This window comes from Leopardus geoffroyi, chromosome D1, assembly GCF_018350155.1.
Source record: "Leopardus geoffroyi isolate Oge1 chromosome D1, O.geoffroyi_Oge1_pat1.0, whole genome shotgun sequence".
NCBI classification, from domain to species: domain Eukaryota; kingdom Metazoa; phylum Chordata; class Mammalia; order Carnivora; family Felidae; genus Leopardus; species Leopardus geoffroyi.
The window spans coordinates 38660556-38797563 of NC_059329.1; the positions used below are offsets into that span (position 1 = coordinate 38660556).

Consider the following 137008-nt stretch of genomic DNA (forward strand, 5'->3'; position numbering starts at 1 on the left):
TTCCTGGGGAGCTGAATCTGTTATCAGCCTGCGGACTCAGCAAGGAAGGGGCCTGGAGGGAAAACTCCTCTATTCCACAGATCAGAAATGCTCCATACCTCCCTTCCTGAATAGTGCTGGAAATATGCCAGTTCCCCGTCTCAGAGCCTCCTTCGTCTAAACTTTAGGTCCAACCCTCACCTATTTCCTCAGACACGTTGACAGGCTTTGGATGAGGCTTTGGATTCCTTCACCTTCATTCATGGCCTCAACTCCACTTTAACCCCAGACTTTCCAGCTCTGATCTAGAACTATCCCGGGCTCTAAGGCAACTTCCAGGCAATTTCATCCAAGATGCAAGGATATTATCAACAGTAGCTGTATCAACAAGAATTAACATTTCCTGAGCACTTACCACATGGCAGCCATGTAATGAAGGCTGTATCTTCATTAACTCAATGAATTCTCCTAACAAACCTCTGAGTTTAGAACTACTAATTAGCCCCATCTCACAGATGAGGAAGCCGTGGATTTAGGCGGTAACTTGTCCAATATCACATAGTTGTTAAATGTTGAAGCCAGGATTCGAGCTGAAGTCATTTTGGCTCCAGAGCCTGGGCGCCACCGTTAGGCCATGCCGTCCCTAGGAGTGACCTTGACCCACTACCTCCCAAGAGTGTCTCACAGTAGACTCCTGTACACCGAGCACAGCCAACAAAGACCAGTGGTCATGAGGGCTTTCTTTGTTGAAATTCAAGCTTAACAACAATTGGCTTGGAGCATAATTATTAGAAATCAAGCCACGATCTGGGGAAAATACCTACAGAAAGAAATGAGGAGAAATTCCGAGAACCCATGCAAGTCAAGCAGTCCACACTGTTTTGTTCCTGGTGTAACATTTTGAAAACACATGTATTACGTGGTGAGCTTGGGTGACATGCTGAATGAGACACAGACTCACATATCAGATACTGCCCAAATGGGAAGACAGCCAAGAATCACCTCCATCCCAGATGGGGTGCCCCACCTAAGGCCACAGAGAAGACTGGTTCTGCTCAGAGACTGCTTGTTATTTTTCATGCTGTGGGGATTCCTAATGAATAAACAAGTGTTTTTGTAATTTTCTATGTGATCCAGAATCAGTGAAGGCGTAAGCCCTTGGTGCTTATTTCTGAAGGACAGACCGCAAATACCTGGTATCCCAGACAGCTTTTCGGAGAAAAGAACACTGAACAGTAGTTGTAAGCCCTCTTTCACTGATCTAACCCTCTTGTATGATTGAAAAAAAATTTTTAACAAAGCTAGATGAGAGCAGAAACTGCTTGGGTTGGTGTGGATAAAGAAGAAAACAGGAAAAAATAAAAATCACAGATAATCCCCAAAGCTCACCTCAACCATTACGATTCTCCTCCTTTAGTTATTTTATGGTTAATAAGATAGATAGAATGACACAGATCGACAGAACAGCTAATGAGTTGTCAGTAATTACTTTATTGAGCATTGCAAGGTGCACAGCATTGTACATAGCTTGAAAATGTCCAATTGGCTTTTGTCACACCCTCCAGAAAGGCTTCCCTAATTTCCATGGTTTTGTGGGCTTTCTTCCTGTGCTCCAGGGGGCACGTTCACTGCAACACCAGCCATGATATGTTACAGGTTATCCATTGTACCGTGTATTCTCCTCCACTAGATTCCTGAACTCTTCCAAGATGGGATCCGTGTTCGCTGATCTCTGCAACTCTGCAACCTCGATGTTCAAAAATGCACGTTTGACAGATGAACGGCTGACTGAATGATGAGTGCTTCATTCTAGTTCCTTCTCCCAACTCGCTAGTCTGCATTGAGGTGGAAGTGCTGATGGTGAGTGAGAAGCCAACATTCAAAAGGCACAATGGAAAACAGGAGTGTCCAAAGGCGTGGCTGATCCACAGACTAGAAGATTAGCTCCATAATGAGGAAGAGTTGGCTGACCTCTCGTGGGCCTGAGAACATAACAGAGCCACAGAAAAGTCTTCAAGCCAGAGACAGGGTTCATCGATCCGGATTCACACCTCAAATTCTCATCTCAAAGCCCAAAGTAGCTCGGTTGGCAAGGTCAGCAGTCCAACCACCTGCTAGAGCCAGCTCCGGTAAACGAGAGGCACAGCCAACCCTCGCGGTCCAGAGTGGAGGGTCTCGGCCACCTAACCTTAAGGATATATTTTGCTTTATTATTCATTCCCAGATTTCACAAAAGGCCACACAAGAATAAATAAATAAGACACTAAACAACTACAGATGAGAAAGAAGCCATTTCCAAATGGCTCTTAAGAAGCAGTTTGGATGCCCTGTTTCTTGCATGGTGCCAAGAGGCTCAAGCTGCCACGGATGCCCCCTTTGGGCCTTGTCGGTATGCAAATATATACTGTGAGGGAATACAGATTCTGTGGGAGGCAGTAAGCATGAGGCTGTGCATGGACGGCTAATCATTTCATCACCTAGGCTGAATCCCGTTGATGAGTCAGGGCCTAGACTCTGTTTAACGGATGACGGAGAAAGCCCTGCCGATGGTCCAAGGAGGCAGCTGAGTAGTAACACACACGCACACATTATCTGACATCCCAGGTGTGGCAGGACAGGTACAAAAGACCTTGGCTCCTGGTCTCTCATCAGCTAGCAAAGAAACTAAAGGCAAACCTGGCCCCTCCCTGTGCCTGGGTTTCTTCATCAGTTCGGGGTTTGGCCAGACCATCTCTCTTGTTACTTCACAGATTCCCTTCCCTTCTGCCAGCAGGATTCTTGACCCCTTAGTACCAAGGCAAACCCTCACCCCTTACTACCAAGGCGTGCACCTCCACGCCGCTGAAATGAAGGGAAGCCCAACTACAGATGTTCACATTCACGAACAGAAGTGTTGGTAAACTACTGCTCAAGATTCTTGGATAAATCTAGCGCATATCCCCCTATCATGGACTAGTCCGGTGTTCGTAATCCCCAACATTGTACCGCCAACTGGTCAGGAGAGCTACGCTTCTACTGGGTGCAATTCAATTATTTTTCGGCAAAGTGTAAGTCACTACACTCACATTTCTTGTCTACTGACCAGCCGCAGATAGCTAGCCCATTTTTCTCTCCTTGTTGCCTTTCTGGATCCCAGGTGTTTGCAACTAACTTTCAGATGAATGGTACCCTGCACTCCCAAGATCAGCATTTTACCCTTGGCCCCTTTCTACCTCACGGCAACTCTTTAGAACGTTCAGAAAAATCCAGACGATTCCAGCTCAGCTGTGGAAGGCAGATCAAAGTTTGGAAGATACTGCTTTCTCTTTCAGGGCATGATTTAAAATGACGAGTGCTTGATAAAAAAAAAAAAAAAAAAAAAAAAAATAGGGATTAGCTCTCAAACCAAACTTGCATTAATGGGAGACTTTTCTAGCCTCAAACACACTAAAAAATTATTTCCTAAGACGTAGTGATTCTTATTCAAGTTTATATGTATACAAACTTAGATATATACGGATATGGAATTATAGCTAGAATAGTTTTTCTTTTGTGGCTCTTTTATATACACTTCAACCAAAACAATCATTTAAGGACAGAGGTCTGAGTGCTTTATGGTAATGGGGTACTTGCCTGATATATAACAAAGCCTGATCTAGAATATTAAGGAATACAGATTTTCATATTAGCTCAACATGTCAGTTTTTGGGCCCATTCTTGTCAGCCAGAAATTTAATCTACACCAAGTTAATCCAAGCTTGGCTAAGGAGGTTCTCAGACCTGCGGCACCTACTCCGACCCTTGCATTCTCTGCTTTACACCTGAGAGGACTGTACTACACTGTTCAAAGGGTGAAAAAATTTCGCCCTTACATTCAAACTCTGTTATGCCACATTTAACATAACATGCTTATCGTTACCTAAAAGAAAAATGCAGCAAAATTCATCTTTGGAAGAAAAAAAAAAAAAAAAAAAACCCAAACAACCTTACGGGTCCTTGGAAGCCATGGAAAGCTAAGGGATAGAGCAAATTCTTTATCCCTAAGAAAGTGATTTCAGCAGGGGACCATGTCTGCACATTCCCAAGGTCGGCCGAGTTGGAGAGAAAGAGAAGCAAATGAAAACGAAATCAATCCACATCACCTCTAGCAGTTTGCCCTCACGTCTCAGAGAAGAACGGAAACAAGATTCCTTTCTCCTTTGCTTCAAAACTCTTTGGATTCAAGTTGCCTTCTAATTCTTCCCTCCTCTGTAATTCTTAGTTATCACAAATGAACACCAGAGAATCTCAGGTGGTCCACCCATAGCAGAGTGAATAAAGATTCTAATGCTTTGGAAGTCTGCCCACACCACACAGATGTCCTACACATAATCCCAGCCTCAACCTTTCCCTTAGGTCAAGTCTAAATTATACCATCTTCCTTTGCAAAAACATGCAAATACCCCTACCAACGCTCAAAATATAGTGGTAATTGACAGTGAACAGAAACCCATTGCAAAGACAAAATATTCCAGCTTTCTCTACTTAAAAAAAAAAAAAAAAAAAGTCAAATTCACTGTAACTGGACATGACTGGTTTTTTTTGAGTTCTAGAACTCCCCAGAATTGTCAAAAGTAACCTTATAGCCAATCCTCTTGCAGATACTAAAAAAAACCTGGAACAGGCCACCCATAGTACCAAAAGCGGCGTCAAAGAGCAAAGAGATAGTGCCACCGAGGCCCACTGCAATGTCCCTGCACACAATCGGAACCGCGCCTATGGTGTGCACAGGGAAAGCGGCCACATCCACAAGGACTCGGACGGGAATGCCCAGAACGCGGCAAACGGCTTTGAGCAGGCAACAAAGGATCCGCAGAACGGCCCTGATGATTTTGACCATGACTTTGAGTACCTTCCAGGGAATGCTGGCCAGCTCTTCCCCAATGGCCAAGAAGTAGGAGATGGTGGCCGAACCCAGGCGGTAAAGGCAACTTTCTATGCCATTAATCACTTGCTTGGTAACAAACCACAGGAGGTACATAATGTTCTTCAGGATCCCCACTGCAAGATAATAAAGTAACTGGAAAAGCTTGATGACGGGGGTCACGAGCAGGCCCATAAACTTGCCCCAAAAGCTACTCCTCTCCTCAGAGGCCTCTGGGGGCAGCAGAGCAGATCTCTCGCTCTTTGCGCTAGAGCGGGCACTAGCGCCCTCTTCCGATTGCACCGCTCGCTCTTCGTCCTGGACCTGGTTAACCACTTCCAGGATTTTTTTCATTCTCTCCGTGTCTTGCTCCGTCTCGCCGCAGTTGTCCCGGAACAGCTGAGGGTTAAACGGAAGCAGTTTCTCCAATTCTTTCACCATCACGTCCTCTATGACGTCACCGTCCCGGGTGTGCTTGACAAAGCCCATGGCCCAGCCGCTGCCAGGGACGGCACAACAGGCTGCCAGCCAAACAAACGCAGGGACGGTCACTTTGCCATGAACTCTGCGGTCTGAGGGCACGGCGCCCGTGAGGATATACAGGTCTTCCCCACCGCCACACTGAGGGCCCAGGGCGCGGTCCATTAGGCTGTTGAGATTCATGTACCACCGCTCCCGGAAGGACGGGGTCATCGGAGCTGCATTTGTGAGAGCGAACGTGGCCACGTGGAAATCACTGCCAAGGGAGAACGGGAACAGCTGTCCTCTTTGGTAATCAGAATCCACGTAATCTGCACTCAGGGCCTGCCTGCTCCCCAGGTTGTTCACGGAGGCGATGGCATCAGTCTCATCAGTCCCCTCCTCTAGGTTGCTGGCGGGATCGTCAATCTGAAAGAAGAGAGCAAGGACTGAGATGCGTGCTGTTCGCAGTGGCGACGGTGCGCTCGAACCCTTCCGCCAAGGCTCTAGAGTCCCTACGGCATGAGCCCTCCTCGCCCTGGGGTTCGGGAGCGCTTGGTCCTCTGGTGCACACATGCTTCATCCTAATATCCCATGACACTGGTGTTTGAAAGTGGCTTCTAACTAGGCTGTTTCCTGTTTTCTGTCCTGCGTACACTCCACCTGGGTAGAACTGCTCTGTGATAACACCTTCTCACACGCACACCCACGCACCCGCACATGCCTGCGCTTGCGCACGCGCCCCCCCCCCCTCCCACATTGGGTATTACATTATGAAGTCACTTTACCATACCATTTATAAAACATTAAATCCCAGGGTCTTATGATAGTCTGCTAGCTGACCTCCACTGACAGAAATCCCCATTATGATTCCTATGTCTTGTCTCAAAACCAATTTTTTAACCTACGACAAAACTCTTCTGATCCCAAGGTGATGAGTGTTTCAATGTCATCTGTTACAGCATCATCTGAAACTCTATCGAGTAAAGGCAGCAAAACAGCTTCCCAGCATCTCCATGCTTGCTTAACTCTGCAGAACAATCAAGTATGTCTTGGGAGGCTCCACTTTGTGAAGGAATGTCAGTGTGTATGGAATTAAAATACCTAACTCAGGTATGGAAAACCGTACTAGAAATAGTAAGAGTATTTGATTGAGAAAGTCTAATATATTCTTTGACGCGCTGTCATGCAAAGGGCAGATGTATTTTTCCACACTCTCTGCATAGTTTAATGATCTGGTTATTGCCATGATTATAAATTACTGACAACACTGCTCGCTGAAGACAAAAATAAGCCTATGATGTAAGAGGTGATTTCAGATTACATTTCTGGGTGACACTTGTCCTTTTGCACGCACCACTTCATCTTACTGTTTGGTTTCCCAGTGGAACCTGTGGATGGAGGAGCAGGTACAAAGCTCTCTCTGTAATCCGCCTCCCGGCTGACCTGGTCCCCCTGGGCCACCCACGTCATTTGATATAGTTCCTGTGTTCAGTGGAAAATTTTTTTCCGAATCACATGTTAAGAGGTTTTAGAAAAATGAACTCTCCCCCTCCACCAGCATCCTGCCCCATAAATAATCTTATAATAAATTCCTTTTTCAAATTTAGTACAAGGAAAAAAAAAATTGTTTCTCTCAATGAGTTGCCCTTTATGCCAGACAGTAAAAGCTCTTAAAACCCATGGGATTTTTGTGTGTGTGTGTGTTGGAATTAAATGACAGGAGAGTTTCAATTTTCTTGCCAACATGCATGTAAGAAAAATAGACTGATAGAAAATTGCAGAGGAGCACCGGAGGGGAAATATTCATCCATTCAGTAATATTTATTAAGCGTATATTATGTGGGACCAGTACTATAGAAGGAAGCGTTAGGACTGGTAACAAAAACCACCACCATGGCCATCAACACTTAATGAGCCCTACATGGCACAATTCAAAGAACTTTACATGTATTACATCAGTGAGTGGCTATGCTAAGTATTCACTCATTTAAACTTACAAAAAAACTAGGTACCATGATCACCTTTTGACAGATGAAGAAACTGAGGCACATCAAGATTAAGAAGCTTACTCAAGGCCACACCGTGAGTGGTGGCATTACCATGTGAACGCAGAAAGTCCAGCCTCATGGCTGGTGTCCTTGATCACTGCCTTATTTGCCTCGAAACAGGCCTTCACATTAAGAAATTCACCACCTACTTAGGAAAACCAGACATAGGTGCAAAGTGAAATAGGAAACCAAGAGAAAAACAACAGTGCAGTGTGGTTTATGTTAAATGCCAAATACATGCTATGAAGAAAAAGAACAGACCAATTTGAAAGGAAGGAAGGGCACAATGAATGCAGTCAACGATGACTTCTTCCTGAAGAAGGCAGAGCTGAGGTGGTGTTAGGAGGATGTGCAAGACTTAGATAAATTCAGAGAAACAGAAAGGTCAGCAAGGCTTAACAAGACTTCTACACCAAGGCGTCAGGGCAGAGACCAGCAGCCGGCGAAAATCGGATTCTGACTAAGGAAAAGTGAAAGGATGGATTGGAACCCGTGGCAGGAAGCAGATTATAAACGGTCTGATATACAGATAACTCATCACAGGATAATTATCACTACCACCTAGTGAACGCTCACTGCATACCAGGCACCATGGAAAGCTCCATACAAAGCATCTTTTAAATTTTTTTTAAAATCCTTATTTATTTTTGAGAGAGAGCGTGTAAGCAGGGAAAGAGCAGAGAGAGAGAGAGAGAGAGAGAGAGAGAGAGAAAGAGAGAGAGAGAGGGAGACAGAATGCAAAGCAGGCTCCAGGCTCCGAGCTGTCAGCACAGAGCCTGACGTGGGACTCGAATTCACGAACTGTGAGATCATGACCTGAGCCGAAGTGGGACGCTCAACCCACTGAGCCACCCAGAGGCCCAGTACGAAGCATCTTTTTTAATCCTGATAGGATCCCCATTACCTCGGATGTGGCCAAAATTGTAAAGCAGGTTTGCCAATGACTACACTTTGGAAAGCACTGAGCTGCTGCGTTGACTCCTCACATAACCCTCCCAGCGAGGTGTTATCATCATCTTCGTTTTACTCGCAGGAACACGAAAAGTTAAGCAGCAGGTACAAGGTCATCCAATATGTAAGTGGCAGGGCCAAGGCTTACACCCAGCTTCTCAGACTCCAAAACCCCAGCTCCGCGCCAGCAGCCGTCCATGCCTCTGGGTAAGGAAGGGAACAGGAGAGCCACAGGGCGGCCATGCTGGAGGACAGGCAGAGGACAAGAGACAACTGGGAAACACAGATGGAGCCGCAGGAGAATCAGTCATCTAGGGTCACATCAAGAGTCAAGGGAGGAGAAAGCTTTGGCTACAGAAGATCAACAGTGTGGCACCTGCCAGAGGGGAAATGGAAGGATGGGGACGAAAATCAAGGCCTTCGATGATTCCAGAATCCTTAGTGAGACTTCAAAGGGCGATGTCCACAGAGGACTGGGGAAGGAAGACAGGTGGTGGAGGTGACCGGACAGAGCAAGAGCGGGCTGCAGACCACTTGTTTGAGAAGCTTCAGGAATAGGCAGGGGACGAGCAGGCCCTTTGCTGAGGAGCAGGTCACGGAGATAAGCAAAGATGGTCTTCCGGCCCCCACACACCACCGAGGGAAAGGGGCATTGGGAGGGTGGGGCTGCTCAGGTCTCTGTGCAAGGGAGCACTTGGGGGCTCAAAGGCATCTATCTCAGGGGCACAGTGTCACTGAGCAGAGCCCCGGTCCCTGAGGGTTTCTGGGCTGCGAGGTCCATGCAAACATCAGGGACATGAGTCACCTGGTACAGATCTGCCACAGGGGAGTCTGTCACTGAGTGGGGAAGAAGAGCGATTCGTCGACAGTGACAACGGTCCGCAGGAGGAGAACACAAACATGGAGGCTCGGCAGCCGTACTCTGCCCCCATCCTTCCCCCTTCCTCTTGCTCCCTCTTCTCAACTCCTCTAACGTTGCAATCATACCAAGTTCACAAGCACCTTCTCTGCAACAGTTCGGAGGCCTGGCAGGTACAGGGGAGTTCCCTTAACCCCCTTCCTAGCAGCAAGCCTGCACAAGGGTTTTGACGAGACACAGGGTCCCACAGGGCCAGAAGACCAGGAGGTCAGTGAGGGTCCTGGTCAAGACCTCCAAGACCAGTCAGGGGGCTGTGCCACGGGGCAAGAGAGTGGCTGCAGCCCTGGGAGTGTGCACAGGGTCCCGGAATGTCCCAGAAGCACAGCGGCACGGAGGCTTTGCAAGAGGGCTGGGATGCCCAGGTGGGGAGGATGGGAATGTGGGAGAAGCTCATCACTAGTCACCAAGACTACTTTTAAAGCGCACACACACAATGGATCCAACAGAAGAAGATACTGGGATTGGGGAGGGGGCGGTGTCTGCATATGCAGGAGAACAGGCTCTTGGGCATTTGTTTCATAGATTTTTACAGACTGTAAGGAGCACGAACACTGGGATCATCTCTCTTCAAGTTTATTTATTTTGAGAGAGAGGGAGAGAGAAACCAGGGGAGGGACCGAGGGAGAGGGAGAGAGAGAATCCCAAGCAGACTCCACGCCATCAGCACAGAGCCTGATGCGGGGCTCGATCCCATGAACCGTTATATCATGACCTGAGTCGGATGCTCAATCAACTGATTGCTCAATCAACTGGGCCCAGGTGCCCCCAGGACCATCTCGTGTACTTCGTCTGCATAAAGCATAATGGAGACTCTGCGTATTTTAGGTTCTTGGTGGGTGTTGCTTATTAGTATTCTGGTGGTGAGGACACCAATGCCACAGGGGGATGGGACAGCAAAGGGAATGATACTGGGAGCACATGGAGAAGAGTCAGCCGGGGGTGAAGGGACCTCTCCTGAGAACATGGCGGGAAGGGGAGGGGACATGGGGAATTGGTATGGGTCAGTTCTCTGCCGTAAGTGGGGACATGGAGGCAGAGAGTTAGGAGGGCAGGGAAGGCCTGCCAGCCTGTGGTGGTCACCATGCCAGGGAATTCATGAGAGAGGGCAGGAAAGACGCTGGAAAGAAGGGAAGGCTCCATGGAAGCCAACCAGGATGGGGACAGACCAGCTGTGCTTAGGCCAGAGTTACAGTTTTTGTACTGCTTTTGTGCACAGCCGTGACCCACAGGTCAGGGACAGGTGCAGAGAAAGAACTGGTGGGATTGAAGTGGGGCGGCCTTGGCACTGCAAACAGAATTGAAGCACCTCAGAGTCCAGGTGGGCAGGGACGGAGGGCGGCAGGTGGCAGCCACTGGCACTGCTGATGGAGAGACTGGAGTGGGTGCGAGCGCAGGTGGCGAGCAAGACGGGCTCAGGGGACGTAGACCGGGGAGGCTGGGGAGTGGCAGCCAGGTGTGGCTGAGGTGGACGGGACACAAGTGGATGGTCGATTTAGACAAGCAGAGACAAAGTGGGGGGACAGCTGGCAGGCACTGAAACTATGTTTCTCCATCTGTCCATCCCACTATACTGAAGGGTCCGAGACAGTGCCCGATCACCTCTGTGCTCCTGCAGCCAGCACAGCAGCCCTTTGCCATCGGGGAGTGACTGGCAGTTGTTGCAAGAGTGACCTCATTTGACCTCTACAACAATCTTCTGATGCACATCATCTCTTGCAATTTGCAGATGAGAAAGAGAGGCTTCAGAGAGGTCAGCTCGTCCTCTGGTTCTGCTCCACGATCCGCCGCATGGAAAAGGTGGTCATCTAGAAGGATCATCAAAACGGTTCTGGAACTTTGTGATGATTCGGAAAGGGGTGGTGTTTCCTCCCCCCGGAGAATCTTAGCCTGAGGCTAGATAAGCTCTCGGCTGGGCTGATTCAGATAAGATCCTGTGATCAGGAGAGACCCCCTGTGAGCGCCTACCTACTCTGTGGGGACAAACAGGCTGTTCTTTTGGGAGCTGTTTTATTTTCAACAAGAGTTAAGTAATTGAATGAGCAGAACAGCTGGTATTCCGATTTTGCTTCTGCGCTGAACTATGATACACACACACACACACACACACAGGGACACTAAAAAGATGCTATCATCCCGCTGCCCACCACAAGGAACATGAGTGCAGCTGACAGCGGGGACATCGGACATCGGATGATCTTATCAGACCTGGAGCTGGATGCACAAACAGGCCCTCTGCACAGTCACGCGCATCAGAATGAACTAGATCTGAGGCCTTGGGTGAAGTCTGAGACAATGTACTCGCCATGGAAAATATGCAGCTCGAGGAAAGAGCTGCTTTTCAGAAAAGTAGCAGGAGGCTGGTGAAGCCTCCATAGCAGATGAGGGGCATTTGAGGAAGGACAAACCGTTAAGACCTTTCAGCTCTCAGGAAGGGAATAAACAGTTCCGGCCCACCCATTTAAGAAGAAAAAAAAATCCTCCCTATTTGGCATCCAAAATATTCTCTATCCCCTTGGGAACAGAAACAGCTTTAGAAGACCTACTAGGATTTTTTTCTTTTTTCTTTTTTCTTTTTTTTTTTTTTTTTTTCTTTTGAAAGAGAAACACAGGGCTTTTCATTTCCTGACCAGCCCTTTTGCACTCAGGCAGGCCTTGGGGTGCCCTCCACCTTCCTCCCTGTGAATCACCCTTCCTCTGGGCCCCCAGGGCCGCTCACACACCTTCCTGCCTGGGGAGGAGCAGGCCTTCCAGCTCTCCTGGTGCTGTGCACACAGTAGGTGTTCAGCCCGTGTCCAGGGTGTGGAGGTACAAAGATAAGCTGCGTGAAGGGTTCTCTCTCCCCGAGTCAGAATATGATGGAAAAGAAAGAATCAAAGGATGTTCCACTTCCATTTCAACCTTTTCTTGAAAATTTAAAAAAAATGGAAAAAAAGGGGGGGATTAAAAAATGCACCAACCCTAAACTGGCAATACACGGCTGGGCCAGCAAAGGACGCCTGAGGGGAGGCCCATGGGTGGCCTCAGGGACAGACAAGCTCCCGTGGGACTCCTCTGGCTGCTCCTTCTCATGCCTAACTCCAACTTTCAAACTCCTGCTGGGAGTCTACAAAAGTGCCCGAGTCCTTTAAGACCTTTCCAGAACGGCAGTACCTTCTCAGGTTACATCATCCCTGGTCTTCTTTGGTTTCCTTCCTCATTACTCACTGCAGCCTGTTTTCCACTCTGTTCTCTGCTTTCTTTTCCAGAGCAATTATTCTTAGCACTTGACCGTGGGGTACGGAATTCCAAAAAGTCTGTTAAGTTGAGACATTTCTTCCGTTTCTAACTTTTTCCACCTTCCGAGTTCAGACAAGATTAGAGGTTCTTGGGTCTGGCTGCCTGTCAGAATCACCTGGAAGTTTTACATAAAATATGTCCAGGCCTCGCCCCAGACCAATTAAATGAGAATTCTGGAGTAGCGAGAGGGCTGGGCATCTAGGATGTTTTTAAAGTTCTCCAGATGATTCTAAATTGAGAACCCGCTGGGCTAGATCTTTATCAGATTCTCATTCATCATATGGGTCCATGGTGGCATTCACTCCTGCCCAGATAGCCACTACAAGAAATGAGTGCTGTCTCCTTAAATCAGTAGTTTTCAGAATTTAGTTTGTGTTAGGAGCACCCTGGTCCCTGTTAAAAATGCAGATTCTTGTGTTTCACACCAGAGGTATATTCAGCAGGACTGGAGTGGGGTTCAGAAGTGCATTTTAACCACCACCCCAGGTGATGCTGATGCAGGGGGTCCATGAACCCCACACCAAAAAACAAATGTTTAAGTCACCCTTGGGTAGTGCCTAGCTGGGCTTACAGATTCACATGAGGGGCGCCTGGGTGGCTCAATCGGTTAAGTGTCTGACTTCGGCTCAGGTCATGATCTCGCGGTCTGTGAGTTCGAGCCCCGTGTCAGGCTCTGTGCTGACAGCTCAGAGCCTGGAGCCTGCTTGGGTTTCTGTGTCTCCCTCTCTCTCTCTGCCCCTCCCCCGCTCGTGCTCTGTCTCTCTTGTTCTCAAAAATAAATAAAACATTAAAAAAAATTAAAATAAAAAAAAGATCCACATGATCCTTGCGATTTGTGAGAGTATTATTCACAAATTGCAAGAGCTGTGATGACAATACCAAGGGAGAGAATGAAGTATTGTAGGGCCATTTAAATCCTCCACCTGTTGGAGCAGTGAATATTCTGATCATCAAACTGTGTAAACATGGATTTCCTACCTTATCCATCCACAGAATAAGAAGTCCTTTTTTGCTACTTATACTCTTTTGAGCAGATCTCACTATTCTAACATCTTCAATAGTATCCTATATTGCCTGGTTAAATGGCAAACAGGTATATTCAGAAGGCCTCCCCAACCCCTCCAATCTCTTCTCTCAAATCTTCCCTTTCATTCAGCCAAAACAGGCCAATCCGTTCCCAACAACATCAGTTATATGGATGTAATGTGAGTGTTTCCCTGCTTCCCCTGTATGGGCACCCATGACTTCAGTGGTGGGGGTGCCTCACCACTCCTCTCTGCTGCTTGAACTCCTCCTGGGCGCTCAGGCCCAGCCCCAGCCTCACAGCCCCCATGCCGGGGGTGTCTTTTGGCCTCCCTGATCCTTTCTCCACTCCTCTCTGCCCTGCTCTGTGCCCCAGGAGGCTGGCTCACATCATCTGAGCTCTCATGCCCTCTGGCTTCTGCCTGGAGCAGCCAACAGAAGGGTGGGAAGAGAGAGACCAGAGTATTTATTCCTTGGCTCCCCCTGCATCTGGCTGCTGCGGCTGTGGCTCTGGCTGAGTTTCTGGGCAGTCATGGCTCTCACCAGGCTCCCGCCTGACCCCACGGGCTTGGGATGGTAACAGGTCCCTGCAATGGCTAGGCCCCAGGCGCTTTACCCTGTCTTGTAGACTCCCTTAGTTCTCTGTAAATCATTTCTTCATTCAATTCTGTCGGTTAAACTACTTTGAGAGTTCCATCTGTTTCCTGCCAGGACCCTGGGTTGAGACAGCCTCTGTGAGTGCTTTCCCAAGATCACAGCTCACCCAGTCCTGGGAGGATCAATTCCACCTCAGGGCCTCTGTGGCATGAATTACACACACAGTTGGTACACAGAACCAGTTCTGTTGAGTAGTGAAGGTCCCTCGAGTAATCTAATATGGCCGCCCAAACCAGGCTCCCGCAACCACAAGGTATATCAGCCCTCGTCAACATGCCACAGTCAACTTCTGTTTCTAAATTAACTGAGTATTTCAGATACTATCTCTAAAAACAGCATTTCTTACCACATGACCTCCTCCTCCTCACCCCCTTGCCAGTCACAACCAAGGGATGGCCAATCTGGCCAGCAACCAATCAGATGGCTCTCTTAGGTTTTTAATCCAACATAATCCAAGAAACTCAGAGACAGACAACAATTAGAGTATGAAGGTTGCTACACGCAGTTTAGAGTTGGTAGTCAGGCTGACCCATGGGAAAGCAGGAAAACTAGTTAAAAGAGGAGAGTAGGATAAAGACCCTAAAGTCTGTGGGACCATTTGGTTTCTAGAAGTTTCTGAGCTCTGGTTCCTTTGAGGCCTGTGTGTACCTCCGCTGCTATGTCTGTGAATCTACCAGTCATCTGTTACAACAGCCCTACCCTTCACCTGAATAAGCTTGGGTAAGTTTATGATTCATGTACCAACTAGCCTGAAGCATCAGGAGAACCCAGCAAGCCCCCTGTGGGAATTGGGGCAAGAACCTTACAGACATGGAACTTCCCAGACACCTGGATTAAATCTCAGGAACAAAGGAAAGAGACAAGGCTGTCCTGGTTCCAGAAGTCTCGGAACAGACCAGAGGGGGCACCCCACAGACCAGAGAGAAGGAACTTCTACTAAATTCTTCAAGAAAGAATGCATCAATGGGCTAAGTAACATGGAGGACAGCATAGGAGCCACAGAAAAGGCTGAGACCAGTCACAAGAAAGGTAGCATTGGAGCAGGAGGATGGATTTTTGGTTTTTGTTTTTGGCCAGCTCGCATTTTATTAGAGAAATCCAGGATTACAAAGGACTTTAGAGTTGACCTTTGGACCCTTCTTTTTACCGAAGGTGGGTACAACACTGACAAAGCCCCAGTTTTGTTGGTTTTATTGCATCTGCTGCTTGGCCCGACCTATCTTCCTCTTCCATTTGGCCACCTTAGGAGTCTGACCTCTCACTTTCCCATCACAGGCCAGGAAACCATTTCAGAAATAATACTGGGTCAAACCTAGGAGTATGGTCAGCCTCATCCCGGTTGTCTCCAAGGCAGGCATGGTCTGGGAAGCAAAGGTGACTTGTTCATTCAACATGCTTAACGTATATGTAGTGAGGGCTTGGACACAATGCAGAGTGGCCTTTGTACACACTGTCACACCAAATCTTCATCACTCCCCCATGGAATTGGGACAATTAGCCCTGTGCCACAGACAGGGACTGAACTTGAACTCCCTGAGATTCGGTAACATTTCCAAGGTCACACAGTTGATAAATGACAGAGCTGGGACACAGCCCAATTTTGTCTCCCTCTAAGACCCACTTTCTGAACCACTGTATGCTCGCTCAGTCTTTGCCCTTTCAGGGCTAACAGTCTACTAGGAGAGAATTAAGCTGGGGTCACGATCTGCCTTCCTACTTTAAGTAACAAGTTACCTGCGGAAAGGGGCTGGGGCTTGTTCCATGACCACGTCTTAAATTCCTAGTTCGTGGCTTAGTGCTGGTAATTGAGTAAATGGTTTTGGCGCAGAAGAGAATGACAACACTAATCAAAGAGTCAATCAGGAGCTGGGTACCTGACTACTCATACTCTGCAGTGCTAAAATTCTAGACCCGCTGATCAGGAATGAGTAAGTGAATGAGCAGATAAGAAATGGCGTGGGCTTGTTTCAATCACCGAAAACCCCTGTAATTCCACGCCTACCTCTTAAACCCCAACTCGCTGCCAGAGAACAAATGTGTGATAAACTCTTGTCTCTGTCTGACCGGCTGTGACCACATTTATTACGTACAAGAAGAGAGGAAAAACTCAAGCACTGGCCTGTGGCAAGAACAGGGGAGCAGAATGGTACCTAATACTGAGAGCAGCAAAAGCAACAGTAACGGGCCTGGTCAGTGAGCCACTCAGGCATGGAACTGAGGCTGAGATATCACCACTGTCAACCAATTTCAGAGTCACCCTCCTCAGAAAACCGGGAAAGGCTCAAAGCCTGTCTCCACGCAAGATTACGGCTATAAGAGGGGCTCAGTTGGGCGTCCATCTTCAGCCCAGGTCATGGGCTTGAGGTTCATGAGTTCGAACCCCACATTGGACTCTGCTGTCAGCACAGAACCTGCTTCAGATCCTCTGTCTCCCTCTCTCTCTGCCCTTCACCCCCGCCCCCCAAAAAACAAATTTTAGAAAAAAAAAAAAAAGAGATTACAGCTATAAAAAATAGCCTTTCTCCAAAGCTAACTGGCAAAATCCACCCTTCATTTTAAAGATCGCTAGAGAAGGGGACTTCACAGCCCTCGGACCCTTCCCCACGGTGTCATAACTCTCGCTGTCAGGAAATGGCTTATTTGCATCCAACCTAAACCCTCCTCAAACTATTAAATCTTATCCTTGTGTTTTAAGCACAAAAGAGACAGCATGTGCTTCTCAACGCTGTGTAATAAATATGATTTAAGGCTAGTAAATCTGCTCTCGGGCAAGATCATTTCCATGTGTTGGACCTTTGCTCCTGGGTTTTATGAACATCGCTCTTCTTCGAGTTCCTCTCGATGTGAGACTACACGGCAGCACGGCTGAGTGACAGAACACCAGGTTAGACATGAGGAGAGCTGTCAGCTCTGTCACCTCCTTGCCTTGTGACTTTGGGCAGGCCAGCAAGTCTCCTCTAAGAGGAGAAGGATCACCGCTGCTCAGGAGCACAGGAAGGGAGAAGAAGGTAAGATTATTTCAGGCTGTCCGTGAGTTACCTGGATACCGACTTGAAAGAAATAGACTTTGCATGTGGAGGCCCCAGGCCTTCTATTTCTAAATGCAATAAATTATTTTTGTGTATGTGCAAATTCACTCATCCAGAGCCCCTCCACTCTCCCACTCCATGGGTATGATGGTTGTTTGAGGGGTGTGCTAGAGTCCAAAAGGGCCCTGAACCTTGTTGACTAGAATAAAGAGTAGGAGTGCCTCCATGCGTCTCTATGTGTAACAGAAATCTCTGGAATGTTAGCACACACACACGCAAATTGTAAAGATTAGTTCGTTATCTGCGTGAAATGAGACCCTTTTCCTTATATACTTCTAGAATGTTCGAAAAATATTTTTACCATAAGCGTATGTTATGTTTATAATCCTAAAAACCCTTAACATGACAAATAGGGGCCATCACCACACACAGCTGAGATGTATCTCGGGCTGCCGGGCTATAATAGGAATAGGAGGGCCCGCCCAGCGTGCGAATTTCACTGTTGCTGTTCAATCCATATTCGCAAAGCGCTCAGCATTCAGCGACACTCCTTAATTACCGCCCAAGTGCTGGCATTGGGCTAGACCGCGGGGCTGGCAAACTACAGCCTGTGAGCCAAATCCAGCCCACCACCAGTTTTCGTAAATAAAGTTCCCTTGGAACACAGCCGTGCTCGTTCATGTATGTATTGTCTGTGGCTGTCTTTGTGCTGTAACAGCCCAGCTGAATCGGTGCATCAGAGACTACACGGCGAACAAAGCCTGAAGTATTTACTATTTGGCCATTTATACCAACGGTTTGCCGGTCCCTGCGTTAGAGGGCGAGGATTTGACAGCAACAATAGCCCTGTACCCTGCCCTCACAGACCTTAGAGTCTAGCTGGGTGGCGCTCAGTTAGTTCCGCAAATAACTGTGCAACTGTGACACGCTAGCAAAGAAAGGTATGTTTGGTACTACTAGAGAGTATTCTGGGCAGCTGACCTGTTTGGGAATATCCCGGAAGACGAAAAACAAAACCAAAACAGCGGGTACGGAGGCCCTATGATGGGCGTGAAAAAACAGCAGCACCACACCCCACAGAAGTAAGCCAAAGTGGCTAGAAGTAAAGGCCTGGTAATGTGTGTGACACCAGATAAGGCCAGGCGGGGAACGGGAGCCACGCGTGCCGGACTCCGGAGACCACGATAAGGCCTTATCTTTATCTGAGGAGAAATGCGGAGCCTTGGAGAGTTTCCGCTGAGGCTGTTGGAGGCACGATGGGATTAATGATCTGAGAGTACTTCTCTGGCTTCTGAGTGCAGTAAATTCAGAGATGTGGGTAGAAAGGGTTAACCAATGGGGAAGCTGCTTTGCAGAGCCCTAGAGGAAGGTGAGCAGACTTGGGCCTCCAAAGTGCAGAAGGCGGGGGTCACAGGAGCGAGGTCTGTCCGGCTGAGGTACAAGAGCAAGGTCACCAACCACACCAAACGGTGTGCTTGGCCATGAAGGAGGCCTCTGTCATCATGGGTGCCACGGCTCCAGATACAGTGGCAGATACCCCAGATACAGTGGAGATGCTCCAGAACAAGTAAAGGCGTACCAAGGTTCACAAACCCGGCTTTCCCTTCCCCGGCTTCCATGTATCTGGAGACTACAGTGGATGCCCAGTCTTTCAGAAACATCAACAGTGGCCATTTCCTTACATGGCCCAGTTCTATCATGCATCCTGGCCAATCCACTCAAAAAGCTGATGTGATATGGGTTGGCTTCTTCCCTCAGTTATGAATGTTATGACAAGGGGACTTCCGGAAACCAATGCTGCCATTGCCCAGACTCAGCGGGAAGGCTCGTTGGCCAAGCTGCATTAAAACCAGGTTACCTAGGACGTAAGGGCAAAGGTGAGAACTTGCACAGGGGAAGGACTCCAGTTTACTAACAGTCCTAAAGGCAAAAAAGGAATTTCTGTACTTTTAAAGAGGTGGGGTGTGCTGAGTTGGAGCAAAGTCCCTCTCCTGGTCCCAAAGCAGGGTGTAATACATTACTGGGCTATGCAGTTTCAGAATGTGCTGGGCTCAGCCTGGCTTTCCTTCTCTGGGGAGCCAGGTTGGGTACACCGGAGGGATTCTCGTGCTCGCTAGGACCGACGGATGGATGAGTGGGTTCTCTCTGTTCCAGAGGTGGGGCTCTGGAGGGTGTAGTTTGCTGGCACCTTTTCCCTCAGGCAACTGGCACCTGGTCAGGAGCTGGGCTGTCAGGCTCATGCGTGGCACCCACCCCACCTCCAGCAGCCAACAGCTCCACGCCCTGACAAGACCCAAGACCCCGCCCTTATCCTGGCCACGCTCACCGAGACTCGGGATGATCCTTGTGGCTTGAAGGAGTTTTTAGGTGATCCACTGGGGAATCACCTTATAGAGAATGTCTGCTTGCATAACGGCCATAGGAATGCCCAGGACGGATTAGAACGGAGCAAGAGTGCAAAAGGAGGCAACAGCGCCCTCAGCCCAATGAGGCACTTACAGATCCTGGGACCTGCCCTGGCTACAGGCACGAGGGTGCTCCTGGAGGCTGCGGGCACTGATGTTCATTGGCATGTGGCAGTGGGGCTGGGAACATGCTCTGTTGTAAAAAAAATCCTGATGGGGGCGGGGGGGGGGGGCGCCTGGGTGGCTCAGTCAGTTAAGCATTAAGCTCAGTTAAGCTCAGGTCATGAGCTCGAGGTTCGTGAGTTTGAGCCCCGCATCGGGCTCTGTGCTGTTAGCGCAGCACCTGCTTTGGATCCTCAGATTAAGTGAGATCACATGTGAAAACACACCTAGAAAAGTGCCCTGTGTGAGAAAGTACTCAGAGTTCTAGGCCCCCACCTGAAGCTCTGCTCAACACCCAAAGGCATCTCACCCTTAGCACATCTAACACACCAGCTCCTCCCTTAGTATCCTCACCTTATTCACAGGCACCTCCATTCTTCCAGTTGTTCTGCCCAAAGTCCTGGGGGTTATCTGTGACTCCTCCCTTTCTCTTGCTCTCGGCTCTTCCTTTAAAATATACTCTGAGCTAGAAAGAATGCCAGCCCCGGTGGTCCAAGCCACCATCATCTCTTGCCAGATTATTGAAACCACCTAGCTAGTCTCTCTGCTCTGCCTTTGAACCCTTACGGTCTGTTCTCAACGCAGCAGCCAAAATGACCCTATTAAAATGTAAATCAAAATGTAAATCAAAATGTAATCAAAATGTAAATCAAAATGTAAATCAAAATGTAAATCAAAAACCCTCCGCTCAAAGTGGACACCATGGTATCCCATCTCATCCCATCTCACTAAGAAACCAAAGGCAGGTTTCTTACAAATAGCCCAGAAGGCCCGAAGTGATCTGCTATCTCCCACACCACCTCTCTGACTTCATCTCCTGCTACTCTCATTTCTCCTTCTCTCGACACGTTGGCCTCTTTCTCAAACGTGAGGAACACTCTTGCCTCAGGGCCTTTGTACTTACTGTTCTCTGCCTGGAACATCCTTTCCCCAGATACCTGCATGACTGGCTTTGTCACTTCCTTCAGGTGTGTATACAAAGTCACCTCCGCAGTGATGTCTCCCCTGAAAGCCCTTTAAAAACTTCACCTTTTCCCGGATAGGTCAAATCCTCCCGCCTTGCTTTATTTTTCTTCGCCCTTTCACTATTTAACATGCCCTGTCTTTTATTTATTTATTTTATAATCACCTGTGCTCTCCAGTAGATATTAAGCTCCATGAGAGAAGGTATTTTTGTCTGTTTGATTCACTGCTCTATGCCCAGGGCCTAGAATAGTGCCTCACACATAGCAGATGCTCGAATAAATATTTGTCGATTTAGTGAATTAAGTGACAAAGGGCCCAGGGCTTTGTTAAAGCATTAGGTGTTCCTGCCAACTGAAAATCAATCAAAACTCAAGACCAATCATCCCTAAAATTAAGGTACAAGTCAACTGGAACATGTAATTTAACTTATATTTTCAAATACTATGGCAGCCATCTGTTTACTCTCCAAAATGAAATGTACCATATTTTTCCTTTTGACTGAAAGTATAGAATGTCCTCAGCCTGACCTCTTTTGATTGAGCCACACTTCTGTCCGGCACTGGGTCAATAGAAGCATGGCTGGAATACTAATGGTGCTTCTATTTTTGGTTCGCCCCATGAGTCGTTTTTTTTTACTTTTCCTTCCTTTCAGTGGCCAGATATATCAGCAGGCAACAGATCATTGCTGCCATCAGATGTCAAGTTCTACAGAATCAAAAGGGTACGTGGCCACCCAGGAGACACGATCTACACCTTGAAGGGGAAAACATTCTTGAACTAACAGTGATTCCAAGAACACGGCCAGATCACGGGAAGCAAAACCACTGGCAAATGGGAGGATTTCTTTTCTCATATTCTCACTTGTACTTTAAAAGTTTCACTGACAGTTAAAAGGAAGAGACATTTGAAACCCAAAGAATACAATCCTTAGTCAAGGAACGATCCATTGAATCACCAGGAGCTAATAACTGAGCTCCTGACAGGCTGACACGGGGGTTTTCAGAATGGTCCATTAGAAGCAAAGCCACAAAGCATCCGGAGACCTAGACGAATTCAGTAAAGGAACAGCCCCAGTCAGTCCATTCGGAATCTGGAGAGAAAATACAAACACTGGATTTGGGAGACGGTACAACAGAGTGGAAAGGGTAGTAAGAGCTTGGGAATCCGACAGCCATAAACTCTAGTCCAGGCTCTGCATCTAGCGGCTTGTACACGGTAAGGGATCAGTAAATGATAGCTCCTTTCTGACCTATCCAGATTTAAGTGTGAACACTTGCCGAACGGTGTCCACTGGGCTGTTTGAGGACAAAATATCCCTGAAATGTTCTGCCAATGTAGGGCAGGTACCTTAACTTGCCCCTGAGGATGACCACAAATCAGACGGGAACGCTGAATTCAAAGATGAGGAAAAACCCAGAAAAGGAAAAAAATGCAAGGCAAGGTAGCCTGTGTGACTCTGGCTTTTGCTATCTGTGCCCCGGTAAGGAAGACATCGCGAGTGACTGACTTGGGAAGCATCCCTCTGAGTAGACGCTTCCCAGACTTCTCACCCGGGCTCAGCACAATAGATTGCAATGCGATTGCTCACTGTTTGTTTTGTGACAACACACCTCTTGGTTACTCCGGACAGGGAGGATCTCAGAGGCGTGGGTTCAAGCCCCACACTGGGTGTAGAGCTTCCTTAAGAAAATAATCTTAAGGGGCGCCTGGGTGGCGCAGTCGGTTAAGCGTCCGACTTCAGCCAGGTCACGATCTCGCGGTCCGGGAGTTCGAGCCCCGCGTCGGGCTCTGGGCTGATGGCTCGGAGCCTGGAGCCTGTTTCCGATTCTGTGTCTCCCTCTCTCTCTGCCCCTCCCCCGTTCATGCTCTGTCTGTCTCTGTCCCAAAAATAAATAAACGTTAAAAAAAAAAAAAAAAGAAAAGAATCTTAAAAATGTAATAGGGGCACCTGGATGGCTGTCGGTGAAGCATCTGACACTTAATTTCAGCTCAGGTCATGATCTCACAGTCGTGAGATTGAGCCCCACGACGGGCTCCGCACTGGGCACGGAGCCTGCTTGGGATAGCCATACTTCCACCCTTCCTTCCTCTCTCTTTCTTTCTCTTTCTCTCTCTCTCCCCCCTCCTTTTGCCCCTCCCCTGCTTGCACTCTCCCTCTCTCAAAAACAGTAATAAAAAAAGGGGGCGGGCTCAGTTGGCAGAGCATGTGATTCGATCTCAGGGTTGGGAGTTCAAGCCTCAGGTTGGGCACAGAGCTTACACAAATGAAGTTTTTCAATTAATAACACCCATTAGAGTAAGAACTTAATAAAGTATACACACTAATATTTACTAAGACCTTACCGTACTCTGGGTACCGTGCTACATGTCTGTGTGTGTTACCTTGTGCATTTGTCACAACCACTCTATGAAAAACACTATCATTGCCTTTAACGTACAGATCAGAAAAACAGGACTGGAAGAATTTAAGGTCCCATAGCTTATAAGTGGCAGAGCAGGGGTCTGAATTCAAGTCTCTTAACTAGAAAGTAGTATCAGAATTGTCCTGTTTGCTGTTAGAAATGAAAGATCCAGAACTTAATCAAGATTCTACGTTGTGATGACTGTTCACATTTACTAAGATTTGAAATATGACCTTATCGGACCCTTTAGGAAAACGCTTGTGTAGTTCACCAGAACATACCCTTCACTCCAGAGCCACCGACATCTAAGCAACATTTATGTGGCCAAATATGTGCTCCCACTGGTCCTACGACCATTGGGAAAGAGAAATAGAGTGGAAATGAAGATCCCCATATAAAAGAGGAGGAGGAAAGCCCCATGACCATTAACGCAGTGGATTCACTGTGAGGTCAAAGAATCTCCACGACGTACCGAAAGAGCACTGAACTAAGAGCAAAGGGTCATGAGTTCAAATCCAAACTGTGTGACGTTGGGCACATCAATTAGCCTCTCTTCATCTCTCCAACGAAGACAATGACATCAGAGTATTTTTGTACGATTAAAAAAGTGTAAGCTGAATATAAAGCCAGATCCATTCAGTATTCATGTCTAAAAACTGGTAGGATCTTAAATGTCGGTCTCCAGCATGAATTGACAATGTGCTTGAAAGGCATCACCGATACCTTATCCAAAATTTCTTCCATTAAATGGCAAGGAATTGAGAGACTAAAAGGTGTGAGGCTCCTGGTACCAAACCAGAAACCAGTTCTCAAGTCTCTGGGGTCTTGACTGGAAGCCTTCCAAACCATCCTCATCACGCTAATGGGATTTTCTCATCTCTTTTTTGCCTTTTCCCCCATTCTCAATTTAAACCACATTCCACATAAAACCTACAACAACTCTCTGTTTTCTCGGCTTCCTTTTAAAGTTCTCCTTCTGTGCCTCAGAAGATCCCATTTAAATTCTTCCAGTGTGGGCGGATATGGGGATCCTATATCTGACACCAAGGAGCTGTTGTCTAGACAAGAGAGCCAAGTCATTTGCGTTCCAAAGGCCAGAGCAAGGACCAATGGGGTGGACTCAGAAGAGGGTTCCAGCTCTCCTTATGGACATGTTTGTATTAGCGGCTGCTGGCCAGCTATGGGGCAAGCCTCTGAAGCCGTACATGTCCCCCCAAGAAGGCTCAAGCAGAGCGTCTCCCTGAGTGCTGCCTGATTGAGCCTAACAGTGAATTATTTTATTGAACACTTATTAAGACTGTCCGTGTCCCAGGCACTTAGGAACATAAGCATGATGAATAAGGGTGCAGCATTCACTTCTCAAGGGCCACTGAGACAGACACACAAGTAGGCAATTATAAAACAATGTGGGAAGTACAAAAAAGACAGAAATTATTGGAGCACCGAGCAATGGACCAAAATCAGGTGGACAATTCTTTCTGGAAGAGATGACACCTGAGAAGTCTTAAAGGACGGAGGAGAGGAAGAAGTGAGGGGCAAGATGGGGGTAGTACAGAAAGGATTCTGGGCACAGGAAAGGAGCATGGGGTCCCTGGGTGCCTCAGTCATTTAAGCGTCTCTTTTTTTTTTTTTTTTTTTTTTAACATTTATTTATTTTTGAGAGAGAGAGAGACAGAGCGTGAGTGGGGTCGGGGCTGAGAGAGAGGGAGACACAGAATCCGAAGCAGGCTCCAGACTCTGAACTGTCAGCACAGAGCCCATCGTGGGGCTCGAACGCACAAACTGTGAGCTGTGAACGCACAAACTGAGCTGTAGTCGGCGCTTAACCAACTGAGCCACCCAGGCTTCCCTTCAGCGTCTGACTCTCGATTTCAGCTCAGGTCATGATCTCATGGTTCATGAGTTGGAGCCTCATGTCAGGCTCAGGGCAGAGCCTGCTTGGGATTCTCTCTCTCTCTCTCTCTCTCTCTCTCTCTCTCTCTGCCCCTCCCCTGCTCATGCTCACGTACGCTCTCTCTCTCTCAAAAATGAATAAATTTAAAAATTAAAAAAAAAGGAATGAGCAGAAGTGACAAACAGTACAGAAGCAGAAGTACAGACAGTACAGTTTTATGAGAGGCAGGCCAGGCGGCCGGATAATACTAGAACATAGAATGTGAGGGTGGGGAGGAGTGAGAACAAGGCTGGAGCCGGAGATAGGAGCCAGGGCACCGACGGCCTTGTAAAACTGCATCCTGCAGAATGAACTTTATCCTGTAGGTGTAGGGCAGCCAACACCTTGAAGGTTTTAAGCACAAGAGTGCCCAAGTTTCTATGATCTTCAAGTTAGGAGCTTGTTTTTCCCAAGGGAAACTGCAGGACAGCTATGAAAGGTGCTGAATTGGGCTTTGGGAGCCGCGGGGCCAGGGCCGCCCTGACTGACTCATTACCCAAGGCAAGCACTGCGCTCCTTTGGCCTCCTGCCTCTCCCTCGCCAGTCTGCTCTTGGTAAAGCTGACCTCATAAAAAGGTGATGTGGGCACAGGGCAACTCAGCATTACCAAGTGCTCTGAAGCAGCCAGAGGCCCACAGCGAGCCCCGAGCATGGTTCTGCAGCCGGGACCCGGGCGGGGAGGCAGGCCTCCGGGAGCAGGCAGCAGTCAGGTCTGCCGCAGTGTGTCCCCGAGCCGCCTGCAGCAACTCCTCCTTCCCTCCTTCCGTCCCTGCTTCCTCATACCCTCTGGCTCCTGGCCCACTTCACCGAGGCCGGGTGGGAAGGGGACCCAAGCCCATCTTGCAGAGGAAAACATCAGCCACTGCCACCGTTCTGAGCTCCCCGGCTGGGACCTCCGGCCTCCTGTACTGTTTCCAAACCACTGTTCATCTCAACGCTTCGTGATGCCATTTGGAACAATTTCCCCCCTCCTCTCCCATCCCCTTCCTCATTTCCTGCCCCGGGGGCTCCACCGCCTGGATGACTCAGTTCTGCCCACGAAACCTGCTCCTTTGTGACTCCTCCTGTAACTGCATAAATGGCTCTGCCTCACTACACCTTCCTTAATCACTCCTTCACACCCGACCTCTCCCTTCCATTATTCTCCTTTATTCTGAACACTTGAGCAGACTGGCACCTGCGTACGTCTACTAGTTTAGTAATCCCAACCCCTCCCCACGCACTAACCCCTGGAGCCGCCACTCTCACTCTTGATGTTCCTCCTCCTTTCTGTCTCTCTTCTGAACTCTGCCTCATCCTTCCAGGCACAGCACCAATGTCACCCTGACCCTAAGGCTTTCCCCTATCACCCTGGAGACAGGTGAAATCTAGTAGGATTTTGTTTACCTTTATGGGTTTCGCTTATGTCCTAAAAACAGCTGGTACTTATATGCCAGGCATCTCTTAGGGAACTTTATATAGTAACTCATTTAATCCTCAACACCACCCCGTCATTAGCTCTAAAATAACCTGGCCAAGTTTACAGCTAGCTGAGAGGAGCTGATTCTCGAACCCACGCATCCCAGCTCTCATCAGCTGATTCTTCACCTGCACACTAGGAAAACCTTAGAGCTCAAGGGGCATCCTTTGTTCTCCTGGTACCCTAAGAGCCTGGCACCCAGCAGGTGACTGATGACTAAATGTGCTCTGAATTGAACTGAAATTTGTTTAGCGTGCCTCCCTGTGTCCTCCTGGCCATGTGTATGGTCTCCTTAAGCTGTCCACGAGACCCTCAAGGAGAAAGGACTAGATCATCTGTTTCTTGACAGGGGCACAATCGTGACGCATAATGATCTGGGGGATATGCAGAGAGCTCGAGGGGGTGCAGCTGAGGGCAAACTAAGTTTAGATCAATATATGTCTTAGGTGTGTACAACTGAGAAAGGTTTTTTCCAATGCCTGATCTCATAGGCCCTGACATCATAGGCTACGGAATGGACACGGAGAGGAAGGTAAGAAGACTGAGGTGCAAGAGTGCGTGAGACCCGGCCAAGCTCTCAGAGCTAGAAATATCTGAATGACATTGCAGGGATTACAACCCAGGGCTCTGAATGAAGCACCTGAAGGCCAATCTGTTCGCCCATGTGGTTTTGGCCAGCTGTGACTATCAGGAATGAGTGGGTTGAGTGGGTAGCTCTGCTCCCAGCTGGGGGGGGGGGGGTGGTCTTGGTAGCTGGGGCAGGTGCAGGAGACAAGGTGGGAGGACGGTGAGAACTGACCAAAGGGGAGCCTGGCTGGGTGTGCAGGGAGGGGGGTGGCTAGGCAGACGTGGGGCAGGATGTATTAAGGCAGTTTAGCAGGGCCTCTGGGAACCTTTTACAGTGTTCGGTCACCCTCACCCGACAGTACAGAACACTCATGACATGATTTCCACGTGGTCTGATAACGTAGCTAGGAAGAGTCAGGTAAAACTTGTCTGCCCTTCCCAATAGTTGGACAGTTTCCCTACGATTTGTAACTCTCCCATTGCATTTCTACAAATATGTGCCTTTATGGTCCTAACTCAACGCAACTTCAGACCGAATGTACTCGATGTCGTGTGCACAAGGGGTTTTTAGGCCCAGGTGGCCTCTGCAAAAGAGAAGCTTTTCCATAGTAGAAAGGGCAGTGAACACCTGCCCCATCTTCCCGGCTGGGCAGACTTCCACAAGTCTCTTCACTCCCTGGGCCTTGATCTCCTCTTCTGCAAAATGGGCATGAAAATGCCCACCCACCTACCCAGGCCCAAAGAACTGCGGCAACGACCTGCGCCAAGGCCTGGGAGCTCCCAGCCGAGGCTTTCGGCTGATCCGAAATGGTCAGTCTCACGCTCCTCACTGGTCAGGAAATGAATGAGACACTGCAGATGTCTACCCCGAACTGTAGGGGAGAACCGCTTCCCACTGGGAGCCTCGGGGTGGACGAGGGCGGCGGCGCGGCTTCTCCGGAGGCTCGCGGATCGCCAGGTTCTTGCTGTGGCTTGGGGGTGGGGGTGGGGTGCGGCGAGGAGGCTCGGAAACCCGGGGTTCCTGACCTAGCCGCGAAGACGCGGGGCCGCCCATCCCCGCCCGCGCCCCCGCCCGCGCGCTCGCCCTCGCCGCGGCTGCAAAGCGCCCTCGGGGGCCAGCCCCGCGCCCGGGCTCGGGCACAGCTCGCTCACCTGCGGCTCCACCAGCCAGCGGGGCTCCGCGCCGCCAGCCGCGGGGCGCGCCGCGCGGAACGCCGAGTACACGGGGATGCGGTCCCGGCTGCTGTACAGGGTGGCGAAGCGCTCCGCGCCCGCGGAGCGCTGACAGATCTTCACGTGGGCCTCGGCCGCCAGCCCCGCTGGCGGGGTCCTGGCGTAGAAGAAGCGGTCACATTCGCCGAAGCCGGCTTCCTCCTCGCCCACCAGCCGGCCTTCCAGCAGCGCGGCCAGGGCGAGGAGGCTGCCCAGCGCGAGCCAGCGCGCGGGCCGCATGGCGGCCTCTGCGAGCGCGGCGGGGCCGAGCGGCGGCCGGCCGGGGGGCGCGCGGGCTCTGCGGGCCGGGCCGGAGGGGAAGTCGGGACCCGGGCGCGGCGGGGCGAGCGCTCGGCGGGGCCGGGCAGGGCGGCGGAGCGGCGGGGGCGGGCCCGAGTCCCGAGGCCGCGCCTCCCTCCCTCCCAAGCGCACGCCCGCCCGCCCGCCCGCGCGGAAGATGGCCGCGGAGGTCCCGGGGGCCGGGGCTCCGAGGGTGCGGCGGCGTCCCCGGCTCGCCCCCCGGGCCTGCCGCCGCACCGCCTCGCCTCGCCTCGCCTCTGCGGGCCGCGGGGACGCGCCCCACGGGTGGGAGAGCAGCGTCGGGTCGGCCCGATCCGAGGGGGCTGGGAAGGGAGGGTCCCCTGGGCGGGGCGCCGAGAAGCCTCCGGAGCCGGCGCGCTCCGGGAGCCTCCGGCGATGCAGAGACGCGGCGTGAGATGCGCGCGGAACTGTGGCTCCTTGGGGGCGAACGGGCAGACTCCCCTCTGAAATCCAAGGCAAAGCGGAAGGCCCAACCGCGCGCGCACCTGTAAAACTTTGATGTCATTTTAGCGGGTCAGAAGCCCCGAGACTCAAACTGAGAAATCCTGTTCTAGCAAGTTCCTAACCTAGGCAGACAGTGCAGCCCTGCTGTGGTTTACTTGATGCAAGGCTTAGAAACAAAAACAAAGCCTAGAAAGGACACCAACCGACATCGTTGGTTGATGGGTTTCTTTGATTCATTGCTTCATTCGTCGCACTGAGTGCGTACACGCCAACCTAGGTTGGGCCCAAGGGTAAGCAAGAACGGGGTCCCTGCGGCAGGGAGCCTGCTCCTTAATCAAAGAAGCGTGTTAGTAAAGGAATAATTAAAAACGGAATATGGAACTTTGAGAAACTGGCTGCTCCCAATTTGCTTGCTTGCCCTCCAAAGATAAAATTATAATATTGTGCTTACTTTTGTAAATGACACATATCCTGACCCAAGATTCTGGAACATACTACAGGGTGGAAGTGGCTTGATCTAACTGAGGTTTTTGCTGACTGCTCATTCCAGGGCATGGCCATTGTCAGGAGCAGCTCTACGTGTGACGCACGGTGCATCCGCTGGTCACTGCTGTCTCCCCGTTTGGATCGCCTCTGGTCCTTCTTTCCACTGACTCTCTTCTCCCAGGGTAGGAGACTTCACATCAGATCCTCTTAGACTTCTGCACCCATCCCCACATCAGTGGGGCTTCAGTTGATAGCCTTCAGCAAAAACTTGAAGAGGAAAATTGATGGCTGATGTGGAATAAAATGGCATGCTACCTACACTTCTGCCATCTGGTTGTTTTTTTCCCAGTTTGAAAATAGGAGCCAGACTAGACACTTCTCCACACCCCTGCCCCCATCTCCATGCTCTGATGACAATTCACCCCCACATCACCACCTTAGACCAAGTTAGCCTAGTTGCACACCCAACTTTGATCCCTTCATCCCCTCTGATCCATTCTCTGTCTGGAGTGACTTCCTAAAATAAATCTGATGATGTCACTCAACTCAGCTGTTTCGTTGCTCTCCACTTGCCTGAGGATGCAGCCTGACTCCTTTCCCTTCTGGACCTGATGACCACTGAGATCTGGCCCCTGTGCTCCCTCAGCTCTAGTTTCGCAGTGACCCCTAAGCGCTATGCGGTGTTCTTTGCAGTTCCTCGAATGACAATGAGGAGCCTTTTGTCCCTGAGCCTTTGCATCATAAACTACTGTTGGCCTGGAATTCTCACCACTCACACCTCACGCATTCCAGTTCCTACACCCCTTTCATTTACCAACGCTCCCCACCCCATCTGCTGTGATCTGGCTAAACATTCCACAAATATGAACAAGCTTGCTCTCCCCACTCACCCTGCTGCTGCCCTACATGAGGTTAAGGGCCCCATCTGATTGTGCCTGGTAAGCCCAGTATTTCCCCTGTATGTAATTGCTATCTCCCCCCCCCCCCTTAGAAACACACATAGTGCGGGGCCCCTGGGTGGCTCAGTTAAGCGTCTGACTTTGGCTCAGGTCATGACTTCATGGTTGGCGAGTTCAAGCCTGGCGTTGTTGGGCTCTCTGCCGGCAGCACAGGGCCTGCTTTGGATCCTCTGTCTCCCTCTCTCTCTGCCCCTCTCCTGCTTGTGTGTGCACACGTGCACGTACTCTCTCTCAAAAGTAAAATAAAATACTAGAAAAGAAACACACCTAGTGCCTGTTATAGGGTGATGATTTAATACAATCAGTGAATGAATGAATGAAGGGAAAAAAAAAAACCTTTCTTTCATGAAACTTTATTTGGATTCTCATTGCTCTAGTTCATTCATTCATTTTCAAATGTTTTTAAAACATCTACCACCTTGAAGTGCTACACGGGTAGTCAGGATGGAAAGCAGAAGGTAATGGATCCCAGACACCTGCTCTGCCTCAGACCAGGGAAGGCAATGCTGGGAACTTTCTGTAACATGGACTTCATCCCAATGCAAGACTGACGCAGACCTTTGCACCACAGAACTTAACATAGGCAGGGAAGACAGACAAGTAATTATAATACAGTGGGAGACGTGTTCTTTAGGGGAAGCATTACATGCTCTAAGGGCAGAGAAGGCTAATCGGGAGAAGAAGCTCTGGAAAGACGATGAGTACAGTGGAAAACCATACTCGATGATGAGGCACGTTGAAACAATGGCTCGCACACCAGAATAATTCATTTCCAGCCAACTTCTTGGCACTCCTGTCTGTGGATCATCTAGCACTTGTACAAAACTGACAAATCATGAGGGTTAGAATGCCCGGTTTATTTTTCTAATAATGACTAACTCTAAGAAAGCATGCCTGGCTCGCTACTCCGGTGAGTGGCAGAAGGCATCTGAGTCAACCGGGCTGTGGACACCCATGCCAACGGGAGGCTGAGTCATGTTCACCTAAACCTGGGACAGAGCTGTCTTGTTTCTAGCAAAGCTAAACTTTGGATGATGTCTAAAAGTAATAACTAGACAACTTCTGTTCTTATAGAAGCAGCATCCGTGTGTGCACACACGCCCTGCCCGTTAGCCTGCACTAAAAAAATGCACCTGGCCCACGGAGCCGCTGGGCGCTTCTGGATCGTTCAGCTGCCTCTGGATATTTGTCCAGATGCTAGAGGATTACTTCAGGCAGGAATAACTTGGAATCCCTCGTGTGGAGAAATATTCCAAACAATTTTTCTGATAAACCTCCATAAAAAATAAAGAAATAAAAATGAAGATAAATTTTTCTGAAACTTTTTTTGGCTGTCCCTATATATAGGGAGAAGAGTGTCGTGGTTATGAGCTTGCACTCTGGAGTTAGACAGTCTGAGTTCAAATGCTGGATCCTCTTACTGGCTTTGTGATCTTGGGCAAATTGTTGAACCTCTCTGTGCCTCAATTTTCTCGTGTATAAATGAGGATAATGATAGCCCCTACCTCCTAGTGTTAAGTGCTAAATGCATTAATACGCCGTGTTTCATTGAGTCTAAGACACACTTTTCACATGTAACATCTCCAGAGTTGAGATGCATTTTACAATTCATAGTGTGGGATAGTTTAATTGTCTCAGTGGTATGTAAAATAATGGTGCATCTTATAATCAGCATTGTCTTAGATGTGGTGAAATTCAGGATACAAAAAAAAAAGCTTGGAAATATCCTTGGCACATAAAAACTACTACATAGGTATTTAATAGACTATACAGACATAAAATATAAATATAACTCCTCTAACTTCATCAGAGCCAATCAATATCACTCAGTTTTAAACAACTGTCTATGTTTCTATGTTGACAATGGCAGCTAATGACATGACTGACCCGTTTGCCAAGAAAGAAAGAAGCCGCTCTCAACACCTGGCTTGAGGTTGGAGGAGACATCTGGTATCCATCCCTGTATCTCAGCAAGATCTCAGAAAAATATATAACTGAGAGCTGCTGAGACAGGTACCTTGGATGGGCTAATAATATGGTGTCCCTCTGGATCAATATTCTTTATCTGATTATTTATCAGAAAGTCTGGGTGCTCTGAGACACAGCAGAGAAGTAGGATCTCTGACAATGGGGCTCAGCAATCTTGCTTTTGCCCCAAACCTCCATCCGCCAGGGAGCAAACCAAAACTGAGCAGCTAACCTACCACTTTTAGAAGGATAGTGACCATCTGGCTACTCAAGAGGGCCCTTTGGAGACTTTACACCCCTCCCCAAGTAGCTAATCAAAGTATTGTCTTCCGATCATCTACAGCACTCTCCCCAAGAGAAGATTCAATAAATGAAATTTTTAAAGTATCATCACATTTCTGGTAATGCTTTAGTGAAACTTGGAGGCTCATCTCATGAGTGACTCCCAGACCTCTTTGTACCAGCTGTAATTTAGCTCAACTTCTGGGCCCCAAAAGGCCCAGACAGGCATGCAGACAGAAGTAGGTGTTGTATATTTAGAGAGGGGACCAGAAGCAGCTTCTCTGGCTTTTTGTTTCTTGCCGATTACATGTTCCCTTTTAATATTGATTCCGTTGTCAATGTGAGAATGCGGAACATTCTGTATTAAACTTTGATATTTTAAATTTTCTTCAGTTTGAATAATTTATATATTTCGACTTATCTAGAACAAATGTATATTGCCTTTGTATTAAGAAAGTAAAACAAACAAAAAACTTTCCAACAGGAATCAGTCAAGAAGAAGATATAAAAGGCATCCAAATGGGTAAGGAAGAGGTAAAACTCAGACTATTTGCAGATGACGTGGTACTTTATATAGCAAACCCTAAAGACTCCACCCAAAGACTACTAGAATTGATAAATGAATTCAATAAGGTCACAGGATACAAAATCAATGTAAAAAACTTACTGTGTTTCTACTCGCTAATAATGAAGCAGCACGAAGAGAAATTAAGAAAATAATCCCTTTTACAGTTGCATCAAAAAGAATAGAGCATCTAGAAATAAAATTAACTAAGGAGGTGAAAGACCTATATTCTGAAAACTATGAAACATTGATGGAAGAAATCGATGACACAAAGAAATGGAAAAAAAAACATTCCATGCTCATGGATTGGAAGAACCAATATCATTCAAATATCCATACTCCCCAAAGCAATCACAGATTTGATGCAATTCCTAGCAAAATACCAATGGCAATTTTCACAGAATTAGAACAAACAATCCTAAAATTTGTATGGAACCACAGAAGGCACTGAAGAGCCAAAGCAATCTTGAGAATGAAAAACAAACCTAGAGATAGCACGATTCCAGATGTGAAGTTATATTACAAAGCTCCGGTTATCAAACAAGTATGATACTGGCACAAAAATAGACACATAGGGGCGCCTGGGTGGCTCAGTCGGTTAAGCAGCCGACTTCGGCTCAGTTCGTGATCTCGCAGTCCGTGAGTTCGAGCCCCGCGTCGGGCTCTGTGCTGACAGCTCAGAGCCTGGAGCCTGTTTCGGATTCTGTGTCTCCCTCTCTCTGACCCTCCCCTGTTCATGCTCTGTCTCTCTCTGTCTCAAAAATAAATAAACGTTAAAAATTAAAAAAAAAAAAATAGACACATAGATCAATGGACCAGAGAAAAAGCTCAGATAAGGCCACAATTACATGGTTGACTAATCTTCAAACAAGGAGACAGAATAGGCAATTGGAAAAAATCTCTTCAACAAATGGTGTTGGGAAAACTGGACAGCAACATAGAAAAGACTGAAACTGCACCACTTTCTTTCACCATACACAAAAATAAACTTAAAATGGATTGAGGACCTACATGTGAGACAGGAAACTATAAAAATCCTAGAAGGGAGCACAGGCAGTAACTTCTCTGACACTGGCCATAATGCCATCTTTCTAGATATGTCCCCTGAGAAACAAAAGCAAAAATCAACTATTGGGACTACATCAAAATAAAAAGCTTCTGCATAGCAAAAGAAAACACTAACAAACCTACTGAATGACAATGACATAACCAAATGACATAACCAATAAAGGGTTAGTATCCAAAATATATAAAGAACTTCTACAACTCAACACAAAAAGAAACCAAATAATCCAATTAAAAATTGGGCAAAAGGGGCACCTGGGTGGCTCGGTCGGTTATGCATCTGACTTCGGCTCAGGTCATGATCTCGCGATTTGTGGGTTCAAGCCCCACCTTGGGCTCTGTGCTGACAGCTCAGAGCCTGGAGCCTGCTTCAGATTCTGTGTCTCCCTCTCTCTCTGCCCTTCCCCTGCTCAGCGTCTGTCTGTCTGTCTGTCTGTCTCTCAAAAATAAATAAACATTAAAAACAAAGCTTTTTAAATGGGCAGAAGACATGAAAAGACATTTCTCCAAAGAAGACATCCAGATGGCCAATAGATACATGAAAAGATGCTCAACATCATTCATTGTCAGGGAAATGCAAGTCAAAACCACAAAGAGATGTTACTTCCTACCTGTCAGAATGGCTAAAATCAAAACACAAAAAACAACAAGCGTTGACAAAGATGCAAAGAAAAAGGAACCCTTGTGTATGCACTGTTGATGGGAATGCAAACTGGTGCAACCCCCGTGGAAAACAGTACGAAGGCTCCTCAAAAAATTAAAAGAAAAAAATTAAAAATAAAACCAATGTATAATCCAGTAATCACACTACTGGGTATTTACCCGAAAAAATACAAAAACACTAATTTGAAGGGATGCATGCACCCCTATGTTTATTGCAGCATTATTTACAAAAGCCAAGTTATGGAAGCGGCCTATCAACTGAGCGGATAAAGAAGATGTGATAGGCAGATAAATAGATAGATAGATACTTATAATGGAATATTATTCAGTCAATGCAAAAAAGTCACTACAAAAAAGAGTGAAATCTTGCCGTTTGCAGTGACGTGGATGGAGCTAGAGAGTATTAATTATGCTAAGTGAAATACATCAGTCAGAGAAAGACAAATACTATATGATTTCACTCATATGTGTACTTTAAGAAACAAAACAAATGAAGACAGGAAGGAAAAAAGAAAGAGGGGGACAAGCAAGAAACAGACTTAACTATAGAGAACACAGTGATGGTTACCGAAGGGGAGGTGGGCAGGCGATGGGTGAAATGAGTGATGGGGATTAAGGAGGGCACTTCTGATGAGCATCGGGTGTTGTATGGAAGTGTTAAGTCACTAGATTGTCTACTTGAAACTAATTGTAGGTTAACGACACTAGAGTTAAAAAAAAAAAAAAAAAAAAAAAAAAAAAAAAAAAAAAAACTTTGCAGGAAAAAAAGAAACTGCAGTGCTATTAACATGTTTATTAGAGCAAGAAAAATTAGAAACCTAGAATAAACAATCGTACACCTGGCATGACCACACTGTGTGAACATATGCAAACCATAAAAGACTGAGGAGCGTTCAGTAATTATCTCTGCGTGACAGGATGAGTAACATTTTTTCATTCTATGCTTGTCTGTTTTATTTTATTTTATTTTTAATTTTTTTTTAACGTTTATTTATTTTTGAGACAGAGAGAGACAGAGCATGAACGGGGGAGGGGCAGAGAGAGAGGGAGACACAGAATCGGAAACAGGCTCCAGGTTCTGAGCCATCAGCCCAGAGCCCGATGCGGGGCTCAAACTCACGGACCGCAAGATCGTGACCTGAGCTGAAGTCGGACGTTTAACCGACTGAGCCACCCAGGCGCCCCAGGCGCCCCAGGGGCACACCTTTTTTAAAGCAAATAATATTAAATTGAGTTGAAGTTTAGAAACCACTAAATTTAGTAAGTATACATTTTAGAAAAACTCTCAAGAGGATTTCCTTTCCATTAGTTGTTCATAGAACACCAGGCACTTAGTCATTCTTCCTCATAATACAAACATGATGGGGAGGCTTTGATGGAGACAGAAGACCTAAATCCGCTTTCTATAGATACGGATAAACTGCTTGGCTTGGTTGTGTTGCCTAACCCCTATTAATACTATTTAGTATTTGCAGTAATCTGTCTGGGCGCTATAACAAAATACCACCAAAAGGTGGTAGAAACACCAAACATTTCCTTTTCACAGTTCTGCAGGCTCAGAAGTCCAAGATCAAGGTGCCAAGAGGTTCGGTGGACGAATTTCATCACCTCTAAGACACCATTGATTTTTTTTCTCAATGTTCATTTGTTTTCAAGAAAGAGAGAGAGTGCACGTGCTTGAGAGTGAGAGAGGGGTAGGAGGTGCAGAGAATTTAAAGTGGGCTCTGTCCTGAGAGCTGAGAGCCCGATGCAGGCCTGGAACTCGTGAACCCTGATCATGACCTGAGCTAAAGTCGGACACTTAACCTGCTGAGCCACCCAGGTGCCCCTAAGATACCACTGATTATAAGATGCACCACTATCTTACATGCCACGAAGGCAATTAAGTCATTGCATATTCATGCTAAAACCCAAGAGGTTCATGGTATGAAACCACCCTCTGATTTGTCTAAAAAGGCTTTACTGAAGAAAATGGAAAGGATCAGAAGAAACCATGACATTGGCCATATTCATTGAACTTTCTCCCTTGACTTGTTAGCTAGTTCCTGATTTTGGCCACCAGTGGTGATTAGATGACGTCATTTTTACCAGACAGTATTATGCTTGTCTCCCCATGAAGATGCCCTCTCTTGATGCTTTATGCCCCTGCCTCCTCCCCCCAAGAGCTCTGACTACATTTCCAATGACATTTAGACTATGGACTCGGTTCCTGGGTCTCCCACAGGCCTGTCCCCTTCACCTTGCCCAACGCTGTGTGTGCCCCCTGCTCTTCCAGCAAGTTCTGCTATTATAGTCCCTGGACATTTGAGGCCTTTGTCTTGGCACAACTCCTACGCCATCTGGCCCCAGGTCAGGCAGGGAGGTGCCCTGCAACCATAGGAGGACATGTGAGGGTGTGAGTCAGAAATAGCCACACTTAGCCTGCTTACGGAAGGCTTGTAGGGGGTCTACTGAACTAACAAGCCGCCTGGACTACAAACCTTTGGTCACATGACTTAGAGGACTCCGAGTATCTTCCCTTTTTTACTGGCTCCAAAGGTAGAATGAGATCATGTAAGTTGGTCTCCATGACTGTAGCATCTTAGCAACCCAAACTGGCTGTTTACAACAGGGGGCATGTCTCAGAGAACAATGGGCCAACTCTGGCCTCCAGAAATGTTTAATTTGGTCTCCAGAAGTGTTTGATAGGGATTTTAAGTTTTTCAATTAGCTGCCAACATTTCAAAATCTGGAGGTGTTCTTCCTAAAATTGTAAGTTGCCAACTTCTCTGGAAAATGCAGAAAACGACAGCCTCCTTGTGACCCTCATTCCCACAAAACGAGACAGCAGGCTGGCCCCAGGGAGAGTCCTTGGTCTTACTGTGGGGCATAAACCAACATCTCGACGGTAACAGTCACTTAGATAACTCTCCTGAGCCCGGTGGGAATGTGAATTTTCCACCAGGGGTCAAAGGTCTCGTAGGAAAGGTCAGGAAGTCTCTGGCCAGGTTTTCTCCAACCAAGCAGCCTCTGAGTGACATGAGCAGTGGACAGGAATGGATGGAAAGAGAAGGACCCCACTTCAAAGAAATACAAACTCCCACAGCTGGAAAGCCAAGCCCCGTGTGCACAGTGACCTGAGTGAAAGAGACAGTGGGAGCCAACACAGCCTGGACACCGTGATCCACAATAAAAAGAAGCAGAAATGTTGGCCAAGAAGCCTGCACAGAGCCTTGTCACGTGTCCTGTTCCCTGGAATGAAGGCGGGAATGGCCGGGGCGGGGGCGGGGGCGGGGAGAGAGGAATGTGTCCTCTCTGTGTCCCTTCCTATTTCCACTGGGCCCGAAGAGCAAGAAAACAAACCAGAACTCTCACTGGCACTTGCTGAAAAAACTAAGCTCCCATCCACCCCTGCGGCCTAACTCCCCATGGGCCACATGCTAGATGGGTGGTCCTCAACTTGGCTGCACGTGGGCGTCACCCAGGGAACTTTCCGGATTTTGTACTCCTGCCATTAAAATGAGGTGGGGAGCGTGGGGGCAGGGCATCCAGACATCAGTATGTTACAAATGTGCTTCCAATGCGTTGAGAGCCGGTGTCCTGGAGCAGGGCTTCCTGAACCATAGGTCTGGGCTGGAGTCTGAGCTTTTGCATTTCTAGCAAGCTCGAAGGCCATGTCCATACTGCCGATCCAGACCACACTTTGAGTGACAGACAGCTACAGTCCTTTTCCTTTGTCATTCTTTTTTTTTCAAGCATTTTAGCAAGGAAGACTGGAGGTCTGTCACCTTGACATCTGAAATAATAGTTAATAACCAAAAACTGAATACAGGTAACAATAATGTTATTAAAGCAACACAAAATAATAATAATAAAAACATCAGTCATGGCAAGACTCTGTTGTGTGCTTTTTGCCAAACACTGTGCTGAAATTACACTTTTTAAAAAAATAGTCAACAAGCAGCTGCGAACGAATGGTCTGTTCTTCACTTTGAGCTGGTTATTACTTGGTGTTTCACTTATATTAACTTACTTGAGGTTTACAACCACTTTGTTCTTGTGGGGACTGTTATTATCGTTTCCCTTGTAGGGAAGAGGAAGCTGAAGCTGAGACGAGGCAGCTCACCAAGGTCACGGTTTGTGAGCGGGGTGCTGGGGTTTGAACACAGAAAGTGTGTGGGTAACCACGCTGCTACACCGTCTTTCCAGGGAGCTGGGCCTCTGCGATGGGAGTCACCTGCCCATGGCCACGCTAACAAATGGCAGAGCTGGGCTTCAAATCTCCATCTGCTTGACTCTCCAGACCAACCTCTGGAAAGGCAAAATGAATGCTGTGTATAAATTGCAAGTCAGCGTTCTTGGCACGCCGCACACACTCGATACGGCAGCTGTGTTTCCCCGACTCTTTAGCTCTTTCTTTCACCTTTCTCCTGGAGTAACCGGTGGGAACTATAGACAAGCAGTGTGGAAGGTGTCTATGTCCATTAAGGCTGCTCTAACAAAATACTGTACACTGGCTGTCTGAACGTTTATTTCTCATGGTTCTAGAGGCTGGAAGTCTGAGATCAGGGCACGAACACGGTTATGTTCTTAGTGAGGGCCACTGCCTGGTTTACAGACCCTACTGTAACCTCCGATGATGGAGAGAGAAATCGTTGGTCTCAGATCTCTTCTTAGAAGGGCATTAATCCTCATGACCAATCCAATTCCCAAGGCCCCACCTGCAAACATCATCATATTGAGGATTAGGGTTTCAGTGTATGAATTTCGAGGGAACACATTCAGTCCATAGCTGGGGGTGGAGGGCAGATAGTGGGAAGACAGAACGGAACACAGGAAATGGAATTCAAATGCTCCCTAAAGGAGCCACGGAACGTCAATGCCATGGGCAGAGGTCAAGGGAGGGATCTGACAGTACGGTACACTCACTTTCCAGAGTGAAACAGCCATTGGGGGAACTCAAAGCCAGCCCCCTTCCCCCTGCGGAACTGGCGAGGAAGGAATAGAGATGTCTGGACCAGTCATCATTCTCCCCGAAAAAGGTGGCACGTATCCATTTCTCAGCCACCATAGAGAAAAAAGCAAGCAAGAAGACTGCCATGAGCCCAGTTATAGCCAGTAACAGCTCTGAGAGCCCCATGGGGCTTGGGCCTTGAACTTAAGGCTGAGTGCTCCCCCAAAACGATACATTTCTCTAGGGGCTCTAAAACCAGTGGCTTGGGGAGAGCCCGGGTATTGTTATGGTTGCTGAAAAGCTGTGGCATGGTGAAATTGCCTAACAGCTTATCTGTGTCTCCAAGTAGATCATAAACTCCATGTTATGTCATATTCCAAGCACCTAGTACAGTGCTGGGCTGTGAGGGTGCCTAATGATGTTCATTGAGTGAATGAATGAATCGCATTTGGAATGTGAGAAACAGAGTGTTCCTCTGGTTCTACAAGTCATTTCTTTCTTTATTTTTTTTTAAATTAATGTTTATTTATTTTTGAGAGAGAGAGAGAGAGAGAGAGAGAGGGTGAGTGGGGAAGGGCAGAGAGAGAGAGGGAGACACAGAATCTACAGCAGGCTCCAGGCTCCAAGCTGTCAGCGAAGAGCCTGACGTGGGGCTTGAACTCATGAACCGTGAGATCATGACCTGAGCCGAAGTTAGATGTTTAACTGACTGGGACACGGAGGCACCCCCTGCAAGTTATTTCAACCCCCCCAGCTTAGAGCTGGATATCTTATCTTATTTTATTTATTTATTTATTTATTTATTTATTTATTTATTAAAATTTTTTTTTAATGTTTATTCTTGAGAGAGAGAGAGAGAAACAGAGCACAAGCGGGGGAGGGACAGAGAGAGAGGGACACACAGAATCTGAAACAGGCTCCAGGCTCTGAGCGGTCAGCACAGAGCCAGACACAGGGTTCAAACCCACAAACCGTGAGATCAAGACCTGAGGGGAAGTCAGATGCTTAACTGACTGAGCCACAGGCGCCCCTGGATATCTTATTTTAAAACAATTAATGCAAAAGCGATAATGCTATAATAGAGACTGTTGACTTATTTTAGCTGTTTCTTATGATGCTAATCCTTTTTTCAACTCTGTTGATGGTTGCAAGTCATTTATTCATTCAACCAACAATATGCATTGAGTTGTCACCACACACAGAAAACCAAGAGAGATAATAATCAATTGTATTAACCTGGTGTAATCCACAAGCTAAACCAGAGGTAAGATAAAGTACTTAGGGTCCTAGAGGGTCATGGGGAACTACAGTCCAGGTGATATAATCACAAGAGGAGTAAGGTTAGGCCAGTTGGTTCCCAGGACTTTCTCAGCAAGGAGAAACTCATTAGACCTTTGACATTCACAGGGGATCCTGACATCTTTGTCAATTCCTAATGACACTTTCCTGAATATTATTATCTGGACCTGGGATTTACCTGTGCATAGTGTCATTCTAATTTTTTTTAATATTTAATTACTTTTGAGACAGAGTATGAGTGGGGTAGGGGCAGAGAGAGAGAGAGAGGGAGACACAGAATCTGAAGCAGGCTCGAGGCTCCGAGCTGTCAGCACAGAGCCCGACGTGGGGCTTGAACTCACGAACCGTGAGATCGTGACGTGAGCCGAAGTCAGATGTGTAACCGACTGAGCCACCCAGGTGCCCCTGCACAGTCTCACTCTAAATCTACTGTTGTTCAACTCACACCTGATCATTCGCCTGGTAGCTGTTTAGCTAGAGAATTCCTACTGCAGACTTCCCAGGAGCAAGAGGTCTCCTTCCTTCACACTACGTTCATAGCCCTCCGCATTATTTGGCCTCCTAAAATATCGACTGCACACAGTTAATCTGAGTTGCTCATAAATAGCTGAAATGGCTGTTAACTTGGTGAATGCCAGGGACCTGCTGTGTCTGCTGGAGTCTCAGCTGATTCAGTACAAGTCTAAAGTACCTACTATGTGTCCAACACACGCCATGTTAGCGGACGCAGCAGGGAGCCAAAATATATAGAACTCCTGCTCTCAGCATTTGCATTTGATAGGAAAGACAGAGCCGCTTCCAGGGTTGGCTGTGAACTATGTGTGAGTTCAAAGGCTCTCTGGTCCCCAAATTCCTCTTTCCTCAGCTTACCTAAAACACCAACCACTCAGTGGCTGTACAGAGCAGTGTTCATTAACTGAGTTACTGTATTTTGTGCCTCTCCCCCAGTCCAGATCCCTGACTAGGCGCCCCCTCTCACACTTCTGCCTTCCACCCACTTCGCTAATCTGCAAGTGCATTAAGGATGCTCCCACCTCAGGACATTTGCCCCTGTTGTCCCTCTGCCCATAACAATACCCCCTTTCCCATGTCCTCATGGCACATCCCCAAGCAGTCTTCTCAAAGTCTCTTCCCACATCCCTAAAAAGGCCACCCTATCAAATATAGCAGCCCTATCACCCTGTAACCCTTTACTCTGCTTATTTTTCCTCATAGCCCTTGTGACTACTTGACATGTTACTATATGTCACTCTTGATGATGAGAATCTGAGCTCCAGGAGGGTTGAAAGTTTTCCCTTTTCACTGTTGTTTCCCTGATTCCAAGAACGGTGCCTGGTACATAGTAAGTTCCCAGTAAACATGCTGAATGAATGAATGAATGAGCCCCGAAATGCACAGACAGGATGTGAATCTTTTGAGAAGAGGCTCTAGGAGATGGGACAGAGAAAAGATGTTGTCTGAGGTCTACAGGCCTGGATATAGAGCTTGTTAGGGTGGGGGTTGAGGGCTGAACAATTAGGACACAGGATGCCAGGATACCACAGGTGAGGTATGAAAATCCAGAAACCCAGGGCGCCTGGGTGGCTCAGCCGGTTAAGCCTCTGACTTCGGCTCAGGTCATGAACTCGTGGTTTGTGAGTTCAAGCCCTGTATTAGGCTCTGTGCTGAGAGCTCAGAGCCTGAAGCCTGCTTCAGATTCTGTATCTCCCTCTCTCTCTGCCCCACCCCCCACCTTAAACACTAAAAAAAGAAGAAGAAGAAAACGCAGAAACTCGACCACCACGCAAATGTTAAGTTTTTGCAGACTGGCGCTTCGAGTGATAACTTCCCCCCGCAGTGCTCAGTTCTGCCTCCCTCTGTCCTCCCTGAAATTGCTTATCCCTGCAATACCCACCACTAACGTGAGAAGGGCATCACTATTACCCCGCTGTGAGGGGCACTGAGGGACAAGAGCGTGTGAGGAATTTCAGGGGGACAGGCTGGTGTGCAGTGTGGGATGGGAAAGGCAGCTGGACTGAAGGGCTGAGCCTTACCAGGGTTCTGCTCGACTCAGATCGGTTTCCTTTCGGCTTATCTCTGTCACCAATTCCTTCCAACTGTTTGTGGTTTCCTACTTAAAATGACGAAAGGTAACACAAACTTATGGGGGGGGGAAGCAACTTCAAGTCCATAGATAGCCACAGTCCAGTGATATAACTATCATGCTGCAGTTCTTTCTAAATATCTGGAAAGGACTCCTCACACACACAGAAACTGAAATGGTGTCATGGTTCTGAATAACTCAGAGTGGCCAGATAGCCGAATCCCTAACTGAAACATTTTATTATAACTCTTACAGGAGTCCCGAGACCCAAACACCAACCCCTACAAGTAGCAGTCAAGTATGGTTTCTTATGATCGTCTCACAAGTTCTGGCTTTTAAGTCATAATGATAATAGCTAATATTTACTTGGCACAAGTTATGTTTGCCCTGGTCTGAACTCGTTGTGTGCAAACTCTAACAGGTGCGATGTGCTAAGGGCTCTGTTTGCCCAAACAGGGAAGTGGAGGGCCAGAGGGAAGAGAGGATTTATTGAAAGATTACTCAACAAATCAGTGTAGGAGGCTGCATAAAGATTGGGTCTTCTGGTTCCTGACTCTGTATGAAATCTTGACCTTGCCTTGGTAACATTACAACAAGGCCAAACACGACCAGGAGTGGAATTTGCAAACAAGCCTATGTGACCTTTTGTACAAATATGTGGTAGATCAGGAGGAAAAAAAAAAATAAGTTTTCTACCAGTAAAAATAATGAGTGAGGCACAGTTGGGCATTTTCTTACAAAACTAAATATACTTTTGCCATGTGATATAGCAAAACCACACTCCTTGGTATTTACCCCAATGCACTGAAAATTTCCATCTACACACAAACCTGCCCCTGAAGGTTTATAGTAGTTGTATTCATAACTGCCGAAACTCGGAAGCAGCCAAGATGTCCTTCCGTAGGACAGAGGATAAATAGGCAACGGTATATTCATCCAATGGGATATTATTCAGCAATAAAAAGAAATGAGCTCTAAAGCCACGAGGCATGGAGGAAACTTCAATGCATATCACTAAGTGAAAGCAGCCCATCTGAAAAGACAACCTGCTGTATGAGGCCAACTATACGATATTCTGGAAATGGCGAAACTATGAGGGCAGTGCAAAGATCAGAGGTTGCCCGGGGTTTGGGAGGCGTCAGGGCGAACCCGTTCTGCGCAGAACTATAGGGGTAGGTACGTGTCCTTATACATTTGGCAGGCCCGCAGAATGAACACCTGCAAGAATGAACCCTCGTGTCACTAGGGACGTTGGGTGATAATGATGGGTCATTGTGGAGTCATCAACTCTACCAACTGTACCACATAGGTGTGGATGCTGGTGGAGGAGGCTGGGGAGGGGGATGTGGGAGTCCCCGTACTTTCTGCTTAATTTTGCTGCGAACTACTCCAACAAATAAAGTCCATTAATTACAAAAAAAAAAAAAAAAGGCACGGGTAAGCCCGTGAGGGTGGTGATGAGGGCTGTCGTAGAACTGAGCAGCGTAGGAAGAGAGAATCCAAGAGCGTGTCCCTGGCCTCGTGCCTGCCCTTGAGGCAGCTAGGGTGTAGAGAGGCACATCCAGATGAACTGAGCACCTCCTACGTGCCCGTCACAATGACACCCCACAGCACTGCCCAGAACTCTTACACCGTAATTTTGGCTCGGAGAAAATCAACGATTTTTTGCTGCGACTAGAAAGTGGCAAAGCGCAGGTTCAAATGCTATTCTCCCATAAGTCCACTTCTCGTCTCTGAGTAAGGGCAAAAACAGAGCCGGAAAGGCAAAAACAGTGATCACAGAAAGGTTTGCTTTGCTAACTATATCATGCCCCGGAATCAACTTTGCGCATCAGCATGCAGGGCAGACGTATCGAGAAACCGAGTCTGTGGGTAGAGGGAAAACATAAAACCACGTCAACAGCATGATTGTTTCTTTGCCTGACCATTCAAAGTAAGACGCTAGAGGGGAGGAGGGAGGGAAGAAGAATCAACAGGGAATCACGATCACCATCCAGACTGACGGCCTTCCTGGAATTTCCCATACTGAGGACAGAAGGCCATTTGTAGTGGACAAGCAGAGTCCGACTCTCCCGGGAGTCACCCTGGGGAGTCAGTCACTGGCTCTGTGAAGGTGAGAAAGGAAAGCCTCCAACGTTCTGGAGTCAGGCCACGGAGATTGCCTCACAGCCGAGCGACACTGTGGGGAGTGGCCCGGGCCCCGGGAAATCTGGCTCCATGGTGGTTACAGCCGCTACTGTGCAGCAGGCCCCATCGGCTGGGTTTACTGACGGGAGGGCTGGAGAGGCCACGAGGTGCAGAGATGCACGGGGGCAGGAGAGGCCAGCAGCGGGGAGAAGCCAGAGAGAAAGCTCGGCGCTCTCCAGAACTAGGGCTTAACCTCAGCGCCTCTATTTGACAGGGCCCCGGCTGAGGACCCCCGTCCAACAGCTCTAACTTCTTGGCGCCCTCGCTGCAGTGACTTTCATCTTTTCAAGTTGTGTCTCACGTGTTGCAAGAGGTCCCACACAACTCCCAATGACTACAGGTTTCTCCACCCACAGGACGGACTGTTCTTCCTTGGCCGGCAGCAAATCTCAGGTCCCCAGAGATGTCACATGACCCCCTGTCCTGAGGCGCATCTTCCGTCAGAAGGTCCGCGAGGAGGCAGGCAGAGCCCACCCAGCTCCCTACAATGGGCATTTCCAGGCACCAGAACCCCCCTCCACAGATCCGGTTGTCCCAGATAGAGAAACAAGTCCCTCTCGGAATGTCCTGGCCAGCATTTGATGAGCAGTAGCAACGAGCCTTCGCTGTAGCTGAGTTCCCCAGACCTCTCTAGGCCCAGGCAGGCTTCCCCAAGTATCCTTTCTTGTCTACCGTGGATCCTGGGGACTAGGGCCCATCTTCCCGGCCTCTTTATGGCCACACCTATCTCCTTGTTCTATCTCCAAGCCTCGCTGGAGAAAGGGAAAATCTACCTCCCTATTTCCTTGCTGCTCCAGGAAAACAAAGGCTTCACTCCTTACAGCTGCAGGAGAACAGAAGGAAACAACACGCACCACCCCCCCCACACACACACACACACTCACACGCTCTTAGCACCTTACAGACTCCCCTCTTAATGTCTTTAGTCTGAGTTTCAGCTCCCTTCCCAAAAAGTAATTATAAGTCTCCTTTGGACTTTCTCTTCTATTTTCATTCTGCGAGTGCTCATGTAAAATCTTTCCTCTTCTGACCCAGACTTTTCCAAAGATTAGGCAGAGCCCATATTCCCAGGTGGCCCCTAAAGAGGCAATCAAGATAAAAATGTTAATTACTGTTGGTTGAGTATAGGGCAGTTCATGGTAGGCACTGTTAAAAGATGGTTTAATGCAGGGCACTTGGGTGACTCAATTGGTTAAGCGACTGCCTCCTGATTTCTGCTCAGGTCATGATCTCATGGTTTCTTGAGTTCAAGCCCTGTCTGGGCAAAGCTGGCTTGAGATCCTCCCTCTTTCTCTACCCCTCCCCCACTCACACTCTGTCTCTCAAAATAAATAAATACACTTAAAAAAAGAGAGAGAGAGATGGTTTAATGCAGGGTGCCTGGCTGGCTCAGTCAGTAGAGCATTTGACTCTTGATTTCAGGGTGATGACTTCAAGCCCCAACTTACATAAAAGAAAAAAAAAGATGGTTTCACACCTTAGCTAATAAGGTCCTCACAACAATCTGCCTAGTGTGCAGTGTCCCATTTTCCAGAGGAGGGCTCTGAAGCTCTGAAAGGGTGCATTGACCTGCTCAGGTTCCCGTAACCTCTAGTGACTGACAGAGCTAGGATTTGAATCTGGTTGATGTCAAACCTAATCTTCTTAACCACCACAAGTTCAGAGACGTAAATGAAACCAAGGAACTGATGCTATTTACTGCCGGAGATTCAGAGCTCAGCAGCATTTGGGGAGGGCTCTACCAGAAACATAACAGCGTTTTGCAAACTCCACCTTGGCCCAGAGCTCCAACGATTAACAGTGTCAAGTGGTGGCATATCTGAGGCAGCCAGGAAGGACTGGGAGGGACCGGAGGAAGCAAGGTCCGTTCAAGGACTCTGAGCTGCGGAAGCCATAGCACGATGGCAGGTTGCAGGGGTCTGATAGCCAGCATTGTCCCGGGGCAGGACTAGCCTCAGGGTCCGGAATGTGCAGCGCGTCTTGGCCCAGGCATGGGCAGTCGACTCCTGAGCCTCCTGTTCCTGAGGACGATGTTGACAACCAATGTCTGCCAACTGGGTGGAGATTCCGGGCAGACCTCCCCCCCCCCCCCCCCCCCCCCCCACCCAGGCGCTGAGCTCCCCCTTGTCTGGCGAGGTGGGCTCCGTGTGGTCCACAACAGCCCGGTCCTGCCCGCGCTTCCGCAGCTCATAGCGCTCAGGCTGCAGGATGCACACGAAGGCGTCCGTGGAGAAGGTGACCCTGGCCTCCCCGCAGCTGCACTGAGACGCCACTTTGCCATAATCGATCCATCGCGGGGTGGCGAAGTTGATGGCTTCTGCGCAGTTGAACCCGTGGTTGAAGCCAGAGTGGTAGCCATAGGGAAACGTCACCATGAACTCGCCAGCCTCCTGAGTGATCCGATTGAAGGGGATCCCGTTGTCCTTGAGGACCGTGGGCGAGATGAGAGACGCCTTGTGCCGCAGGAAGGCGTCACAGGCACAGGCACTGCCCGGGAACAGCTCGGTGGCCAGGCGCTCCAGGCGCCGGCCGTGCTCAGGGGGCACCGCGTACCAGGTTTTGGGCTCCCCGAAGTGCAGGTAGTTGATGCTGTAAAGGTCCATGTCCTCCGTGTGCCAGGCGAAGGTGGTCTTCCACATGCCAAAGTACAGGTAGGGCGTGTTGACGCCCTCGATGACCACGCCGCACTCCTGCTCCAGCAGGCCCTGGATGGTCCCCAGGTGTCAGCGTTTTGATCATGTAAAGAAGCATTGATTTCTAATGCCACAATTTGGTCATATGTGTAAGGGTGTCTTCAAATATTTTCGCTCCGAATTTTATGCTTGGATCTGACACTTGAACTTTTCCCGCCAGCTGGTGGTACTCCCCCCGCAGCCGGGCCTGTTCATTTGGCAAATTTAGTAGACACGCTCCCCTCCCCCTCGCCCCCTGCTGGAAAGGAGTGGCTATTGCAGCGGTATCCGACACCCTGGTTTTCCACTTCTTTAGCCAGGCCTGTTCTGTGCCTGTCTTTGGATTCCGTGGAGGCAACATTATTTCCGTAATGTTAATTTTTTTTTCCACTACAGGATGAAATGTCATTATTGTAAAAAACTTAGAGGGGCGCCTGGGTGGCTCAGTTGGTTAATCGTCCGACTTCAGCTCGGGTCATGATCTCACGGTCCGTGAGTTCGAGCCCCCTGTCGGGCTCTGTGCTGCCAGCTCGGAGCCTGGAGCCTGCTTCGGATTCTGTGTCTCCCTCTCTCTCTGCCCCTCCCCTCCTCATGCTCTGTCTCTCTCTGTCTCAAAGATAAATAAAAACATTAAAAAAAATTAAAAAAAAAAACTTAGATTCTATATGCCATGTCCTGAGACACTATGGTTTTAAATTAATAAGCATCGAAGTCCCAAATCCCAAGGTCTGTCTGGATATATACAGCTGAAGGGTCCACACGAAACCACAATCATATAAACATAGGTATTAATTACTACAATGATAAAACCTCTCATATATGTCACACATCATCACCAGTTCTAACTTGAACTCTTTAAGCAACTAAAATTGTAAGAATACCTCCCAGCTTGCCAATTCATTCAGGAATGGAAACCCTACTTTCAGTAGGTTCTTGCACAAAGGAAATGGGATATTTTTTGACCGGCATTTCAATCAAAACCAGTTGTTGAAGGTAGACGCAATTGAGAAGATCATTTTTATCCAATCAGCTCCAATATAATTCCATTGTCAGCAGATCAATCAGACTCTAAAATGTTCTTTCCACTGCTAGTAACCTCAGTTTGTTATCATCCCACTAAAATAAAACCTATTTGGGGTCAAGATATGTGTTTGAAACCTGAACGTGGAAAGATGCAAAAACTCACATGCTTCAATAGTCTGAAGATTTGATAAAATTTTTTAAAATGTTTTTTAAATTGTTTTTTAATGTTTATTTATTCTGAGATAGTGGGAGAGACTGAGCGCGAACAGAGGAAGGACCGAGAAAGAGAGACACAGAATCTGAAGGAGGCTCCAGGCTCCCAGCTCTCAGCATAGAGCCCGACCCAAGGCTCGAACTCATGAAAGGTGAGATCATGACCTGAGCTGAAGTTGGACTCTTAACTGACTGAGCCACCCAGACGCCCCCAAAATGTTTTTAATCGCTAAAATAAAAAGTAAAGATTTAAGAATTTGAAACTCTATTTCAAATGTAAATAGTTCTTGCCTTAATCTCTTTTACATTTATTTGTTTGTTTCTAAGAACAAGGGTGGGGAAGTAAACAGGCAACTGTCCAATAATATGCGATCCTGATTTCACGTGAGCATTTTCTAAGATCCAGAAATATGTTTTCTCCCTTGAATGCAACCTCACAATGAAGCAGCATGGGTTGATGGCTCTACATGTGCCATCAAAAATTGAACCTTCTCAGCACTGTTCTTATCTACTCCCTCAGTGTCCTCCAAAATCATTCATGTCCAACTCTGGTCTATTCCTTTAGTTTCCCATAAAATGAAGACTTTACCTGATAAAAATCTGTCTTTAAAACTTTGAACATGACAACATAGCAAAACTAGTTACCACCCATGAGACAATAACTAAATATGTGTGTGTGTGTATTTTCTTTTTTTTTTTTTTTTTTTTGAGAAAGAGCATGCATGGGGTAGGAGCAGAGAGAGGAGGAGAGAGAGAATCCCAAGCAGCCTGCACATTCTGCACTGAGCCCATAGTTGGGCTTGATCCCATGACCGCGAGATCATGACCTGAGCCGATATCAAGAGTCAGATGCTTAACTGACTGAGCCACCCAGGCGCCCCTATATATATTCATTTTTAATCAAGGAGAGATGGAAACTCTATCTATCGGATTTCCAATGTAAAAATAAAGCTGGTCCCACAACTGAAAAACAGAAGCTTTAAACTTGTAACAGAGAAAGTTCTTCCTTTCTACCAATTTCACACATTTAACAAGAAAAAAAGAACAGAATAATATATAACCTATCTTACACTGATCCAAAATCCTGATTTCAAATGAGACAATCCCAGCCGCATAAAGTGCTTTCTTAATGGAGCCATCCTCAAAATGAAAAGGAATGGGCTAAGCCAATAACATTTTACTGATTTTATTTTTATTTTTTAAGTAAGCTCTACACCCAAAGAGGGGCTTGAACTCAAGACCCTGAGATCAAGAGTCACATGCTCTGCTGACTCAGCCAGCCAGGTGCCCTCCAATAATAGCGTTTTAATTAAATCAGCTATATCCTAATCCAATCCCGTGGCTCCTCACTGTAATTCAAGATAGAATTAAAATCGAAAGCCACACAAAAGGTAGAAACAAGGAGGTAGAGAAACGTTTAGTCAGGAAAGAGGGAAAACTAGCTAGATGATTTCACCAAATCATTGACCCAAATCAACATGAATTGAGTGACTACAATGCTGAAGTTATCGAGATAGGATTAATGGAGAACACAAAAAATGAGTCAAGTCTTAGACCTTCCTGAAAAGATGTTTATTCCCATGGGGAAGGTAAGACAAGTGCAGAATTAGCACTAACTGACAAGCTGGATTTGAATACTGACCCTAATATTTACTAAATGGTGACCTCAAGCATTGTATCCAACTTTTCCATAATTTTATTTCTTCATCTATGTGATGAGAATGACAATACGGTGATTTTGTACATTAAATGAACCGCTCACCTTGATGCTTGGTGCCTACGGCTCCTGGCATATTGTCTGTGCTCAATAAAGCGTTACCGAGTGTTACAGGAGTTCAGAGGAGAGAGGTCTGGGATCATTTCGGAACCTTCATCAGTAAGTAGGGATTAAGGTCATCTGCCAAAAATGAGAGGAATGATAAAATGGAAGTTCTGGGAACAGTTGCAAGTTTAAAATACAGTCGACCTTTGAACAATTTGGGTGTTAGAGGTGATAATGCCCCCACACAGCTGAAATCTGTGTATAACTTTTGACTCCCTCAGAACTCAACTACTAATAGCCTACTGTTGACCAGAAGCCTTACTGATAACATAAACAGCCAATTAACCCGTATTTTGTGTTGTTTGTTTTATGTACCGAATTCTTACAATAAAGTAAACTAGGGTAAAGAAAATATTATTAAGAGAGTTAAAAGGAAGAGCAAATTCATTTCCAGTACTGTACTGTATTTTTCGGAACGAATCCACGTACTAGTGGACTCTCGAAGTTCAAACCCGTGTTGTTCAGGAGCAATTGTACTGGCTGCGTGTGGGCGACCACTGAAGTAAACAAGAAAAGCATAAAAGGTCGCAAGAGTTTTCTTTTCTTTTCTTCTTAAGTGTATTTATTTATTTTGAAAGAGAGAGAGAAAATCCCGAACTGTGAGATCATGCATGACAGGAGCCGAAATCAAGAGTTAGATGTTTGGGGCGCCTGGGTGGCTCAGTTGGTTTAGTGTCTGCCCATGGCTCAGGCAATGATCTCACAGTTCATGAGTTCAAGTCCCGTGTCTGGCTCTGTGCTGACAGCTCAGAGCCTGGAGCCTGCTTCAGATTCTGTGTCTCCCTCTCTCTATGCTCCTCTCCTGCTCAGTTCAGTCTCTCTCTGTCTCTCAAAAATAAATAAAACAGTAAAAAAATAAAAATAAACATAAAAAAGGGTCAGAAGCTTAACACACTGAGCCACCCAGGTGCCCTGGTCACAAGAGTTTCCTTAACATCCTTCAGCAAACTGATCACTCAGTTCCTTCACCTCCTCCCTTTTATTAAATGATCTTTATCCTCATCCCAAGTTAGTCACCCTGAGATCTCACCTTTTCTAAAATCTTGACTTTAAGAATTCTTAACCAATGCTGACTATCCTTTCAGTTTGCATAATATATACCCAATAATTTTTTTTTACCTAATTGAAAATCTCCAAATGTTGGGCTCTCTAAGTTCTCTCCTTTTTGCTACTCATTGTAGATGAACAACAAAATTTTGATTGACTTCTTCTTGCAAGAATTAAAATCTGGGCTGCACAGAGCCCTGCTAGGGTAGAGTAAGAGGAAAAAAAAGTAAACTTTAACTAGCTTCCTCCTTGGGTTTTCCAGGTATTTCATCATACCTACTTAAAAAAAAAAGTAATTTTATCACTTATCTTCCATCACTTACAGTTCTAATATTTTGCATTGGTTAATACCTGTAACTCTATTTTAATTACTGGTAGAAATGTCTCAAATATTTTTACCTTAAGTAAAATGTTGGCTTTGGGGCTAAAATAGCTAACTAGCTAGAGACAATGTTTTCATTTTAAGGAATTGTTATCCACTGATTCTTACATGGGGGTGTGCTTAGAACAAGACTGAGGGGCACCTGGGTGGCTCAGTCGGTTAACATCTGATTCTTGATTTCAGCTCAGGTCATGATCCCAGGGTTATGGAATCAAGACCCATGCTGAGCATGGAGCCTGCTTAAGATTCTCTCTCTCTCCCTTTGTCCCATTCTCCCTGCTCACACACATGAGTACTGTCTCTCAAATAAAAAAATTAAATAAATAAATAAATAAATAAATAAATAAATAAAACAAGACTGAGTGTTGAATTTTGTCAAATGCATATCAACATTTATGAAAATTGTCATTCAACTTTTCTTCTTGGATCTATTAATTAGGTAAGTTATATTACCAGATTTTCTTAGTTTAAACTGTCATTACCCTCCTGCAATAAATCCCATTTAGTCATTGGGTTATTTTTGTAATATAGTTACACTGTCTTAGCTAATTTTTAATTCAAAACTTTTGCGTAAGTGTTCATAAATAACATCTGACTATTATATATATTATATATATATAATATATTATATATATAATATATATATTATATATTTATATATTATATCTGACTATATATATTTATATATATTGACTTAAATTATATAATTTAAATAATTTATATAATTATTTAATAATTATTTAACAATATAATTATATAAAATTATATAATATAATATATATAATAATAAATAATATATAAAATATATATAATATATATATTTAAAATTTATATATTTATATATTATATCTGACTATATATATTTATGTATATTTATTTAAATTATATAATTTAAATAATTTATATTTATATAATTTATATATATAATTTATATATAATTTAAATATAATTATAAATATATATTTAATATATATTTATATATTATATCTGACTACCCCACTCGTGCTCTGTCTCTCTCTCTTTCAAAAATAAATAAACATTAAAAAATTTTTTTTAAATTAATTTCTAGTTTTATTGCATGATAATTGCTGTTTGATTTTTTCCTTTGTTTAGGGAATTTATTGATTTTTTTCACACTAATATATGTCAGTTTTTGCGATTGATCCATTGGCACTTCACAAAAGCAAGTATTGTCTATTACCAGGTTCATAAGTCTGCCTTTATTGTTAATGTTAAGTTTTCAACATCATTAAGTTTGTCCATTTTTTCTGTCTTGCACTAAATAAGGTAGAAGGGGTCCTGAACATCCAATTACAATATGTGTTCCAGTTTCCCCACACCAGCACCACCACCAATGCTCAGAACACTACCATGTCTGAGAATTCAGCTCATTTCTGAAACTATCTACCTGGAGATAGTGTCAGACCCTACAGGTTAAAGGGTCAAGACTGCCACGCTCCCCCACCCCCAACCCCTGCACCCCACCCCGTACTTGCCTATACTTCTGACCAACTGGCTATAAATCAGAGGCTGCCTCAACCCCTTTCTTCAGTTTGAGTAATTCACTAGAATGGCTAACAGAACTCAGAAAACATTTTACTTACTAGATCTCCAATTTTTATGAAAGGATAGGACTCAGAAAGAGCCGGATGGAAAAGATGCACAGGGCAAGGTAGAGGGAACGTGTGCAGAGTTTCCTGGCCCTCTCCAGGCGCACGGCTCTCCCAGCACCCCAAGGTGTTCATGGTCTTAGGAGCTCTCCAAACCCACTCTGCTCAGGCTTTTAGGGAGGCTTCATTACATAAGCCTGAATGGTTAAATCATTGGCCATTGGCGATTGACTCAACCTCCAGTCTCTCTCCCCCTCCCTTGGAGGTCAAGGCTGTGGGAGTGAAAGTTCCAACCATCCATTCACAAGGTTGATTCCTCTGGTCAGTCACATTAAGGTGACTTGGGACTTTCCAAAAATTGCATCATTAACACAACAAAAGACACCTTATCACTCGTATTTCTTAGGAGATTCCAAGGGTTTTAGGAGCTCTATACCAGAGGCAGGGATGAAGACCAAATGTCTATTATTATAAATTATTATTATTATAAATTATAAATATGGTAACTTAAATTCTCATATTTTAATGCGATTCTCTCAACTTTTTTTTAACCTATGTTTTTAAATTTACCTTTCATCTAGAAAGTAATTTATACTTTGTCAAAGTTGCATGGATATTCATGACTGCTGTATTTTCTGGGTGAAATTTAGCCATAGGCATCATAAAAAGCCTTTCTGTGTACCTTTTGCCCTTGAGTCTAATCTGTCTGATGCAAAGATCCATGACCCCTACTTTCTGTTTGTATTTTACTTGGTATTGTTTTGCTTGTTCTTTCACTATTAACTATTCTAGACACTCTTGTTTCAGACTGGTCAAAGAAAACTGGAGGCATAGTAAAAATTGTAAAAGTTTATTTGAGCAAAAAATCAATTCGAATCAGGCAGCGTCCGATCTAGCCAATAGAAAGGAGCTCCAAAATGAAAGACTTTTATAGGCAGAAAGGAAGAGGAAGAAGGAAATTATACTAGGCAAAAAAAATTGAGTTGATTATGGGGGTTACATTCCTTTAGAGGATGGAAGGAGTCTATCAGCAGATAACCTAACTGGTACTGATCAGACGATTCCTGATTAACTGGATTAAGCCTCCATTTCTCCATTTAAACACAAATGAAGTCTCTGTTTAGTGACATGGCGTTTAGCATAAGACACTCCATTTAGGACCTGTTGTCTTGTTTTTAAGAAGGTATCTCATAAACAATCTTGATACTGAAAATGCATGTTAAGGATTTTAGACTTTCCTTGCTTTGCAGATGCAACTTTAAGAAAATAAAGTTACAGGGGCGCCTGGGTGGCGCAGTCGGTTAAGCGTCCGACTTCAGCCAGGTCACGATCTCACGGTCCGTGAGTTCGAGCCCCGAGTCAGGCTCTGGGCTGATGGCTCCTGATGGCTCAGAGCCTGGAGCCTGTTTCCGATTCTGTGTCTCCCTCTCTCTCTCTGACCCTCCCCCGTTCATGCTCTGTCTCTCTCTGTCCCAAAAATAAATAAACGTTGAAAAAAAAAAAATTAAAAAAAAAAAAAAAAAGAAAAGAAAGTTACAAAGATCCCTGAGGCAGAATTGGCTGACAGACTCCATTAGGTCTAGTTTCAACATGAGCAGTGGCATGAAGCATGTCCAGTGGAAGCCAGCATGATGATTCAGAGGCCCAGATACAATATGGGGATGAAAGGGCTCCAATTCTCAGCATCACCCAATGTTGCCCCAAATTACTGTGGGCGAAATATCCTTAGGGCGACATCACAAACAAGCAGCACCATGACATCTCGGCCAACGCACAGACCAAAGACCTTTCCATGCTCAGGAGTGAGCTGAGATTCCCTGAGAAGTACTACAACGTACTACAAAAGCTGTTGGGAGCCCCTGGGCGTCCTGGTTGTCATAGCAGGAGACAGTATCTGGCATCTTTGGGGATATGTCTTTTCTAGAAAATAAAGCACCTCTGGGACAGGCCCAGCACAGAATGGTTGTGGGCCTGAGAGCTTCTGTGGTTCCTGGGGTTGAGGGTCAGATACAGCCATACTGGGCAAAATCTTCAATAGTCATGAGCTCAAAGGCTGGAGATCTTCCATGGGTGGTGAACACATCCCAGGGCTCAAAGAGGGCAACTGCCTCAGACTTGAACCCAGAGGATCACAGTCAGGGGTGCAGGAAGGTCTGGCAACTGGAGCTGGGGTCAGATTCATAGAGGCATAAGTGTGGTCCATCATTACAACCTCAGGGAGGTTCACAGGGGCCTTGCAATCCCCATCAGAGTCCTTGGGGAATCTTCTCTGAGTCCCAGTGACATTGGGGCAAGTCAGTGGGACATTGTCAGAGAAGTTGATTGTGATGTTGTCCAGGGATAGCAGGCAAGGGCCAGGGTGCATCGCATTCTCAGGATCCAATGGAGGCCCTAAGGGTTGAAGATCAGGGGCACAACAGCACCCAGAAACTTCAGCATAAAACTGGTGTCCGGGGCTCAGTGGCTCAGGATTGACCATGAAGAGTCCATTCATAGGGAGGGGCAGAGCCTCAGGGTACTGGGCTGTGTGCATTGTTCCCACCGAGAGACGCCTCTTGACCCGGGCCTGGATGCTGGGCCCCCGGGTCCCTTGTTCCCGAGGACGAGGACGACGACCAGGACCACATCTGCCCATTGAGGGATGAACATCTCGGGCAGAGGGAATCGGGGTCGGTGGTCGGGTGGGGCCAGCCTCCTGGGAAGTGCAGGCGGGGACAAGCCCAGACTGGGCATCAGAGGAAGAACTCTGGGCCGGCAAGGAGCGTGGGGAGGCCAGGCACATTGGGGTGCGACGGCCAGTCCCACCACTAGCGGCCACAGGCCGAGGGGTGCGCGTGGCCCGGCGGGGTGGGAGGTGCCTCAGGCCCAGCAGGGCTCTCCGGGGAGCTTGGGCCACCCTCCAGGCGCTGAGCTCCCCCTTGTCTGGCGAGGTGGGCTCCGTGTGGTCCACAACAGCCCGGTCCTGCCCGCGCTTCCACAGCTCATAGCGCTCAGGCTGCAGGATGCGCACGAAGGCGTCCATGGAGAAGGTGACCCTGGCCTCCCCGCAGCTGCACTGAGACGCCACTTTGCCATAATCGATCCATCGCGGGGTGGCGAAGTTGATGGCTTCTGCGCAGTTGAAGCCGTGGTTGAAGCCAGAGTGGTAGCCATAGGGAAACGTCACCATGAACTCGCCAGCCTCCTGAGTGATCCGATTGAAGGGGATCCCGTTGTCCTTGAGGACCGTGGGCGAGATGAGAGCCACCTTGTGCCGCAGGAAGGCGTCACAGGCGCGGGCACTGCCCGGGAACAGCTCGGTGGCCAGGCGCTCCAGGCGCCGGCCGTGCTCCGGGGGCACCGCGTACCAGGTTTTGGGCTCCCCGAAGTGCAGGTAGTTGATGCTGTAAAGGTCCATGTCCTCCGTGTGCCAGGCGAAGGTGGTCTTCCACATGCCAAAGTACAGGTAGGGCGTGTTGACGCCCTCGATGACCACGCCGCACTCCTGCTCCAGCAGGTCCTGGATGGTTCCCAGGTGGCCAAGGTTCCACTGTTGAGTGTTTTCCGCAAACAAGGAGCCGCTGATGTCAGCGCCATAAATCGGAGAATCGTACAGGCGGGTTTTCCAATACTTTCGCTCCAAATCCTCAAAATCCGAGTGTGGCGGAGTCCGATACTTTCCGCTGTTTGCCAGTTGGCGATACTCCGCCACTGTCATGGCTTTCTTCTTTTTATGGTATTGAGTAAACACACCTGCCCGCCCGGAGACCACCTGCTGGAGGGGAGTTGCTATTAAGATGTCACTGATATCATCATAGGCCTGCCTGGCTTTCCATTCCTTGGGGGGAATCACCTTGGCCAGGCCTGCGCGGTGTGCCCCTTTGGATTCCATGTACGCAATATATCTGGGGAAATCTTTAAATTCTTCCGTGGTTGGGTGAAAGGTCATGATTGTATAACTTGGGTTCTTAGGTTGCTTCATGGCTGCAATGTAATAAGTAACTGACTCCCGGGGTCTCAGGTATGTTTTAGATACCCGAGGAAGCAGGGGGGTAATGTAATATAATACCTTCTCTAGTCTTTCTTTATTTAAAAAAAAAAAAAAAAAAAAAAAAAAAAAAAAGCTGTGTCATGTGAGTGAGGCAGTAGTTGGGACTCGAACTTTTAAACAAATGAAGTGATATCTCTTCCAGGCTTGCCTGTTCACGGGGTGGGGGATGCCACTCTGGGCAGCATCTCGCGCTGGAAGGAAATAGAGTGTTTCCCAGTGGCGCACGCCCTCTGCACCAAGTCCTGGCTCAGCCTGCGGTTCTGAGGCTTCCTCAGTTGGAGCCGCGCGTCTCTGAGGCTTCTCCTGATGCACCTGCCTCAGTGCATGCGTGGCGCCTCACCTCACTGGAGCAGAGAGCCTCTTCGAGAAAGCTTGAAGGCTAAATCTAAAGGAAAGAGCACAAAATATTTGAAAATAAAGGAATGACAAAAGAAACACTAATGTAGCATCAAAATAAACAAAATCGGTCTAGCGACGTTAACTTCAAATTGGAATTTCAGTGCCAAAACTGCACTGTTAGTAGGAATGTAAACGGATGTAGCCACTATGGAAAATAGTATGGAGGATCCTCAAACAATTCAATAGAGCTACCATATGATATCTAGCAACCCACTTCCTGGTATATACCTGAAGGAAACTGAAAACAGTATCGAAGATATGTCTGTATCCCATGCTTCTGCAGCGTTATTCACAATAGCAAGATATGGACGCACCCCAGTGCATATCCATTAATGAATGGATAAGGAAGAAGTGGTATATATACAATGGAATATTACTCATCTGTAAGAAAGAATGAGATCCTGCCATTTCCAACCACGTGTATGGACCTAGTGAGTGAACTGTGGCGAAATGAAATAAGTCAAAGACAGATACCATATGATGTCGCTCACATGTGCAATTTAAGAACCAAAACACATAAACAAGCAAAGGAAAAAGAGATACACAAAAAAACCAGACTCCTAAATACAGAGAACAAACTGGTGGTCTCCAGAAGGGAGGTGAGTAGGGAGATGGGTGAAATAGGTGATGGGGATTAAAGGGCACACTTACCATGATGAGCACTAAGTAATGCATAGAATTGTTGAGTCATTGACTGAAACAACCAAATCAGGAGACTCTAGAGGCTGACAAGGATGTGGAGAAACAGGAACCCTCTTGCACTCTTGGTGGGAAAGTGAACTGGTGCAGCTACTCTGGAAAACAGTGTGGAGGTTCCTCAAAAAATTAAAAATAGACCTATCCTATGACCCAGCAATAGCACTGCTAGGAATTTACCCAAGGCATACAGGAGTGCTGATGCATAGGGGCACTTGTACCCCAATGTTTATAGCAGCACTTTCAACAATAGCCAAATTATGGAAAGAGCCTAAATGTCCATCAACTGACAAATGGATAAAGAAATTGTGGTTTATATACACAATGGAATACTACTTGGCAATGAGAAAGAATAAAATCATGCCATTTGTATAATGTGAATGGAACTGGAGGGTATTATGCTAAATGAAATAAGTCAGTCAAAGAAACACAGATATCATATGTTTTCACTGATATGTGGATCTTGAGAAACATAATGTATGGGGGAAGGGTAGGGGGAAAAGAAGTTACAGAGAGGGAAGGAGGCAAACCATAAGAGACTCTTAAATACAGAGAACAAACTGAGGGTTGATGGGGTGTGGGGGAGAGGGGCAAGTGGTGATGGGCATTGAGGAGGGCACTTGTTGGGATGAGGACTGGGTGTTGTATGTAAGCCAATTTGACAGTAAACTTATTTTAAAAAAGGATTGTTCAGTCATTATAATGTACATCTGAAACCAGTATAATACTATATGTTCATTAATCTTTAATAAAAAATAACTCTCAACCTCCTTATTAAAAAAAGAAGATGTGATGTGATACACACACACACACACACACACACACACAAGGGTATACCATTCAGTCCTGAGAAAGATGCAAGTCTGGCTTTGGGGACAACATAGACCTCAAGGCATTATGCTAAGTGAAATAAACCAGATAAAGACAAATACTACATGGTATCACTTATGTGTGGAATCAACAAATTAAAAATAAAAAAAAAAAAAGAGTGAAACTTACAGAAACAGAATGTAATAGCAGTTCCCGGAGGTTGGGGGTGAGAAAAATAGGGGGAGGCTGGTAAAAAGCTACAAAATTTCAGGTATAAGATGACTAAGTTCTGAGGATCTAATGTAAACCATGGTGACTCTAGTTCATAAAACTGTGCTGTAGAATTGAAATTTTATGAGAATAGAACTTAAATGTTCTCACCAAAAAATACATTTAAAAAAAGTAAATATGTGAGCTGATTGTTGTATTAATCATCTCGACGGGCGAATCCTCTTACAATGTGTGTACATACATCAAATCACCACAATGTTCACTTTCAGTATTTCACAACTCTTAATGTCAATTATACCTCAGTAAAGTTAAGATTAAAAAAAAAAAAAGGAATTGAGGGCAAAGCATGAGACAGAAAAAAGAGAAACATCTAACTGAACCAAGAATAATGGAGCAAGTTTGTAAATAAATGAGTGAAGCCCTGGGTGAATTAACCTCAGAGGTAAATTAAGGAAAGGAAAACAAAGATATGAGCTCAAACAATTTCGAATGAAACATTTTACCCAATAGAAATGATCACCAAGGGCTTGGTGGGGTAGGTATCCTACGCTGTTTCTGTTCAGGTTATGATTCCGTGATTCATGAGACCGAGCTCCGCATCGGGCTCCACACCGACAGCTTGGAGCCTACCTGGGATTCTCTCTGTCTCTCTGTCTCTCAAAATAAACAAATAAACTTAAGTAGAAGTGATCACCAAAACCAAAACCTGATTCTAATAAAGACAATTAGAAGTGAAAAGACATAAGCATGAAAAATACAAATAGCCCACATTTTGATAAGAGGACGTACAGCAGAACATCTAGTAGAGAATTTTTTTTTTTAATTTTTTTTTCCACGTTTTTATTTATTTTTGGGACAGAGAGAGACAGAGCATGAACGGGGGAGGGGCAGAGAGAGACGGAGACACAGAATCGGAAACAGGCTCCAGGCTCTGAGCCATCAGCCCAGAGCCCGACACGGGGCTCGAACTCACGGACCGCGAGATCGTGACCTGGCTGAAGTTGGATGCTTAACCGACTGCGCCACCCAGGCGCCCCTAGTAGAGAATTTTTTAAATTATAATTGAATTTTATAAATAACTTGGCGCTACTAACTTTGAAAACGAAAAATGGACAATTTTCTCAAAAGTGCAAATATCCTAGATGGGTTCAAGAAAAAACTAGAATACTTATATATACTAATAAACTTAATAAAAATAAAACAAGTTGTTTAAGTATGACCCATAAAAACCTAATACGCCATTTTACAAGTGGATTCTAACTCTTGCCTCATACAAATTTTCTAGACTATGATATTCAGTTTGTTTGTGAGGCTACCAGCATAACCTGGGAGCTAAACCTAGAGGGACTGACAATGGATAAGCGCTCTTTAGGGCCAACATTATTGAGGGTAAAAGTTGCAAAAGTCTCAATAAAATTTTATCCCATTTTTACCAGAAACGGCATTAAAAAAAAAAAAAAAAAACACCCACATCATGATAAAGTATTGCAAGGATGGTTTAAAAACTCTACCAGTATTACTGAATACCTTCACAAATCAAATGGAACAATTATCATCTGATGGCACGCAGAAAAATATTTGAAATAACTCAACACCTATTTTATTATTTTAATGCATATTTTTTTTAAATTTTTTTTTAACGTTTATTTATTTTTGAGACAGAGACATAGCATGAATGGGGGAGGGGCAGAGAGAGGGAGACACAGAATCCGAAACAGGCTCCAGGCTCTGAGCTGTCAGCACAGAGCCCGACGCGGGGCTCGAACTCACGGACCGCGAGATCATGACCTGAGCCGAAGTCAGCCGCCCAACCGACTGAGCCACCCAGGCACCCCAAATGCATATTTTTTTAAAAAAGGGAAAGAAGTGCCATGATAGAAGCAAAGATTTATGTAAACAACAAAATACAGAACATAAATGCTCATGTTAATTTTACACCGGATGTTCTCAACCTTAATGGGTAAACACTTGAAGCAATCTAGTTAAAACCTAATCATGTTGCATTAAAAGACAAATTATTAAAACTGATGGGTTCAACAAAGTTTCCAGACACAGGTTAGCATAGAGAAATATCTATAGCATTCTGCAACTGGTTAATGCAGGGGTAGTAGTCCAATTCTAGAAACCAGTAGCCAGTTCTAGAAGCCGTCTTAATTCTAGTGGATACCAGCCTGCTGAATGCAGGGCTTTTTCCTGAAAATCTATGATTTTTACCAAGAAGTTATTAAGAAGAATATTAACTCCACAAGTCCGAAAACACAGTTTAAAAGTAAAACTGTTTTTTTTTTTTTTAAGTTTATTTATTCATTTTGAGAGAAAGAGAAAGAAAGAGAATCCCAAGCCATCAGTGCAGAGCCCGACGCAGGTCTGAATCTCATGAACCTTGAGGTTGTGACTTGAGCTGAAACCAAGAGTCAGACGCTTAACCCACTAAGCTACCCAAGGACCCCCCAAAATAAAACTGTTTTTACTGCCTTCTTTTAACCCAAGGAAATGAGGTCCCAATGTGTATTTCTCAAATGTAAGTATATATAAAACTACAGTCAGCAACTTAAACTTGTAACAGAAAAATAACTCTTGCTCACAAGAGCAAATAGCACAAATAAAGCGACCTACCTTCCACCAACAAAATCCTGATTCCAGCTGAAGGTACTCCAGGGCCTGGAGAGACCTCATACTCTTCGCAGCTCACATCCAAATGCAGCTCACGTCCTGATGCTCTGGCTTTATACCCGGCCAGTAGCTGATTTTAATTGTATCAGTGCCCATCTGACGGAATCCTGGGGCTGGGGTCTTAAGTAATCATCCCACTTTGTGTAATCTCTTGTTTGTTTGTTTTTTTTTTTAAACCAATCTTTAAACAAAGCAAACTAAGAGGCTGAAAATGGAGAGTGGGAAAGTCAAACTATGCAAACATTAAGCAAAAGATACCTGTAATTAACATCAAATATATTTATAGGATACAAGAAAGTTTAGAGTTATCAAAGAGAAACACTCACTAGGAAAATGTAACAGTGATGTACTTTATGTGCCTAACCACACAGCACTGGGAAGTAAAGCACACACACAAAGAATAACAATGGAAAATGCTTTTGAATACATAAAAAATACTTACAAAAATTTACTGATATAAGGGGTACCTGGGCAGCTTAGTCAGTTAAGCACCCACTCTTGATTTTGGCTCAGGTCATGATCTGACGGTTTTGTGAGTGTGAGCCCCACTGGTGGGCTTTGTGCTGACAGCAAGGAACCTGTTTGGGATTCTCTCTCTCTCTCCCTCTCTCTCTCTGCCTCTCTCTCTCTTTGCCTCAAAAATAATGAAACTTTTAAAATATTAGTGATATAAGACCACAAAATAAATAGCAATAACATTTCCATGGAACTAATATATTGAGCATAATCTTGACCACAGTGAAAGAAAATTGAAAGTCAGCAATAAAAAACTGAACACAACTATATTTATTTGAAAATTAGAAGCCACATAACGCCTACAATAATATCCATATAAAATGCTATCGATTTGTATGTTCAACTCAGTGAAAAACAAAACGGTATTATGCAAGAGAAAAGGAAAAAAATCAAAATAATGATACCATGATAAATAAACGAAGGGGAAAACGAACACCTGCAAAAATAGAGATGATTAATAAAACAGAAAACTGATACTTTTAAGATGTTTATTTATTTTGAGAAAGAGAAGAGAAAGGAAGTGTGAGTGGAGAGGGGCAGAGAGAGAATTCCAAGCAGGCTCATGTTGTCAGCACAGAGCCTCAAAAGGGGCTGGATTTCGGGAACAATGAGATCACGACCTGAGCCAAAATCAAGGGCAGGACACAGCTCACTGAGCCACCCAGGTGTCCCAGAAAACAGATACTTTTAGGGAAAAATTAAAAAAAAAAAGTGGCAAATCTGATGAAGGAAAAGAAGTTACTAGGACTGGGACAGGAAACAGATGACCTGAGCCTGGAGCTTCTTCAAATCTTGAAATTAAGGACCCATTAAACCAATAAAGACATTGAGAGTCACCGCAAAGGGGCACAGGAACCACAGGAAAGAGCTCCTAATGGCCAGAACTCAAACAATCTGGCCAACAAAATAATGAAAGTGCTATTGAATGACAGCTCAAAGTATAAGATGAATATCTATGAGTCCACACTGATATAAATGATTAACAAATTGAGAAGGACCAATAAACCTGTCCTGCAGAAGATTCCAGATACATTGCATATACTCCACTCTAAAGGAGGTGAGGATAACAGTCTGCTGCCTGAATGCAGGCTGTGAATACTGACTGCCTTCAGGAGTACAGAGTGGCAAGTGGGGTGGGGGTAGTCATTTACAATGGAGATCATGAAATGAACATGATTTCAGCCAAGTCAACACCGAGAGTCATAACTTATATTGATAGTATCTGCCCTTGATATGGTGTGACAAAAATGGCACTGTAACTCTGTAATCTTCCTCCAAGGGTAATCATAAATAAAGACGAATTCCAACAGAGGGGCAACCTGCAATATAACTGACTGCTACTCCCCAAAATTGTCAAGTTTCTATATAAGCATTTTTGTGAAAAACAAGGAAGTTCTAGTAAATAACATTGGTATTCATTCATTCATTGAACTAATGTGTCATCGAAATGAAGCCATTAATACTAGGGGAAAATGGGAGTGGGAGGGGTTGGGAGAAATGGGAACTCTTTGAACCACCTGCTCGATTTTTCAGAAATCTAAAACTGTTCTAAAAAAGTAAAGTATTACTAAATATAATAAAATAACATAAACAAGAGAAGACACCAATAAGTGATATTCAAATGAAAAATGTTAGAAATATAATCTAGATTTTTCAAACAGTCTACAAAACACAACACAAATCAAATGATTTCATGAATCACTATAGGTCTTAATAGTTTTAGAACAGAAAGCGGAGGGGGGGGGTTCCTTTTAACGTTTTAAAACCATGAACTATGTGCTTACAGAAATGTATAAAGCTTATATGTTCTGTTAACAAATAACTATAGAGCAAGCACCACCCAGGTCAAGAAAATAAAACCTCACCAGACACCCAGGAACGTGACTTGTCCGTCCCCTCTGGTATTACTGCCCCAACTGCCTTTGACACTAATCCTATCCTGACACTGGGTGTAGTAATTTTGGTAAACAACATAAAATTAAAATTGTGCCCATTTTTGAAAACTTTATTTAACCTTATTCATATCAATACAATCCTACTTTGTGTGCTTTAATGTACCCTTCTGTGTATTTTTCTCATCATTTTGATGTTGTCGCCCATCGCTGGACTCTGTTCTGTTTCAGGGCAGTCATGGGTTCAGCCATATAAACGTTTACACTGTCGAGGGGCCTCTGGGTTGCCTCCACCCTTGGCCTCTTACGGTATTGCTCTGAAAATTCTCACACACGTTCATTGGAGCACACACGTGCATTTATACCTAAAAATCACTTTCTTGGTCACAGAACGTGAATTCAAACCTTGCCCTGCCAAACAGTTTTTGGAGAGTTTTTACCAATTTACACACTCACTAGTTGCATATGAGGATGCTTGTGGTTCCTCACTTTTGCAAACCTTTGATGATTTATCAGCCTTCTTATTTTAGCTAATCAGATGGCTGTGCAGGAATATCCCATTATGATTTGTGTTTCCCAGGAGATCACTAAAGAAGGTGAGAGATTTTTTCTTTAGTATATTGTCCAATTGGATATGCTCTTTGGTTAAGTGCCTAATCAAGCATTTTCTCCATTTTTCTGCTGGTTTGTCAGTCTTTCTTTGAAGTAGTTCTTTATATATTCTGGATATTCTCTCTGCATTGGATATGAGTAATACGATATCTGTTTCCTCTCCCTGATTTGCCCTTTCACTCTGTCTTTCATACCTTTTGATGAATAGCAGTCCCTCTTTACAACTAATAGGGCATATATTATTAAAAAGTAGCTAGCTAACACATAGGGAGATTACCAATGCCAGACATGTTCAAAATAGTCTGCATAGAATAATTAATTTTTTTAACATTTGTTTATTTTTGAAATACAGAGAGAGACAGAGCACAAGTAGGGGAGGAGGAGACACAGAATCTGAAGCAGGTTCCAGGCTCTGAGCTGTCAGCACAGAGCCTGACGCGGGGCTCAAATCCGCAAACCGTGAGATCATGACATAAGCCAGTCAGAAGCTTAACTGACTGAGCCACCCAGGTGCTCCTAGAATTATTGGTTTAATTTTCATAACGACCCTTCCAGGGAAGTCCTCCTCCTTATCCTCATGTTGGCCGGGTGAGGAAACTGAGTCAAGGAGACATTAGGCAAACTTCTTAAGGTTACAGATCTAGCAAGTGATGGAGTCAGATATTCAAAGAATCTCTGAGATTATTCCTTGAAAGAGGACAAAGAAGGCTGACTTCTCCACTATGAGGCTGTGATAGTTGAGTTGCAATGAACAAACACATCTGTAGATGAGATAGATGAAGCCAGACACGCATACTGTGTTACTGGGAATCTCTATGTAATGGGGACGGAACACCAAACTGGGGGTGGGGGAGAATAGACTATTTTTGAGAGAAAAAAAAAAATAGTAGAGCTCTACCTCACACCACTTACATAAATTTGAGGTGGATTGCAGGCTGAAGATTCAAAACAGAGCTTGACGACTAATAGAATACATACTGAAGAATTTGTCTTTTTGAACTCAGGGTGGAAAAAAAGGCCTTAAAGAACCAAAAACACCATGGTGGCAATGTCTGATATACTTAACTCATTCCAATGTAATGACTCTGATGGTTAGTTTTATGCATGGACTTGATTGGGCTCAGAGCTGCCCACAGTAGCTGCTAAAGAAATTATTCCTGGGTGTGTCTGCGTGGGTGTCTCAGGAAGAGATTAGCATTTGCATCAGTAAACCGAGTAAAGATCACTTTCAGCCATACAGGTGAGCTGATCCAAGTCATCAAGTGCTGGAACAGAATGAAAGAAGAAAGGCCAATGCAGCCTCTCGGTTTGAGCTGACACAGCGTCTTTGCCTGCCCTGGGACATCAGACGTAGGGCCTCTGGTTCCCAGGTGTTTGGCCTGTGAAAATTGGTGGTGGAGAACCTCACCAAAGTGGAGCCGGGAGCTTTTGGCAGGGGGAGCTCTCATGTCAATTATGGACCCAACAGGAAGAGACAGACTCAACCTTACGTGGACTTGATCTTGCAGGTGGCTACTACTGGATAATAGCTGGAGGAAGAGGTGCTTTCCTCATCTCGGGCAACAGCTCAGCCAATGAAAAACCAGCACATTTGAAACTCCCACTTCACTGCAGTGGACATTTAATTTAAAAGAGCCTTCCCAACTTACCCCTGGTCTCCTTAAAAAAGCATATCTGTCCTTTGTTCCCCGGACTCGCGTACAGTTTTGCCCCAGCTTTTTTGTCTCACCCTGTGATTCTCCTTGTTCAGAATAAACCCATCTTTTGCTGGTAATTTTTTTTTAAATTTTTTAACATTTTTTAATTTGTTTTGAGATAAGAGTGGAGCATGAACAGAAGGGAACAGAGAGAGAGAGAGAGAAAGAGAGAATTCCCAGCAGGCTCCGTGCTGTTGGCGAAGAGCCAGACATGGGGCTCCTTCTCAGCACAGCGAGATCACAACCTGAGCAGAAGTCAAGAGTTAGATGCTTAACCAAATGAGCCACCCAGGGGCCCTTACTGGTTTTTTTTTTTTTTACTTTTAAGTGTGATGGGACCCAGACTCAGACTTCTACCATTGGCTCCCAGATTCTCAGGCCATTGGACTCATGCTGAGTTACATCACCATATTTCTGGTTGTCAGGCTTGCAGAACATTAATCTAGAAAATCACTGGATTTCATGGCCTCTGCAACCATGTGAACGAATTCCTATAATAAGAGCTCCTCTTATATGTATCTCTATATATTCTATTGGTTCAGTTTACCTTTAGAACCCTAATTCAATGATATAAAAACAATTAAAATTACATTCTAGGAGATTGTCAGATTGTCATCATGCCAAAAAAAAAAAAACAAAAAACAAAAAAAACAAACCACCAACCCCACAATGAATTAGTATCCTGAATATCACAAAACCTCCACAAAGGCAAAAAACAAACAAACAAAAAACTACAAAAAAACAAAACAAAACAATCCCCTAGCCCGCAAAAGAGGGCAAAACCTCAGATTAGGCAATATTTACAAATTATATCCAAATGGCTAGTATGAAAATATGTGCAGAGTTCCTAGCAATCAGGCAAACACAATGAGATTCTAGTTTTTACTCAGTTATATTAGGAGGCATAAATGCATGTGATTTTTAAGAATGGGCCAAGATGTAGAGAAGCTAGAACTCCCTCACTGCTAGTGGAGATATAAATTGGAAGCCAATCTGATTGTTCCACGAAAGTTGAAAATGATCATTAAATACAACATAGTATTTCTATTTCTTTATACAAAGCTGTTCAGGAAAGCGTTGTTTGAATTCACAAAGATTTGGAAATAATCCTGTTGTCCATCAGAAGGGGAGTGGATAAGATAAAAATTGACAACAGATCTCATTTAATTTGTTGGACTAAGACCTATATAAAGCAATGTCTTCAGAGCTTGTAAATGTAATATTGAATTTTTAAAACCTAACGGGGGGTGCCTGGGTGGCTCAGTGGGTTAAACATCTGACTTCAGCTCAGGTCATGATCTCGCAGTCTGTGGGTTCGAGTCCCACATCGGGCTCTGTGCTGACAGCTCAGAGCCTGGAGCCTGCTTAGGATTCCATGTCTCCCTCTCTCTCTGCCCCTCGCCCGCTCGTGCTCTGCCTCTGTCTCTCAAAAATGAATAAACGTTAAAAAAAATAAAAAATAAAAACGTAATGGGATAAGTTGATAAGACCACGCACACCATATTACCTGTGGCCGCATATACTTTTGTCTATAAACTTGAATATACACTGAATTCACCATTGTTCTCTCTCACAGGTTAAGAAATGTCTAGAAGAGATCATGGCAGTGAGAACAAAAGTGGCAATTTATGTAATTGTTATGATAAATGCCCCTTGCTTTACCAAGATTGAGCATAGGAAAACCTTAGTGGACACGAGAGACAGCTGGAGATGGGTGTCTTTTACTGAGAAGAGTAGTCAACACTGAGTGTCTACACTGAGGGTGTCACCACGAAATGAAATAGGATTGTGAATAAAACTGCTTGCAGAAGCCCCTTCAATACCACCCTCGGCTCCCAGTCCTTTCAAGAAGACTAGTTTAGGGGCACTTGGGTGGTTCGGTCAGTTGAGCGTCAGTCTGTTTATTTTGGCTCAGGTCATGATCTCATGGTTCCTAAGATCGAGTCCCGTGTCCACTCTGCACCGACAGCTTTGATCTTGCTTGAGATTCGCTCTCTCACTCTCTGCCCCTTCTCTTCTCTTGCTCTCTCTCTCAAACAAACATTAAAAAGCTTAGAAAAGTTTATTGAGTACGCTGAACAACATTCTTAATATTTCTTGTCCTTATTGAGCAAGGCAAATTAAAACAAATATGTGAAAATAACTGGCTGAAAACAGAGGAATGCCAATGGGAACGATATTTTCTGGAAATCAGCTTTGTTTCTTCCCCTTTAAGACCCAACCCTTTTTTGAGCTTATGCTAAGCTGCCCGGGACATCTATCTGCCAGAGAAGAGTTTGTAAGATTCCTGAAACATAATGAGAATCTCAATTCCTAACATTTAAAATAGGAACATGAGCCAGGGATTGCCCTTGAAATTTTCAGAATTCTTGCATTCCCCTACACTGCTGTATCCACAACTGATCTCAACTGAAGGACCAAAAAAACCCCCTCAAGCTCTCAGTAATGCGTTACACCAAAGTGTCTTCGTTGCTTATGTAAGATACGCTGTGGGTCCAGTTGCTCTCTAGGGCTGCTCTCTTCCAGATGCTTCCAGTCCGCTTCCATCCGGGGCTTCCACCCCCACTCCCCCGTCACCCGCTGTACCAGGTGTCCCTGAGCTCAGCTTCCCAAGCCCAGCATTCCAGAGTCTACTTCCATTTCCTGTCACATTAGGAAAGACCAAGGTGCCCAGCTGCATGGTGTAGAATGAGACACACGTTCCTGCATCAGAATTCCCACCCAACACTATGTCTTCATTACTCTTGCCTTCGGGGGTACATGGGGCTTCCAATGCCAGAGCTTTCGTGATGTTCTTAGGGGAGAGCTGGAGGGAGGGGAGAGGCGCTTTGCTTCTCTGAAATGTTTCCTTCTGTACCCAACCCTCACTTGCAATTTCCAAGACTGATTCTGAGTTGTTCCACTTGTGTGTATTTTCAATTCTGACATCGAAATAACCATTGACTCTCACCACTATTGTTTGGACTTTCTAACTACTCCTGCCCCCACATTGTCACACCACAACTCAGTTTGCTGCTTAAATCCATAAATCCCAGCATGTCAAGGGCTGTGTCAAACTTCCAATGCCTTCTCCTGTCAAGGTGAAAAAACCCTGATACTTTACATGAGCTACAAGGGCCTCATATCCTACACCTTGCCTCTCTCTTTCTTCCTCTGTATGCCCAGACACAAATGAGCTTCCTCTCCATTCCTGAGAAAACAGAAGTTCCATGTTGGGTCTATTCCACTTACTGTTTCCTCTAAGTGGAAATCAGCTCTGGATGCAGCTTCCTTTTTGTTAGTTGGGTCTTGGCAGAGGTCTCCTGCTCAATGAAACTCTCCGTGATTCCTCCAACCTAGGCCAGCCCTGCCCAGTGTGTTCCAGCATCCCACCCCTTTCCTGTCTTCACAGCACATGTTAACAAGTAGAATTCTCTTGTCCATTTCTTTGTGCACATGTCTCCTGGGATGAGTCAATGAATGGGCCATGCAAAGTATTGAAAATGCAGTGCAGACTTGGGGAGAAGGTCTTGGGATGGGGCACTTTGGTCCCCTGCATGCTCGCCTCCCAGCAGCTGTGGTCCTACTGCCCAGAAAAGTACCAGGTGACTTCCACCAAGTCACCCTTAAGATAGGGCTGCAAGCCGAATCCCCTCACCCACCCGGTCAGCTCATACCCAATAACCATCTGCCAAATTGCTTCCTCATCAACATCACGCAATGCAGCCAGCCAACAAAAATCAGCCTTGCTTGAAATGTTCTGATATAATTATCAAGAAAAGTGCAGAAAAGAATAACCTCAACCCCTCAATTATTTGAATGCACAATATTTATTAGAAACAAATTTTAGATTTTAACATTGTGGTTACCTTTAATACATTTGTGAACAAATACTGGCCATAACACATTTTGAATACATCCAAGACTCAGAAAGATCATAAATTATGTTCTGAGTCTCTACTGACCCATTTGGTCAAAACGGCCTTGTTTTGCAAGAAAGGGGGGAAGGGGTAGGGTTGGAGAAAAGGCAGGGAGATTGGAGGAGAATCAAAACCCGGAAGCATTGGCCCAGAGGAGTCTGGGGAAGATTATGCTCTCATGACCTCAGCAGGACCTAGCTTACAGAGACACAAGAGTGTCTAGTGGATGAAACCTCAGTTGGCAACACAGGAATTAGCAGTGTCCAAAGACACTCCAGAGTCTGGCAGGAAGAACAAACTATGGCGAACATGATAAAGAACATGGACTCAACGCATCAGTGGCAACATCACTGGCCTCTGAAGACCAGTAGTAACTGGCAGGCTGGCCCAAAGCTCTGATGTAAATGTGGTGGGTCTCAAGGAGCCTCCACACACAAGAGCAGTAGGTTACAACATTATCCCCTGGGCTTAGGGGAAAAGGGCACAACTGTACCCAGAAGCCTCCGCAGGTTGCTGGAGCCCAGGGCTCAGTGGTACAGGGTTGTCCACTGAGGGTTCATCCACAGGACCGGGCAGAGCCTCAGGGTACTGGGCTGTGTGTGTTGTTCCCACCGAGAGACGCCTCTTGGCCCGGGCCTGGATGCTGGGCCCCGGGGCCCCTTGTTCCCGAGGACGAGGACGACGACCAGGACCACATCTGCCCATTGAGGGATGAACATCTCGGGCAGAGGGAATCGGGGTCGGTGGTCGGGTGGGGCCAGCCTCCTGGGAAGTGCAGGCGGGGACAAGCCCAGACTGGGCATCAGAGGAAGAACTCTGGGCCGGCAAGGAGCGTGGGGAGGCCAGGCACATTGGGGTGCGACGGCCAGTCCCACCACTAGCGGCCACAGGCCAAGGGGTGCGCGTGGCCCGGCGGGGTGGGAGGTGCCTCAGGCCCAGCAGGGCTCTCCGGGGAGCTTGGGCCACCCTCCAGGCGCTGAGCTCCCCCTTGTCTGGCGAGGTGGGCTCCGTGTGGTCCACAACAGCCCGGTCCTGCCCGCGCTTCCACAGCTCATAGCGCTCAGGCTGCAGGATGCGCACGAAGGCGTCCATGGAGAAGGTGACCCTGGCCTCCCCGCAGCTGCACTGAGACGCCACTTTGCCATAATCGATCCATCGCGGGGTGGCGAAGTTGATGGCTTCTGCGCAGTTGAAGCCGTGGTTGAAGCCAGAGTGGTAGCCATAGGGAAACGTCACCATGAACTCGCCAGCCTCCTGAGTGATCCGATTGAAGGGGATCCCGTTGTCCTTGAGGACCGTGGGCGAGATGAGAGCCACCTTGTGCCGCAGAAAGGCGTCACAGGCGCGGGCACTGCCCGGGAACAGCTCGGTGGCCAGGCGCTCCAGGCGCCGGCCGTGCTCCGGGGGCACCGCGTACCAGGTTTTGGGCTCCCCGAAGTGCAGGTAGTTGATGCTGTAAAGGTCCATGTCCTCCGTGTGCCAGGCGAAGGTGGTCTTCCACATGCCAAAGTACAGGTAGGGCGTGTTGACGCCCTCGATGACCACGCCGCACTCCTGCTCCAGCAGGTCCTGGATGGTTCCCAGGTGGCCAAGGTTCCACTGTTGAGTGTTTTCCGCAAACAAGGAGCCGCTGATGTCAGCGCCATAAATCGGAGAATCGTACAGGCGGGTTTTCCAATACTTTCGCTCCAAATCCTCAAAATCCGAGTGTGGCGGAGTCCGATACTTTCCGCTGTTTGCCAGTTGGCGATACTCCGCCACTGTCATGGCTTTCTTCTTTTTATGGTATTGAGTAAACACACCTGCCCGCCCGGAGACCACCTGCTGGAGGGGAGTTGCTATTAAGATGTCACTGATATCATCATAGGTCTGCCTGGCTTTCCATTCCTTGGGGGGAATCACCTTGGCCAGGCCTGCACGGTGTGCGCCTTCGGATTCCATGTATGCAATGTATTTATCAAAGTCATTAAATTCTTCTTTGGTTGGATGAAATATCATTATGGTACAATTTGGGTTCTGAGCAAAGGTGGCCTTAGACTTCATGGTTTTCATTAATAAGCACCAAAGCCCAAACTTTTTAGATATCTTCTGGATATTCGAGGATGCTGGAAAATGCTACTTTTTCAAAAATGAATTTGAGTGTCTGTGTCAGCTGGAAACACTGGTGGACTACTATTACTATGCAAATTAAAGGATAATGTTTGTTAGGCTTGCTGATTCATCAGGGAACAGCACTCGTGGTAGAAAATTTGCCCAGAAATGAGGGTGGCTGTGCCTGCAATTCTGTGATGCTCCTCTGTTGGCACCTGGTTCTGTCCTCTTGAGGTTTGTTGAATCACTCAGTCTTGGGTGGGTATCCTAAAGGTAGTGTCTTCAGGGCAGTGTTTAGACAAAGCCTAAAAGAAAAAATACAAAAATTTTGAAAGTTAATGTAGGAAAAGTATTAGAGAGTTACAGATAAAATACCACCATGGAACATTATTGAACGCTCAAAGAATGGCTAAATATTTTTTTAAGTTTATTTATTTATTTTGACGGGGGGAGTGGGAGGGGCAAAGAGAGAGGGAGAGAGAGAGAGAATCCCAAGCAGGCTCCACTCTGTCCGAGCAGAGCCAGACACGGGGCTTGATCCCACGAACTGTGAGATCATGACCTGAGCTGAAATCAAGAGTCAGATGCTTAACCAACTGAGCCACCCAGGCACCCAAAGGGCTAAAATTTTATTTTATTTTTATTTATTTATTTTTATTTTTTTATATAACTTATTGTCAAGTTAGCTGACATACAGTGCATACGGTGTGCTCTTGGGAGTAGATTCCCACGATTCATCACTTACATAAAACACCCAGTGCTCATCCCAATGAGTGCTCTCCTCAATGCCCATCACCCATTTTTCCCATACCCCCACCCCCACCCCCTTTCACCCTGTTTGTTTTCTGTATTTAAAAGTCTCTTATGGTTTTCTTCCCTCTTCATAACTATATATATTTTTTCTTTCCCTTCCCCCAGTCTTCTGTTAAGTTTCTTAACTTCCACATAGGAGTGAAAACATATGATATCTGTCTTTCTCTGACTGACTTATTTCACTTAGCATAATACACTCTAGTTCCTTTCATGTTGTTGCAAATGGCAAGATTTCATTCTTTTTCGTTGCTGAGTAGTACTCCATTTTATATATATACCACATAAAAGGCTAAAATTTTATAAGATGATAAAACAAGAGGTGGTGTGGATGTGGAACAATGGGAATTGTCATACTCTGATAAAGATAATGGAAATCATTACACTCACCTTGGAAAACTATTTGGATAGTATGTACTAATAAAACTGAGCATATGCATGTGTAAAATTGAACACATACATGTGCATACATGTGGAAACATGCCTAGGTAACATGCATGACTCTGCACTAAAAGGTACCTCTGAGAACGTTCATTAACAAAATTACTTCTAGTAGCCAAATACTGGAAACAACCTAAATACCCATCAACTGTGAATGGATGAACATTATGGTATATTCATACAGTCGAATATAATATAGAATAACGATAAACAAAACCACATAGAAACATAAAAAATAATTTTATAAACATCATACTGAGCAACATAATCCATGATTCCATTTTTTTTTTTTTAATTTTTTTTTTTTCAACGTTTATTTATTTTTGGGACAGAGAGAGACAGAGCATGAATGGGGGAGGGACAGAGAGAGAGGGAGACACAGAATCGGAAACAGGCTCCAGGCTCTGAGCCATCAGCCCAGAGCCTGATGCGGGGCTCGAACTCACGGACCGCGAGATCGTGACCTGGCTGAAGTCGGACGCTTAACCGACTGCGCCACCCAGGCACCCCCTTTAAATTTTTTTTTTTAATTTTTTTTTTCATGATTCCATTTTTATAAAGATAAAAATGAGGGGCACCTGGGTGGCTCAGTCGGTGAACCATCCAACTCTTGGTTTCAGCTCAGGTCATGATCTCACAGTTCATGAGTTTGAGCCCCACATCAGACTCTGTGCTGTCAGTGTAGAGCCTGCTTGCGATTCTCTTTCTCCCTCTCTCTCTGGCCCTCCCCCACTTGCTCTCTCTCTTTCTTTCTCAAAACAAATAAAAAAACTTAAAGATAAAAATGAGGCAAAGTTAGCTATATTAGATGTCAGAGTAGTAGTTACCTTTGAGAAAGAGAGAGATTGTGAGTGGGGCATAAGGAAGCCTCTGAAGAAATATTCTTAACCTAGGGCTGGTTACACAGCCATCAGAAGAGCTAATTGTGATAATTCATCAAGCTATGATGATTTTCACAAATTTCCATATGTTTATCAAAAAATAGACTTTAAGTGCAGCTCAGCCATAATGGGGGGTGCATGCAGCCCACATAGTATACATCTCTGAAGTGCTTGGTTCTGGTGAACAGGGAGCATTGTGCTGTAAGGCACCTAAGGACCTCTTCTTTATAGAGCCTCAACTTTCCAAGATCAGGACACATAGCTGACTTTCTTCATACATAGAAACAGACACTGAGAGCTTGACAAAATAAGAAGACAGAGGAATATGTTCAAAAAAAGAACAGGACAAAACCATAGCAAGAGAACTAAATAAAACTGAGATAAGCAATATGCCTGATAAAAATTCAAAGTAATGGTCATAAACATACTTATGGACTCAGTAAAACCTTAAACAAAGAGAGAAAATATAAAAAAGAACCAATCTGAGATAAAGAACTCAATAACTGAGAGAAAAAATACACTGGAAGAAATCGATAGCAGATTAGAGGAGGTGGAAGAACAGACTAGCACTTGGAAGACAGGGTAATGGTAAGCAATCAAGTTGAATAGAAAAAAGAAAACAAGCATAATAAAACATGAGAATCAGTTAAGGAAACTTGGTGACATCCTCAAAGGTAACAACATTTGCATTATGGGGATCTCAGAAAAAGAGAGAGAGAGAATGGGGCAGAAAATTAATTTGAATAAGTGAAAACATCCCTAATCTGGGGAAGGGAACAGACATCTAGATCCAGGAAGCACGGAGAGTCCCCAACAAAATTAACCCAAAGGGGTCCACACCAAGACACATAATAATTAAAATGGCAAAATGTAGTGATAAAGAGAGAATTTCAAAAGCAGCCAGAGAAAAGAGTTACATACAAGGAAAACCCCATAAGGCTACCAGCTAATTTTTCAGCAGAAACTTTACAGGCCAGAAGAGAGTGGCAAGATATATTCAAAGTACTGAAAGAAAGAAACCTGCAACTAAGAATACTTTACTCAGCTTTATTATCATTCAGAATAAAAGGAGAGACAAAGAGTTTCCCAGACAAACAAAAGTTAGAGGGCTCATCACCACTAAAGCAGCCTGATGAGAAACATTAAAGGGAATTCTTTGAGTGGAAAGAAAATACCATAATCAGGAATAAGAAAATTATGAAAGGAAAAATTTTCATAGGCAAATGCAAACATAATAAAGTAGTAGATTAATCATTTATAAAACCATAATGGAGGCTAAACCACAAAAGCAGTAAAATCAACAAAATCTATAAAAATCAGTCAAGGGATTCACAAAATAAAAGGATATAAAGTATGACCTCTTATACATAAAACATGGGGTGGGGGAATAAAAATTTTATAATGAGTTCAAACGTAAATGACCTGATATAGACTGCTATATGCATAAGATGTTACATCTGAACCTAATGGTAACCAAAAATCAAAACCTGTAATAGATACATAAAAAATAAAGAGAAAGGAAACCAATCACATCAAGCCATCAAACCACAAGGGAACAGAACAAGGAAAGAAGGAACAGAGAAGAACTACAAAAACAAACATAAAATAAGTAGCAAAATGGCAATAAGTACATAACTATCATAATTACTTTAAATGTAAATGAACTGAATGCTCTAATTAAAAAACATAGGGTGACTAAATGGATAAAAAAGCAAGACCCATCTATATGCTGCTACAAGAGACTCACTTCAGATCTAGACACATGCAGATTGAAACTGAAGGGATGGAAAAACATTTACCATGCAAATGGAAGTGGAAAGAAAGCTGTGGTAGCAATATTTACATTGGACAAACTATACTTTAAAACAAAGTCTATAATAAGAGACAAAGAAGGATACTACATAATGACAAAAGGAACAATCCAACAAGAAGCTATAACGACTGTAAATATACACCCAATATGGGAGCAACTAAGTACATAAAACAACTATTGATTGACATGAAGGAAGAAATTGACACTAATACAATAATAGTAGGGGACTTTAATGCCCACTTATATCAATGGATGGATCATCCAGACAGAAAATCAACAAGGAAAGAGTGGCTTTGAATGACACATTGGACCAGATACATCTAACAGATATATTCAGAGCATTCTATCCTGAAATAGTGGAATACACATTCTTTTCAAGTGCATATGGAAATTCTCCAGAAGAGATCACATTAGGCCACAAAACAAGTCTCAATAAATTTAAAGAAGTTGTAATCATATCATGCATCTTTTCTGACCACAACAGTATGAAACTAGAAATCAAGAAAATCTGGAAAGAATTAAAATACATGAAGGTTAAATAACATACTATTAAACAATAAATGGGTCAACCAAGAAATCAAAGAGGATATCAAAAAATACATGGAGACAGGGGATCCTGAGTGGCTCAGTTGGTTAAGTGTCTGACTTCAGCTCAGGTCATGATCTCACAGTTTGTGAGTTCAAGCCTCGCATCGGGCTCTGTACTGACAGCTCGGAGACTGGAGCCTGCTTTGTATTCTCTCTCTGCCCCTCACTTGCTCTCTCACTCTCTCTTTCTCTCAAAAATAAACATTAAAAAGTAAAAAATAAAAAATGAAAAACTACATGGAGACAAATAATGAAAACACAATGGCCCAAAATTTTTAGGATTCAGCAAAACCTGTCCTAAGAGGGAAGTTTATAGCAATACAGGCCTACCTAAAGAAACAAGAAAAATCTCAAACAACCTAATCTTAGACCTAAAGAAGCTAGAAAAAGAAAAACAAACAAAGCCCAAAGCCAATGGAAAAAAGGAAATAGTAAAGATTAGAGCAGAAATAAATGAAACAGAGACTAAAAAAATAAACTGAATAGCACAATGAAACCAGGATAAGATAAACAAAATTGATAAACCTTTAGCCAGACTCATCAAGAAAAAAGAGAGAGGACTCCAATAATTAAAATCAGAAATAAAGGAGATGAAATAACAACTGACATCCCAGAAGTGAAAAGTATTATAAGACAATAGTATGAAAAACTATATGCCAACAAACTGGACAACCTAGAAGAAAATGGATAAATTCTTAGAAATAGATAATCTTCCAAACCTGAATCAGAAAGAAATAGAAAATTGGAACACACCAATTAATAGCAATGAAATTAAATCAGTAATCAAAAAACTTCCAAAAGACACAAGACCAGAACCAGATGGCTTTATAGGTAGATTCTACCAAGCATTTATTTTATTTTTTTAATATATGAAATTTATTGTCAAATTGGTTTCCATACAACACCCAGTGCTCATCCCAAAAGATGCCCTCTTCAATGCCCATCACCTACTCTTCCCTCCCTCCCATCCCCCCATCAACCCTCATTTTGTTCTCAGTTTTTTTTTAATTTTTTTTTTAACGTTTTTATTTATTTTTGAGACAGAGAGAGACACAGCATGAAGGGGGGAGGGGCAGAGAGAGAAGGAGACACAGAATCGGAAGCAGGCTCCAGGCTCTGAGCCATCAGCCCAGAGCCTGACGCGGGGCTCGAACTCACGGACCGCGAAATCGTGACCTGGCTGAAGTCGGACGCTTAACCGACTGCGCCACCCAGGCGCCCCTGTTCTCAGTTTTTAACAGTCTCTTATGCTTTCGCTTTCTCCCACTCTAACCTCATTTTTTTTTTTTCCTTCCCCTCCCCCATGGGCTTCTGTTAAGTTTCTCAGGATCCACATAAGAGTGAAACCATATGGTATCTGTCTTTCTCTGTATGGCTTATTTCACTTAGCATCACACTCTCCAGTTCCATCCATGTTGCTACAAAGGGCCCTATTTCATTCTTTCTCAGTGCCACGTAGTACTCCATTGTGTATATAAACCACAATTTCTTTATCCATTCATCAGTTGATGGACATTTAGGGTTTTTTCCAAAATTTGGCTATTGTTGAGAGTGCTGCTATAAACATTGGGGTACAAGTGCCCCTATGCATCAGTACTCCTGTATCCCTTGGGTAAATTCCTAGCAGTGCTACTGCTGGATCATAGGGTAAGTCTATTTGTAATTTTTTTAAGGAACCCCACTGTTTTCCAGAGTGGCTGCACCAGTTTGCATTCCCACCAACAGTGCAAGAGGGTTCCCGTTTCTCCACATCCTCTCCAGCATCTATAGTCTCCTGATTTGTTCATTTTCTACCAAGCATTTAAAGAAGAGCTGGGGCACCTGGGTAGCTCAGTCAGTTAAGCGTGCAACTCTCAATTTCGGCTCAAGTTGTTATCTAACGGTTTGTGGGACTGAGTCTTACACTGGGATCCATGCTGGCAGCACGATACCCGCTTGGGATTCTGCTCACTCTCTCTCTCTTTCTCTCTCAAAAATAAATAAATAAATTTAAAATAAAAAAACAAATTGAAGTCACAAATGAAAGGATATTCCATGCTCATGGATTGAAAGAACCAATGTTGTTAAAATGTGCACATCACCCAAAGCAATCTACAGATTTAATACAATCCCCATCAAAATACCAACAACATTCTTCACAGAACTAAAACAAATAATCCTCAAATTTGTATGGAACCACAAGAGACTGAATATCTAAAGCCATCTTGAGAAAGAAAAACAAAGCTGGAGGTATCACAATCCCAGATTTCAAGATATACTACAAAGCTATAGTAATCAAAATAGCATGTTATGAGCACAAAAGTAGACACATAGATCAATGGAACAGAAAAGAGATCCCATAAATAAACCCATGTTTCTATACAAAATAGGCAAGAATATGCAATGGGAAAAAGTCTCTTCAACAAAAGGTGTTGGGAAAACTGGATAGCTATAAAAAAAAAGAATGAAACTGAACTACTCTTTTATACCATACACAAAATAAACTCAGAATGAATTAAGGACCTAAATGGGGAGACCTGAAACCATAAATTCTTAGAAGAAAGCATAGACAGTAGTTTCTTTGACATCAGTCATATAAACATTTTTCTATATCTGTCTCCACAGGCAAGGGACACAAAAGCAAAAAAACTATTGGGACTACATCAAAATAAAAAGCTTTTACACAGTCAAGGAAACCACTGACAAAATAAAAAGGCAACCTATAAATGGGAGAAAATATTTGTAAATGATACATGCAATAAGGGGTTAATATCCAAAATACATAGAGAACTTATACAACCCAACACCTAAAACAAAAACTGAAAAAAAAAACCAATCTGATTAAAAAATGGACAAAGACCTGAATAGACATGTTTCCAAAGACAACATACAGATGGCCAACAGACATGAAAATATTCTCAATATCACTAATCATCAGGGAAATGAAAATCAAAACAACAATGAGATAACTCTTTACTTATGTCAGAATGGTTACAATCAAAAAGCGTGGGCAAGGATGTGGAGAAAAAGGAACCCTTTGCGCATTGTTGGTAAGCATGCAATTGGTGCAACCACTGTAGGAAACAGTGTGAAGATTCCTCTAAGATTAAAAATAGAACTACCATATTTTCCAGTCATTCCACTGCTGGGTACTTACCCAAAGAATATGAAAAAACTAACTTGCCAAGACATATGCACCCCAATGTTTATTGAAGTGTTATTTATAATATCTAAGATATGGAAGTAACCCAAGTGTCCATCAATAAATGAAATGGATAAAGAAGAAATAGAATATTACTTAGCCATAAAAAGAATGAGATCTTGCCATTTGTAACAATGTGGATGGACCTAGAGGATATAAAGTGAAATGAGTCAGACAGAGAAAGACAAATACCGTATGATTTCACTCAAATGTGAAATTTAAGAAACAAAACAAATGAACAAACAAAAGAAACAAAGCACTCTTTAAATTTTTTTTTTAATTTTTAAAATTTATTTTAATTCCAGTATAGTTAACATACAGTGTTGTATTAGTTTCACATGTACAATATAGTGATTCAACAATTTCTATACATTATCATGATGAGCACTGGGTAATATATAGAATTGCCAAATTATATTGTATACCTGAATCTAATATAACATTGTATGTTAATTATACCTCAATGAAAAAATAAAAATAAAATAAAGATAGAGTTTAGACATTAAGCTAGCATTAAAGACTACGAGACACATTTCATTACGTTAACAGAAATAAATGAACTAAACACTGAATTGATTAAAGGGGCTAGAAAATAGAGACAAAAGGAAGAGGATTAAAGAAATGACAAGGAATAAAGATGAAATTAATGAAAGATAATACATACACAACCAGTATGAAGACCAAAAATGTTCTTTGAAGAGATTAATAAAAGCAACAAACCGTGAGTATAATTGATCATAAGAGAGAAGACAACAAGCAGTAATAGGAATTAACAGAACACAAATCTAATAATACAGTAGAAAAATTTTAAGAGAATCGTACCAGCATCTTGCTAGCAAAATTTTCAAAAGAGATCAATTTTCTACAGAGAAGTGGCGCAGTCGGTTAAGCGTCCGACTTCAGCCAGGTCACGATCTCGCGGTCCGTGAGTTCGAGCCCCGCGTCGGGCTCTGGGCGATGGCTCAGAGCCTGGAGCCTGTTTCCAATTCTGTGTCTCCCTCTCTCTCTGCCCCTCCCCCGTTCATGCTCTCTCTCTGTCCCAAAAATAAATAAACGTTGAAAAAAAAATTTTTTTTTTAAAAAAAAGAGAAAAAATATCCAAAATGGACCCAAGAAAAACTAGGAAGCATGAACACAGAAGCATAAGAATCTGGTTCCAAGTATGACCCCTAAAAGCCCAAGAGATACATCATATTATAGGTGAATCTAGCAAATTTTTAAGAAAGTTAGCTCTTATTAATGCAAATTCTTTCAGAGAAAAAGTTAGAAAGCCACTCAGATGAGGCTACAATGTCTGATAGCAAAGTAAGAAAACAACAGAAAATTAAAACAACAGAAAATTATGCTATAGGCCATCTTTAAGTTATAAACATAGATGAAAGCTTAAACAGAATGTTATCCAACCAAATAAAGAAACATATTAAAAGAATAATATCTCATGACCAAATAGAATGTATTCCAGGAATATAAGGATGATTCAGTATCTGAAAATCTAATGAAGTAATTCAGAATACTAACAAAGAAAATGAAAACTATCATCATCTTGTAGGTACCGAAAAACTATTTGATGAAATTCAACACTTATTCATGATTTTTAAATTCTTTACTTGTAAACCATTAAAAAATATTTCTATAGTAAGATGAAGGGTTTCAACGTAAAAAATGAACAGCAAGTATCATTCTTAGCAGTGAAATAAAAGAAACATTCTTAAGGAGAAAAAGATGCTAACTACTTCATTGACATTATCTCAAGAGGTCCCTTAATACTGTTTGCTAATCCTTTTATACTCTCCTATTTTCTGTTTACCTGCTCTCCAAATATTCTATTTTATCTTCCCTGTCTTCAAATTTGGGCATGCCTACTCCATTCACTTAGAATCCTTCAAATGTCCTAAGAGTCCCTACATGATCTGGTACCCCACTACCTCTTGATGCTCAGTATCACTGCTTTCTACTCTACCTACCTCTTGCTCTCTCACTTCCAACCACATCCCGGGCTGTGTCTCAGAAAAGCCTGGAGTACGCCTACCTGATGGTCTTTGCAGACAAGCAATTCTCTTACCTCCCTTGAGTTTCAGTTCAAATATCACCTTCTCCGATTGCCTTGTTTTGGATAAAATTAGAGATGGTTTTCTCTCAAGAAAACAGTCTCTCAAGAAAACAACTCCCAACGAAACATGAACTTATATGTCTTTTCAAAATTCTAATCACATTGGCCCCACCCCAAGTCCATCATCCCTAGTCCAATCACCACTGAATCCAATTAGCTATCCAACCACCTCTTCCAACTGAACTCGCAATGTTCTTTGTTTTAGTAAACACCCTCATTTTCAATGTTACCAGCTATAAAGCATGCGTGTTTTGCCTGAATTTTTTTCTTGGAGACTTCTTACAAGAAAATAAAGACGGGAAATGACGGCCAACCCTCAACAAATCTGAAATTGTGTTTAAAAATAAAAATACAAACAATTTGTAAGCTCAAACAGCTTTCTCCACAGCCAGAGCTACTGTGACTGGAGAAACTGCCAAGGACTGAGTAAGGAGGAATGGCTGGAAGATGATATAGAGCAGTTAATGCTGGGCTTTCCAGGTAAACTACCTAGATGTACCTATGGGGGGGGGACAAGTAAGCCTACTCCTATCTTTTTTTTTTTTTTACTGTTTATTTATTTATTTCTATTGAGAGAGAGAGAGAGAGAGAGAGAGAGAGAGAGAAAACGTGAGCACAAGCATTGGCGCATGAGTTGGGGAGGGGCAGAGAGAGAGGGAGAGAGAGAATCCCAGGCAAGATCCACACTCAGTGTGGAGCCCCATGCGGGGCTTAACTTCACGAGTGTCAGATCATGACCTAAGCTGAAATCGAGGCGCTTAACCAACTGAGCCACCCAGATGCCCCTAGCTTACTACTATCTTAAGTTGGTGTTTGAAATCAGAGCAGACCTCCTGGAGATTCTGATTCCACTTGGAGTCACCTTAGAAAATTATTGGAAATTTCTGACTTTTTCTGGACAAACTGCCTGGAAGTTTGCCAGAAACCAAGAGCACAAGCACATTTTGTGGGGTCTGAAGGTTATATAAATTGTAGAACCCTCCTAGGAACAGAAAGATTTCCCTGGGAACACTGACAGGACGGGAAGAAAATAGTATAGGAAAGATAGCACAGTTGTTAGGGAACAAAACATATTAGCATTTGGGTCGGCCCAAAAACTATAGGGAAGAAAAGAAAACCTTGCCAAAGAAATGTGGTGAGGAGGAGCTCCTGGGGAAGAGTCAACCACATTATGGTTAGAGACTGAGGCATTTTATCTCACCCTACAGTCTCCCCAATAAGACTACACAAGATCACCTCAAAATAATAGAAACTCCTCACATCTCCTGTGGTTCCCAAGAGTCTTGGCACCGTAGGTTCTTCCACCTTATTCGAGGTCCATCCAGACAAGAGGAAGCTAGGACGCATGCCCAATCCAATGCCATCCATTCCCCAACAAGGTCACCATAGTTTGGCTTCTTTATTAAACATAAACTCTTTTTCCTTTGGGTCTGGGATCTGAAGCAAAAATAGCCAAGGAAGGGTTTGCTTTCTGTGACCTGGTGGCTTCTGTAAAAGTACCCAAACAAACATATGCTGCAGATTCAAATGCCAATGGCAGAGGCACTTTGAGTAACGGTGGTAGCTCTTGGCACCTCGGCTTCAGATGGACCCTAAGGCACTAAAGAATCTGCAGAGGTGGGATATGGAGGATCAGTACACTCCTCTCCTTTTCCAACTTTAGTGTCCAAGGACGAAAGGAAGGTTATAGCTGGTAAAATAACCTCTCGGTCTTTACAGAACTTATTGCTAATAAATGTGGACGAGGGGACCAGATAATAATCTGGCTCGTCCTTGAGGGAACATGACAAATACAATTAATTTAGACTCTAAATTCTGGGTGGATGTCAAATAACATCTCTCTCTTCTTATTCCAGATATAACTGAGAGCACTCAAGAGTCTCGGGGATAGATGGTTATGAAGCAGCGTCCAAAAATGACCCCAGATGTTTACCCTAGAATGCCTCAACAATAGGCTAGTCCAAACTCCTTCCCCTAGCTGATGGGAAGTGGTTATGTACAGCTTCCCACGGGAATAATGGCTTGCTTCCCGTGGCTAGAGGACTGTACCATCTAAATGGACCCAAGGTCCCCAGCTGCCTCCTAAAGGGCAGGCCCCAAATAGCTAGTATGACATCTAGACTGATTCCCCCAGCAGTCTGTATGTACTGTTCCTGATAAAGTTGCTGCCATTGGAGCCCTATAAGAAGGAAGAACAGGGGAAGGAGCCCCTCCACAAGAACAAAACAAAAGTCATATCCAGCCTGCCTCCTGAACATGAGATGCCTCTCTGTGGAAATGCTAAAGAAAAAGGGGGACTGTGTGCACCTTGGACTTGATGTGTTTCCTTAACTCATACTGTGTAACTTTGAAGTATTTATCCCCAGGCCTTGAAAAACTGGTGGCAGCCCCCACAAGGACTATCCAGCGGGACAAAAAATTTCCCCATGAACAAGGGGCATTCAAAAGATGGGAAGAAAGCAAATAGTAAGGTTCCATCAGGGTTAGGTTTTTCCAGGCAAGTATGTTTCATGCAAAGAGGGACACTGATGGATTAGATTAGGTAGATGGAGTGATGATAATCATGGGCCATCAAATCTATCCTGGCTAAAAAAAGAAATGAGAACAAGAGGGTGGTGATGGAGAATGAAATAGAATTTGACTTGTGGCCTCAGTTTCTCCAGTGGGTCAAACAATCTTGTTAGAACACTAGGAAATGTAAGCTGGAAAGAGAACGGGGATGCTTGAAATGGACTTTTTTTTAACTTAGGTATTTTTTAACCAAGTGTCCATTTTATTGATGTGTTGAAATCCTTTTTACTTTATGCTATGAAATTTCAAACTGTCTGCCTCTACCCACATTATCTCACCCAAATTTCCCTTCCTTCCTTCTCAGTCCTTAAATTCCACCCCTTCTCAAGTACATGAACTTGACCCCTTTTCTTCCTTTATGCCCACCCCCCAAAAAAACACCATCTCTTCTCTCATCTCCTATAGTTCTCTCTTAGCACTTATCCTTCATACTTGATATACTATGAACAGCAAGAGTTACCTTTATTTAGTATCTCATTTTGCCAGGCCTTTTATTAAACACTTCCTCAATAGAGTCTCATTCAAACCTCACAACTGGCCCATGTATGAAGTTGGTGCCATCATTGTCCCCAATTTATGGAGGAGAAAAATTCATATTTAACCCAAGAACTTGTGGTCTCCATCTCCAGAGCTATTTTTGTACTTGTCTTCCATATAAAAGTATTTTGAAAGCATGGTCTGTGTCCTGTTCTTTATTATAGTTTGCAAGGGATCTTGTAATTTCTATATTGTGCACTCCAAAAATTTATTCAAGAAATAATTAAGTGAGGCTATTTGGTATACACCTGCAGCCTCTCTCCTCTTGGTCACATGCTTTTTTCCGGCTCTTCTTTCTCAAGAGGACATACTCCTCTCTGGCTAATCTCTCCCTTTAAACCCCTTCAATCAATACCTCCCACTGTTCCAGGATGGTCAATTACATAATCACTATCACCTTTGCCTTTGTTAAATCTCAGTCACCTGTCTCTTAATTTAAGTTATTGTCCTTTCTCTCACTTTCCTTTCAGTACCTAACATGTCAAAAGCACAAACAGAAACAGTCTTTGTTCACAAACCCACTTCCTCATCTCTCTCACCTTCTGGTTCTGCCCCCACTTCTCCACTGGAATTGATCTTCGTAAATCATCGAATTGCTTCCTCCCAAATGCTATTCCAGGGGTTATACTTTATCTCTCCACATCACTGATTCACAGAGCACCCCCTTCTTCGTCCTAAAACTCTGACCTCTAGGCACTGCTAATTCCTCTTAACTCTGGTTCTTCTTCTTTATCTCCCTGTTTCCACTTCCTCTTCCTACCATACGCAAGTAAACTAGCCTCAAAGCTCCACTCTCTTAAGTGTATTTCTTTCTTTCTTTAAATTCCCCATTTATGTTCATGGCTTTCTTTAGCACTGCACTCTCACTCTTCAAAGATATTATTTATTGTCATAATTTTCTATCATACCGACTTGCTCCTAACCTTTTTCTTCATCTTGGACAGCCCACTGAGCCCCTGAAAATCAACTTTTTTAGTACAAATTGATCATCTTTCTCCTAAAATTAATTTCCTCCTTTAGATGTCTTTATTTCTACAAATGATAATACAGTTACCCTAGTCACTGTCCGCCTCAGACATTAGCCACTGTTTCTGCTGGAAGTATCTAAATTCTGTGTTTAATAAAAGATTCCCTCCTGAATTACAAATTCTACTGACCACTCATTGAAAATAATTTACTACCATGGATTTGATGGTTGAATAAATTCTGTTTATGATACAAGTGACTGAACTTTGTACTATTGGACAGTTATTACTTATAAATATGTATCCTAATTTCAGTACCTTGAACAGTATGCACAGTAAAATATTGGTGAAATTAACAAAGTTCCTTAGATATGTGGCAATGGAATGATTGCACTGTAGGATTTAAATATCTTAAGGTCCTTAACCTGTTATTTCCAAAACTCTTCAGAAAGAATGTTTCACATCCTCACCATTAAGTAACTTTACTTTGGGGGGTGAGGGGAAAGGAAAAACAAACTACTTGTTTGGTAAGCAAAAAAGTGGAGCTCAAGTTTTAATTTACATTTCTTGGAGTACCACTAAGGCTTTTTTTTTTTTTTTTCCTTTCATGAATATGAGCTATTTGCATTTCATCATATGTATTGGTTCATAACCTTTGCCCATTTTCTTAGGACCATTTTAGGGTCCTAGTGCTTTTTCTCATCTACTTATATGAACATTTTACATATTGCCATATGAAAATTTTACATATTAAGCCCTTTATTAGATATGTTCATAGGTTTTTCCCAGTTTCCCACTTCTTTATAGTTCCTTAATTTTATTTAATCTAAAATGTTGACACATATTTCAGTGTTTTAAGGTGAGTCTTTTGCTTTGTAATGTCTTTCACATCTGTTTAAAAAGTTTACTTCCCCTTCAGAGGCAGGTTAAGTAGTATCTTACTTTTTTCCCTTTTATATGTTAATTGTACCTTTAATTCTATATATATATTTTTTTAAGTTAACTTGTTTTATTGTTTTGTGGGGATGATGTGAGGAATAAGGAAGATGTAAATCTAATGCCTGGTCCTTTAAATATGTCCTGTTTGTTGTGTGTTTTCTCTCTTCCTCTCAAGTTTATAGATTTTCTTTATCCCAGTGTTCTTAAATTTTTTTTTCAGTCTCAAAATTCAGGTTCTTTAGTTTAAGGAAAAACTTTTTACTTCTTTGATGACTTCCTCTACTTTTTTCCTCTGTTTATTAACTCCTGTTATTTGGATATCAGGCCTCATGGACTGGACCTTTAACTTTTGTAACTTTTCTTCTCCCAGTTTTCTATCCTTTTATCACTATGCTCTTCTAGAAAAACGTCCTCATCTTTACTTTCCCAAACTCCTTCAGTTGTCTTTTCCATCTTTCTCAAAATTTTAATTTCCAAGGCATTTTTGATCCCTTAGCTTTTTTGTGTGTATGTAGCTTCATGTCCCCCACCCCGTGTCTTATTGTCCTGTTCTTGTTGCATGGGTACATTTCTTCTATCTCTCTGAAAATATTAACATGTCAATGGCTTTTGAAGGTTCTTTTCCGCCTGTATGGTCTGTTTCTTTGAAATTTCCTTTTATTAATTTTTTGTTTCAGTTTCTATCTTTCAGCTTTAAGGCTTTCCTCAAATGTCTGGTGATCCTTAGTAGCTGGTTCATATAGGACTATAACACAAAAAACTGTTTAGAAGCTCAGGGTGTATGGTGATTATGTTTCCCTAAATGATGATCTGTCTGGGCCGTTTCTTGGGTGAGCCTCTGATGTATCTCTGGGGCTGGTCATATTCAATAGTGACGGATCTTCTAGTCTTCCTCCTGGAGGGGACAGGCCTGACTTCCCTAATATATGGAAAAGGGGCCCTGAAATTTCTAATATCCAACTTGTAAAGTTCACTAAGCCAGTTTGTTTTCCCTATGACAGCCACTCTCTCAAGAGGTGCTGGAAATTCCCAGTCCAGAGGCCATCTTTTTCACCTACTCTAGAAAATGAAGCTTAGTCTTCCATCAGGGCAAAAGAGGAGTTTAGAAAGGGAGGGGATCTGAGGCTCTAACTGATTCTTAGATTTAGTCTTCCATCAGGGCAACAGAGAAGTTTAGGAAGGGAGGGGATCTTAGGCTCTGACTGCTTCTTAGATTTTCAAGAAATCCTCCTTAGCCTCCTTTTAACTGCCATGTTCAGAGGTATCTAGTGCCATGAAAGCCTAAGTCTTTGGGTTCTGTAGAGACAATTGCATTGCTTCTTGGCTTTCCTCATTGCCAATTTAGGATTCAACTTTACAGGGTTTGGTAAATCAGTTTCTACTTGTCTACCTGTTTTTTTGTAAGCCAAAAATCCTATTATTGTTACTTGAGTGGAGTTTTGGAGGAAACAAAGTAAGCAATTGTACTTAAACCACCATCTTTATATCTTGTTTCCTCAAATATATCTCTCAATAGTACCTAACCCAAACCTTGGGCTCCAAATTCTTTGTCATTGTCCCTGACTCTATAATCTTCCTCTCTCACTTCTCTAAGTTATAACCCCTACCTTCCAGACAAACCTCCTCGAGACTCTTCCCCACCAACCCTAGGCCTCCCTGCCAACTATTTGTCTGGGCCACGTATTTGGTACTTAGCAGAAACTGCTGAAGTGGGAGCTATCCAGAATGTTTTACTTGACAGTTAGCTTTCACCTCTAATGGGTACTTGTCTAAAGCTATAAATCCCTTCCATGAGATGTGCTTGCTTCTCTCCCCAAGATATCTGCATGTTTCTGCCCCACAAATTTCAACATACTCTTCTTTATTAGCTGCATGGAAAAGAGAAGATAAAAAAGTGATTTTTTTCTTGTACACTTTGTGCCTCAAATGCCAATGTTTGGTGTCAGTTTCTTTTTTAGGAACATCCAAGAGTTTGGTGGTTAGTGTCGGGCATGAACAGCATAGATTAAATCGTAACAAAGATTGCGACTTGGCCTTTATTTGGTTTTACTTTGTTTTGCAGGGAGGACTTGGCCTTTAAATCAGCAATTCAAATGTCACATTATGATTTTGTTGTGACATATAATAAACTGAGCATGGGAATATTAACCTCATTAGAGTTTTCTCTATTTACTTTCCTCTGTTACATGGATACTGTGGCAGTCACGGTGGTATCTAGCAGCAGAGAGAGGCAAGAGCCAGAAGTCTTTTTTGAACTCCATTATCTCCAAGACACAGCCACTCTATTGAATTGAGGCAACTTCTAACATGTGCTTCTTTGAATTGCCAATACAGTTCTTGAGTAGCATGTAAGTCTGGTTCTTGGACTTTTCCAGAGATTCTAAACTACTTAATGCTAAAAACAAACAAAGAAACAAACAAAACACAAAACTCCTTTGCCTTAGACTACAGTGAATTCTAGAGTAAATTCTATAATATGCAGCTAAAAAACCCTGGCCAATAACTAATACACTTCCTGTCCCTCATTTCCACTCCTCAAAAGTAATCACTCTTAGGTATTTTAGCTGTTTCTTGTGTTCTCTTTTTCCAACATTTCTAGACTTTTCAGTTTTAGATATTGTGGACAGTCATACTATAAAAGATACAGATTTAGTTCTCTTATGCTTCATCCCAACACAGACTTCCCCTACTCCATCCTCTCCTATAGCTGTATCAAATTTTTTGGTTAAACCAAGTCTGTATTTTTACCATGCAAAACTCGTTACAGCTGAGTCACGTAGTACACTATGACTGCATTTCCACATACAAAATTTTATTTATCAGGTAGTTAATAATTGCCTCATTGTTTCATTTGCTTGGTTTTATACATACTAATTCATTCCCAAATTCATTTCCAGTAGTGTAAATATCTTGTAGATACATAAAACACATCAGGTACCAAATCAGATTTCTCTCTTCAGAAATATCCTTCCTGGAGCCCTCCATATGCTTTCTTGAATCTGGACTGGTTAGTCTTTAGGGTGCTGCACAGCCTGCAGGCTAGAGTTTCTACTTATCATAATCCTAGAGATTCCCTTTCTCTATTATGTTAGATCCCTGATTCCTCCCACCTGTCTTCTTTCCTGGTTTACTCCCTTGTGTTGATGGAGCATGTCCACCAGGTGCAACCTTGGAGGTTACATTATAGATTATTAAGTAGTTTACAGAATCTTTGGAAGGACCAGAGAATAGGTTTTTAGACTGTGCATCTAGGAACAACACCCAAATTATCGAACAATCTATATTAAAGTATTCCTATACCTTCTTTTGTCCAAGGTACTAAAGACCATGGGCAACAGACATTACCAACTAGAGTCTATGCCACTGCTGCCTCTGAAAGCTCACTGTCCTTCACCACCTCCTCCAGGAACAAATCCTGTACAAAACCAACTTCCTCACATTTCTTCAAATTGAGGTGTTCCAATCAAGTGTCTGATGGGAAGAGCCTAAGTCATATGTCTATGTCTTTGCTAAAACAGATGCTGGATGATTGAATTCTGGCTTCAACCTTGGCAAGGCAGGAGACCTAATATGGGAATTTTCCTAAATATTAAAAAGGAAATTCAAAGTTGGTCATAAGTATATTAACTACCAAAGTTTGCATGTTTGAAAATGTCTTTGTTCTACCTTTACGTTTTTCTTTCAGGACCGTGAAGACATTGTTCCATTGAATTCTAGCTTCCAGAAATCCAAAACCAATGTGTTTTGTGATCCTTTTTGTGCATCCTGTTTTTACTCTCTTGACACTTTTAGGATATTCCTTTGGTCCTGATTTTCACAGATTTCATTAGGACATGATCCGTAAGTCTTTTTTGTCAACTATTGAGCTAGACCTTCTGATATAGAAACTCATGTTCTTCGTTGCTGTGAGGCTGATATCATTTCTTTAATATATTCCTTCCCACTATATTTTCAGTTCTCTCTTTCTAGAAATACAATTAGTTGGTTATGAAACCTCTTGGACTTACCCTCTAATTTTCTTATCTTTGCTCTCCTATTTTCCATCTTTTTGTTCTTTTGTTACACTTTATTTTCCAAATCTTTTAGCAATTATTTTTAATTTCCATAAATTCTTTTTTGCTTTCTGAATATTCCTTTCATTATGGATTTCTGATATTTTCCATGGCTTCAGATTTTTTTCTCTCTCTAGTAGTATTAATTCTGGGGATTTTTTTAAGGTTCCATTTGCTTTCTACATTGTGTCTGTTTCCCCTGAATTCACTCTTCCAGGACGCTTTGGTTTCTGTCCTTCATGTTAAGTGCTTTCCTAATATATCTATTATTCTTGGCTTATGTTTAAGAGCCAGGCACTGAAGAGTTTTGTTTGCTATGTATGACTGGTAAGTTTCATTGAGAGTGCTCTGACAAGTATCCAGTCATTTCCTTTGGGGCTGGGGGCAACTGTCAGTACCTGCGGGTGAGAGTATAATGAAAAGACTTTAGGGGTGCCTGGGTGGTTCAATTGGTTAAGTGTCTGACTTTGGCTCAGGTCATGATCTCACAGTTCATGGGTTCGAGCCCCATGTCAGGCTCTATGCTGACAGCTCCGAGACTGGAGCCTGCTTCCAATTCTATGTGTCTCCCTCTCTCTCTGTCCCTCCCCCACTCATGCTCTGTCTCTTTCTCTCTCTCAAAAATAATAAGTAAACATTGAAAAAAAAAAAGAAAAGGCTTTAGATTTGTGTATCTATTTCATTTGAAATTGGGGCTCAGGAATTTATGGTGTCTTAATTTTCTGTTTTTTAGAAACATTAAATAATAGAGAAAATTGCATATATAACAAAAACCTGCATTCCAAACAGCCAGACTTGACATTCTTAGCATTTTTTCATATTTGCTTCAAGTGTTTTTTTTAAAAAAACAGCTTTATTGAGATATAATTTACATAACAAAAATTTCACCCATTTTAAATGTACAATTCAATAATTTTTGGTATATTTACAAAGCTGTGCAACCATCACCATAATCTAGTTTTAGAACATTTCCATCACTCCAAAAAGAAACTTCATGCCCATTTTCAGTCACAACCCATTTCCACCCTCAGCTCCAAGAAACCACTAATCTATTGCCTAGTCTGGAAATTTCATATAAATAGGATCATATAATGAGTTTTTTGTGTGTCTGGCTTGTTTCACTCAGCGTGTTTTTGGGGTTCGTCCCTGTTGTAGTATCAGTATTTTGCTTCCTTTTATGGTCAAATAATATTCCATTGTTATGAATATACCACATTTTAGTTGTCCATTCTTCCATTGATAACATTTAGGTTGTCTTCATCCTTTGGCTATTATGAACATTCATGTACAAGTCTATGTGGGGACATGTGTTTTTATTTTTGTGTAGATACCTAGGAGTAGAATTGCTGGATCATATGGTAACTCTTATGTTTAATGTTCAGAGAAACTGCTACACTGATTTTCTGAAGTGCCTGCAAAATTTTAAATTTCCACCAGCAATATAGGAGCATCCTTATGTTTCAACATTCTCACCAATACTTATTATTGCCTTTTTCTAAAATAGTATTTCTACTAGTTGGTGTGAATTATCTTGCAGTTTTGGTTTGTCTTTCCTTAATGACTAATTTGATGTTGAGCATTTTTTTTTTCCCTATCTCATTGCCCATATCTTTTCTGAAGAAATTTCTATTCAAATTCTTTACTCATTTTTTGAGTCTTTTGTCTTCTCATTATGGAGTTGCAAGAGGTCTTTATATGTCCTGGTGATAAGTCCCTTGTTGAGTATATCATTTGCAAATATTTTCTGCCAGTCTGTGCATTACCATTTCACTTTCTTAATTATGTCTTTGGAAGTGTACAAATTTTGAATTTTAATTAAGTGCAACTGATCAATTCTTTTATTGCTTGTGCTTTTGCTGTTGTCGTTAAGAAATTATTAACTAGTCCAAGGTCATGCAGATATATTCCTGTTTTCTTCTAAGACATTTACAGTATTTGCTTCCATTTAGGTCCATGGTCAATTTTGACTTAATTTTTGTATATGGTGTGAGGTAGGGATCCAAATTCATTCTTTTGTTTGTGGATATCCACTGTTCCAGCAACATATGTTAAAAAAAAAAAAAAAAACTACTCTTTAACTGTTGAATTTTCTTGAAACTTTTGTTGAAATCAACTGGCTAAGGGTTTATTTCAGGCTCTCAATTATATTCCAGTTAATTATATAGCTATCCTGATACCAGTGTCTTAATTATTACAGCTTTGCTGTAAGTTTTAACATCAGGAAGTGTGAGTCCTCCAAATTTTTTGTTCTTTAAGATTGTTTTGGTATTCCAAGTCCTTTGTGTTTATATATCAACTTCAGCATAAAGTTTTATTTTCGGGGGGGGGGGGGGAGGAGGGGTGAGCCGGAAGTAATTAAATAGAATTGCACTGAATCCATAGATCAATTTGGGGTGTATGGCCATCTTAACAAAATTAAGTCTTCTGATCCATGAATATGGAACGCTTTTGCATTTATTTAGCTCTTCTTTAACAACATTTTGTAGTTTCCAATGTAGTTTCCACTTCTTTTGTTAAGTTTATTATTAAACAGTTTATTCTTTTTGATGCTATTGAGAATGGAATTGATTTCTTAACTTCATTTTTAATTCACATTGCTCATTGCTAATGTACAGAAATCAACTGATTTTTGTATACTGGTCTTATATTCTGGAATCTTGCCAAACTTACCTAGTTCTAGTAGTCCTTTAGTGGTTCCTTAAGATTTTCTCTACATAAAATCATGCCCTCTGTCGGTCAATAAAGACAGTTTTAGTCCCTCCTTTCCAATTTGGATGCTGTTCTTTTTTTTTTTTTTCCTTGCCTAACTACCCTGATTAGAATCTTCGGTGTAATATTGAGTAGAAGTAGTGAGAACAGACATCCTGAAGGATCTTGTTCCTGTTTCAGGTACTTTTAAATAGAAGAAATAAATATTTCAGATGAAGTGGAAGTCCCTTTTAGATGTAAACTGCAAATCCTAATCTCCTGTTCTTTCCCAGCCTCATAAACAATTATTATGAATTTGGTGCATTTTTTGATTGGTGGATGTCTTTTCATTTGTATGTGTGTTATGTGTTGTGTATCCACTAAAAATATGGACTATTGTTTTGTGTATCTACTACTTTTATTTTATATAAATGATTTCATAATATGCTAATTTTTTTCAGTTTTTGAATTCAACACTGTCTCAACTCATAATACACAAAAATATACATATATAGTCTCTTATAAGAATATACTTTATTCAATGCATTTCTCTATTAGTGGGTATTTAGATTACTTAAGTGTTTTTCGTTTTGTTTTGTTTTTTTATGAACGATGCTACACTAAAAACTTTTATGTGTGTTCTGGTAATTATATGTGAGAATTTACCTAGGGTAGATATTTTTAGGTGATACAGAAACTGTATTTTGCATTTTATTACGCAAGGTCAAGTTGCTTTACCTAGTGATTTTCCTAATTAACACATGCACTGAATAGAAGTTTCTTTCTCCATACCCCTAGATGCACTTGAGAATGTCAAATTTTTAGTTAACTATTTGATTGGCAAAATTATTTATTTCCTTTTATATGATTGTGTGGCTTGTTTCCTGATGAGGTGCAGGTTTTTTCATTGATTATTGCCTTTATGTGGGTTTCAATTTATGAATTACCAGTTATATCCTTTGCTTTTTCAATTAGTTTTTCTTTTTCTACTGATTTGTAAGAGTTCTTTAAATGTTTGTGATGCTAATTCTATGTCTGTCACAGTGTTGTAAATAGCTCACTTCACCCCATCACCTCCATTTAAATTTGTTCATGGTGTCTTTTTTAGGTATTTTGAAAATTAAATGTAATCAAACTTATCTTTTCCATTATGATCTGTTCCCTTATGTCCTGTTTAAGTAGCATACTGTTCCTTTAAGTCACAAAGATTTTATTTTCTTTTGTTTTCTTTGTTTCATCCATTTAGAATGCTGTTGGGAAGTAGGGATCTATATTGTCGTTTTGGTTGTTGTTGCTGTTGTTGTTTGTAGAAATCTGTCTATCCCCATTTTCCCACTGAGTTGGAATCTTCCACTCTCACATGCCAAGTTCCAATATAAACATGGATCTCTTTCTAAACTCTACATTCAAGTCCATTGATTTGTCCATTTCTGTGCTGAATCTATACTATTTCATTATAATAGCTTTATGCTTAGTATTGGTAATTGGTAAGTCAAGTCCCTATGTGCTTATTCATCTTTTTCAGAATTAATTTGGGTAGATTAGTAGAGTTAAACTTCAGTATTAATTTTAGGATAAATTTTTCAAGTTCCACAAAAATATTATTGATTTCAACTGAAATTGCATGAGTTAAAGAAAAACTTGAGGTGGACATACCTCCCACACTGGGCATTCCCATTCACTAACTGGTATTTCTCCATTTATTCAGATCTTATATGTGTTTCAATAAAGCTTAAAAATTTTATCCATAAAGATAATGTATCTGTTGCCTTAGATATATTCTTAGGAACTTCTTAATTTTTTGAGTGTATTATGATAGACATTTTTCTATTAATTTTCATTATTTATTGATCTACATCTCTTTTCAAACTTTACACCTCTTTTTCCTATTAGTTAAACCAGCCTGACCATTGATTCTAGACTTTTCCATATAGATATTTTCTGAAAAAAATACAAAACTCATATCTCTTCTTTTCCAGTAGTCATTGCTTCTTTTTTTTTTTTTTTTTCTTTTCTTTTTTTTTTTTTTTTTTGGAAGCTGGGCAGGAATGGAAGTCTTATATAATTAGATATGATCTCCAGTAAAATACTGAATGTTGACTGATGAGTAGAAATTCTACATTCATTTCAGAATTTAGTAAGAGTGGTTCTAAACTTTAAGTTACATCATATCATTTAACACCAATCTGACACACTTTTGAGAGTGACAGGGAATCAAGAAAAACAGGACCAGGACTCTGCTAATTGATCAAGTATTTGTAAAGAAATATAGAATACTTGAGCAATGAAATCTAAAAATTGACCTAATGGTCATATACTGAACTTTGTACTCCCAAAAATACAGAATAGAATTTTTTTTCAAGTCCTATGGAAACCTTACAAAATTGACCCTAAACCTGTGGCCAGAAAACAAGTTTTAACAAATGTTAAAGGGCTAAAAGCAGGCAGGCCATAATTATAAACAACAAAGTTAGAAATCAATATTAAAAAGACACCTAGAAAATCCCAAATTTTATAAAATTAAAAATAAATTTCTAAACAAACTTTTAATCAGAAAGAAATAAAAATGGAAATTAGGAAATACTTTAAATTAGAGGGGGGTATTCTACATTTCAAATCTTGTGGGATGTAGTAAAAGGTATTAAAAAGAAGATTTATATGTTTAAATAAATATCTAAGAAAGGAAAAGAAAGAAGTCTGAAAAATTAAATGAGCTAAGCATCCGTTTCAGAAATTTAGGAAAAAAGCAAGGAAAGTAGAAAAAAGAAAATAATAAAAATACAACCAGAAATGGATGAAATAGAAAACCAATATAAAATAGAGAGGATGAACAAAATCAAAGGTTGTTTTTTTGAAAAGTCAAATAAAATCGAAAGCCTCTGATGAAAATAGCAAAGACCCAAAATAGAAGGCACAAGGGACCAATATCAGGAAAGATTAAAAGATCATCACTGTAACTGCTGCAGACATTTAAAAAATAAGTAAAGACAGAATAAATAACTTTGAGCCAATATATTTTAAAATTCAGATGAAACAAATTCTTAGAAAAACATAATAGCAAAATTGACACATGAAGAAATAGAGCACTGAGTGTATCTATAAACATCAAGAAAACCGCAACAGTAGTTCAAAACTCTCTTCACAAATAGAATTCTAAGTCCAGATGGTCTAACCATCAAATTTTACCAAACATTCAAAGAAGAAACAATGTCAACCTTAGACAAATTTTCAGAGAACAGAAAAAAGAATATTTTCCAACATATTTTATTACACAAATCTCTAATGAGGACACTATGAGAAAGGAACATAACAAGCTAATCCCACTTATGAACATAGATGCAAAAGTCCTAAATAGAATTTGAGTAAATTGATTCCTGCAATATATTCATCAGGATCAAGGTGGGTTCATTCTAAGAATGAAAGGTTGATAAATAAATACATACAGGAACACACTAACAAACTAAAAGAGAACCCCACTAGATGTAGAAGTGTTTGATAAAATTCACCACCCATTTAGCAAACTAAAAATTTTAAGGAAATTTTATTGAGTAAAGTGCATCTACCTAAAACCTTCACTTTACTAGTAAAAGTTGACTGCTTTCCCTTTCTGATCAGGAAAAAGATAAGGATGCCTGTGATTTCTTTATTAAACACTGCCCAGGATGTCCTATCCAACATAAGGTAGCAAGGAAAAAGAGAGAGGAGAGGGGAAAGATTGGAAAGGAAGAAACAAAGCCGTCATTATTCACAGATATCACTGCACATATGAAAAATCCAAAAGATTTATAAATAAGCTACTTTAATTAATAAGAAGGTTTAGCAAGGTCTCTGAATTTAAAATAGCAATATATAAAAAAATTTATATATATCGGCAACAATTAGGAAATCAAAATTTAAGAAAGATGCCATTTACAATAGTATTAAAAATTAAGTGGCACATAAGGCCAAAGATAACAAAATCTTGCAAGTTTTCTAAAAAGAAAATAATATAAATTTACTTAGAGGCAATTGAAGTAGACCTAAATAAATGGAAAGACATAACTCTTCATAGATTTAAAGATTCAATAGTGTAGAATTGTCAATTCTTCTTATATTGATCTATAGATTCAATGTTATTCTAATCAAAATCCCAAAAGTATTTTTGTAGAATATAACATTTCACATTTTATATTGAAGCACAAAGGGCCAAGAATAGTACAGCACTCATAAAAGAGGGTCAAAATAAGATGGCTTGCTTTACCAGATTTCAAGACCTCTCTATCACAGCATACACAAAAATGAATTCCTAGCGGAACTGTGAAAGCTGTAACTATAAAACTTTTGGATAATATCCAGGAATTTCTTATAACTTCAAGTAGGGAAGAATTTCTCAATCAATCAATACCATGCACAAAGCAGAAAGGAAAAGACTGATCAGCTGAACTACCCAAATACTAAGACTTTTTGTATATCAAAATATACCAAAAGGAGGAGTCAAGAAATGGAAAATACACATGTAGCATAAATAAGCAACAGAGCTGGTACCTAAGTACTAAAAACTCAGAGGAATCAATAGAAAAAAAGACCTCAATTCCTCACAAAAGAAGTCCAAACGGACATTAAACATATGTATGTTGTTTAGTAATCAAGAGAATGCAAATTCAGACCTCAATAAGATACTACTATCATCTATCAGGTGAGTTAAAATTGAAAAGTTGGACAATATCAAGTGTGGGGAAAGTATGGAACTAGAACCCTCACCCTGCTGACAGGATATATATAAATAAAATGTATACACATACACCTTTGCACATTTATAAGAGTGTTCATAGTGGCATTATTTGTAACAACCACATCAGAAAGCATAGTTATTAGAATAAATAACACATATTGCGTATTTTTACACGATGGAATTCCACATAGTATACTACAGCTACACAAAATATACATTAAGTCGAAGGAAAAAAGCAAAACACAATGAACACATATGATTCATTTATATAACATTTTTAACATTATATAAAGCTCAAAAATTGGCAAGACTAAATATTATCATTTAGAAATACATAAGCATTTATTGAAATTTGAGGGCTTTATATTTGATTAAAATTTGTAAATGTTCAATGTTTATTAAAAATGATGTGTATTCTCGTTTTCAAGGATTTTATACACATATAAACATAATATATAAATACACATGCATATATAAATGCAATGAGCATATGTATCTATGTACTCAATGCTTCAATGTTGTTAATTTGTCTGCTTGATCTATTAATCTGAGAAAACTTACGTTAAAAAAAATTCTCATTGTAATTATGGATGTCAGTTTTTCCTTTTAATTCTTTATTTTTGCTTTATATTTTTCCCAACTACGTAGTTAGTTGCATATTCATGATTGGAATATTTTCCTAGAGTATTTTTCTTCATGATATGATACGATGGCCCTATTCATGTCCTTCTTAATGCTATTCTAAGAATACTTTTTTTTATTAAATATTTATTTTTTGAGGAGGGAGGGAAAGAGAGAGAGAGAGAACACACGTGAGGGAGAGGTAGAGAGAGAGGGAGAGAGAGAGAATCCCAAGTAGTCTCCAGCTGTCAGCACTGAGCCTGATGCACAGCTGGATCTCGTGAACTGCAAGATCATGATTTCAGCCAAAATCAAGAGTCAGATGCCTAACCAGCTGAGCCACCCAAGTGCCCCCAAAATACTTTTGATAATGTTGCTACAGTTCTTTTGTTGGCATTGCTTAGAATTTGCCCAGTATGTCTGTCTCTTTATTTTCCCCACATCAGTTGTTTAGTTTTAACTGTTTTTTTTAATATGTTTGTTTTTAATTGTCTTGGTAATTATGGGCTGGCCAGTTGATGAGGTAGCCATGTGCTCATATTAAGTAAAAGGTGTTAAAATTACACTATTATCCAGTAATCTAGCCTGAACCATCACAAATTTCATTCTGAAGTTGTCTCCAGAAAATCATCTCTCTGGGCTTCAGGGCATCTAGTCTTGTCAAAACAAAGGACCAGTTTGGTTTTTTTTATCTTAGAAAATTGGGCATTTTCAAGTTAAACAGTTTAAACAGATGCCATTGTTTATGTTTGTTTGTTTGAACGTGATTTCTGACTTGTGACCACTGGGGGTTTTTCTTCATTTTCTTATTCAAAGCTTCAAAGAAACATTTTCAAGCAAAATTTTCACATTTTGTAACTTTGTAAAAATGAGAGGGTTTACTAGAATTGGAGGAATTGAAAGAAGGTTGGATTAAATTAGAGCTGTGACTGGATGGGGGTGGGGCTGACTGAATTAGAATTTTGATGGTGCCTATAGAGCCTGATAGTCACAGGATTTTTCATTTAGTGATTCTTTCCTGAAAAGAAATCTTTCTGGGTCTTGGTGTATCTTCATTTCAAATCTATTTCCAGACTAGCAGAATGTTAAATTACTTTTCTCTCCTTTAAAATATAAGAGATTAAGGCAATAGCTTTTTATACCAAAATGTGACTTCTTTCCCTGCGAACTCACTCACTCAATCACTCATTCATTCATTCATCCATCCATTCATTCATTAATTCATTTGTAAAAAAATTGTGGGCATCGCTTGGTGCCAGGCACTGTTCTAGGTGCTTGGCTTACATCATTGGGATGAACAAAGATTCTGCCCTTGTAGAATTTATATACTGCATGGAATAAGTAGAGAAAGAAATAATAAACATAACTAAATTATATAGGATCATGTAAGAGGACATATGCTATGTAAAAAAGAAAAGGACAGCAGGATAAGGGAGATAAGGAGAACAGAATGCTGGGGGACCAACGGGGAGGAGGGTTGCAACTTTCAATAGGACTGTCATGTTTGGGTGACCTCATTTAAACCTACACCTGAATAAGACAAGTGAGAGTGTTCTTGGCCAAGGAAATAGCTACTGCAAGGACCCTAAGGCAGGAGATATGATCACATAACACCAGGAAGGGATGTAGCCTAGAGAGACATGAGCAAGAGAGGAAATCAATTATGTAGGGGAGAGTCTTGTAGGTCACTGTGAGCACCTTTTATTTTTACTGTAAGAGAAATCAGGAGCCAATGCCTATTGTCTAGCTGGATCCCCTTTTCTCCCAATCCCATCCAATTGTCTTGTTAATTTGTCAAAATTATTGCCAATCTGATACTATAATGTGGTAATTATTAGTTTACTTTCATCTTCCTAATAAGGAGGTTGTGTGTCTTTTATGTTTATTGTTTCCTTGGAATTGCTATCTCTGAATGGCCTGTTTATATTCTTTGCCCATTTTTTTTAATTGGGTTGTTTGTATTTTGTTATGTATAGTAGTAGTAACCTTTTATGTTATAGGTATTACAAAATTCACCTGTTAATCTAGCATTTATCTTTGACTTTGTTTTAAGCACCTTCTTTAATAAAATAAAAATTTTATATAGATAAAGTTTTACATTTACTTTTTGCTCAGCTCCTAGGTGTTCTGCCTTGCTCAAAAGGTCTTTACAAACCCTAGGTTGTGCAAATAGTCTCTTAAGGTTTCTTCTTAGGTATTTATGGTTTCTTTTTTCCTTTTGGATATTCAATTCAATAGGACATAGTATTTGTGTAAATTCTGAAGCTAGAACTCCACATTACATCCTGCCACAAGAGTCGGTTTTACAGTCATAGTTATTATGTAAAATATCCCTTACACATTGAATTAAAATACTACCTTTGTCATATTAAAATGAAGCATTGTTAAAGGTTAAGATCTACTACATATACCCAAAACCTGATAAGAATGATCTACAAGGAATGGATTGATTCATAGATTATGAGAGATAAGAAATACAGCAGGATGTCAGTTACAAAGAAGGTTGGAGGGATTAGGATCCAGACCACAAAGGAGGGGGCTTAGGTCATCTCATATCTACTAACCCATAGAGAGCTGAGGGTAATGGGCACAGTCATGGGCAGTTTGGTAGATCTGCTGGAGGGCACATGAGAAATCCTTGTTTAAGAGCTTTTGTTTTCGCAAGAAGTCAGAAGATCATCCATTCCTGGGAAAGAGGATGAGAAGGGAAAAGAGGGTGGAAAGGGTGTGTAGAATTTGAAGAAAGAGGGGACTGTGGGAAATCATATCATTGCAGAGTGGAAAAATAAGCAATTAGAAGAGCATAAGAGGTTTGGCAGGCAGAATTCGAGGCACAACTGGATTTCTGTGGTAATGGGCTTAAAATGAGAACTCCTGGGAGGTTATATATGACTTTTGCCAGCAAAGGTAACTGATAAGGTATATTTTAAGTTTTTAGTAAACTTGCTTTTAGGTTTTTTTTTTTTTCCTAATACTTTCAAACCACTTAAGTCAAAAGCTTTTGGTTTCATTTATCAGTACTTTAAAATCACTTAAGCAAACACTTTTTTAGTGTTTTCTAATTACTACTTTCAGACCATTTAAGTCAAAGCTTTTAACTTCATGGACTGATGATATTGTATGTGGGTGTTAATGGAATTACAGGGGTGGTTATTTAATCATGGTGATCCAAAGATTAGCCCATGGTGGTGGGCTAAGAGCAAAATGAATCAGCGTGATGGACTCAGGGCTGATAAGGGCAGCTGGGATATAGAAACCAGGGGTATTATCTATAATTGTGTCACCACCCTGTCATTGTTACTTCTTTCCTCCACTTCATAGTGCATCAATCATTCATTCATTCAACAAATACTTACTCAGCACCTATTATGTGCCAGGCACTGTTCTACATGCAGAGGATACACCAGTGAACAAGAGAGACAAGGTTCCTGCTTTCCTGGAACTTACGTTCTAATATAGGAAGATAGACAATAATAATAAAAATAATATTAATAATAATAATAGCTAACATTAATTTAGCAAGTACTGTTTGCTGAGACTGTTTTAAGCACTTTACAAGTATTACTTCATTTAATCCTTATCATAACAATAGGAGGTCAAGACTAGAATTATCCCCATTTTATATAATGGAAACTGAGGGCACAAAAAGGGAAAATAACTTTCCCTTTAGGGCAAGGCTAAACAGCTAGTCAAAGGCAGACCTGGAATTTAGCACCAAGACAGGCTATAGATCCCTTATCTCTTAACGACTCTGCTATACTGCCTCTCAGACAAAAAACAAGGCGAAAAAACAATGGCAGAATAAATTTGGCAGCATTTGGTACTACAAAAAAAATAAAGTAGGGCGATGTGACGGTATTTGCATGTTCGGGGCTTGGGGGTGACAAAGAAGATGTCAGGGAAAAGTCTCACTGACACAGTAACATCTGAGCAGAGACTTGAAGGATGTTAACAGTCGTCTTGGGGCACGGGCAACAGAGAAGACCTAGTACAAAGGAACCTTATCCTCGTTTGTGAAACAGAAACGCCCTGTTGGCTGTGGCTAAAGTTTAATACGTAAGAAGTGTCTGATTGTAAGTGAAGTCAAGGAGCTAGGCAGGAACCAGACTCCACAAGGTCTCAGGTCACATTAAGGAATTTGACTTTTATTCTAAGTGCAGTGGATTTTTCTGCAGGACAGTAACACTACCTGCTTTGTAATTTTCAAAGGTCACTCTCACCGCTATATGCAAAATTAACTGTACGTTGGACAAAAGTGGAAGCAAGAAGACGCATTAGGGAGCAATTACAAATGCCGGTGAAAAATAGTGTCTTAGACTTAGGGTAGTGGCAGTGGACTGAAATGTGGGGTATCATTTTGGAAGTAAAATTGGCAAGTCTTGCAAATAAACTAAATGTGAAGGGTTTAGAAAAAGGAATTCAATTAGGATCCTTAAGATTTGGGTTTAATAACTCATACATGGTAGCGTCCTTTACGGAGATGTGCAAAACTAGGGGAGAAACACCTCCATTAAGAACTAAGATCTTCATCTTGAACTTTATAAGGGGCTTTTTTTTTTTTTTTTTTTACTTTTTTTCATTTACAAGTTTCAAAGGAAGAGTTCCGAAAATAAAGCTTTTTAATGTTCAATTTAATGAGCTCTTTACATTTGAAACCAAGTTGGAGGAGCTGAATTTTCATTTGTTTCATAAATATTGAATATCTACTGTGGCCAAAAACTATGTGAGGAGATACCAATATGGGCTAAGCAAACGAGAGCCCTGCTCCCAGAGTGCTTCTTGGGAAAGGTCGGAAAGACGACTGGTGAGGTCCCCCCCCACCCCCCCGCCTCGTTCGTTGTCTCATTAAAAGTTCACCTAACGCTTGAGTAGCCATCTTATAACTGCATCTCGTGCTTCTGGCAGTTGGGCCCACCGTTCTAAACGCTCGTAATCGGGTTCATAAATGAATCTCGAATAGTGACATCTCCCCTCCCACTAGAACTTAGACTTTTCTAAAAAATAGAAATTTTAACAAACAATACGAATACAACCTTTGCTTTTGAAGACTAATATTTTTGCAGGAATGGTACCTTTATAAAGATCGTGGTTGCCCCCGTACATATTTGTTCTTTCTTCATATCCAATTAAATGAAAACACTAGTTTTTCCGTAGCCCAACTCTCTAGGCTTGTTGGGTCTAGCTCAGGAGAGAGGAAGCTGGAGCCGTTGGATTTAAACAGTTTGGTGTAATCCTTCTCTACGCTCTCTCTCGCTAGCCGGGGACGTGGTGTCGGCTACCCGGGGCTTTCCGTCCACGCAGCACCGGAATGAAGGAGTCTGGGAGGGGGTCGGGGAAGGGAAAGACGGAAGAGACATTAAGTAATTGGTTCTCGAAGGTATAAAATGATGTTTAGGGTCTACCCTAAAGCACTGATTTCAAACGCCCGCCCCCTGGGCCGTTTCGGCCCCGCCCCTTTCTGTCGTCACGCCGACTTCCACCTTGCCTGCTGCGGATTGGTCTCCGCCTCCGCCTCTAAACTGCGACTAAAGAGTTTAGGGTTTGCTTCCGGGTCTTGGGCCCTGGTTTTGGGCGCAGAGGCTCCTGGGAGGTACGAGTCGTAATGGTGTCTGTATGATTTCCGGAGGCTGCAGCATTAGACCCCGGCCGACGTGAGCGGCAGGAGGGTAGCAGGTCGTCTCTGTTGTCCGAGAGGGGCGGGAAAGGGTGGTTGCGGCCGGAGTCGGCAGTAGAGAATCGGCCGCGGGCGGAGGAGGCCGCGGAGCAGCGGGCGGTGGTGGAGCCCGGCGAATCCCAGGCCGGCCGCGGAGCGCGCAGCGTGAAGGCAGCTTTGCAGAGGGCATTAAATAGGGTCCACGCCCCTCCAACCCCCCGACCCCCTGCGAGTCGGGCCTTGGGTGAAGAGTCAGCTAGTTTCTGGTAACAGCCTGAAGGCGAGCCCGCGGGAGGTGGGAGCGACGATGATCCGGGGGTGTGTGGGAGGCGGCGGCGCCCCCAGCGGCAGACAACCCAGTTTCTCCCTTTGCATACACCCCTTTTCCCTTTTTGAAAATCTGGAACAGTATACCGGTTCCCCCAGCGTCCCCACACTCATGCTTTTCGGACCCTTAACGAGGCTTTAGGAGCCACATCTGCCAGGCACCACTCTTGGCAGCTCAAAACAAAAGTAACGCAAGGAATGGGTCCCGGAGTTTTGCTTATCAGAATCCTTTGGGGGGGGGGGGGGGAGTGACCTGTCTTGAGCTTTGTAACCTACAAAAGATCTGACTTACAACGGTGGCTGTAGGAGAAAATTGGATCAACAAAAGGTTGTCGGAGAATTTTGCCCACGTAACCGTCATTAAACTTTGGCACACGTTTCTCCAGGACACTCACTAACTTTGTCAGTGATTTTAAAGTAATTTTTGTTCTTGTCGTCACTAGCCTATTTTCTGTTGTACGAGGTTTAGTTAGGGTGTCATGGAGTAATGTTGAGTTGAGAATTTTTAAAACTTAATCGTGGCAGTGCTAAATTTTACAAGACTTTGACATTTCAATTCTCATATAATAATCCTTTGAGGGATATCTAGCCCATTTCACAGAAACTTAAGCCCGGTGACTTGCCCAAGGTCACAGAGACAGGAGAACAGGAACACAAACTCAGATCTTCATGAGAGATTTTTTTGCACTAAGAGCCGCCTAAGAAGCCGTATTCCTTATACACCCTGAGCTTCATAATTTGTTTTCTTTAAAACGTTTGTTTGAGATTCTTTAGGTAAATTTTGGAGAATGAGTTTTGGAAATTATTTCACAAGGATGGATATTTATGAATACTTTATGCAATGAGAGTTTATCATCTTGGAATTAACTGGATACTATTTTTCTTTAAAGCATAAAAGATGACAACAGCAGCTAGGCCAACTTTTGAACCTGCGAGAGGGGGGAGAGGAAAAGGAGAAGGTGATTTGAGCCAACTCTCAAAGCAGTATTCAAGTAGAGACCTACCTTCTCATACAAAGATAAAATATAGGTAACGAAGACTTTTCATTTTCTTGTTCAGAAAACAAGCCTAAAAATGTTAAATGACATGGTCATGAGACTATAGCATGTTTGAGGATTGATCGCTCAAGTCATCTATTTTCATAGGCGTAGAATGCAATAGAGTATTTGACATTAACATTATGCTCTGATTATAATGCACTACTGTATATTACTGCTGCAGAAATTGCTGTTAACTGGGAATTTCCATATGTAGGTGGCACAGTAATGGTTACCTCAGAGGGCCTGTGCACGGTCTACACTAATCATTATGAGATTAAAAGTGTCACGGTAATGAACCCTGAGATGACATGGCTAACAAAAAGTAAAGACATTTTAATTCATCTGCAGCCTTATGGGAAAATATGTGTGACTCACTTTGTGCTTTTTGAAATATTGGAAACATCACAAGGATGTAACTTGTATCCATGTTGCCTAAGTAACATTTTTGCCTTCATTTGTTTCTCCTTTAGACAAACCACTCAGGATGCCCCTGAAGAGGTTCGCAACCGTGACTTCAGGAGAGAGCTGGAGGAGAGAGAGCGAGCTGCCGCCAGAGAAAAAAATAGAGATCGTCCAACACGAGGTACTAACACTACCCCCAGACATTTGTCTCCTGAAATTAGGTCAATTACGGTTTTTATTTCATGTTCTAATTGGAACTGATCAGTATTTTGTTTGCCTTTAAAATATTGGTGTGAACAGTTTAAAATATTGTTTGCTTTAAGACATCAGTAACACTTTCTTAAGCGATTAGATTAGCGCTGATGAGGTTGGGTTCTAATTCCATCTGTGCTTCTGTGGTAGAAGGAACAGGGTGACCTGGGGATATCTAGCAGCTGTTGTTTCAGTTCACATAAAGGTGTTTTGTTTTTTTTTTTTTAATCTTTTTTTTTAATGTTTATTTATTTTTTGAGAGACAGAGCTCGAGAGGGGAAGGGCCAGGGAGAGAGGGAGACACAGAATCTGAAGCAGGCTCCAGGCTACGAGCTGTCAGCACAGAGCCCGATGCAGGGCTCGAACTCAGAAATTGCGAGATCATGACCTGAGCCGAAGTCAGACACTTAACCGACTGAACCACCCAGGCGCCCCTCACATAAAGGTTTTTACTGTTGAGAATAGCCACACTCCTTGAACCCCATAAGTTTCTGTCTATGAGGGTCTCTTAGTTTTGTCGCTAGTTTTTGGCAGGCATTTACAGGCATCAGTTATAGTAGCTTTTTTGTATTTTCAGTATATGTAAACTATTTCCTCAATTTCCCGAGAGAGGCTATATAGTTCTCCTATTCAAATCAATACTTTCATTAATTCATTCAACAAATACTTAACCAAGGGCACATTCCAGGCACTGTGGGTCCTGTAAGCTCTTTGTGCCCACACGTCCCTAAAATGTTACAAGAAATGCAGTGTTTATTTTAGTAAGCTAAATGATGTTTGTTTTCCCCCAGAACATACAACCTCCTCATCAGTGTCAAAGAAACCTCGGTTAGACCAGATTCCTGCTGCCAACCTTGATGCAGATGATCCTCTAACAGATGTATGTTTTATTTCCTCCATTGATCTCCACGTGATCATTTTTTTTTTTTTTTCAACGTTTATTTATTTTGGGGACAGAGAGAGACAGAGCATGAACGGGGGAGGGGCAGAGAGAGAGGGAGACACAGAATCGGAAACAGGCTCCAGGCTCTGAGCCATCAGCCCAGAGCCTGACGCGGGGCTCGAACTCACGGACCGCGAGATCGTGACCTGGCTGAAGTCGGACGCTTAACTGACTGCGCCACCCAGGCGCCCCCACGTGATCATTTTTTTATTGTGTTTTCTGAAATGCTTTTTTTGTTCTTTGACTTTGAGAAGTGACCTGTATTTATTTACTTCCTGTTATTCACATGTAGCCCTGACATCAGTGTTAAGCTTTATGGTTGATTTTTAAGTGTATTTATTTATTTTGAGAGAGTGAGAGCGTGAGCAGGGGAGAGGCAGAAAGAGAGAGGGAGGATCCCAAGCAGGCTCCGCGCAGAGCTGGACACGGGGCTTGGTCTCACGAACCGTGAGATCATGACCTGAGCCAAAATCAGGAGTTGGACACTTAACCGATTAATCTACCCAGGCGCCCCATGGTTGATTCTTAAACAAAAAGTATTAATCACAAGAGTAATCAAACTTCAAGGGCAAGTTTGATCTCCAGAGAACCACATAAGGAAGTGATCTATTAAAGAATAAGCTTCCCTAAAAAAGAATTCTCTGTACTAAATCCTGGAGGTTGACCATGTTTTCTGTACCCCCAGAGGGCATTCCTCATCCTAGGGTGTCTGTCAGCACCCCCAAGAGTTGAACCCAGGGGCCTTTCCACATTAGATACCAAAGGTGCCCTCTCTAGATGTGCACTTCAACTTAATGGCTTCCTCTGCTTAGGAATGGAAGCGATCTAAGTGGAAGGTTTTTAGAATTAGTGCTTCAGTTAACATTAAAATTCAGTGGGGCCCTATAGTCTGTAATTAACTTGCAATTTTCTACATACAGTGGGAAAACATGAGTGGCCTTTCGTGGGGAGCATCAAACTAAATGTATATGTCAACAATTAATTCCAGACCTGACAGACTGAATTCAGTAGTGAACTCAGTAATTAAATAAAGGGAACCCAATTTTAAATGGGATTTAATAACTATTTGTTTGAAATTATTCTGAGAATGTAGCGCCCTTTTTTGTACTTTTGATTATCCTTACTTCCTAGCTTAAAAGTTGTTTTGAGCTAGTAAAATTATTTGACTCTCAGGGTGATACACCGTGTACATATGTACTGCGTGTATCAGTGTAGTATTTCTTCTCTGATTTTAGAACTTTTCATGTGTAAATTTGACCCTGTAAATTTGGAAGATATTTTGTTACCCTATTTGAAGTTATAATCTCAAACATATGAGGGACATTTTAGTAAGTATTCTGTAAGCTTGTTTGTGGGGTTTTATTTTATTTTTTGGTTGCTTGTTGATTTTAATTATATTTAAGTACATTTATCTTCCCCAACGGGAAACTGACCGCTGCCCCAGAGATTTGATAAGTGTGATTTTTATGGAAAAATAAATGAATAATGTGCATTTTCTTTCCAATCTCCTGGGCCGTTGTCATTCTTTTTCAGGAGGAAGATGAAGATGAAGATTTTGAAGAGGAGAGTGATGATGATGATACTGCAGCTCTTCTGGCAGAGCTAGAAAAAATTAAAAAAGAAAGAGCTGAAGAGCAGGCCAGGAAGGTAAAATGGAAATACTAAATATTTACATCTTTCTCCATCTTCTGTGCTAAACTAGAAATATTTTTTGATGTAAGTAATATCATCTTGTATTAGAAATCATCCATGCCATGTCTAGATATTACAGCGCTTGTAGGTCTACAAGTCCTATTATTTTTGTGACATCCTAACTTCCTTGGTTGTGTTAAAAATTCTTTCCAAATAGCTCAGACATGCCTAATAATACTACCAGTTTGCTCTTTGTTTACATACTTGTTCATATGTTCAGCAGACATTGAGTCATTGTCCGGTAAGTGTCAGAGGAATCAAAGTTGAATACAATATATAATCATGGCCTACCGAGAACCCACGGATATAATGAGGCTATCTTTGTCTCCTCTTTGCAGCCTTCTTTCCAGGCCGATGTTGATATAGTCTGTCAATAGGTTTTATATAACTTAGGGCAGTTTACCTAACTTCTGGGTCCCCATATTCTCTCCATTTATACAGTGAAAGAAAAGAATGTCTGTCTCAGTGAGAGTCACAAGGATTACATAGGATCCATAGTACATACGTTTTGTTTTAATTTTTTTTTTACATTTATTTTTGAGAGAGAGAGAGCACAAGTGGGGGAGGGGCAGAGAGAGAGGGAGACACAGAATCCGAAGCAGGCTCCAGGCTCCGAGCTGTCAGCACAGAGCCCGATGTGGGGCTCGAACCTATGAACCGTGAGATCATGACCTGAGCTGAAGTCCGTTGCTTAACCGCCTGAGCCACCCAGGCGCCCCCATAGTACATACTTGTAAACTTTGGATGAATTGGCCGTAGTAGTAAAAATAAGACAAGAAACAGGTGAGCTCGAATAGGTCACAGCTTTAGTGGTTCACAAGCCAGCGCTAAAGGAGTTTGGACTCGGGTTTTGAAGGCCATGAGGAGCTAGTTGATTTCAGCAGGAGATTGATAAGGTTGGATATGCATTTTATTTTTTTGTTTATTTTATTATGAAATATTTCAGTAATACCGGGAAACATGAATAATAAAATTATTGGATACTCAGTTTGGAAAGATTACGCTGGCAGAGGTATGAAGGTTGTATTGAGAGAACTGATTGAGGAGGCTGTTCCAGTAATCCTCACGTGCAATTATGATCATTTTGCCTAATAGGAATTGGAATTGAGAGACGCAAGTAGATGCTGATAGAGCTGTTGAGGAAGTAAAATTGACCAGATAAAGTGGCTGATTAGATGTGGCAGCCACGATGACCCCCCAGTTTCTGGGGAGAAGTTGCTGCCAGTCACTAATACAGGGGATGGCAGAAGGATGAGCGTGTTTAGACGGAGAGAAAAGAGATGACGAACTCTGGAACAGGTTGAATTTGATTCATTACGAGACATTCAGATGAAGATATCTGCTTCCACTTTCAAACAAAACAACTCCGCTTTTTTTTAATGAGCCTCTCTCTGTGCAAGCTTGAACCAAGCTTGAACCAAGAATTGGTTCTGTTTAAAGGGGGGAAAAAGACTGACATAGGTTCATGTGAGGAGTCTAGGGAAGTAGAACATTGTTGGGTTTCAAATTGGAAGAAGAATATTTTAAGGATAGTTCTCATCAAAGTTTGGCATAATTCCCATAATAGCCTATAATTGTATCTAATTTTTAAAAATCAAAGAATTATAAGAACTTTCCTGATATCACTTGCACACCACTAGAGGGCAGTTGTTCTATTCCAGAATCTTTCAGCTTGCCTAACAGCTCTAGATATGTAAAGAGACATAGAATTCAAATGCATTTGGTTGACCTTTAGGAAAGATAAATGTATTTCATTTCATTTATTTTTTTAACGTTTGTTTATTTTTGAGAGAGAGACAGAAACAGAATGCGAGCTAGGGAGGGGCAGAGAGGGAGGGAGACACAGAATCCGAAGCAGGCTCCAGGCTCCCAGCTGTCAGCACAGAGCCCCACACAGGGCTCGAACTCACAAGCTGTGAGATCATGACCTGAGCTGACGTCGGACGCTTAACCAACTGAGCCACCCAGGCGCCCCAAGAATAAACATTTTAGACAAAGATCTTGGAATTTTGTGGGGCTCATCTACTGTCTTTGTACAAAAATGTATTGATGTTTCTTGGGATTGAATGACAGTTATTTCTTTTTTTCCTGTTTGCCTGTCTGGTTTTCTAGTGGCTGGTTTTTGAGGTGTCCCAAAATAACATTTTCAAACCAGTCACCCTATGTCAGGGGCTAGGAAGCTTTCTGTAAAGGGCCCGATGGTAAATATTTCAGGACATTTCAGGCTTGCAGACCATGCAGTCTCTAGTGCTCTCTGTAGCACAGAAGCCACTGCAAACAATACCAAAATGAATGAGGTTGACTATCCATGTTCCAGTAACATTTTATTTATAAAAACAGAGCAATTTGGATTTGATATGCAGGCTGTTACTCATTATTAGCCTATGTTTGGGAACCATAATGTGCCTAGTACTCGAGTATGGAAAGGGTGGGCACCTTTGTTCCAGTGCTGTGTTTGGCAATCAGCCAGGACTCTGAAAGAAAAAATAATGCAGATATAAAATGGCCAGAACTTTATCATATGACATACATTATTATTATAAGTTGGATACATTGTATATTTGAGCTCTTATTTTTATAGCATCTCAGAGAAATATGTTTTCACTTTCAGCATCAATTTAATTTGTTAAAAATACATAGTTTTTAGAAAGCTGTCTGCTCTTAATCTATGATGGATGCTCTTAATTTTGTTTGCTTAAGGTCTGAAAGTGACTTAAAGTAATTTCCCTGTTTATTTCCCTGAAAGTTGCATCTTGTCACTTCCCAGTTATTTGGCCTCTTAAAAATGAAATCTGTTGTTCACACTTGGATATTAAAATGAAATAATCATTAGCCTGTATGAAAAATTAAGTTATTTTTTAAAGTGATATAAAACACTATTAGGTTCATTTTAAATTGAAAGTCTCTTTTTCCTTGATCAATTTTTGTCATCCCTAAAATCCAATAAAGTAGGATTTATCTTTGGTTTAAAATAGCCTGAACAGATAGATCAGCAGTTACTATGGCTAAGAATTCTAGGCATTTTATATTTTTAAGAATGAAACAGGGTGATTTGGGTTTAAAGAGGTTAATGCTAAATTAAAAGTGAAGAAGGACGAGCTTGTAGCTGATGAAGAATGAGAGGTGTAAAAATGGAGAATTAGTAACAATAAATGATAAGAACAAAATGGAAAAACCTGCGGTGAATTAGTAGAAATGCATGTTAACTGAATATAAGATTTTACATGATAGTTTGTTTTATTTTAGGAGCTACTTCTTGGTTAATAATAACTTGTCACTAATCCTGAAGCTGCAAGTTTACATTGTTAATAGTTCAAAATAAAATTATTTTTTAATTGTGGTTATATATAGCCCATCTTTAAAAATAAAGGTAGTAGTTTTGCTAAATGTGTCTTTTTGGTGTTTAATATATTCTGAAATTATTAGAATATATTTATTGATGTATTCTCTTAGAATGAGCGATGAATTTTGTATGTACTTCAAGAAAGAAAATAGGTTTAAATATGCATTCTAGAATTTCAGAGTCGGACTAATGAATGTATGATGACAAGCATGAAATATTTATAGTAAAAAAGCCAAATTGTTTGGATTAAGTGAGACTTTTCTGGTATATCTTATATCTTTAAAAAAAAAAAAAAGGCTACCTTGATTCTTACTCCAGCTCCCTCATAAAAATCCTAACAGTCTTTTAAAATAGGAGTTATGCAAAAAGATTGATCCCAGAATTAATGTAAGTAAATGAGCCCTCCTCTGTCATTGACAGGAACAAGAACAAAAAGCTGAAGAAGAAAGAATACGTATGGAAAACATATTGAGTGGAAACCCTCTCCTTAATCTCACTGGCCCATCCCAGCCTCAGGCCAACTTCAAAGTTAAAAGAAGGTACTTTACACTAATGAGTTGGATATATATTGCAGATTGGGAGTTTTATACCAAGCTATATTATGTGAAGCCTCTAAAAACCCCTTTTTCACTGGCCATCTTCTCCGTCAGATATTAGAATGATAGAAGGAGAAGGAATGAACATTTACTTACTTTCAGTAGCTATTTCTGATAACTAGCTGTGTACTAAATACTGTTGTTTTTTAATTTTTTTAGTGTTTGTTTATTTTTGAGAGAGAGACAGAGTGCAAGCTGGCGAGGGGCAGAGAGAAAGGGAGACACAGAATTCGAAGCAGGCTCCAGGCTCTGAGGTGTCAGCAGCGAGCCCGCTGCAGGACTTGAACTCCCGAGCCGTGAGATCATGACCTGAGCTGAAGTCGGCTGCTTAACGGACTGAGCTGCCCAGGTGCCCCCAGATACTGTTCCAAGCGCTAGGGATGGAGCAGTACATTGAGCCGTTGGCCCTACAGAGGTTACATTTTACATCTGTGTGGGAAGAGTCCCAAGCTCACTCACCCTTCACATTCAGAGACACACAGAGGACTCTGCATATAGTTGTCCTCGTGACTAACAGAGCCACAGCCAGGTCATAAGGGGGAAAGCTACAGGAGGAATCCATGTGCACACTTCCTCATGCTCTGTCCCTCTTCTGAGGGTCACCCAGAATATTCTTTAGTCTAGCAGTGACAGGTGGACATGGGCCAGCACATGAGCCTTACTGGTCATACCCCAGTAGTTTCTTCTTTTGTTGCCATAAAATGCACATACTATAGTGGATGATTACTAAGTGGTAACTGATCAAAGAGCATAAAATCTGGTAATCCGAACTATAGTAAATTGACCAGTTATTATCATCTAGAACCATCTACAGTAACCAGGTAATACCAGTGCTGCCTCTTTGTTTCAGACCTGAAAACATTAAATATTTATGCAATTAAGCCGGTGTATTTCTGCTTTTTAACTCAGAGTTTCTCATACAGGAGAAGTCATAAGAATGTATGCTCTAAATAGGAATTGCCTTTCCTGCTGTAATAAAGCAAAATTACAACCTATTAAGAATTACTTTATTCTTTTGGGTGTAATTGCTGCATCAGATGATGTATATGTTGAGCATTTTTCTGGGGAATGACTAAGCTTTGCAACTCACTTTTTCATGTCTCCTGATACAGACATGTAAGCGTTCTGTTTGCTTTTTTCCTTTAGGTGGGATGATGATGTTGTTTTCAAGAACTGTGCAAAAGGTGTAGATGATCAGAAGAAAGACAAAAGATTTGTAAATGATACACTGCGATCTGAATTTCACAAAAAGTTCATGGAGAAATATATTAAATAGTACAGTTTTATGTGCTTAATTAAAGATTGTAAAATGTAAACGATCATTCTGACTTTGTTCTGTTTTCTCTTTCCCCATCTACGTTATGCATAGGCTTCCCTAATTTTAAGTTCCAAAATGTACTCTCCTTTATGGATCCATTATTTGATAAGGACTTGGGAATTGGTTTAACCTAGTTTCGATTCTTGGAATATTTCCAGTCATATGTTTTCCTTTTAATATGGGAAAGGGAGCCTTCTTATAATAAATATTTTGAAAAATCTATATAACCAAATCTGTGTCCCCAACTTTTTTGTTGAAATGTATGCAGCTTTTAAAACATTGCATATTTTGTTTTGTGAATTGTATTTCTTTGTGCATTAATTTTTTCTCCTCATTTCTTTGACATTGATTTAAGGTCAGTTAATGTGTGATGTCTTCTCTGCTTTTTTAAAAGCGTGATGGAAGATGAAAAGAATTCTGTTTTGGCCCACATGTTGGTATAGAAGAGTGTCCTCAACCTCTAAGCTCCCTGAGTGTGTGTCTGAGGGTGCATGGGGTATCTTTCGCTTCTTCAAGCACTCCTTTCTTTTTCTCTTGGCCCAAAACAGCTCCTTAAGCATGCCCAGTAAGCATGTGGCACTCACCTGTGTTTTCCTGGATACTCAACGGCCATGTCTCTTTTGAATGAGATAGAGTTTGCACACTGATCGACTTTAGGATGCAGAGCGTAGGAAAGTTCTAAACAGCAAACAGTACATGAAATAAAACCTTTGGAAATAGGATTTTGTTTGTTTGTTTGTTACCTTCGAGGATATGCACGTGGGAAGTGGGAACGTCTCTACACAGCTGGGAAGTTAAGTTTCCCTAAGCCTGGGCTCTGATTTAAGGGTGTCACTTGGGTGGAAAAATTGGGATCAGAAATGGAGCCATTTACAGAGACTCCGTCCTAAGATTCTTCATTTGTAACTGATAGCTTGATAAGGTTAAAGATAAAACTTAGAAAGCAAAAATAACACGCTTTTATCACTGACTGTTTATTCACTACTCCAGCATTTCCCCAGTGGAAGCTTGGACACGGGTTGTATGTAGCCTGAGCCAGGAGTAAAGCTGGAAATGGGGCCCAGGTTTCCACATTCATGCTCTGCATTTTTTTCCAGTTGATCTATTTACACAAAATTTTGAATACTTCAATTAGTGGGTTTTTTTAAACCCTTTATTAATATTTAAAGGTATTTTTAAAATACCTCCAGCTTTACAATTTACAAAGTGCCTTTACATTCATTTTCAAGTTTCTAAATAGCACCACTGTCACATACGAAGGAAGTCCCGGGGGCTTCCAAATGAAGATGAATCTTAGGCCAAATGACTGCATCAAACGTAATACAGGTATGAATGCCTTCAAACTACATGAAAATGTGCTTTTAGATGTGATGTGAAAGACCTTAGATTCCCAAAACTAGTCTTGGGACTCTGGGCAAAGTGAAGGAAAAGAGGTGGGGGGCACTGAATCATAAAAAGCTTTAATTTTTTGGCATCTGAAAGGCGGATCATGTACTGGGGCTGATGTAGGTGCACCCTTACCACAGCCTATGGTGACTTCAGATTCCCTGTTTGGTTCAGGAAGAATCCGAGTAAAGGTCATTTTGATGTTTTCATTCCCCTTTTGACTATAGTTTTCCAGCGTAAAACAGGTTGTGTAACCCGAGTCGGATGCAAGAAACCTAATGTTCCGGTGTCAGCTCTCAGATTTACAGAGCAGGGAACAGTCTTCTTAGTTCTGATGCCTTGCAATCTTGGAAAACATTGAGGGACCTTTTATCCCTCTGAGGGCCTATGCTGAGTGCGGACCAGGGCTTTGAAGCCAGATGGACCTAGACGTGAAGCCCGGGTCTGGCACTTCAGGCTTTGTCATGGTATTCACGAAGGTTGCTTGTACTGTGTTCATTTAATAGACACCGCTCCCTGTGAAAGGTAGGCATTATTTTCCCTGTTTTATAGACAAGGAAATTGAAGTTTATAAGAGAAGTGTAAAAGCAAAGTCCTAAACCTTTAAGGGGGTAGGGGCGAGATGCCAACCTAGAACGGTCTTTATTCTTAAAGCCCATCCTCTTAATTACTAGGCTCGACTGCCTCTTCATGTTAATTAGTCCCGACTTTCCTCACCTACGAAACAATAGCAGTGAGACAGTCATAAGGGAGTTTGGTGGGAACTGAGTAATGCTCTGAGGTGTAGGTATCTGGCAGGTACATAGTAGGGATGTCTTACATGTTCTCTATGCTGGCATACAGCAGGGGTCGCTAAAACTTAGAAAGTCTATTGTTCTATTCATGGTCTCACTTTGAATTAAGAGACTCCCTAACTCATCAGAGCTTGGGTTGGGCAAGAGATACGGTAATTGCTTTTGCTTGGTTGCTAGGATCAGAAACCTAGTGACAGACACTCCAGTGGAATAGAGGCTTATCTTAAGAATACTTAAGGACACCTGGGTAGCCCAGTCGGTCAAGCGTCTGACATTGGCTCAGGTCAGGATCTCACCATTCGTGAGTTCAAGCCCCGTGTCGGGCTCTGTGCTGATGGCTCAGAGCCTGGAGCCTGCTTCGGATTCTGTGTCTCCTTCTCTCCCTCTGCCCCTTCCCTGCTCTCTCTCTCTCTCTCTCTCTGTCTCTCAAAAATAGGTAAACATTAAAAAAAAAAAAAAAAAAGAATACTGAAAAGGCACCTCCTCTGCTCAGCTCTGACTCTACCTCTGTCAATTCATGTGCCCCACTTCCTTAGCAAGACTAAATTTCTGCACCAAAATACTAGAGGCCGTTCATTCATGCTCCTGGCTTCGCAGGAGCAGGCCCTCCTGGGTCCGTGTCCCCTGGAGACTGGAAGCACCAGCACCAGGGAGCGGGAGTGGGGTGGGGTGTGCCCCGTCTCTGAGACGGCTACTTAGGAGGACTCCTTAGATGATACCACTCTGAGGAGGAGAGGGTGGAGCAAGGGAGAGGAGGTCAGCCGGCCTTTCTGATGACCCACGTGTTAACCCAACCCCTCTTCACGGGGCAAAGTCTGCGGAACATGGAAGACAGGACCGGCCTTGGGCTCCCCCTTCGATGAATGTTGGGTGCCATTTTGTTTGTGGTATTGTGGGGAGGTGGCTCTCACACCTTCTCTAAATCACGCTCCCGTAGAGGCCCCTGCTACATCTTAGCCATAGGGATCCTTCTATATCAAAACTGTTTTAGGTGTTTTTCTTCGTTTGAGAATGTCGGGCTCTCGCCTGGCCTAGCTGTCAGAGGCACATGAGGAGGGGGAGGAAGGGGAGGGAGAAATCTGTCATGTTCACTCTCCCAAGAGAGGCATCTGCCCTGTTCTCTCTCCAGGGTGACCTTTTCATCTAACCATACTTTTGAGCAGCCTCTCTTTTGAGAAAGAGGCAAAGAAGTAGCTGTTTTTTTAAATTTTTTTTCCAACGTTTATTTATTTTTGGGACAGAGAGAGACAGAGCATGAACGGGGGAGGGGCAGAGAGAGAGGGAGACACAGAATCGGAAACAGGCTCCAGGCTCTGAGCCATCAGCCCAGAGCCTGACGCGGGGCTCGAACTCACGGACCGCGAGATCGTGACCTGGCTGAAGTCGGACGCTTAAACGACTGCGCCACCCAGGCGCCCCAAGAAGTAGCTCTTAAAGGCCCCAGACTACTTGGAAGCAGCCCTCCCGGAGCTCAGCCATCTCTGTATGTGCCAGAGTCCGGGGAAGAAGGTAATAGGAGCAGGTGCTTCAATAACCTTTTGACTTCAGAAGAAGGGTTCTAATGCATCCTGGGATTTCCTCAACACACACCTGTCCTTGAAAGTCTAACTCCTTGGGGCGCCTGAGTGGCTCAGTCGGTTAAGCGTCCAAACTTGATCTCGATTCAGGTTTGTGGGTTCGAGTTCTGCATCGGGCCCCCTGCCGATGGTGCTGAGATACTGTCTCCCTCTCTCTCTGCCCCTCCCCTGCTCGCTGTCTATGTCTCTCCCTCAACATAAATAAATAAACTTAAAAAAAAAAAAAAATGAAACAACAACACAAAAAGAAACTCTAAGTCCTGGTCCCAGAGGCCTATTTCCAGAAGGTGAGTTAAGTAAGTGCTGGCACTTAGTCACTCTCAGAGAGCGTGTACTTCCAGGAGACCGCTAGGGCACAAAAGGGGGATGAGGAGGAGAACTGAGACAAGGCCCACGGCAATGCTTGGGCAGTGGCTCCACAGAGTCACAGGCCCAGCCCCACCAGGCACCCCTCTCCCGTCCCCCAAAGAGTCACTGGCTACCAGGTCACTTCCCTACTTACCCCCTTCAACAAACCATCACCATTTAAGAAATAAAATGGAAAACAATCCCATTCATGAGAGCTACACAAAATCTAAGGCATATAGTCACACACGTAAGCAACGTGCAGGACTTCTTTGAAGAAAACTCTAACACTCTACTGTGGGGCGATAGAAAAGGTTAATACGTGGGGAGAAATAACCTGTATCTGGATGGGAAGGCTCAACGGTGGGAAGATACCAGCCCTCCACCCAAAAGAAACGATAAAATTCCAGGAGGTTGGGATGTTTACGTTTATCTCATTATCATTTACTCATTTTTAATTGAAACACTGTGAACATGCAAGTTGGGATTTTATTTTTAATGAATGTCTTGACCAAATTGTTGAACACTTGTCTATGAACGTAAATTTGTACAAACGGAACATAGTGAAAAGTTCAGAAACAAACGCAAGTACGTGAAAAAATTTTACATATGAGAAAAATTTTTAAAGGTAAAGAAGCAGGAAAAAAGAAAATCTATGGGGAAAGCGTAAACGACTCCGTAAATGGTGTCAGGAAAGTTTCCCAACAATGTGGTAGAAAATACATTGCTACCGTTGAGCACAAGGGCAGTGTAAGACTCATCGATTTGGCCAGTCCAGAAAGGAGAGGCCATCTGGGGCCCCTGGGTGGTTCAGTCGGTTGAGTGTCCGACTCTTGGTTTCGGCTCCGGTCCTGATCTTGAGGTTCTGAGATCGAGTCCTGATCTTGTGGTTCCAAAGTCAGACGCTCAACTGACTGAGCCACCCAGGCGCCCCAAGGCTGCTGCTAATTTGCATAGCTTTCTGCTGTACCCCAAGGGAGGTAGAAAGCCGCAAACCACATCAGTACCAGAAGGCCATGGGAAGCTGTCCCTGACAGAATCCTTAGGAGACAGCGATTTGCTCCTGGCAAATCTCCCGTTTTCCCCAGTCCAGAAAGATCCCAAGGCGTCCTGCCAGGATTCGCATCAGCTGCGCTCAGCTCCTGCGCAGGGGGCCGGTGCAGGTGCCTGTGAGGTCTGGCTGCCCGCACAGAGCTGTTCCCTCAGAAGTCCTCTGGGAGACATTTCCTTCCCTTGAAGATTTAAAGGAAAAGAATAAATAAATATACTAGAGAAACATATAGGTAAATGCGTGTTTAATCCTGAGCTGGGGTGGCCTTTCGGAGCATGATAGCAAAAGCAGAAAATAACAAAAGAAAAAGAAAACAGATAAATTGATTCTATGAGAAGATTTTGTAGATCAATGAGTTTAAAATACCAATATTGTGATTCAATTCCTTGGCTGACACAGCTTTTTTATTTTCTTAGAGTTTCTGATTACCTTTCTCTTTTTCGTTAATGTCTTTATTTATCTTTATTTTTTAAAAGTTATTTCATTATACGAGATTAGCAGGCAAGTTCTCTCTATACCCTTCTAGGTGAATACTCTCAGCCTTTAATGCTCTCCCACATGGAATCTCCCATTTTCAGGGTCCCGTGTCTTTCTCCTCGATTTGTTTGTCTCTCAGAATACACCCTGCAGTAACTTCCTAGGGAAGGATGAATGAGAGGTAGCACGTCTGGGTCCTTGTATGTCTACATCTAGCTTTAGTCTATCCGCCCCCACCCGCTGACTCACCCCCACCTGCCCCCTCAACCGCCACCCCACACACACCATTGAGAGTTTTCCTGAGTGTGGGTTTAAAATAAATGTCTCTTAAAATGTAAAAGGTTTGCTTCATTTTTTTCTAAATTCCAGGATTGCTAGGGTGCCTGGGTGGCTCGGTCAGGTTAGTGCTGGACTCCCGATTTCAGCTCAAGTCGTGATCTCACGAACTGTGAGATCGAGCCCCACATGGGGCTCTGTGCTGAAGGTAGGGAGCCTGCTTGGGATTCTCTCTTCCTGTCTCTGCCGCTCTCTCTCAAAATGAATAAATAAACATTTTAAACAATGTTCAATAAACGTCACTATTGCTTCTGAAAACTTTGATATCAATCTCCTTTATATTCCTTTATATATGTCCTAATATTTTGTTTTTAATGTCTGTGATCTTTTTGGCATGTTCTCTCTCTTTCTCCGTCTCTCTGTCTGGCTGGTTTACAAGTTCATAATGATATACCAGCTGTGAGTCTATTACCATTGTATTTTGTTTGATTCTCAGTGAGTCCTTTGATGGTGATTCCCAGCCTTGAATTCTGGTAAAAAAATTTCTCCCCTCTCTTTCCTCTAGTCTCTGTTCAGAACACCAGTTGATTGGTAGATTACCCTTCCATCTTTTTTTTTTTTTCTTCATATTTCTCTTTTGGTTCTACTTTCAAGAGAATTTTTTGCCCCCTTTCATTTCAATTATTTTGCTGAATTTTTGCGTAATTTTGGCAATCGTATTTAACATTTTCCAATCTCTTTTTTATTCTCCTAACCTCTCTCCTGCTCCCAGTAGTTTTCAACCTTGGCTGCACATTAGAATTACCTGGAACCTCTTAAAAACATCGATGCCGAGGCCATATCCCAACCAATTAAATCAGAATCTTTGGGACATCCGCATTTTCTAAAGCTCTCCAATTGATAGCAATCGTTATCCTAGTTTGAGAACCACTGCGTTATCCTAGTTTGAGAACCACTGCATATACCCGCAGTATCTTTTTCTTCAATATTATATTAATATTGGGTATTCTTTAACATTATTAATATCTAATATTCTGTATATATTCCATGTATATGTACTAGCTAGCTAGATAGGTAGATAGACTATCTACTTAACTTAATGCCTGCCCTATATAGAGCAGATATAATTCTCAGGCTACAGACTCAGATATGCATAAATATATATTGTTTTAATTCAGTTTAATTCGATTTAATTTCTACTTCCAGCCCCTATCCTCACAGATAGAAGAAATTTAATCTTAGGCGATGCAATTTTATTTCAGACCTGGGTTTATACATGCAATATCTTTTGACTGTTTCTTAAGTTGCTCATTTGGGAGAGGAGAGAAAAGTGCTTGGTCATTATTTTTAAACTGAGGCACCTCACTGAATAAATTATTCAATGTCAAAATGAAATGGGGGCACCGCCATTTTGTTCCTCCCCTTAGCTTCCGTTATGCTTAGAAGTGACGTGTCACTCGTTCAGATACAGCACATTTATTAACACATATATTCTGTCTTTTATAAAAGTTTATTTGTGCCTTTGTCTGATCCCTCCAGTAGACTGTATTTTTCCCTCTGGAAAGGAGAACTGCACATCATGCATGTCAAGTTCCCAGCATGGTACATTACACAGTCATTTCCTCTAAGCTGAAGTCTGTGTGTTTCTGTCTAGATATCAGGGCAGGTGTTAATGGGCAAACTAGTTATAAAATGTTTTACAGCCAAGCGCACACACACACTTGCTCTCTCTCACACACACCTGTGTGTGCACACACCCTCACAGACGTGTCTGCACACGCAGGCACACATCATCTTTTTTCCTCCACCTGTTCCAAATTTCCACCGTGCATGAAGCTGTCACCATCCCAGCTGCCTCTCTGTGATCTGGTTTGCACACGTCATGGCCGCGCTAACGGCTCCCTAAGAAAGGGCAGGGAGAAGGGACCCGCCAGATCCCAGGACAGAGGATGAGGTTGCCCTTGGCGAGTCTAAAACCAAACGCAGCTCTCTGCCTTTCCTTCCCCCAGTTCAGGCGCCTCTGGTATTTATAGCCTATTTTCAGAACGGTGAGGATGAGGTGCCCCATCATGTTAGTAAAACGTACAAGTTCTGGTCATATTTTTAATCCACACTGAGGCGTTCTTCAAGCCGTTTCATGGGTTAACCCCCGTGTAGGCTGGCCAGAGCTAAGCTAACTACGTCTGGTGCCGGAATTCTGGATTCACCGAGAAGCCCAAAGGTGTTGGGAGTTCTATGCTTCTGACCTTGGGAGACTGTTCTAATGCCAGGGGAAAACAACTGCTGCTGTGCTCTCTCGCTCAGACTGTAATTAAGAGATCTAAATTCCAAGAAGTTTGGCTCTTGGATTTCGTGATTCTCTGACTACATGGATTGAGTCTTCATACCCACAAATGTATGTTTAAATAATGTTATGGTGCATTTAACAGTGTACAAGTTATTTCCTGGCAAGTTGGCTAGCCTGGGTGGTAGGACCCCTCCTCTCTTTGGCCACCCTTGGGGCAGAGGAAGTCAGCGTTTGTCTTACTGCTTCTCTAGGAGAGCAACCATCTGTGTACGTATCCTGTCCCCACCTGGTGGTCCACTGTGAACACAAGGTCAACATCCATCAGATGACAGAGTTGTCCACTCCCTACTTCCCTGCTTACCGTCCCCTTATTTCCCAAAGCGGAATACACATTTTTACCTAATGAGAAAAAAAAGTTAATTTAAGGTACTATTTTATTAATGCATAATTTATTTATTCTTCCTTTTCAATAATTATCATATAAAGTTTCAGCATATGTCAGTTAATATATACTGTTCACCACTGACCACGTTTACATTGCTTTTGCCTCACTTTGCCACCGTTCTTAAAAATTTTTGAGACGTATATGTAATTTCACGTAACATGGATTTCATTTTATTTCATATATTATGTGTGCTTTTTACTTTAAAAAAATTTTTTTAACGTTTATTTATTTTTGAGACAGAGAGAGACAGAGCATGAACAGGGGAGGGGCAGAGAGAGAGGGAGACACAGAATCTGAAACAGGCTCCAGGCTCTGAGCTGTCAGCACAGAGCCCGACACGGGGCTCGAACTCACGGACCGTGAGATCATGACCTGAGCCGAAGTCGGATGCTTAACCGACCGAGCCACCCAGGCGCCCCGCTTTTTACTTTTTAAAAAAATTTGTTACAGTTTATGTTGAGAGAGACAGAGACAGAGTAAGTGGAAGGGGCATAGAGAGAGGGAGAGAGAGAGAGAGAGAGAGAGAGAGAGAGAGAGAGAATCCATGCTGCCAGCACAGAGCCTGACGCAGAGCTTGAACTCATGAACCATGAGATCATGACCTGAGCCGAAACTAAGAGTCGGACACTTAACTGACTGAACCACCCAGGTGCCCCGTGTGTGCTTTTGAAAAACTAAGATAGGGGCGCCTGGGTGGCGCAGTCGGTTAAGCGTCCGACTTCAGCCAGGTCACGATCTCGCAGTCCGTGAGTTCGAGCCCCGCGTCGGGCTCTGGGCTGATGGCTCAGAGCCTGGAGCCTGTTTCCGATTCTGTGTCTCCCTCTCTCTCTGCCCCTCCCCTGTTCATGCTCTGTCTCTCTGTCCCCAAAATAAATAAACGTTGGAAAAAAAAAAAAAAAAAAAAAGAAAAACTAAGATAAAAAGACTCAGCGTTCTTCTACTTTGTTTCTTGCTTCCCCTTTTCTCTTTTCCTGCTCCTTCCGTGTTAGCGCCCAGGAGAGAACCCATATCAACAGCCTAATGTGTATCGTCCATGTTCCTCTCCTTCGCTCCTATGATCACACGCACGCTTGCACAGGAACACTTACTCATTTTACGTATATGGGATCATATGATCTAATTCCCTGCCTCTGTTATTCTTATGCAGCAAAACTGCATAGAAATATTTCCAAGATAACTAGTATAATTCTAAATCGTTCTTCTTAATGGAGATGGGCAAGATTTAGTGGGGTTCTGGAACCATCTCGGATTTAGTACTCACCTAAGAGCTAGTATTTCAATACCCAGAAATTTTGTAGGCTAGTTATAAGTCATAAGCAGCTTGAAATTGTCCATCGTGGGAGAATTTATACCACAGAAACCGGCAAACGGTATCAATCAGGGCCTTCTGGTGACAGTTCACAATAACTGATACGAGTATGATCACCTTTTGACTGGCTGTTCATATTATTTCTGTCTTCTATTTGTTTTCTGTTCCCCCCACTGTGAACCATGTTATAATAAACTCCGAGGATTTGAGCGGTGCTGAACAGGTTGGGGCAGCTGGCCCACAGTCGTTGAGTCCTGGCTGGACAGGGTAGCAGGGGGAGTGTCAGGCATCGCACCCCAACTGCAGATGCCTCCCTGTTCCCTTGCCGGCTCCGTTTTCAAGAACGCCCTATGTGGACACTTCCTCTGAGAGTCTTTCGTGGTGTTGACTCTCATCCTGGCCTCCATTTCATAGACTCCTCTACTTACACCCTTCCTGCCTGTTGTCCTTAGCCGCCTCCTCTAGCCTTTACATCCTGAGGCAGACCCACATGAGTAACAAAGGCACAGTCCCTTGGGTTTTGCTCCCTAAGGAACTTGTGGATGGTGGGTAGTGTGGAGACCGGGTAGAGGCGGGGAAGAGCTGGTTTCGCTTGCTCTTTCAGAAAGCAATGGTTGCTTAATGTTGCTGATCTCCGGACTCTGTCTCCGGCCCCAGCTTCTGGATGTTTCCGTGTCCGCTGAGCATCTCCACCCGCGCCCCCCCACCCCCACCCCAGCGCCTCCCGTTCAATAAATATCTCCAGCGTAGAGCCCCTTCTCTTCCTTCCCCGCCTTCTGCCCACACCATGACTTTGGCCGGCTGCCACTTCTCCCAGAGCCATTCCTCTCCGTGGCGTTTAAACAAGGTGCATGTGGAAAGCCTGGGTGTCAAGGCATACCGGTTCCCTGTCCTTCCTTCTCTCTTCTCTGGAGGAAGAGCAGCCTCGATGAAAAAGGAACGTTCATAGAGTTGCCAAAGGGAACGCGCTTGCACGTAAAGGTACGAGTGATCTCTAAGGGCACCTGGGTGGCTCAGTTGTTAGGCGTCTGGCTTCCACTCGGGTCATGATCTCATGGTCCGTGTGTTCAAGCCCCACAGCACAGAGCCTGCTTCGGATCCTCTGTCTCCTTGTCTCTCTGCCCCTCCCCAGCTTGTTCTCTCTCACAAAATAAACAAATAAACTTAAAAAAGAAAGAAAGGAAGAAAGAAAATGTTCTTTAGACAGAGAAACCAAGCATGGGAGCCTCCAGAGGAAAGGGACACTGGGAGTTGACGTTTTACCACTTTTTTATTGACCACGATTTAACGAGAAACGAGATGAGGTGGGTGCCGAAGAAGGGGCAGCCCGGGCTCACTCTGGCTTTGCTGTCACCAGCCACGAGGGGGGCTCTAGTCCAGAGCTCACCAGACCTGCTTAGTCGCCTTAGACCCCTGGCCAGGCTGAGGCAGAGGACGCAATTTAGCTGAGAGCATCCAAGTCAGAGAAAAAAAAAAATGTTTCCTTGAGTTTCTTCTCTTCCACTGGAAAATTGCCCAAAGCAGGCGCATCCATCAACCTTGGACGAACACTGCTACATCCATCCTCCCATTATCTCCTGAGCGGGGTCACTGGAAAAAGCTCATAAAACATGTGAAGACAGAACATAATTATTTAATAGGCTGTCAGAAGCTCGAGCACCCCGGTCCAGCAGCATACCAGGAAAAATGAAAGATCGCTCATGTGGAAAAGTTTGTGGTTTTTGAAGCCAAAAAAGAAATTAGAAGAAATAAAGCTAGAATGTGTTTTGCTTATAATAGTGAGTCAGTGCCTTTAGCGGGTGGGTCTAAACACGTGCTTAACACTGAGCACCTACTCTGTGCAAGACACTGTTTTGTTCTTAAAAAAAATTTTTTTGATGTTTATTTATTTTTGAGAGAGAGAGAGAGACAGAGCACAGCGGGGGAGGGACAGAGGGAGAGGGAGACATAGAATCCAAAGTAGGCTCCAGGCTCTGAGCTGTCAGCGTAGAGCCCGACCCAGGGCTCAAACCCGTGAACCGTGGGATCATGACCTGAGCCGAAGCCGGACGCTTAACCGACTGAGCCACCCAGGGGCCCCGGTGCAGGACACCGTTTTAAGTGTGGAGGGGTCAAAGATGCTCAGGAAACAGTGCTGACCTTTTGACATATGAGTCTGCCAGTCTGGGGTCAGACAGAGACCACTTACTTGACTTTGCTTGAGTTATTTCGTCTCCCTGAGCTTCAGTTTGCCAATCTGCAAAATGGGGATAATGATCCCATTTTGTAAGAATAAGACATAACATGTGTAAAGCTCTGGGCATGATGCCTGGCACATACCAAGTGATCAATAAACCTTAGTTCTCTCCTGCCCCCACCCCCACGTTCTCCCACCTCTTGTATCAACAAGCTATTTTCCTCACTGCCCAGAGGGGTACACACTGGCACATGGGGAGGGCGGGGGATTGGCAGGGTGTTGGAGTGCGCAGCTGTGCTCTAGGGGAAATAAATGCCCACATTCAGCACCGAACAAGGAGAAACAAGAATGGTGAGGGGGAACCGTTGAAAGAACCCTACATTTAGTCCAGATAAGAGAAGGTTTGGTGTTTGGCAAGGAGGGGTGGGAAGTCGGTCTTCATCCATGCAGAAGGGTCTTGCGTGGGTGAGGAATGAGCCTCGATGAGTCTGGACCTACACAGGCTCCAGCCGGGTGGGAGGACTGTGTTCTGCTGGCAGAGCTGTGGAGGACAGTGGGGGGTTGCGGGGGACAGCGGCAGGGTTGGGGGGTGGTGAGCTAGAGCCCGAGTTCCGGGAGGGGAGCTGAGGCACCACATGCTGGCAGGGGGGAGAGACACCCTCTCCTGGCTTCCAACCCTGAAGGCTCTGATGTTGAGAACTCTGCTCTATTAGAAACAGTCACCAAGGGGGGCACCTGGGTGGCTCAGTTGGTTAAGCGTCCGACTTCAGCTCAGGTCACGATCTCGCGGTCCGTGAGTTCGAGCCCCGCGTCGGGCTCTGGGCTGATGGCTCAGAGCCTGGAGCCTGCTTCCGGTTCTGTGTCTCCCTCTCTCTCTGCCCCTCCCCCGTTCATGCTCTGTCTCTCTCAGTCTCAAAAATAAATAAACGTTGAAAAAAAAAATTAAAAAAAAAAAAAAGAAAAAAGAAACAGTCACCAAGGGGCACCTGGGTGGCTCAGTCGGTTAGGTGTCCGACTCTTGATTTTGGGCTCGTGAGTTTGGGTCCCCGCGTCGGGCTCTGTGCTGACAGCAAGGAGCCTGCTTGGGATTCTCTCTTTTCTCCTCTCTCTCTGCCCCTCCCCGACTCCTGCCACTGCATGCACACGTGCTCTCTCTCTCTCTCAAAATAAATAAGCAAACTTAAAAAAGAAAAAAGAAACAGTCACCTAAGGGCGTCCATAGTTGTCACTCGGGGCCATTCCAAACCTCATTTGCAATGTCGCACTCCTTAAGTAAGGGTGCGAAGTTGGTTGTTCAAGATAATGATAAACACCGCCAACCTCAGCCCCTATGCTGGTCTGCCTGTAGTGTCTCAAATGTTCCAGCACTCTCCCTGCTTCTCCCCCTCCCACACCGGCCTTCTAGTTTCTGCCCACCCCTCCTGGGCCAGCTTCAGTCCGCCAGGAAGCTTCCCGGATCCCCGCAGGTGCAATCGGCACTTCCTTCTTCCTCTTTCCGCAGTGTCTTCCTTCTAGGTGTACGAGATATCTCACATCTCACGGGAATGACTCTCCCATAAGAGATAGGGGCCTCTGCCCTCTCACAGAGGCTTCGTGCTATTTATTCTCGCTTCCTCCCACCCTCAGAAAAAATAATGGGTGCTTAATACCTGATTTTTAATTGCTTGAATAAGGCAAGGTACTACATGCTACCCTCTCCCCCACCAAAACAAACAAACAAGAACAGAAGAAGACAAGTGAGCAAAACCCAAAGGCAACTTGAAGCAGTTTCTGTTTGTCTCCCACGGCCTCTCCATACTGCGGGTCCACCGGAAAAGAGCTTTGCAAGTATGACTTATGTAATGACTGTGGGCCAAGGTTTGACCACAGTCTGAGCTCCCCAAGTCTCTGTCTTGCTCATTTGTTCACGATAACCCCAAAACATCTCCGGTAGTGAGGAGCACGATTTTGCGTATTTGGGTTCAAGTTCTAGCCCCAACATGCTAACAGGGCGACCTTCAGCAGGGGGACAGGCCGTGGGGACTGGGCTCAGTCTCTTCGGCCGTGACACGGGGCGGGGGGGACGACAGCTCCCTCTCAGGATGGCGTGCGAATCCCATCAGATGCAAAGTGCTCCACAAGTGTGGAGCCGATGGAAGAGGCCAATGGAAAAGGCATCTGGTGTCATAAAGTCTTCCTTGTGAAGCCCTCAGGGCTCCGAGAAGGGCAGGAGTGGGCTTAGCCCACAGCCCCTGGTACCCTTAATGGGGCTCAGAAAGGACCCTGAGGTTGCTGACCCACCCTGCCCCCGGGGGACCTGCCACTTCTACAAAGCCTGTTTCCTCTCTTGAGGTTTCTGGTTCTGGGAAAGAGGTTGAAAGCATGTGTCCTGCAAAGCCGGGCAATCATTTAAACTCCCGCTTGCGTCTCCTTCAGTCTTTACAGAAAAGAAGGAGCTGTCAGTTTTCCGTTGCTAAAACACGAAAAGAGATTAATGACAGTAACGGTTCGTGTGGAGATAATGTTCCATGAAAACTACCCTCCATTCGAATTCTCTCCGTTCAGAGGAGTGGGGCCTCAGAGGCAAGTAGAATTGATATGATTACGAGTCAGACGCTTCAGGAGATACAGCAATGACTCAGTTGCCCCAAGAGGCCACTGCTTTCCTTCCCTGAGTTCTCCACTAGGCTCAATTTGCTCTTCTCAGGTTAAGCCAAATTTTTAGCGGAGACTTCAGCTAGTCTTGAAACGTGAGCCCACAGCATAACCTAGAGTGGTGGGTGCCTAAGCTTATCACTCAGATGAACGCAGTGGAAAGAACACTGGCCAGATGTTGTGTCTGCTCTGTCGTGTCTGGGGGACCACAGGCGGCACACAGCCAGCCGCTGGGCCACCGTGAGAGCAGAAGGGTAATCATGAGACCAAGGTTGTCAGAATCAGTGCCCGTGGGCGACAGGGGTGGTGTAAGTTTTCTCCCTTCCCTTTTTCTTCTCTTCACATCCCCCGGAATCGTAATTCAGTTCTTATTTGGAGATTATCTCCCCTTGCTCCACTTGTGGCCCTTGGCCGGATTCAGCCCCTTAATTTTCAAAGGAAGAATTGGACCCTGCCCTCTCCCGGTCCTCCCAAAGGCTACAACCCGCCAACTCTTGATTCCAGTCATTATAAGAGCCTGGTTTATGAGAACCGTGGTTACGGATGGACGAGCGACATCGACGTGTTATGGGTTTTATCGCTGGATCGGCCAGATCGTGCAATAGCTGTGCTGTTGACCCCCGTAGACTCACTTTCATCGAACAGCTGCTCTGAATGGGCCATTCCCCGGGCAGAGCGCCATTGGAAGCAGCCCTCAGTGACACCCGATGGCAGCTTTTACAGGGAACTGTTTCGCACAGTCCCCCAAAGCTCATCACAGTGAGCCTCCCTGCCAGGAGCCGCGGAAGCATTCCTCATGGCACCCGGGTCTTGGCAACTAGAGAAGCAGTGCGTCTTCTGGAGGAGCTGGGCTGGTCTCACCTCAGACTTGGTGAGTCCCATGAAGGCCAGGAGCTCCTCTGTGGTTGGTCCCTGGGGAGTTCGGAGGCAGATATGCACGCCTTTCCTCTCCCTGGCTCCACGTTTCCTTTGCTAGTCACTCTCCAGACCTGTGTTCCCTTTGCTTGGATCCCTTCCACACTTTACTTTTTTCCCTTTGGGTGATAGGTATCTTTATAAGCACTGCATAACCTTTCTGGAAAAAAAGAAGGGGGGTTGTAAATACATTCCAGAATTTATAGGATGCCTTGAATGGTTTCTTGACCATTTCTTGTCTGTCCGTATAATCTTCTTTGGTAGATTACGGCCAGACGAAGAGGAGGGTGATGTGGCTGGATGTTCACATGCCTCCAAAAGTCATCTGTTGAGGCTCTAAGGCCCAGTGCGAGGGTATCTGAAGGTGGGGCATTGGGGAGGTGATTCGGTCATGTCAGTGGAGCCCTCATGAATGGGATCAGTGCCTTTATAAGAGACATGAGACACAATGTCTAGGTCAAGGTAGCTGTTGCAAACCAGGAAAGGGGTTTTCCGTGCACCAAATCTGCCGGCACGTTGCTCTTGGTCTCCCAGTTGCCGGAACTGTGAGAAGCAAATGTTTGTCGTGTAAGCCAGTGCGTGGTATTTTGTTAGGGCGGCCCAGGCAGACCAAGGGTAAGTTTTTTCTTACTTCTTTTATGTCTTTCAGTAGGTCACTTTGGGTCCTCTGAGAAGCAAAGGCCAAGACGGTATTAGACATGCAAGGGATGTACTGGGGGAACACCTGTGAAGGCTAAAGGGACAAGGGAGCAGGAGCGGGTAAGGAGGGCCCCGCTCCCTGACGCAGGTCTGACACCTATGAAGGACAGGGGGGAGGAAGGAGCACTGGGTAAGAGGAGCCTCCGACCTCAGCCAGGCCAATCAGGAGCTCCAGGGCAACCACTTCCCACCCGAGGGGCCTGCGCTGGACAGGGACGGCCAGGCTGTTGTACTGCTTCTGTGCCTAGTCACGGGCTGGGCACAGCCTGGGGAGGGCACGGTCTCAGCATGAATGCATGGGGACATCTAAATATGTGGCAGTTAGGGGCGCCTGGGTGGCTCAGTCGGTTAAGCGTCCAACTCTTGATCTCACCTCGGGGCTTGATCTCAAGGTTGTGAGTTCAGACCCCGCGCTGGGCGTGGAGCCTACTTAAGAAAAACAAAGAAAGAAAAATGCTCTATATAAAGCACTTAGAACACAGCTTTGGAAATGAGTTCTTCGGCAGTGTTAATTAGCAATTGCTCTCGTCTGAATGGGCGTCCCCTCCAGAATTTGTGTGTTGAAATCTATCCTTGATGTGATGGTAGTAGGAGGTGGGGCTTTTGAGAAGTGTTTAGTCATGAAGGAGGAGCCTCAGGAAGAGCATTAGGGCCCTTCTAAAAGAGACCCCAGGGAGCTCCCCTGCTCCCTTCTGCCCTGTGAGGACACAAGAGCTCCACAGTCCTGAAGGGGGCCCACACCTGGCACCCTGATCTTGGACTTTCAGCCTCTAGAACTGTTGAGAAATAAACTTCGGTTGTTTATCAGCTACCCGTCCTCTGGCATTTTGTTTTAGCAGCCCAAATGAACTAAGTCAACAATTAACTAATTAATTAAAAATTAGTAAGTTCTCAGTCAAAATTTACATAGTAACAGGATGCATCTCCCATGACCACTTTTGCCTTCGAAATTTGCCTTTCAATTGATCCTATTTGAAAACTTCTAGCAGGCATTTCAAACAGACTGGCAGAAAGCTTCAAGGAGCGCTTCATACCATTTCCTGTAGGCTGGCATCTATTCTGTCTGGCTTTGGAATCAGACATGAAGGTGTGAGCTCAAAGCCTAACACATCGCAAACACCCAAAATGGTAGCTATTTTTACCATGAGCACCGTGGAAGGTAGTCTCTGCCTCAATTTTTTCCTTTGCTCAACAGTCGTTGAGCATCTGTGAATGTCACAGGCACTGTTGACTGCCAGAGAATCAAAGATTAATCAGCCGCAGCTCTTGTCCTCCACAAGACCAAACTCTAAGAGGAGAACACACAACGTAACTATCGTGAAGGGTAGAAAGTCATGAGAATTTTAATTTTTTTTTAACATTTATTTATTTTTATTTTTGAGAGACAGAGACAGAGTACAAGCAGCGGAGGGGTAGCCAGAGAGGGAGACACAGAATCCGAGGCCGGCCCCAGGCTCCTGGCTGTCAGCACAGAGCCCGACGTGGGGCTCAAACCCAGGAGCCACAAGATCGTGACCTGAGCTGAAGTCGGTCGCTTAGCTGACTGAGCCACCCAGGCTCCCCTCCCTGAGAATTTTAGTGGAGGGCTGGATGAAGTGAGAAGAGAGTGGAAAAGACGGAGATGGTGCTTCCAGCTTGGTGTGAGAGAGGATGTTCAGGAAAGATAGATCCTTCACCTGGTTCCTCTAAATGCCAAGCTCCAGACCCACCGGGCCTGTTGATGTGCGGACACAAGTCTCTGGAAAGGGAAGGATGTTAGGCATCATACTCATCGTCAACCACAGCCCGGCTTGGGGTGGGTGTTACTACGTGTGTCTTCGGGGACGGGCTGCTTTCAGAAACCAGCTGCCTCTCAGATTATATTATAAATACCCATGGCAGAACTACACAGAGAAGCAGAAACAATAATAGCTTCCAGCCTGTCATCTGGTCCTTTTAAGCATTTTGTAAACAATCTCAGTGTTTTGTTGGGACTCATGGAGAAGCATGTCAAGGCCTTTCTCTTTCTTTGGTTGCCGTTCATTAACAGAATCATTGCACAAGGTGCCAGTGCCCCGTTAACGGCCTGACTCCGTCCCTCAGGAGAATTGCTTCCTGTCTCCTGTTCAGCCTGAATTTGCTTCAAATTGCGTTGCTCTTGGGGCACCTGGGTGGCTCAGTCGGTTGGGCATCCAACTTCGGCTCAGGTCATGGTCTCGCGGTCTGTGAGTTTGAGCCCCGCGTCGGGTTCTGTGCTGACAGCTCAGGGCATGGAGCCTGCTTCGGATTCTGTGTCTCCCTCTCTCTGACCCTCCCCCGTTCATGCTCTGTCTCTCTCTGTCTCAAAAGTAAATAAATGTTAAAAAAAAATTAAAAAAAAAAAACAAATTGCATTGCTCTTTTCATTTGTTCATATTCTACCTTCACGACCTTTACTTCATGCATGCCCCCCACTAGGATTCTCCTAAAAAAATGGAATCTGAAGGCTCACATCCCTTGAGTTTCTATTCCTCAAAGCCTTCTCTGGGAGACTGCCATGATCGAGGTTTCTAGTAAGATGTGCTGGTCCTTGGCCGCATTTCAACTGGGTGGGTCCATTTTGTGGAACAGCAGGAAACTCGGGGGTGGGGGGTTTCTGTCTACCTTTAATACCCGTGGGAGGCACTGGACTAGCCAGGTGATTCCATTTAGGCTTCCCGATTTGATCATGGCTGTCCTGATTCCAAAGTAGGAAAGATTCAGGGAAGCATGTGATGCCACGTGAGGTAAGGAAGGGCTCTCCCCTTTCACCGGGATGGGGAAGCCTGAGGAAGGAATTTGTTGGGGGCGGGGAGGTCAGGGGAAAGAAACAAGAGTTCAGCTTGGGAAAGTGGAAAACTCCTTTTAAATCATCCGAGTGGAAACATAGGACAGGCAGTTAAAATAGCTAGTTAAAATAGGAGTTCTGAAAAACAAGTTAAGGTCAGATATTATAAAGAGAGATAAATTTGGAAACCTTTAGGATATAGATGTTATTTGAATCCATGGGACTGGACAATATCACCCAGGAAGTAAATGTTTGAAAGGAAGAGGAATCCTAGGACCTTCCAAAGTTTAGAAGTCAGGGCGAAGATGAGGACCCAGCAAAGGGGATTAAGAAGGAGTAGCCATCGAGGCCGGGCAAATCCAGGGAAAATCGGAGTTCTGGAGGCCAAAGGAAGGAAGCGTTTCAAGGAGGAGGAGTGTTCATTTGGGCCAGGTGGCTGACAGGTCAAGTATGGTGGGGACCGAGAGGTCAGCCAAGTGATTCAGCACCATGGAAGTTATTGGTGATCTTGACAAGAGCATTTTCAGGGAAGTTGGCTCTGACTTCTGGGCCCACATTGGCCCTGTGCTGGCCCTTTGCCAACTCTGGCCTCTGCTCTCTTCCTGGGCCTCACTCTCAGCTTTCCCATGCAACAAAAGTCCTTGAAATCCTTTGTCACCACCCTGCACTTCTGTCTCTGAAAGTTTTGGAAGACATTACAGAGATTCTTAACCTTTTGGGGTCAGGGACTCTTGGAGAAACCTGTATAAAAATATGTATGCTCTCCATGTGCACGACGCACACACATACAGTTATGAGTTGTAATTTCAGGGTGGGGGGGCGCAGACTTGATCCCAGGTGAGTAAAGCCTTACTCTAGGCTCATCTAATGAGTTTCCTTCACCTCTGGCTACACAGAGGTCTTAATACCCCAGTTGCCTACCCCAGGCCCCAAACCCTGCTTAGATCTTTGTTCAAATCAAAGATCATTTGAGCTAAGAGCAAATTAATGTCTTTATTAGAAGCTCTCAGGGAGGCAAACTTGGGACAAACACAAGCAGACATGGTGACATGGTAACTGTGTACTAAATGGAATGATTTCGCCTATTTTTATACCTTCTTAGATGTGATCTCTTCTGCTAGTCACCAGAAGATGGTTAGACTAGGGGCAGTCAAATCCTCTATGCCAAGGGTCCGAAACTCCGTATCTGTGGGGACCAGCTACCTAATGAAATAGGCTGAAATGCATGGAAAACACCCAAGTGATAGGGTCTATAGTGAAGGAGAGAGCACATCCTTGGTTTGAAAAGCGCAGCTGATACTCTGCTCTGGCAAATGCTGACATCCAAGAATATCCAGCTCATATTGCTAGAACTTCTGATTTCTTAAGATAACCTGCAATCTTGATTCTCATGCAGCCTAAACAAACCATGAGGGCAGGAGCCAGAATATGTATATTGTCTACAGGATACCAGATCATGACCCCACAGCTAGGCCG

General features: G+C 43.5%; 4 protein-coding genes and 1 long non-coding RNA gene across 11 annotated transcripts; 2 read left to right on the forward strand and 3 right to left on the reverse strand.

Moving 5' to 3' along the window:
- Positions 1–1450: 1450 nt before the first annotated feature.
- ENDOD1 (endonuclease domain containing 1) lies at positions 1451–28703 on the reverse strand. The gene is made up of 2 exons (XM_045483567.1): positions 28273–28703; positions 1451–5749 (listed from the first exon to the last, which is right to left on the reverse strand). The coding sequence occupies exons 1-2, from the start codon at positions 28570–28572 to the stop codon at positions 4547–4549; spliced, it is 1503 nt and encodes a 500-aa protein (XP_045339523.1). The 5' UTR covers positions 28573–28703; the 3' UTR covers positions 1451–4546.
- On the forward strand, positions 5684–11286 carry LOC123600996. Its single transcript, XR_006713919.1, has 3 exons — positions 5684–5886; positions 6283–6433; positions 10968–11286. It is a non-coding gene; the product is annotated as an uncharacterized LOC123600996 (long non-coding RNA).
- A 27656-nt stretch (positions 28704–56359) lies between the features above and the next one.
- LOC123600384 (lysine-specific demethylase 4D-like) lies at positions 56360–58324 on the reverse strand. The gene is made up of 2 exons (XM_045482456.1): positions 56566–58324; positions 56360–56470 (listed from the first exon to the last, which is right to left on the reverse strand). Exons 1-2 carry the CDS (start codon positions 58315–58317, stop codon positions 56360–56362), a joined length of 1863 nt encoding a protein of 620 aa, XP_045338412.1. The 5' UTR covers positions 58318–58324.
- A 13378-nt stretch (positions 58325–71702) lies between these two features.
- Positions 71703–106255, reverse strand: KDM4D (lysine demethylase 4D). Of its 3 annotated transcripts, none has more exons than XM_045483569.1 (3): positions 105883–106255; positions 104167–104260; positions 71703–74207 (listed from the first exon to the last, which is right to left on the reverse strand). In XM_045483569.1, exon 3 carries the CDS (start codon positions 73861–73863, stop codon positions 72280–72282), a length of 1584 nt encoding a protein of 527 aa, XP_045339525.1. In that variant the 5' UTR covers positions 73864–74207; positions 104167–104260; positions 105883–106255; the 3' UTR covers positions 71703–72279. The 3 variants fall into 3 exon arrangements, with proteins under 3 accessions (XP_045339525.1, XP_045339526.1, XP_045339524.1); XM_045483570.1 differs by having other exon boundaries at positions 105844–106255; XM_045483568.1 differs by lacking the exon at positions 104167–104260 and having other exon boundaries at positions 105883–106254.
- Positions 106256–106287: 32 nt separating this feature from the next.
- Positions 106288–117098, forward strand: CWC15 (CWC15 spliceosome associated protein homolog). Of its 5 annotated transcripts, none has more exons than XM_045483574.1 (7): positions 106288–106400; positions 107681–107819; positions 108301–108413; positions 109276–109364; positions 110961–111074; positions 114883–115001; positions 116205–117098. In XM_045483574.1, exons 2-7 carry the CDS (start codon positions 107689–107691, stop codon positions 116332–116334), a joined length of 696 nt encoding a protein of 231 aa, XP_045339530.1. In that variant the 5' UTR covers positions 106288–106400; positions 107681–107688; the 3' UTR covers positions 116335–117098. The 5 variants fall into 5 exon arrangements, with proteins under 5 accessions (XP_045339530.1, XP_045339529.1, XP_045339527.1 ...); XM_045483573.1 differs by having other exon boundaries at positions 106355–106461; XM_045483571.1 differs by having other exon boundaries at positions 106362–106483.
- Positions 117099–137008: the final 19910 nt, after the last annotated feature.

What these genes read in the sequence shown, in the direction of transcription:
- ENDOD1 (XM_045483567.1), bottom strand. Translation starts at nt 28,572, where the DNA reads ATGCGGCCCGCGCGCTGGCTCGCGCTGGGCAGCCTCCTCGCCCTGGCC. An exon ending in GCTGGCTGGTGGAGCCGCAG is followed by an intron (nt 5,750 to 28,272) that starts GTGAGCGAGCTG and finishes CTCTTCTTTCAG; the next exon opens with ATTGACGATCCCGCCAGCAA.
- LOC123600384 (XM_045482456.1), bottom strand. Translation starts at nt 58,317, where the DNA reads ATGAAGCAACCTAAGAACCCAAGTTATACAATCATGACCTTTCACCCA. An exon ending in CTGTGAACCTCCCTGAGGTT is followed by an intron (nt 56,471 to 56,565) that starts GTAATGATGGAC and finishes TCTGGGTTCAAG; the next exon opens with TCTGAGGCAGTTGCCCTCTT.
- KDM4D (XM_045483569.1), bottom strand. Translation starts at nt 73,863, where the DNA reads ATGAAAACCATGAAGTCTAAGGCCACCTTTGCTCAGAACCCAAATTGT.
- CWC15 (XM_045483574.1), top strand. Translation starts at nt 107,689, where the DNA reads ATGACAACAGCAGCTAGGCCAACTTTTGAACCTGCGAGAGGGGGGAGA. An exon ending in CAGATGATCCTCTAACAGAT is followed by an intron (nt 109,365 to 110,960) that starts GTATGTTTTATT and finishes ATTCTTTTTCAG; the next exon opens with GAGGAAGATGAAGATGAAGA. An exon ending in CTGAAGAGCAGGCCAGGAAG is followed by an intron (nt 111,075 to 114,882) that starts GTAAAATGGAAA and finishes TGTCATTGACAG; the next exon opens with GAACAAGAACAAAAAGCTGA.